Genomic DNA, 144,179 nt, shown 5'->3' on the forward strand with positions numbered 1-144,179 from the left:
GTAGACTACAATTCTGGACCGTGCTTAACCCTCTCATTTCACCTTTTACCATTCTCTTTCTTATTCACTACACTTTAGCTCAAATGGCCTTGTAATTTTTCAAACATTAAAGTTGACACCGAAGTCATTTAGCTCCCTGTTCTCACTGAGTAAAACCCGCCTTCTCATATGTCGGTACAATTGACTTTATTTCAATATTCAGGTCATCTTTCAATATTCAAGGCATCAGGTCATACCTTCCCTATTTACTTTCCTTGTAACACATTTGTCAGTGTCAGAAAGTAGCTTATTTTTTGTCTCCATAACTAGAATAAAGCTGCTACAAGGAAAAGGAATATGCCTGCGATACTTCTCACTGTACTCTAGAACTTGTAAGCGTGACATAGTAGATGCTCATTAAGCATTTGTAAATGACTAAACCTGATGAGGCTTTTTCATACATTTTCTTTTGTGATGCTCAGAACAGCCTTGCAATGCAAGTATTATTGCCAGATGATAAAATGAGGTCTCAGAGAAGTTATATGATTTCTCCACATTTATTGAGCTATAACATGACCTACTTATAATGTTCAGTGTTTTCCTCTTAATCCAGTTTAACATTCATTACCTATCAAAAGCTCTACTAACATTTACAAATATTAGCTCTTTATAAAACCTTTGCATCATAAGTGTTAGTATCAGCATCATTTTATTGGTGAGAAAACTGAAGTACAGAGAGATTAAAGAATTGTACAACGTCTCAAGAATAGCAAGGGGCAGAGCTTGGATTCAAACCTAGATAGTAGAGTTCTGGAGTCCTTTTTTTTTTTTTTTTAAATATAGGCCTTTTAAAAAAATTAATGAATGAATTGGGCTATGCTGCGTGGGGCTTAGCTGCTGGCACATGGGATCTTTAATCCTCTTTGCAATATGTGGGATCTAGTTCCTTGACCAGGAATCAAATCTGGGTCCCCTGCATTTGGAGCATCAAGTCTTGGCCACTGGACCACCAAGGAAGTCTCAGGAGCCCTTGTTCTTAACCAATACATTATGCTGTATTTATAAAAACACAAACAAAAAAGATCTTCACCACCCAGATAGTCATGATGGTGTGATCACTCACCTAGAGCCAGACATCCTGGAATGTGAAGTCAAGGGGATCTTAGGAAGCATCACTAGGAACAAAGCTAGTAGAGGTGATGGAATTCCAGTTGAGCTATTTCAAATCTTGAAAGATGATGCTGTGAAAGTGCTGCACTCAATATACCAGCAAATTTGGAAAACTCAGCAGTGGCCACAGGACTGGAAAAGGTCAGTTTTCATTCCAATCCCAAAGAAAGGCAACGCCAAAAAATGCTCAAACTACTGCACAATTGCACTCATCTCACATGCTAGTAAAGTAATGCTCAAAATTCTCCAAGCCAGGCTTCAGCAATACATGAACTGTGAACTTGCAGATGTTCAAGCTGGTTTTAGAAAAGGCAGAGGAACCAGAGATCAAATTGCCAATATCTGCTGGATCATGGAAAAAGCAAGAGAGTTCCAGAAAAACATCTATTTCTGCTTTCTTGACTATGCCAAAGCCTTTGAGTGTGTGGATCACAACCAACTGTGGAAAATTCTGAAAGAGATGGGAATACCAGACCACCTGACCTGCCTCTTGAGAAACCTATATGCAGGTCAGGAAGCAACAGTTAGAACTGGACATGGAACAACAGACTGGTTCCAAATAGGAAAAGGAGTATGTCAAGGCTGTATATTGTCACCCCGCTTATTTAACTTATATGCAGAGCACATTATGAGAAATGCAGGGATGGAAGAAGCACAAGCTGGAATCAAGATTGCTGGGAGAAATATCAATAACCTCAAATATCCAGATGACACCACCCTTATGGCAGAAAGTGAAGAAGAACTAAAGAGCCTCTTGATGAAAGTGAAAGAGGAGAGTGAAAAGTTGGCTTAAAGCTCAACATTCAGAAAACTAAGATTATGGCATCCAGTCCCATCATTTCATGGCAAACAGATGGGGAAACAGTGAAAACAGTGTCAGATGTTATTTTTTGGGGCTTCAAAATCACTGCAGATGGTGATTGCAGCCATGAAATTAAAAGACGCTTACTCCTTGGAAGGTTATGACCAACCTAGACAGCATATTAAAAAGCAGACACATTACTTTGCCAACAAAGGTCCATCTAAAAAAAAAAAGGTTTTTCCAGTAGTCATGTATGGATGCGAGAGTTGGACTATAAAGAAAGCTGAGAGCCAAAGAATTGATGTTTTTGAACTGTGGTGTTGGAGAACACTCTTGAGAGTCCCTTGGACTGCAAGGAGGTCCAACCAGTCCAGCCTAAAGATCAGTCCTGGGTGTTCACTGGAAGGACTGATATTGAAGCTGAAACTCCAATACTTTGGCCACATGATGTGAAGAGCTGACTCATTTGAAAAGACCCTGATGCTGGGAAAGATTGAGGGCAGGAGGAGAAGGGGACAACAGAGGATGAGAATGTTGGATGCCATCACTGACTCAATGGACATGAGTTTGGGTAAACTCCAGGAGTTGGTGATGGACAGGGAGGCCTGGTGTGCTGTGGTCCATGGGGTTGCAAAGTGTCGGACATGACTGAGTGACTGAACTCAACTGGACTGATACAAATACAGTCTGCCTCCATGATAGGCATAAATGATATACTCATTTCCTATGGTTGAGATAACCGATTATCTCAAATTAGTGACAAAGCCAACTTATTCTCTTACAATTCTGGAGATTATAACTCTTCAGTCAGTCTTATGAGACTACAATCAAGTAGTCAGCAAGGCTAGTCCTTTTTATCTCTTCAGGAGAGAATCGCTTCTTTCATCTTTTCTAGCATCTAGATGCCCAGTGTATTCCTTGGCTTATGGCCATTCCTTCATGTTCAAAACCAGTGGGTAATATCATCTGTTTCTGACTCTGCTTCCCTCTGTTTCCATAATCTTTTTCTGACTCTGACCCTCCTATATCCCCCTTGTAAGGATGCTTGTGGTTATATTTAGGTCCACCTGATAATCAAGGTTAATCTGTTCTTCTCAACATCCTTAATTTAATCAATCTAATTGCATCTGCAGAGTGTCTTGTACCTTATGTAGCTAACATTTGCAGGTTCTAGAGATTATGATGTGGAAATCTTTAGAAGGCTACCACAAATAATATGTAGCCAACTGTTCAATATCAATTATTTTAACCACTTAACCAAGTATAAGTGGAATGAAAGTGAATTAGTCATATTGTTGCTACTCAAATGTCAATCTGACCCCTTGTGGTAAGTTGCCACCCCCATACCCATTGTCTGCATCTTATTTTTAGCCTGCTCTAATTTTTCCCACAGCACTGCCACCATTCACAACTATAAAATTACTCTTCCTTCTATTAGAACATAAACTCTGTGAAGGAAGGAATTTTGATGGATTTGTTCATAGATGTATCCCACCCCCCATGTCTAAGACAATATCTAGCACACAATAGGTACTCAATAATTGTTTAAATAACAAATGCATTAATAAACATCAATGCACAGGTCAGCCTCTGTGAGAATTCCATAAAGCTGATCACAAAGGTTAAGCTTATTTAATTTACTTTTAAATTGACTATTTAAAAATATTTTATACAAATTATTCTGCTACAGTCATATGGCCTTATTATTGAAATTTTATGATGACAAAAGTATGCAATCTATTATTATAATACACCAAAGGAATAGAATAGTGCCTGGCACATGGTAGGCACTCAATAAAATTTGCTGATTCCAGAATGGATCACAGATTTAGGTAAATGAGGAGTCAGCTCCTTTGATAGGCTCATAGCTGAAAATGAATCTTTTAGCATGCAAAAAAAGATTACACTAATTGATTAGAACAGAATTCTAATATATATTCTAATATTATATTTAAATATATACATCTTCCATGGGGCATCCCTGGTGGCTCAGACAGTAAAGAATCTGGCTGCAACACAGGAGATCTGGGTTCAATCCCTGGGTTGGGAAGATCCCCTGGAAGAGGGCATGACAACCCACTCCAGTGTTCTTGCCTGGAGAATCCCATGGACAGAGGAGCCTGAAGGGCTACAGTCCACAGGGTCACAAAGAGTTGGACATGACTAATGCAGGCATGCAAGCATATTGCTATATGCAAATTATCTAAAAGTCTGAAATGAGGCAGATCGTTTTTAGCTGAGGTCATCTTCAGATTTTCTTTTCTATATATTTTATAGTTCCTAATTCTGTCATTTATTTAAATATAAACAGATAGTAGAGTTAATTTTGACCTTTCTCACTGTATCAACTCTTAGGTCCCAAAGAACATACAGATGCACTATCATTTGTGTTTAACTTCACTATATAAAAAAATTCTAGACTGAACAGGGTGAAGTAGTTTGAGAGTTAATTGGTCCATCCTTCTCTACCATAGTTCACTTTTTGCTATTTGTGTGGATATCTGAGTAACTCCCGTGACACACTCCTTGCATTTGGAACTTCTCCTTAGTCCTAACCTAAATCTCTATTCAAATATATCTTACTTTAATTTGTTTTTTAAAATGTTAGCTACTCTGTGGGCAATAGCCCCACTTCTATCTGAATTTATTAGATTGCTTCATAGTTTAAGTGTGGTATATAACTCTTTTGAAATTGTACTTTAAAAAGCAAAGATCCTCCATTACAGGCAGATTCTTTACCACTGAGCTACCAAGGAAGCCTAACTTTCCAGAAAGCCTTTTATGATTAATGTGAAATGGCTATCTGCCGGTATAGGAACCTCAAAAGGCTCCCTGTCAGGTTGCCAAACCATAGTTAGAAGTGCCCTAAATACCCCTGTGAACATAGCTTTGAAATTACCTTGCATTATCGTTGAACTGATGTATCTTAATTTCAAATCAGATAAACTGTCAATTCTATTTAAATAATCCTTATGCTTACAGAGGCTGACACTGTCCTTTACTTCCCCATCCCTCCCTTATGTTTTTTTAAAAATTGAAACCACCACAAAGCTGGAATTGTGAATGTTTTACTTTATTTTATTTTTTTAAGTAAAAGTGGAGTTGGCAGTGATCTTAAAATTTATTGGCCTACTTCAGCGAAAAAACAAAATCTACAGATGGACTTATAATATTTCACTTTTATTCTTATTCTACATAGCTGGACTCCTGCTTAAGTAGGAGGTGTGGAAATTAATTATTTTCCTCCCATGTGTACCATCCTCTTGTGGCTTCTGTCACAATTCAGCACACTGTGGGATTTTATAACCAGAATTCTGCCTCCAAGAATGCCTCATTAAGTGGATAAGATCACCAAATCTAACCTGGTGATTGGCTCAGCATAGTCACATGACTCACTGTCTATTCAGTATTGAGGTAGAGCTAAAACAATCTCTCATTAGCAATGGCAACCCCCTCCAGTACTCTTGCCTGGAAAATCCCATGGGTGGAGGAGCCTGGTGGGCTGCAGTCCATGGGGTCGCAAAGAGTCGGACACAACTGAGCGATTGCACTTTCACTTTTCACTTTCATGCATTGGAGAAGGAAATGGCAACCCACTCCAGTGTTCTTGCCTGGAGAATCCCAGGGAAGGTGGAGCTTGGTGGGCTGCCGTCCATGGGGTTCCACAGAGTCGGACACGACTGAAGCGACTTAGCAGCAGCAGCAGCAGAGCTCAAAACGAGGAAACGGAACAGAAATTTCAAGCCAAAGAGACTTAAAGATTATTTAGTCAACCTCTTCATTTATAATGAAGAAAATTATCCTGGAGAGTTTGAGATTATTTTCTAGATTCCTCCAGGTAGTTCAAAGCAATCCTTCCCTTATTCTGTGCCGTCACTCTCATCATTCAGTAAAATGAAATCCCATAAGGAGCACTGGAGTAGACTCACGACTAAGGGATTTGGGTATGCTTTAGACTTTAATTCAGAAAATTATGTCACTCTGCATCTTAAAATAATTTGATGGCTTCCCATTACCTTTGGTACAAAGTTCAAACCTTGGCATATATGCTTCCTTCATAATCTGCCTTTTGAATTACTAGTTTCCTGTATTAAAATTACCTTAGAGGTCCCATTATTAGCAGTTCACTAAATATGCCATTCTAGCACATATTTTCTTCCTTATAAACTGCTCATTCCCTCTGCCTGGAGTCCTCTTTAATAAGAAGCAACCATCTAATGACACAGTCCTTCTTGAGCAGAGCAAACATTATTTTTTGGGGGAAGCATTTCCTATGTCTCTCCAGGCCATTTAGGGACTTCTTTCTGTGATTTTCCCATAATACCTATATTGCACACTTCTTTTATATCTCTCCTAAACTCTATTATCGGAGAAGGCAATGGCATCCCACTCCAGTATTCTTGCCTGGAAAATCCCATGGACGGAGGAGTGTGGAAGGCTGCAGTCCATGGGGTCGCTGAGGTCGGACACGACTGAGTGACTTCACTTTCACTTTTCACTTTCATGCATTGGAGAAGGAAATGGCAACCCACTCCAGTGTTCTTGCCTGGAGAATCCCAGGGACAGAGGAGCCTGGTGAGCTTCCGTCTACGGGGTCACACAGAGTCAGACACGACTGACGTGACTTAGCAGCTGCAGCAACACTCTATTAGAAGCATAGATTTTTTGGAGTCCTCTATTAATATAAGCACCATGATCATAGAGACTTTAACTTCTTCATTTCTGTATTCCCAGTGCCTAGCATTCACTCTTGTGCCCAGTGCCTGAGTCTGGTAGGCATGCTATATAAATTTGTTGAATGAATGAATGGAAATAGACATGTGTTTAAATTAAATCAAACCTCTCCATTTTATTTTAATTTCAATGTCAATTCCTACAGTCACCACTATTTAGACTTCTACCATCATTTCTCTTTCAGGCAGATGAGCATGCCATTGCTAATAATAAAATAATTCCCAGCAACTCTTTAATTGCTTTCATTTTCAACTATAACTCCCAGGGGCACATAACAAAGGCTAGGACTATGCAACACAAAGTAAAGTGGGGATTTGGCAGTCTGACCATTAATTGGATCAATGTAGATAACCAAATAATTTAATGCCTGCAGGAGAGGAGGTAAGTGACTTTGTCTGGCATTGTGCTTCATATTTATTTTTCTTTACAAAACAAAATATGTGGAAATTTTGTGGCTCTTCAGATTGAGTTCACTGTTTAGCATGTTTACCTAGATCAGCTTACCAAGATACGTGTTGAATTTGCACTTCACTTTTTGTATATGCATTGTCTAAATGGTAAGAGTCTTTTTCCTGAAATACCACCACTTGGAAGAAGATATAAAATATGCCTCACATGAAATTTGTCTTGTAATACTGGGGAAAAAATGAAACAAAGCAAGAACAAGTAACATTTGGATTTAAAACTGACTTCTAGTTCTACCCCAAATTATCATAAGACATGAAAATACAAATAATGTTAAAATATTCTGCTTAGCTAATCAGATGAACTACGATAATATTTATATACATATATGTGTGTGTGTGTGTATATATATATATATATATATATATATATATAGAATGCTTTTAAAAGAGAGTAAAACATTAGGTTTTTTTCTATTAATTTAATCAGAAAACTTTGCTAATGGGAATATAGCAGACCCAAAAAGTGTTCCTCAGATAAATAACTTTAATTGCATTGTTCTTTTACAAATAGTCACATAAAAGTTTAATTTATAATAATAAATTTTGAGATAACTGATTAATGTTGCTAAACTATTCAGATATAGTGCTTTGAAGTTATTCATTCCCATACCCAGAATGACAAAATACTTAAAAAATGAAGTGCAAAGAAAAATAAAAATGTAAACTATTTAAGAAGTAATAGTAGTAAGAATCAGTTGCTCAGTCATGTCCGACTCTTTGTGACTCCATGGACTGTAGCCCACTAGGCTCCTCAGTCCATAGAATTCTCCAGGCAAGAATACTGGAGTGGGTAGCCATTTCCTTCTCCAGGGGATTTTCCCAACCCAGGAATTGAACGTGGGTCTCCTGCATTACAGGCAGATTCTTTATACTGTGAGCCACCAGGGAAGCCCTTATATAAGACCCTTATTTTTTGTGTGAGAAATAACATATCACAGATTGATGAAGAAAACTAAAAATTCCTTTATGCTCAGAAAGAACTAAATAAAAAAAAAAAATACTACTCTAGTAAGAGTAGACACAGGAGTGTGTGTGTTTTGTGTATCTACAGAACCCAAAATAAGCCATAACATTAAGAAAAAGTAAAACAGAAATATTTCATGCAAAGTATGTTTCTGCATTTTCAAGAAATTGATTCTTCAGTGCCTTCTTGGATAGCCATTTCCTTTCTCTTGATACAGTTATGATGCATCTTGCAAAGTGATAAGATGGCAGTTTGAAAACACATCATGGAGATATCCTTTCATGCAGGAGACAAGGAGGCCAACATGCAAAGAGTCTTCTGGGGCCACTAGCCAGTTTTTTCAGGAAATTTCTATTCACCCTGCATTCTTCATGAATTGTTAAGTAGTTCAAGAAGTATTATGGGTGGTTGTCAGGGGGTAGGGGGTTGGAGACGGATGGATTGGGAGTTTGGGCTGAGGAGATGTAAACTGGTATATATAGGATGGATGATCAAGAAAATTCTATTGTAGCCCAGGAAACTCTATTCAATATATTCTGATTAACCGGAATGAAAAAGAATACAAAAAAGAATGATAATAGGGTCAGGGAGGCCTGGCATGCTGCAGTCCATGGGGATGCAAATAGTTGGACACAACTAGACAATTGAACAACAGCAATGTATATCTGAGTCACTCTGCTGTATAGCAGTAATTAAACCACAATGTAAATCAACTGTACTTCAATTAAAAAAAAAAAAGAACATAAAAAACAGGTAGTATGGAAATTCACTGACATTTGGAAGCCATTTGAGCTACACTATTTATAGGCTTCCTAACTATATTTTATCAGATGCCCACAGAAAACCTTTCCTGATTGCTGAATGATGACTTTATTCAGTGAAAGTGTTGGTTTCCTCTATGAAAAGAACAATCCATTACAGCACCATTTACAATAGCCAAGACATGGAAGCCACTAAAGGCCCATCAACAGAGGAATGGATAAAGAAGATGTGGTGCCTATATACAATGGAATATTACTCATCAATTAAAAAAAGAATAAAATAATGCTACTTGCAGCAACATGGATGAACCTAGTGATTATCATACTGAGTGAAGTAAGTCAGGCACAGAAAGACAAATATCATATGATACCACTTATATGTGGGGTCTAGAAAAAGTTGGGGGGATTACAAATGGACTTATTTACAAGACAGAAGTAGAGTCATGGATGTAGAAAAGAAACTTATAGTTACCAGGGGATGAGGAAGGGATGGATAAATTGTGAGGCTGGGATTGATGTATACACACTATTACATATAAAATAGATTATTAATAACCCACTTATAGCACAGGGAACTCTACTCTATATTCTGCAATGGACTACATGGGAGAAGGATATTTAAAAAAAAAAAAAACAAAAAACAAAGAACAGGAGTCACAGGTGTAGAAAACAAACATATGGTCCCTAGGGGATAAGAGGGTGGGGAAGAGGGGTAAATTGGGAGATTGGGATTGACATATAGCCCTAGTATACATAAAATAGACAACTAATAAGAACTTACTCTATATCACAGGGAACCCTCCCCAGTACTCTATAATGGCCTATATGGGAAACCAATCTAAAAAATAGAGGGGATGGTCACCTAATCTATGACAAAGGAGGCAAGAATATGCAGTGGAGGAAAAAAAGCCTCTTCAATAAATGGCACTGTGGAATCTGGGGAGCTATGAGTAAAAGAATGAAATCAGAACTCTCTCTAACACCAAACATAAAAAATAAACTCAAAATGGATTAAAGAACTCTATATAAGACTGGACACTGTAAAACTATTAGAGGAAAACACAGGAAAGACACTCTTTGACATAAATCACAGCAAGATCTTTTTTGACCCAAACGTCCTAGAAAAATAAAAATAAAAACAAAAATAAACAACTGGGACCTAATTAAAGTTAAAAGCTTTTGCACAACAAAGGAAACCATAAATAAGACCAAAAGATAATCCTCAGAATGGGAGAAAATATTTGCAAACAAAGCAACAGACAAAAGATTAATCCCCACAATATGCAAACAGCACATGGAGCCTAATATCCATAAAATAAACAATCCAATCAAAAAATGGGTAGAAGACCTACGTAGACATCTCTTCAAAGAAGACACACAGATGGCCCAGAGGTACATACAAAGATGCTCAATATCACTAATTATTAGAGAAACGTAAATCAAAACTACAATTAAAAAAAAAAAAAAACTACAATGAGGTATCCCTGCACACCAGCCCAAATGGCCATCATCAAAAAAAATCTACAAACAATAAATACTGGAGAGCATGTGGAGAAAAGGGAACCATCTTACACTGTTGGTGGGAGTGTAAATTGGTACAGCCACTGTGGAGAACAGTATGGAGGTTCCTTCAAAAACTAAGCATAGAACTACCACATGACCCAGTAATCCCACTAATGGGCATATACCTTGAGAAAAACCACAAGTCAAAAAGACATATGTACCCCAGTGTTCATTGCAAGCACTATTTACAATAGCCAGGACATGGAAGCAACCTGGATGTCAACCTGGAAGATGAATGGATAAAGAAGTTGTGGTGCATATATACAATGGAATATTACACAGCCAAAGGAAGGAACGAATTTAAGTCTGTTGAACTGAGGTGGATGAACCTAGACCCTGTTATACAGAGTGATGTAAGTCAGAAAGAGAAAAGAATATTGTATATTAACACATATATATGGAATCTAGAAAAACAGTGATGAACCTATTTGCAAGGCAAGAATACAGACACAGATGTAGAAAACAGACCTGTGGACACAGGGTGGGAAGGAAAGAGGAGGACGAATTGAGAGTAGCACTGATGCAACATATATAAACAACCATGTGTAAAATAGCTATGAGGAAACTGCTGGATAGCACAGGGAGCTCAGCTTGGTGCTCTGTGATGATCTAGAGGGCTGAAATGGAGGGTTGGGAGGGAGGCTCATGAGGGAGGGATATATGGCTAGTTCACATAGTTATACAGCAGAAACTAACACAGCATTGTAAAGCAATGGAAGTCCAATAAAAAAGTGGGGGAAAGAGGGGATATATGTATAATTGATTCCTTTTGCTGCACACCTGAAACTAATATATTATAAATCAACAATTCTTCAATAAAATAAAAAAATAAGTATTCACTATTATAACAGGAATTAGAGATGGGTAGAATCACATCTATGACGCACACTAACATTTCAGAAATTTCCAGAAGTTTATTTACTTAATTTTTGGTATGGTCATTGTTATTTCAGGTATCCTCATTTCAAGACACCATACTGTAATGAGCTATGAGGCTTGTCCTGGATAAAATCATTGCTTTATATTCTGATGGATGGAATAGCCTAACTGTTCTCAATTCTGTGCCTGCATTCTTTCAGATGTTAGAGAGGTGTCTTTTTCAGCTGGCAATAGCATAAGGCTTTGCCTCTAGAGTAAACAGTATCATGTCAAAGAGGGAAACAGACTTCGTTGTACCTGTGGCTTGATGTAATGGTTGTTAGGCACGGATCCACAGAGAGAAATTTCACGTAGCTCAGAGATATTCAACATCTGCCATAAGCCTTGACCCTATTTTACAAGAGTATCTATAAGCTATGGGGGAACATGTTATTGAAGGATGTCTGATTCCAAGAACCATCACAGCTGTCACTGGGGTTTAGTCCATCCACTGGCTGATATGCTTATCATAAAACCACAAACCTTATATTGACTCATGTTCAGATCTTGACTGTTCCCATTATACAAGAAAGAGTTAGGAAATAAACACTTGTAGCAGTTTCAGCTTAATGCTTTTTAGAATTGTGTTGGCTAGACAGCAAATCAAATACCCTCCTCCCTTCTTCCCTCCCTTTCTACTTTTCCATTAAAACAAACACACAAAAATCAAATAAAGCATCAGCTCATAGATCTTTGTGGTCACACTGCTAATGCTTGGAACTTGAAAATTAGACCTAAGGAACAGATGTGATACAGCTATTAGAAATATGTAAATCATCACAGGCCCATGGGCTGAGACCTAAAAAATAAATAAATAAAAATAAATCAGGTCAGGTCTAACAGATACCATCCTCTTTTGAATAAGAGTTTATATGCTATATTTAAAGTGGATAACCAGCAAGATCCTACTGTACAGAACTCTGTTCAATGTTATATGGCAACCTGGATGGGAGGGGAGTATGCGGAAAATGGATACATGTTATTTGTATGGTTGAGTCCCTTGCTGTTCACCTGAAACTATTACAACATTGTTAATCAGCTATACTCCAATACAAAATAAAAAGTTTAAAAATAAAATGAGAGTTTAAACAGCACTGTGACTCTGAACATCAATCCTGAACTATTGGTAATTAAGGCTAATAGGTAGTTCATCATAGAGATGCAAGACAAGAAAGCCAAGACAGAGAATAGAAATATTTTTTTCAACTTATCTACTAGGTTGTTTAGCTCATCTGAGAATGTCTTTTGATGAAACAGTTTTCGATAGCTGGTATCCCTATATCTTAATGGTCATTAGCATATTGCAGACAGTCACTGTGATCATTTCACTGCCACAACGGGCTAAGACTGTGATTCTTAGAGACATCACCCTCTCTCTGTTTACTGAGCAGGAGCTAATTCCAGAACCATGCAGTGTTCTTTTTCCATCCTCTTGCAAGTACATTTAAGAGCAATGTTATATAACGGAGTTAAGTGCAGAAAACACCACATCCTGACAGTAAGTTAGGTCAAGGCTCTTCGGCAAGGTGGTCTCTCATCCCACTATATGCACCCCACTCCCAGGAGTTAAGATGTCCTTCACTTCACTCACTGTGTCTACACAGGAGGCAAATGATCTGGCTTTGAGACTTTTCCTGAGACTGACCATCTACAGTTCTCTGATGTTCACAACTTCATGGCACTTCTTTAAGTCATCCTGGGCTCCGTATTCCATCTTTCTCAGGTCTTGAAGCTGTGGTGGCATAGCCTGAGCTGGGCCCCTCTCTTCACTGGATGGATCCTGCACACATAGACTTCACAGAGGGAAAGGTGAACACCTGGATTCCTGCAACCTTTCTCTTCTTTATGCCCACAACTTACCTTCTATTATGGTTTTGTTTTGGTCAAGCAGGGAGTCATTTTCAGCCTCTGAGGAGTCTATTAAAAACTGGACAAATGTTCATTTTTCTGGTGTTAATGTTTCTCAGTGTAAAACTCTAATTACCAGTTACTGCTGAGTTATCAAACTTCCCGGGTGGTGCAGTGGTAAAGAAACTGCCTGCCAATGCAGGAGATGCAAGAGTTATGGGCTGAATCCCTGAGTCAGAAAGATCCCCTGGAATAGAAAATGGCAGCCTGCTCCAGTATTCTTGCCTGGAAAATTCTATGGACGGAGGAGCCTGGCAGGCTACAGTCCACAGGGTTGCAAAGAGTCGGACATGACTGAAGCAACTCAGCATGCATGCATACACATACATTTCTCTTAGCTGTCCTTGGAAGTACTCAGTATTACATCCTTCATGCTTCCACACTGAAGAGTCTCTAAAATATTGTCAGAATCAGGGTTAAATGTCATTTAAAAACATTGGCCAACTCTCCCTCGCCACTGACCAGTTTCTCCTGCCTGTCCTAGTTCTCCTTGACCTCATGACTTCCTTTGTGAGATCTCCCTGTGTCCTGGGCTTACAAGTGACTCCATGACAGAAATACTTGTGATGCTAAAGGCCCCCACATGAAAAGTTTTTTTTTTTTTTTTTTTAATGAATTCTGTAACTGGTCCCTAAAAATAGTGCGCTGTTAAAAACCATTAACAGCAATAGCTTTTCTGCCCATCTCTAATTTACAAAAACACAGACGTAAGTCACTTATGGATCTGGATTTCCCAGGACTTCCCTCCTCAGATTACCATGGATCCACTACTAGCCACGAGTGATCCTACTGCCAGCTGTATACGCTGAAGATCCCTGATTTCTAAGCCTGACCCTGTGACAGGATTATCCAGAGAACAGGTTAAAATGCTAATTCTTACATCCAATTGCATACCTACTGATTTTAGAATCTTCATGGCAGTGGTAAGAGAAAGAGCACTCAAATCAGAAAGTTATTAATGTTTAAAAAAGCTTTTAAACAAATTCCCTTTCTAACCAGTCCAGTCCAAGTCTGATGACTGACATTTGAGAACTATTGTTCAAATTATATTTACTCTGTTTGAAAGAAAAGGGAATTGTACAGAACAAGATGTCAGTCCTTTGGTAAAGTCGTGGTAGCTTATCACTGTACTTCCTATTCATTTTGTAGGACTTCACTTTGTCATGAAAGGAGATTTGATATGTTTGACATGGATATATCAGATGCTATAATAATTACATCCATAAATTCATTTTGTGATGGTTATTTCTTTGGTCACAGAAATCAGCAATCGTCCTGTTTTCTATATATCAGAGAATGTGTTTTTGATTTTAAGTAATTCTTTGCTAGGAGCTCACACTAAACCGGGTTTCCCAGGTGGCACCAGTGGTAAAGAATCTGCCTGCCAGTGCAAGAGACCAGGGTTTGATCCCTGGGTTAGGAAGATCCCCTGGAGAAGGGAAGGGCTACCCACTTCAGTATTCCTGCCTGAAGAATTCCACAGAGAGAGGAGCCTGGCAGGCTACAGTCCATGGGGTCACAAAGAGTTGGACACAACTGAGCGACTAACACTTTTACTTCACATTCAAATAAACAGTGTGGTCCCCTAGAGAATCCTATAGAATTCAAGAGCTCCCTTCAACAGGGAGAGAGACTGGTAATGCCCAAAAGGAGTAAGTCACAGTGACTGAATGGGAAACGACCTCAGGAGAAAAAAAGAAAGTCTACTTATATCCAGAGAGCCTACCTAACAATACTTAGACCGTTGAATAGAACAAACAGTGGTGGCAAGACTCAGGAGAAACTCCTAAACCTCCAAGCAAAATACTGCCTGGTGTCCGTGGATGCGATACAACATATGAGGGAGTAACGCAGTATGGAAGCTCCCCCAGGACCTGGGTAAGAAATGATGTGCTCAGCAAAAATGAACTTGGAGCACAGAATTATTTACCAGAAAGGGAAAATAGCATCCTTAGAGCCAGAGGTCTGCTGGAGAAGATCCCAAGTCAGAAGTCTGGGGCAGTGAACCTCCTGGAATGACAACACCATCTGGGTAGCAAGGGTTATACCGCCTATGCTCGTGGTTTCCAACCTTGCTCAAGTACTTGAAAGCAGATTCATAATAATGTCTGAGAGGACTTTAAAATGTTGTGATTGCTTTTGCTTGTATGATCTTTGTAGCTATCTCTCTATCCCTTTACCACAACTTCAATTTGATAAATTGTTTAAATATGCTTAAAATGTATTAATACAGGTCAGTCTGTTGGGTTGGCTGAAGGAATGCTTGACTAGGCCTGGGCACAGACTGGTACCATTGAAAGATAACCCAGTCCTTAGTCTCCTAAATGGGGATCCTCGTGCCATAACTGAAGACAAATTCTTTTAAGCCATGGACTGTATCAAGTCATTATGAACTGAAAGGATAGTTTTGTTTTTAAAGTAAAGATTTGTATCTTCCAAATGCCTTAATGCAACCAGACTGACTCCACAGAATTAATACCAAAGATGATAATAAAATTGTGACCATAGAGAAATCTTTAGAAATTTTAGAACATACTAATAAAAGAGAAGAAATCAATATTTTGTCATATCTTGACTGAACTCTCTCTATTCCTACCCCATTAATGTCTTATTAAGAAGAGCCAGATTCTAAGAATCTTTCCAGGATGTTGGATGATGTTTTTCTTTTCTTTTATATTTATTTCCATTGCTCTTTTTGGGAGAATTTATCTTCTTATTCTGAAATACTTTAATGACCTCATTCCCTAGAGTTTCTCACATGGCCTCCAAGATTAAAATTAAAACATCACGTGATTGGGCTTTAGATCTTCACTGGCTTCTTCAACGCACTCCATCCTAGACCCCTCACTTGTCCCTGAGCCTGCTCAAATTCTCTCTGCCCAGAGAAATACATCCTTTCTCTCCTTTAAACATTTTCTCTTCTCCTCTAATAGCACTTGATTCAATACTTCTTTTGTGGCAGCAATTTTCTCTTATAGCTTGTTTTTTGGACTCTATGTGTGTGTGGTCAGTTGCTCAGTCATACCCAACTCTTTGTGACCTCTTGGAGGGTCTCTGTCCATGAGATTTCCCAGGCAAGAACACTGGAGTGGGTTGCCATTTCTTTCTCCAGGATCTTCCTGGCCCAGGAATTTAATCCACGTCTCTTGCATCTCCTGCTTTGGCAGGAGGATTCCTTACCACTGCACCACCCGGGAAGCCCTTTGGACTCTACAGTTCTACCCTTGATGACATGCCTGTGTCTGATTCATCTCTAGCTCCTATCAGGTCCCTGGAAGAATGCTGAGCACACGGGAGCATACTGCTTTGCTCAGTGAATATTTTAGGACAAACTAATGAAGAATCTTGGCACCTTAGAAAGAAAATTTCAAAACCTTCAGCCAGTGCAAGCTATTAGGCAATGGTCTTAGAGAAATGTATTTATCAAACACTTGGAATTCTATGATCTTATATCTGAGATTCTGCTGTGCTCCTGAGGTGTAACAAATTATAAATCAAGACATTTGGCACTTGGGATGATGTCCTGGCCAGTAAATCACTGTCTTGGTTTCTTGATCCATGAAACAGGGATAATGACAGCCTAATATGGCTGTTGTCATGGACAGCCGAGACCGTCTATGTGAAAGTGCTATTGAAAGTACCAAGAACTATATAAATATGAGGGTTATTGTCTGATTTTACAAATGCTTGATAACAAACTGATTATTTGCTTGTCTGTTTCTCCTACATTTTTACATGTGTAAATATATGGACAAATAAAAAATGAGGGAAAAGACCACTTAAACAGTACCCAGGCCAAACATTTTTGGTATTCTTTACTATGCTTCTAAATATTTAATAGATTATTAGTAGATGCAAACATAGAAGACACTATTTCACATTTGCATGTTAATGAAAAATCATGAATTATACATTATTTGCTGTGTGGAGTAGTGGAAACAGTATTCATTTTTTATACCCATAAAAACTTAGATTGTCTCCTGAAACACACATCAAATCCCCTTCTGTAACAGCGCCAGAAAGATCTGCAGGCTTTTTAAAACCATCTCCAATGAAATTAGATAGATTTGTTTGTGCTGCTTTGCAACACGCTAGTGTGAAAGTTCATTTTAAACAAAATAGTTTTAATAATGTCATTACTAATGTATATTTGGTCATCACTAAAAAATGGGGTTTTAATATGAATGTTTCATTTTAATAAACGGCAAAGGAAGCAAGTTGCCCTGAGTCAGCAGGAAGTAGTTATACACCAGAGAACAGCCTGATTGTGTTAGATTCATCCAGAACACTGAACAGCCCAGAGACAGTCCAAGAAAAAACAACTGGCTTTATTCAAATGATTAGGCTTACTGCAGCTCAATAGTGAGATTCACACATTCTCCTATTATTTCTTGACCTTGTGCCAAAAACTCCCACTTACAGTAATAATTAGAATTAGCGTTTCCAGTGCATGCCTCCATCTTCCCAACAAACAGTACAAAAAAAAAAAAAAAAAAAGTGGTGCTTACAAACTATGCAGTTAATAAAAATTTTCTTTACTCTGATTAATACAGCTCCATTTTCTTAACTCTTTACCATTATGCCAAGTATAGCTACCTTCTGTTGCAAAATCACTACAAGTGCCATGACTGCCTTTGTTGATCCTACAGTTTTGAAAGGAACTGGTATTTCATTCTTTCTCTAATTAAATTCTAAGAAATTTCTTTTTTCTTTTCCTGGTCAGAGCACAAAAGAAAAGCTGCCTCTGACTACTGTCATTCTGGGCCACATGTATTTTTTTGTCTGGTAATGTGGAAAACTAAATACTTCAAATACTGGAATTAGCATCGGTACAAATTGTTGTGCCTCCTGTTTTAATAAGAGGCAGAGTTTGTGAGAACAGTCTGGAAGGGCCCGTGAAACCTGAGTAGATGTCTGTGATACGGTTTTCTCTACACTACCTAACCGAACTCCTCTCTAGGCTTCTTACTACACTCAGACTGTGCCACCATGAAGGGAATGGCAAGAAGGGAGTCATGTCATATTTATGTGTTTAGTGATTCTTGTAGCACTGTGGTTATTACCAGTCACAGAAGCCTAACACATACATCCAAGGAATTTACCCTTAGTTGGCAGAATCTAATGGGAAATCAAATAGAAATCACAAGGTGTGAAAAACAAACAGGATAAAAATAATCAAAACTTAAAAAAAAAAAAAGCTATATTTAATAGAATAAATCTGATTGCTAAGCCAAGTGAATTTCTTGTGTGAGACAGAGCTCGGGACTAGAATCTGAAAACCTAGACTACACCGCACAGCTCTGTCGCTAAGTGATTTTTACTCTGTCTTGATGAGACGTCTGGCTGGAGGAACTTCAGGCACTCTGAACCTTAGTATTGTCATCTCTAAAATTTAGAGTAAAGTTTCTACTTCAGTCACCTCACTAGTTAGTCGGTGGTGATGAACACATGAACAGGGTTGAGTCTTGTAAATTCAGCACAGCTACCTGTTGATGAAGTTTTGAGTTCTTGGCAAGAGCCTGTGCAGTAAATCCATCACCTTATTCTTCTGCTTCCAGTGGAAACATGGAAGCCTCTCACAGCTTCACATAGCACTGGGTACACAGCCTCCTTGCAAGGCCTCCCTTGCATGGCTCTCTACAGTGGGGGCTCTGCTGCTTCCTCCAGTGGGATCCAATATGGGCCACAGTCACACTAGCCTGGGAATATGCCAAGATCATTTCCGCTTCAAGGTCTTTTGTGTGCAGGACCCTCTGAGCAGATTGCTCTTTTCCCAGAGCTTAATGTAGCTTGGTTCCTCTTTCTTCTAGTCCACTTAAATTTTACCTCTTCAACTGGCCTTTTTTAGCTAAGATAGCCTCTCCCACAGCATTCTTTGCCTAATCTGTTATCTTTTTACAATATGAGATTATCTGTCCCATTTATTTATTTACCTTCTTATTATAGCCCACCCCCCACCAGGAATATAAGCTCCCTAAGAATCAGACCATTGCCTTTGACACCTAGAAAAGTGCCCAGCCCATAGCAGGGACTCATTAATATGTGTTGACTAAATGAATGAATATGGCAGTTGGACATTTACCAGGAGGGAGAACGAGCTGGAAGGACACAGCATGTGTTAAAGGCCCTGACTACTTCCCTTTTTGTAAACTGTCCCCAAACTACTCTCCCCTACCCTCATCCCATGGCTCCTGATCTCTCCCCACTCTAGGAACCCGGTGTCTCTCCTCCACCTTCTCTCCCAAGATTAAAAACAGTAATAGTGGTAATAATGAGTTAGCATAACAGGTAGCTAAGTATTTCACACCTGTGATCACACTTAAATCTTTCCTACCTTTTACTTTAGGGTGAATTGAGAATTAGAGAGATTGGATACGTTGTTGAAGATCTCCTCTCAAGAGGCAGAGCTGATTCTCAAATGCCTGTTGGTCTGACACCCATGCTTCTCTCCCACACCACACTGCTTTCTATACAGCAAAGTCCTTGTAGTCAGTGACTCATACTCCTGCTTCAACACAGCTTGACTCACTTTTTCTCTACCCTGGTATCAGCCTATATCCTGGGTGATGAATTGATTGAATTATCAGAGAAATGGGATCAGGCAGATCATGTTTTCCCATCATGGTATATACCATCAGAAGCTTTCTAAATACAAAATAACTGACACATCAGATGGATGATCAAAATAATAGTTTATGGAGCACACACTGAGTCACTTGAAACTTCATGACAACTCTATGAAGTAGGTGATGCTTTTCTTCTCATTTTTATAAATGAGGAATAATAATAAGTTTTATAAATGCGGAAACTGAGGCAATGAAGTTTAATTACTTGTTCAAGGTCACACAGCTAGCAAGCGGGAGAGCTGGGATTTGTACACACTAGTGTGACAAAAAGGCTGTGTGTTAATCACAGTGTTAAACTGGTGGGTCCATGAGATAGAGGTGAGGGCTAGTCCGCTTGGCCTTTAATGGTGACTCATTTTTCCATGGAGCATCTGGTATAAGATGAGCCCTTAAATCAATCACTTTTCATTTTTGGCAATGTTAGTGCTTTCATCCCATGATTACATTTAATATTAGAATGATAAGAAAGAGCATAGTCTTGGATAAATAAACAATCTATTTTTCATATGATACAGATGAGTCATCAAGCTGACAATATCATTAATCACTTTAATATATCTATCACCATCACTTTCTCTAGAATTGTTTATTTCTCTGTCAAGGCAAAACATATGAAATAAAACAACTGTGTCATAAGAAATCAGGCAAAGAACTCACTGGCATTTTCAGTTTTCATTTAATTTTTTTTGTTGGTGGTGTTAAGATTTCAAATCATACTGATTTTAGTTAGCCGTACAATTTCACTAAGCCACAGTAGTTTAAACGAGGGAAGTTTTTAAAAGGAAGTAAAAGTAGTCACACAAAAACTCCTGAAGAACAGGCAGTTTTAATGAGAGTTATTTCATTAAAAATGAGACATTCTTTTAAGAAAGTCAACCAAAAGGGAGAAAAAAAATATGACAGAGATTTGTGGATCAGGCATTTTAGTAATTAACCACCGAATTTCCAGATGATAAGGCAGAAAGCAAGTTATGTCTTGGAGAAATTGCCCTCTGGAGAGAAAGGAAGAAAAGGATTTTGAGTTTGACAGTGCAATCTTGTACCAGCACTGTTTTCTTCTCCTGCTGGTTCAAGGAGTTCTAAGCACCCTCCCGTAAATCATCATCTCACATCTATTTATTATCTTCCAGCTCAATGCACAATACTATCTGTTACACATGGATACCAGCAATAATACACGGGGGGCTCCAGCATACGAGACAAGCAAGCTCTGTGCTCATCTGCGTGCTGAGTCTCATCCTGCAATGGAATTTCTGCTCACACTGTAGTTCACCATGGTCAGCAATTAAAACAAAGGTGTCATGTTCTAGTATTTAATCCTCTATATGTTACCCATGCAATGTGATGTTAACCATCCAGAGTCATATGAAAAAAGAAAATGCTTGAATGCTTTAGAGGAGCATGAGGTTTTTTTCAGCTGTTAGAGTGGGCGATTCCATTAGACTTTGGTAACTTGTATGATAAGATACTTGTATACAAAGTGGCAGTTTCTATTCAGCAGAGAGCTAAAATGCCTGAATCTCACATTCCTTGCAGAATGCTACCAAAATGTTAGCTATTGTTGCAGAAGAGGGAATCAGACTGAGTGGAACAAAAATTAAGAACTTTAAATGTTAAATATATGATATATTGTGATTCTCAACAGAGGCTGTAAGAATCACCTGGAAAGACAGAAAATACAGACAGTCAGGCTCCATCCATCAGAGATGGTGATTCAGTTAGGCAGGGGCAGGGCCCAAGCACTTGTAATTTTTTTTTTTAATAGCTCCTGAGATAATTTCAATTTGCCGGCAGGGCTGAGAACAACTGGTTTGTGGGCAAGAAACTTCAGAACCCAATTGTCGCTGAAGTCCTAGCACCTTATTAAGTACTTGTGAGACTTTCACTGAAGCCTTCTTCATCTTTTAGTTGCTTTGTGGTTTCATCCATCAAACAGTTGTCATAATGATTAATTAAACCATGTAAGTTTCACTGGTGAGCATAGAATGCTGTAAAAATATAAAATGAAAAAGAAATGAAAAAAATCTCTGAAATCACAGAATCCTGAGTTCTACTGTTGATTCTGACAAGAGTTTTAGACCCAGGATATTTGTCAGATATCAAGGATATCCTTTTATATCTCAACTTTATTTCCTTACCTGTAAAATGAAAATAATGTATTTAACCTGTAGCAAGATAAAGGGGAAGTGAAATATTCCTATTTTATAGAAGCATTAGGATTAAAAAACAGAGTATTTTTAGGGTACAATTTCAATTTTTTGGTTTGTTTGGTTCCCTTTCTTCCAAAGTCTTTGTGAGGATCAAATGAGTTTATTTATGTGAAAGAACATTGTAAGTATAATTTGCTATTGTTATGCTATTATTATTATGCCTAAGTTTTTATTATGCAGCAATTTCCTCAACTGTAAAATGAAGAGTATTGAACTAAATCATTCCTAAAATGTCCTCTAAGCACTAAAAATCTGTGATTCTTAAAAAGCAAGATTAGTACAGCCTTTCTATTTCATTTGATTCTTAAGCGTGTGTGTGTAAGTTTCAGAGAATATTGATGGAAAGAAGCTTCTTGAGTTGTCTTAACCTAGTATTTGTCATACTCAGTGACTGACTTCCTCTGGGAGAATCCACAGACTTCAGAAGAGTTCACAAACAAGAATCCCTCTCAATTCTAGAAGCATAGGTACACCTTGAATTTTGCTGGTTTTTAAGTCACTCAGTTGGGTGCTGAGATCTAACTTCGTTTCAAGCCAGAAGGCTAAAGGAGCAAGCTCTCCGACTACATGCTGCTCTCCAGGACAGCCCACAGGGGCCCAACTCTGTCCTGTCTGACTCACTCAAAGACAGAGCTGCCAGCCTCCTCAAACAGAGGCTGTGGCCAACTTTTCTGATGCTAGATTTGGGGGAGGCAAAACACATTTCTGCGTTTGTGACAGCATACAAGAGAAGTAGCAGAAAAGTGCTGTGTTCTGTTAGTAGATATATGTCTGTGCGGCTTCTGACTATTGTGTGAGTCTTGAAGCTGCCTTCTCTGCGGGCTCATTTCCTTTAGACTATAAGCATGTTCAGGTTTCTCCAATCTTAAGACAAAAACAAAAGGAAAGAGAAATTAGAAATCCTTCCTTCTAGTAGCACTCCCTTCTTATTTTCATAATCAACACCCTTAAAGAGCTGTCTACACCTGCTGCCTGTATTTCATAACTCCTGATTCATTCCTTCCTAAATCCCCAGCAATCTGGCTTTGTCTCCACCTTTCGACAAGGTTGGCAATGAATTCCCAGGTGTTAATTTTAAAATGTCAACTATTCCTTCATTTGGGCCCCCTGATCACCATTGTGCCTCTCATTCCTTGACCACCTCTTTTATTGACTTTCTCTTCCCTTGGGTTTAAAACACTGACTGCTCCTAGTTCTTCCTCTCTGTCCTTCTGGCTTCCTTCAGCCTTCTGTGGTTCATCTGGTTCTTACATGCTGGTTCCGCAGGATCTTATTCCTACCTTTCTGATCGCTCTGTACACACTTTCTGGCTAGACTCACCCAATTACATGAGAGCAGTCATTACCTTCTCAGGCTTCTTAGAAAGCAACCTGAGTGAGACCTATTCTTACCCACCACTACTTCCTTAGGAATTACAGTCTCAGAGTAGCATGAATGAGCAACACGGGAAATGAGTAAGGAGCAAGAACAAATACGAGGGTATAGTTCTCTACAGCTTTCTTTGTGTAAAACACAGCTGATTTCTCTTTCTCACAGTGTGCTTCAAAACAGCATGCGTGAGTGCTCAGTTGCTTCAGGTGTGTCCAACTTTTTGCAATCATATGGACTGTAGCCTGCCAGATTCCTCTGTCCACTGGGATTCTCCAGGCAAGAATAATGGAGTAGGTTGCCATGCCTTCCTCCAGGGGATCTTCCTCACCCAGAGATTGAACCTGTGTCTCCTGCACTGTAGGTGGATTCTTTACTGCCGAGCCCCTGGGGAAGCCCCCAAAAGATCATATAAAATCCTATATGTCAGAAGAAATTCTGAAGAGAAGGAAAGAATTTATCCATTGTCTCCCCTCCTGTGTTGACCAAAATCTACCCTATGGGGCATGGACACCTTCTCACTGACTTGTGCCATCCAGCCCTTCTGGGTGTTGTTAAGTACATTAGTTTTCTATGCTGCCATAAGAAATTATTACAAACAGTGACATAGAAAATCCAAATTTATTTGCACCAACAGTGTAGGAGGGTTCCATTTTCTCCCACTAGGAAGAACAGTATGGAGGTTCCTTAAAATACTTAAAAAAGAGCTAGCATAAGATCCTGCAATCCCACTCCTGGGCATATAACCAGAGGAAAACATAATTTGAAAGGGTACATGCACCCCAGTGTTCATTGCAGCACTGTTTGCAACAATATCCAGGACATGGAAGCAACCTTAATGTCCACTGACAGATGAATGGATAAAGAAGATGTGGTATATTTATACAAAGGAATACTATTCAGCCACAAAAAAGAATGAAATAATACCATTTGCAGTAATATAGATAGATCTAAAGATTATCATTATAAGTAAAGTAAGCCATACAAAGACAAATCTCATATGATATAGCTTATATGTGGAATCTCAAAATATGATACAAATGGAGTTATTTACAAAACAGAAATAGTCCCACAAATACAGAGGAGGGATAAATTAGGAGCTTGGGATTTAAATATACACGCTATTATATACATAATAGATAACCAACAAGAATCTACTGTATAACACAAGGAACTATCTCAAGCTCTGGTGGTTCTAATGGTAAACAATCTGCCTGCAATGCAGGAGATCAGGTTTGATCCCTTGATTGGGAAGATTCCCTGGAGTAGGAAATGGCATCCCACTCTAGTATTCTTGGTGGGAAAATCCCATGGACAGAGGAGCCTGGCAGGCTACAGTCCATGGGGTTGCAGAGTCGGACATGACTGAGAAACTTACATTTCACTACAATGGAAAAGAATCTGAAAAAAGAATATATGTATGCACTGTATATCTTAAACTAACAATATTGTGAATCAACTATAATCTAAAAAATCTAAATTTATTATCTTACAGTTGTGTAAGTTTTAAGTCTAATGCAGCTCTCACCAGTTCAAAATCAATGTGTCATCATGGCTAGGCTCATTTTGGGAGGCTCTTGAGGAGAATCCATTTTCTTGCCTTGTCCATCTTCTAGAAGCTGCCCACATGCCTTCACTCTTGGGGTCCCTTCCTCCATCTTTAAGGCCAGCAACAGTGAACTGAGATGAGTTCTCAGATTCCACCACTCTAACCTCTTGTGCTTCCTTCTCTTACTTTCATAGCTTCTTGTGATTACCATGGTCTCACCCAGAGAAGTCAGGTAATTGGCGACCTTAATTCTCCTTTGCCATGTAAGGTGACATATGCACAGACCCAAAGGACATTTTGGGGGAGAGGACATTATTCTGCTTATCAAACCAGGAAAACCAGATCCCAAGATTCAGTGGCAGCCTCTTCCTTAGGCAGCACAGGGTCGAGGTATGAGCCGGGATACTCTTGCTCTGTTTATTTGAAAACCACAGCTCAGGGGCCAGGGTGGATGAACCTGTGGCTATGCATGGGCCACACCAGTGAAAGAGAATCTTGGTTTTCAGAGGCAATGCAAAAACCCTTAGTAGGAGAGCAGAAACCCACTGCATGAGGTGTGAGGCACCATTGGTCCTGCCTGTAAGTGGCATGAGTGGTAAACAGCATCCATTCTAGAGGACCCAGCTGTTTGATCAGGCAAAATGCTATCACTGCCACGGAGAAGGCAATGGCACCCCACTCCAGTACTCTTGCCTAGAAAATCCCATGGACGGAGGAGCCTGGTGGGCTGCAGTCCGTGGGGTCGCACAGAGTTGGACACGACTGAGCGACTTCACTTTCACTTTTCACTTTCATGCATTGGAGAAGGAAATGGCAACCCACTCCAGTGTTCTTGCCTGGAGAGTCCCAGGGACGGGGGAGCCTGGTGGGCTGCCGTCTATGGGGTTGCACAGAGTCGGACACGACTGAAGCGACTTGGTGGCAGCAGCAGCCACAATGAAACAATCTTCATACCAGTAATGTGGGGTTTGATAATTCCTATGAAGTTGATAGAAATCTCTTCTTGGAGTGGCTAACGCCACATGATTTTCCTGGGAGGGTCATCAAGAGTCCTAAACCACAGCCTCACCAGTCTACAAAAGGTACAGACTGAGACTGACTCTCTCGTAAAATCCTGACAACTCCCAATTTATGCTTCCCATTTGGTTCCTCTCATGGGTTCCAAAGTATCTGGGAGACATTTTAATGCAGATATCCCAGAGCTTCAGAGTATGCTGTATTAAATTCAACATCTTTTCTACCCCTCTAACTGCTAATATCTGCTCCTTCTATAGGATTTCATTTTTTTGTGTGTGCCAGTGGTTCTTTCACTAAGTTAAGAACCGCAAATCAGAAAGTTAATAGTCATCTTTGACTCCCCTCTCTGCCTCACCACCAACCCATTCCTAACATCTTGAGGTCCCCTGACTTCAATTCTCACCATTCCTTCAGCATCAGTCCTTCCAATGAATATTCAGAGTTGATTTCCTTTAGGATTGACTGGTTTGATATCCTTGTAGTCCAAAGGACTCTCAAGAGTCTTCTCCAGCACCACAATTTGGAAGTATTAATTCTTCAGTGCTCAGCCTTCTTTATAGTCCAGTTCTCACATCAGTACATGACTACTAGGAAAACCATAGCTTTGACTATACAGACTTTTGTCAGCAAAGTGACGTCTCTGCTTTTTAATTCTTCCATTCTCACCATTCCTTCCTTCATTTGATTTTATTTTCTCTGAAATCTTCTCCATTCTTCCAATCATCACTCTTTCCAATCAATGCTTCACTCAACGTCAAAATTACCTTTCTTAAATAAGTATCTGATCCAGTTCCTTTTGCATACAAATTAATCCTTCAATGACTTATCAATGCCTTCAGGATAATACTGACAGTTTCTAGCATAACGTTCAAGGCCCTTCATGATCTGGACTTGACTTTCATGATCTTGACTTTCCTTCTCCATTCCTCCTTTTAAACTATGAATCTTAGCCATACTGAACTACCAGTACTTCCCTCCCAAAGTGTTGTGTTATGTTAAACCATTCTCCCTCTGCTCATGCACATTTCACTGTTTGGAATGTTCCCCTGCCCAAATTCTTCTGGTTTATGCCTACTCATGTGATAACACTTGGGTCATCTTTCCCGAGAAATGTAAAACTTCAGCCAGTCCCCTTCCTGCAATATGGACTCAGCACCCTTACTGCCTGCTCTCATTACATCGTATCAGTTTCCACACACTTTATGATGATTATTTTTCCTTTGGGACTTATTTTCCTGCAAGTTTGTGAATAATCATCAGATCAGAGATACCACAGATTAATTATATGTTTTTGATTCTCTGGTATCCAATGCAGAATGGAATGTGGAGTCTTTTGAATGAATGTTTGCTGAATGAACAAATGATTTGGGTGGCAACAATATACATTTCTGCTTCATATAATGCACTTTAGTGTTAGAGAGATCAGGTTACCTAATACATTGTTGTTATTGTTATCATATTAGAAATACAATAGAAATCTAGGAAGGATTCTTTTCAAGGTAGATGATTTTTGACTAGAGGTTTTCTTTCTAGCATTTTCTGCTGCTGTTCCAGGACTTCCTCTGTCCAATAATTAGCATTTACTCTGCTCTTACTATTGAGGCTTCCCTGGTGGCTTAGACAGTAAAGAATTCACCTGCAATGCGGGAAACCTAGGTTCAATCCCTGGGTAGGGAAGATCCCCTGGAGAAGGAAATGGCAACCCATTCCACTTTTCTAACTGGGATGATCCCATGGACAGAGGAGCCTGGAGGGCTATAGGCCATGGGGTTGCAAAGAGTCAGACTCCACTGAGTGACTTCACTTTCACTTTTTACTATTGTTCAGCAAGACACTGAGCTAAACCTATTAGTACTCGTAATACCCATATGATAGAGAAAATAAGTCACTTCACCAGGATAATATATATGAGCCAGATCTGGGATTTCATCACAGACCCCCAGACTTCAGAGCCAGCCTACCACTCAACATACCATTCCTGCAGCCCAATGATTGGTTTAAAGCACAAGGAAATGTAAGCATCAGGAAACCTGGGTTCTATTCCCTGCTTGTTTTATCAAGCTAGAGAACCATGCCTTGGGTCTCTGAGACTCAAGTTTCCCCACCTATAAAGCGGGAGGAGGGTTAATTCTGTTCACTATGGTCCCTTCTGACTCATATTTTGTTAATTAGATCACAAGTGTTGAGCTTAGCTTTTTAAGCCCAGTAGGAAAGGGAATCATTGTATATTTCCAAAAGCCAAAAATTAATTTTTAAAATACCAAAAAAAAAAAAAAAAAAAACAGAGAGCCATACACCAGGGAATTTAAAGGCAGAGCTGCTTGCCAGAGCTGCCCACCACCTAAGAACCCAAATGACTTTCAGATCAATCTATGTTAACTGAATTCACTCACTTTTCATAACAGCTCATTATGGAAACAGTTTATAAAATTGCTATTCATTCTTTGTTTGGTCCTCTTGTTGCCAGTTAGATAAAGTTACTTTCCAGAGCTGCTCAAGCACATCCTTCAGGTGTCTGAACAAGCAGAGGGAAGCCACTTTGTAGCTCATTTCTCTGAAGGTAAGCCCTCCTCCTCACCCCCACCTAAGGAAGATACTAAACACAGTGTCTCAAGGGATGCATTCGGGGAAAAATATGACTCTAAAGAGAAAGCTGCCTTTGTTACACAGTATGTTTCATCCCAATCACCCTAGGTATGAAATCAGGATTATAAATATTACACAAGCAACCCCCAGATATAGGGGTGTGTGTGTGTGTGTGTGTGTCTGTGTGTCTGTGTGTAAGGAAAATTAAGTGTATGCAGAAAATGGTCTTTCTCCAATGGAGATCTCTTCATTTTGCAATTAAGTTGAGGAGCCCTGGTTTTCAAAATCATGACCTTTAGTTCAGGTCTGCTCCTAACCAGCCTACATAGCCTCTTATAAGTTTCGTCTCCCAGAGTCTGTTTCATATCTAGAAAAGTAAGAGTTGGACAAAAACGATTTAAGGTCTTTGTAGTTCTAACATTCTATAATTCTGATTTTTGCTAAGGCTCTGGAATTTAAATTTATTCTTCTCTTCCAGATATTGCCACAAAAGTCTTTTTTGTTAAATCAATTTCACACAGCTCAGAATTTCATGCTCAGTGAAAAAACATTCAGGAGAAAAACCCAACCTTTTATTCCTTTCAATCAAGCTTAAGGATGAGAAACGAGAGTGTAGACAATCCTCTTGGGTAAACGCCGGTGTGCCCACATTGCCCTGGTTTGGAAATGTCTTCTCTTGGGTCATAACCAGACCTGTTTTGAGAGTCAATTGCCTCCCTACATTTCATCTGAGTTTGATTTGAATAAGAAAATTGCAAATAAGACCTAGAAATAATTTTTTTTTGTCAGAAGTCAACAAATTACTATAACTAAAAGGTTTTTTGGTCTCTGAATCAACTTTATTTTTTGTCTTTTTGCTCTTATGAAAATAAAAAGAATCTCATTTTCAGCTCACACAGGAGCATTAGTTCTTATTATTCCGTACATTAGAAGTCAACTGGTAATTCGTACAAATTAAATTAGTGATTTTGCATTTAATTTACTGATGACAAACTATAGGATTCAGCAGTTTTGCTCTGATAACCTTTAAATTTATTAATTTCATGAGTGATTTACATGGGGCTTTCTTTCCCACTGCTACAGCTTCATTCTCCAAAGCAGAAATGCCCCATGGTTTTTCAATTTGTTACCTAATCAGCACAATATATTCCTCCTTTTCTTCCTTTTATATTGTCTCCTAAATTTGAGACTTCAATATGTGAAGAAATTGCACCAAGAAATCTCACATGGTTTTTCTATTTCTGTGAACCTTTAAGGGAATAAACAGAAAAATTACTCCATTGAACTAGGGGCGCTGCTTGCAAGCACAGTGGTCTTAAAATGATTGCATTCAAATGAATTTTTTTTCAAATCATGATACATGGACATTACAAAAATATTTTCACAAATCCACCTAAAGCTCCTAATGTCAATATACCAAAATCGCTAGAACTATACCAATGACAAATACTAGAGTTCTGAAAAGAAATTTCCTAAGGTGATTCTGATGAGGTGTACTGTATGACAAAGCCTGCTCTCGACTCCCTAGATGCCCCCATTCTGGCTTAGGACTGAGCAAGCAAATTCTCTTCAGGCTTCCCCTTCTCTATTGTTATTTCCAGGTCAGAGGACCCCAGAGATAATGGGAGTGATTACAGAATTGAGAAAACTTGAGGTTAGACACAACTCCAGTCTCTTTAAACTATTACAACCATATTCTCCATATCTCATTAAACCTATGGAAAAGACCCTCCTTCAGAATTTAGTATTGTTTGGAAGTGTTCGTTTGGCTAACGGCAGTGATATCAAACTATAAATTCAAAGTGCAAATATGGAATTTCTCCAAACTCAGTTAAACAAAGTGTTTATCTCATGTAAAGGAAGATGGTGAAGAGATCCAAGAACCACCAAAGTACCCACCACACATGCCTGGTGCTCCCTGTCGGCAGTGTGGAACATCTGACATGGGGCACAAGAGTTCGGGGAGAAATGAAAGTGCCCTTGAAGCTATACTGACAAAGTGGAGCAATGTTTGGCCAGCTGAGTAGAGATAGCCATTGTCTAACATGCCTAGCAAGTTCAACAAAAAACCCTGCAGGGGAATTATTTTTGGGGTGCTCTGGGGAAATTTATTTTGATTATAAAATGGAAGGACAAACATGATTCAGCAGTCTACAGGAATTAAACAAAACTCAAGTCCTTCCATTCTAAGTCATTTTATTATTTTGCTTACATGATGTTCATTAGGTGTACCGTTTGCCATGCTTGAGTTCTTACGACATTGAATCTATGAGGTAAAAATATATGATGTACCATACATTTTATTCACAAAAATAAGACATATCATAATATAAACTATAAAACACTATCTCTAAGTTACTACACTTATTTTTCACTTACACGTGTTCCTTATCAAACACAGCTTCTTAGAAAGGTTTACACTTTCTTTGTATACTGTTTGATAAAGAATCTTGTACTTATTCCTTAAAGCTCATTTCATTTTGAAAAAGACTCAGATTTTATTTATTCAAAAATACTGTATGACATTTAAGCCAAATTTGCTTTACTAAACCTTGTTTTTAGTTCATGATTTCTGGATTGGTTGCTCTTCTGAATGGATATTAGAAACCCTGCTTTTTCATTTTTCACTTTCCAAATAAACTCTCTTGATTGATACTCCCCTTTCTCATTTCTTCATTTCATATTTTGCCCTCTCACAATTCCATAATAAGTAAATAGAGGAACAAAGATTATACTTTAGACTTAAGTAGAACTTTACTTCATGAGGACAGTGACCTTATCCCCAGTCCCTCAGTATCCCCACCGCTTTTCCAGTCACTAGGACAGTGTCTGTTAGAGCGTAAGCAGTCAAAAATATTGTTAATTATTAACAGCACTCACTGAATCAATTGACCAGAAATGTTCCCAAGGTGGACTCAGCAATGATGCCAGCCTAGATGGTCTGCACCAGGGTAAACCTGGTGAGATTTTACCCAGCTGAGATGAAAGCAGCCTAATGAATCCTGTCTCAAGGGGGAAGCTAGAGGTCAGGGTCAGCATAAACTATCATTTCCCAAGAGTGTGGATCAAGTGCCACAGCTTAGACTCTTCCTATATGTTCTCTCCTGCTGTAATTAAAAGGGCATGCTCCATTCACTTCTAAGCATGGCAACATAAGAGCTGAATCCTATGATTTCACGGATCATAATGTGGATAAAAGAAAAATCTACACACAAGATCACGTCTTATGTTTGAACCATGCAAGTGACTTTTAAAGTTTTACTAAGAAAGCAAAAATACCAGGGAGGTACAATATTTGTGAAAGGAGTTAGTAGTAAGCCACTAACCCAGGTTACTATTTAATAACCATACAGTAAATTCTTAGCCCAGGTGATCTGGATATTTTATTTCACTGAAAAAAACTATGTATGTATGAACTGAACTTTATAGCATCATTCTTAAAATATATACATATATAAGCTTCATAATAGGTATTCAAAATATTTTAAAGTCACATATTTTAATATCCAATTATGCAATACAAATAAGGCTATATGTCACTCAAGTATGTGTATCTTATTGAAAATCTTTTTTTTATGCAGTGTGTATGTATTTACTCTTCCTAGGTAGCTCAAATATTAAAGAACCTGCCTGCCAGAATCCAGGAGATCTGGGTTCAATCCCTGGTTGGGAAGATCCCCTAGAGAAGGGCATGGCACCCACTCCAATATTCTTGCCTGGAGAATTCCATGGACAGAGGAGCCTGGGGGGCTGCAGTGGGGTGGCAACCACAAACTTCCTTCTCTGGGATGTCTAATTTGGGATATTTTGGATATATCTCTATGAGGCTGCACTATTTTGTTATGGTAATTGAAAGCAAAGTTTAAATTTAGTACATAGTAAAGATATATATGTCTTTATTATGGAGATTCATATTATAGATTCAGATCTGGACTAGTGTTTAAGGAAATCAGTTCACAAATGAGAATCCTATATACTGTTTCAGTCTGCTGCACCTCTGAAGTTTCATGCAGCCTTGGACAACCACCCCTGAAGTTTGTCCCTTATTGTCTACATTTGGAGAATCTTTTTGCTAAATAAATTCCAGAAGTCAGATCAAGAGAGTTCTGTGACATATTTCTGTTTGAAACCAGCACAACTAATTCTTGCCATTACATAAAAGAGTTAAAGATTAAATAAACCCCACCAGCTGTTTCAGCTGTGTCAGATTATTATCAATCTGTTTATGACAGAGAGCAAAGGGAATAAAAGGCCTCCTTCATGGGTGGTTTGCAATACTCAAATCTCTCGAGTCATACTGTTGACTTTTCTGTGATTGTAGTATACAACTCTGAGCCAAATAACGTATGTTGTGGAAAGGCCATACCCAAAAGAACATAAGCCTATTCTGTACCTTATGTTTCAGTGTATTCAAAATAACACAAAATATATTTTAAGAGAGTGAGATAAGCGCTATTGTAAAAAATCATGAAGTTTCACTCAGAGTTACGTCTATAAATCAAGCAAAAACTGTTTCTCTGTGTTAAAAACTCCTACTCATCCTTCAAACCCCATTTACTGCCTTTAGCTTGTTTTCTAAAGCAGAGGTTCTAGAAAGAGATAATCACTTCCTCTTTTGTGATATCCCTATTCTTTGTATTTTTGCTGATTATAGGCATTAATGCAGCTATTTATTTAAAGTCTTTCTCTCCTACCATGGTGCTGTTATTGAGTTTAGGGATTAAGTTATTTATTCCTCTTCATGGTAACATTTTGCTAGCACACAGGAGACACAAGTGAATTTCATTAACTTATTGAATACACTACAACTTCCATTTTATCCCCCAATTTTTTTTTTTCTTTGTATTTGGACTGATGCTATAGTCCAAAGGTCAGAAACTTATTTTTCTATAAAAGGTCAGACAGTAAATATTTTAGCATTTGTCAGCCATGTGTTCTTTGTTGTCAATACACAACTGTGCACTATGGTGTAAAAGCCATCACAGACAATTCCTAAATGAATGAGCTTGCCTGTGTGCCAACAAAACTTTATTTATAGACAGTAGACTGGGTTTGGCCTGCTAGCCACAGTTTGTTGATCTGTGCTCTAGTCTACTCTCTTCAACTTGTTTGTATTCATTTTTCTTTCTCCCTTCAGTGTGTTTCCCTAATGCTACAATGAATTTCTGTCCTCATCCTCCCTTCCTTTTTTATCTGATAAATTCCTTTATAAATATTAAGACTCAGTTTGATCAGAATCTTCTTTATGAAATATGTCTTAATCTCCTTGAGAAGCATTGGTCATTCTGTCCTTTGGGCTCCCACTGTAGCTCCATTACATGATGGATCACACTCAGTGACATTTGTGGAAATGTCTGTCTCTGGTTTTAGACTGAATTCCTGGCGATAGAAATGAATCTTATTCATCTGTGTGTCTCCATTACCTACCATATGCCTGGCACACCACAGATACTCAATAAATGAATTGTCAGAAATTATTGATTATTACCTAGAATCCAGAGCACAGGTTATAGAGCTAGGTTACAAGGCATGAATCTGTCATTCAAATAGATGCTACCTTCTTTCTTTTATATTTGCTCTCTCCCCAAACTCAACAACTCATTCATAATGTAAGCAATTATGTCATGAAGCAGCCAGCATTTTAGTATTTTCCATAGAAACCGCATCCTTTCATTGAAAAAAATATGCAACTGGGATAAAAGTGAATTCCAAGTCTGAGGGATAGAAATTAGCAAAATATTGTCTGGGACACTGCCTGTGTATAATTGGGCTCATGGACTATTGCCTATAACAACTGCAATAATGATACCTAACATTTGCCTTGCTCAAGCTGCTTTGTTCAAAATAATCCATTAGAGCAGGCTCACAGATCCAACAGCAACACACCACACCCCTAAGTCAACTGTGAGTTGTTGCCCGTGCTGAATTTTATTGCTCCTGATGGACTGCACTTTTCAATATCCTGCTTCCCACATCTGTGGCCCTATCGCTAAGAACAGAAAGGATATGCAGGGCTTACTTTCCTGGTCAGAAATGTGATTTTTTTCAGCATAGTCAGTCTTACAAATTTTAGGACCCTGTGTCTGTGAGAAAGTATCTTTTCTATTAGTTTTTTCTTAAGCACTGATGAGAAAAAATGGTGCAATTCTATCTGAGCCTTCATTATGGAAATAAAGTAGGTTTTGGAAAAGCTCTGCTAAGTACTAGAAGCTTAGCACTGTTAGGCAGATCTAGAAGGATTTTTCATGTTTGATTGAAGCCAACACACACCTCTGAACTCCTCAGAAATGGTGTTTGTTTCTAGTTTCTTAACAACTTACTTTTGGATGACACAATCTACGTGTTAAGTCCTAAATACTCTCTGAGCATTAGACCCTAAATTTCAACAATATCATAAAGGAATTAATCTAGAGCTGAGTTAATCTTCTCTTTTCTGAAGTCTGACATCTTTAAGATGTTCCTGGAAAAGAAAGCTGATTTTTCTTCTCAAATTACAAGCTAACTTTATCACTCCCTGGCTACAAAACACCTTCTGTCTATAAGACTCCCCATTTCTGTTAAAAATAAGCCCATCTTCCTTGTAAGAGAAAGTCAGAATGATATTTGTTAAGGGAAGACTCTGAGGCCAGTTGGACTGGGTTAGGGCTGCCAGATAAAACACAGGACACTCAAAAATGTAGTTTAGAGAATCAATAAATAGTTTTCACTGTATGTCTAAAATATGGCATGGGACATACTTATACTAAGAAATTTTTCATTATTTGTATGAAATTCAAATTATACTAGATGTCTTGTATTTTAATTTGCTAAATTTGGCAATCGTAGATTCTGCCACTATCTACCCTTGGAACGTTATTAGCCTTTCTGTTAGGGTTGTTCAAGGACTTAAATTATGTAACATGTTAGACCAGTGCCTGGCATATTGTGTTTCATAAATGTTAGTTACTTTCATTATTCTGTTCATCTATAGCAGGGATCAGCAAATTTTCCTATAAGAGGCAAAAGGGGCAATATAGTAAATCTCTTAGACTTTGCAGGCCATATGGTCTCTGTTGCGACCACGTGATTCTTCCATTGTAGGATGAAAGCAGAAGACCTGGACAATCCCTAAACAAATGGGTGTGGTCATATTTCCATAAAAAAATTTTACAAAAATAAGCAATGGGCAGATTTGACTCATGGACTATATAGTTTGCCCCAACTTAGACTAACCATGTGGTAATCTACTACTCCTACTGCATCATCTCCTTTTATTAAAATACTTATTATTGTACCCTCTTTCATTATAACATTTCCTATTTTAAAGGAACTTTTGATGGATCATGACTGACTACCTACTTAAAAATCCTAATGCTACCTAATATTCATAGAGTATATCTCATTTTTAAAGTGTTTCATATAAATGCATATAGTGATACTTTAATTATATGTATAATTATACATACACACATACATAAATCTTCACAACAGCACCATGAAATAGGTTAATAAAAATTTCTCTTTGATAGTCCTTGGTTCTTTTCTTTAATAGATTCTACTTTGGTCCTGTGCATCATCTTTCACTTTCTCCCATAATTCCCTGCAAGTTTCCTATATTACAATTTACCTGGACAATTTTCTATTCCCTTAATTTTACCCTGATTTTCATCTTTATGGGTTTCTATATCTTCTTCCCTTATTATAATATGCTTTCTATCCCCTTTCCTTGCCAACAGATTATATATTCATAGAATGAGTAAAACTTAGAAAGGTCAAATTGTTTAAAAAAAAAAATACCTAGATGTTGTCTCTGCTTTGCTTATTTTATAATTGTGTGAATGTATGTACATGTGTTTACGTGTGTTTGTGTGTGTTCCAAATAGTTTGTACCTTTATCCACTTTGAAGTTACATCAATTCTTTGTCCGACACTTGAAAAATAAGATACTAATGTTACTAAGACTCAATTTGGTATTGGGTTTCTTGATTCCAATCTGATTGCTGTTGTCAATGAGTGACTTGTTGCTCAGCACACTAATAGCTCTTCAATAAAGCAGGTTGAAAACCAGAGAGAGGTGGGTTCTTTAAAGGAAAAATTTATAACAGTTGAGAAATTAGAAGCCCTCTCTTATTACTGTATTGCTCTCCTTTCATCTTTAGCCTTCTGATGTTTTCCTTTTATTTCTTCCCTGATGCCCTGAATGTATTACCAGGCATTTTAATGAGATGTGGCTAGGTCCAGCCCTGGCCAATAATTAACTCCTTCCGCTCTGTCAGACTGTTAGCATTTTATGGCATTTCTAGCCTCTGGGAGCTTAAGTGTAGGGCCTAAGTAAGAAAGTATCTCTGGCACCGTTTCCAGGATAAGCTGCTTCTAAATCATCAGTGAAGAATTACACTTAAGAAGTCAATTTCATATAGATTCCGGGGATGGGAAAGCAGAAGGAGCAGGAAGACAGAAGCTCAAATACAAAGGCAATTTTTGGCCAGCCTGGAAGAAGTACGATGTGACTTAAATAGAAGATGAGGCTGAAGAGAAAACTGCCACAGCAAGCACCACAAAGAGTGAGAGACATATAGTTCCAGAGTCTCAAGTGTGACAAGGATTGCAAATATTAATCCATAATCCTTCTCATCAGAAAGTAAATTTCACAAAGTGGGCTATGGAGTAAAGTTCAAACTTCCAATATAGAAACCCTATTTTTCTCCAAAAATATAGGTTGAGATTTTGACAAATTTTGCCACATGGGTGCCCATGTTCTGTACCCCACACAATTCGGAAAACATTGAAGACATCACATTTTAAAATGGCTCAATTAGGCAGCTCAAACTGTCTGCAACATAAATTAAACAACAAATACTGCTGAGAGAGTCTCCATTTTGGTTTTAAAGTCTTGCCAGTCATATTCCTTTTTTGTCTTCAAATGGCTATACTTTTGCATGAAAAGCACATTACCGTTTCTCCTAAGCACACCTTAATGAAATCTTTATAGCATTTTGCCAATAACTACAGTTTTAAAAACTAGGGTTTCGGAATATTTCAACTGTAGGGAGCCCAACTGTCTTCATCTGCTCAAGAAAAGGTCTAGTAGAAGAGAAGCCATTGTGCAATCAGTTTCTGCCACCTTATCTACATCCTAAGACCCTTCTCTGTAAGGTGACGGCTAAGGAAGGCTCCACAGAACACACAGACTGCTTGGTGGAAGGGCTCAGAGCAATGGAACAAAAAGCTGAGTAGTTCCTCAAAGTCTCAAATAAAAGGTGTGCCTCCAAGCTACACAGAGGGAGCAACTCACCCCAGCAGCATGAATGGCATCTGAGGAGACGTGGCATCCCTCAGGGTGGTTTGGATCCTAATTCCCTGTTCCTTCTTCCTCCTTGTTGCAGTGTGTTGGTGTAGCACTGATTTTTGGTTTCCTGGCTTTCCTTTCTCCTTCCTATCAGCACTTTCATTTCCTTGCTGGAGAATAATCTCTTTGTACAGATTCCAGTGCAGATGAAATCAGGTGTCCTGTCCAGTCATATCTTAACCTAGAGGTGATCACTTAACCCCAACTGGCTCAATCAAGTGCTTCTGGCTTAGAACATGAAACGTGAGTACCTGACACATGAATAGAAATGATGCTGGAGTCCTTTTATTCCAACATCCCAGCTGCAGGTTTGGTTGTAGTTTTGCTATGAGACCATTTCTAACACAATCTCAGTTTTACAGTCACTGAAAGCATCATGTGTTCATCTACTCCCAAGCTTGGTTTCTAGCCATTCTGTAAATTCCAGAGGCTTCTAGTATTTCTCAAGAATATCCCCTTTTGTGTACTTTAGTGAAAGTCAGTTTCTCCTGCTGCAACTAAAGAAACCAACTGGCAGATTTTAGTTGGTGATTAGAATTTGTCAAGAAGTATCTACCATACTCTCAGGAAAACTGTGTGTGCATATATGTGGGTGGGTGTGTGTGCGTGATGAAGAAAAAAACACTGATACATTCACCTGGCAAGAAACTAGCATATAGAGGTGAAAATTTTTTCATGCTATTCTCCACTTGGGCAGCTGGTTACTTCTCTACATGTCTATGCTTCCCCAGCAAATTATAAGGAAAAAGATCTATGGGAGATGCGCTCTACTATGCAAATATTTCTTCTTCTCTTTTGAAACATCACCAGAGTCTGTTAGCAACATATTCTTGGTTCTTAATAAGGCATAGAGCAGTAATAACTCGGGCAAACTTTGGGAGATGGGGAGGGACAGGTAGGCCTGGTGTGCTGCAGTCCATGGGGTTACAAAGAGTTGGACATGACTGAGTGACCAAAGAAGTAATAACTTGCAATAAAGTATGAGCTTGTTGCTTGCCACTAAGACCAAAAGAAGGTGAAACCTTACTAGTGGTTACTTCTTTGGCCACATTTACCCCCATTTCAATAACTCTTTCCTTATTCCTGCCTTGTAAACATTTCTCTAGTATTGGAGAATTGGGGTTCCACTGGAAGGGATATTTCCTGCAAACCTTCAACTTTTCAAGCCAAACTGAGGCTTCATAAGACTCAGACCAATACACAAAAGAAACTTAAATTCTAAACATAATCATATTCTTCTGATTGTATTCTCCATCTCTTCCTCCCTAATAGTTTGATTAGGGAAAGTTTTCTACTCTAAATGGCATTTTTTATTTCTGGAAAAAGAAATTATTAAAGAAGGAAAATATTTAGAAGTTCTAGATTCCTTTTAACCTTACCACTAATTGCTAAGTGACTCAATACTTCTAAAAAACAGGGAGTGAAAATATTAAAGAGAAATGAAAGTTCCTTAATGGGATATTGACTTGCGATTCAATGAATACTTAGAAAACTCATGCCCATCTTTGATTTAAAGTGAAAAATGGGAAGTGGGGAGGGGCTAACCATGAAGATATTTATGTAAAAAAAAAAATCTTCACTCAGTTAGCATAAAAAACAACTTAGGAAATAACCTTAATATCATTTTTAGAAGTATATAATAAACACATTGTTCTCCAGGGAATTCCCTAGAGGATACTAGCAAAACTGGGCACTGAGCCACATGTCAAAGCTTTCTGCAGTTATTTCAAGAAGAAAGAGCAATAGGCCACTCCTTGCACTTCTAATTCCTAAATGCATCCCTATTTAGAGTTTGACATATAAGTTATTTTAGTCTCACTCTGAATTCTTTAATAGAGAGCATGCAGTTGTATTATGCTTATGAGTGAGTGAGTGAAGTCACTCAGTCGTGTCTGACTCTTTGTGACCCCATAGACTATAGCCTACCAGGCTCCTCCGTCCATGGGATTTTCCAGGCAAGAGTACTGGAGTGGGTTGCCATTTCCTTCTCCAATTATGCTTATAGGTTGAGTATAATAATTCAATAATAATGACCTTAAGTGAACAATAACAAAATTGGTAAATATAAATTATACTTTTTTTAAAAAAGGAATTTTGAGATGTTTCACCCATCATGTTTCCTCCTAATTTTTAAAATAGGTTTGGAGGTGTTCTGAAGACCCAAATTCCAGGTAAGCCCTAACCTTTAACCTCTATGAGTTGTGGTAGAAGCTAAGGAAAGGGGATGCATGGAGGTTACTGAATGTAAAGAGAGGGGTGACCACTGTCTAGATCACCATTCCTCTGACCCCAGCTGGTGGAAGAAAGAAACCACTGTATTAATGGGAAAGTGGCTTCCCTGGTCAGAAAAAAAGCACATGTGCTTATAAGAGCCTCAATTAGCACAATGATTATTGTTTCAAAGGGAAAAGAAGGAAAATTACACAAGCAAAACTTTTTCTAGGATGTTCTGATAAGTACGATCGGGGAATTCATTTGGGACATTTATTACTGTGTTCAGTTCAGTTCAGTTCAGTTCAGTCGCTCAGTCGTGTCTGACTCTTTGCCATCCCATGGACTGCAGCACGCCAGGCCTCCCTGTCCAGCACCAACTCCCAGAATTTACTCAAACTCATGTCTATTGATTCAGTGATGCCATCCAACCATCTCATCCTCTGTCATCTCATTCTCCTGCCTTCAATCTTTCCCAGCATCAGGATCTTTTCAAATGTGTCAGCTCTTCGCATCAGGTGGCCAAAATACTGGAGTTTCAGCTTCAACATCAGTCTTTCCAATGAATATTCAGGACTGATCTCCTTTAGGATGGACTAGTTGGGTCTCCTTGCAGTCCAAGGGACTCTCAAGAGTGTTCTCCAACACCACAGTTCAAAACCATCAATTCTTTGGTGCTCAGCTTTCTTTATAGTCCAACTCTCACATCCATACATGACTACTGGAAAAACCATAGCCTTGACTAGACGGATCTTTGTTGGCAAAGTAATGTCTCTGCTTTTCAATATGCTGTCTAGGTTGGTCATAGCTTTTCTTCCAATGAGTAAGCGTATTTAAATTTCATGGCTGCAGTCACCATCTGCAGTGATTTTGGAGCCCCCCAAAATAAAGTCTCTCATTGTTTCCACTGTTTCCCCATCTATTTGCCATGAAGTGGTGGGACCAGATGCCGTGATATTAGTTTTCTGAATGTTGAGCCTTAAGCCAACTTTTTCACTCTCCTCTTTCACTTTGATCAAGAGGCTATGTAGTTCTTCTTCATTTTCTGCATATCTGAGATTATTGATATTTCTCCCAGAAATCTTGATTCCAGCTTGTGCTTCTTCCAGCCCAGCATTTCTCATGATGTACTCTGCATAGAAGTTAAATAAGCAGGGTGACAACATACAGCCTTGACGTACTCCTTTTCCTATTTGGAACCAGTCTGTTGTTCCATATCCAGTTCTAACTGTTGCTTCCTGACCTGCATACTGGTTTCTCAAGAGGCAGGTCAGGTGGTCTGGTACTCCCATCTCTTTCAGAATTTTCCACAGTTTATTGTGATCCACACACTCAAAGGCTTTGGCCTAGTCAATAAAGCAGAAATAGATGTTTTCCTGGAACTCTCTTGCTCTTTTGATGATCCAGCGGATGTTGGCAATTTGATCTCTGGTTCCTCTGCCTTCTCTAAAACCTGCTAGAACATCTAGAAGTTCATGGTTCACATGTTGCTGAAGCCTGGCTTGGAGAATTTTGAGCATTACTTTACTAGTGTGTGAGATGAGTGCAATTGTGCGGTAGTTTGAGCATTGTTTGGCATTGCCTTTCTTTGAGATTGGAATTAAAACTGACGTTTTCCAGTCCTGTGGCCACTGCTGAGTTTTCCAAATTTGCTGGCATATTGAGTGCAGCACTTTCACAGCATCATCTTTTAGGATTTGAAATAGCTCAATTGGAATTCCATCACCTCCACTAGCTTTGTTCATAGTGATGCTTCCTAAGGCCCACTTGACTTCTCACTCAACCACTTTCATTTGAAAGTTCTTAAAAATGAATCTTGCTCTATGTTTATAGGTGGTGGCAGCAAAACAAAAACAAAAACAAAAACAAAAACAAAACCCACAGCATTTTATTCTTATTTTGGAAATTTTAATTTACACACACACACAGCACATGGGTTCTGAGAAGCAATAAATAATCCTCATCTTCCTCTCCTCATTTTTGCTCCCCCCTTCTTCTATGTTAACAAGTCTTTAGATGAGAACATTCTGCAAATTTAAATTAGCAATGGCTATATAACCCCTCTGCTTCCTCCTCCTCCTTCTACTTCTTTCTCTTACTCTTTGATTCTCCTTCCCTACTTGAACATAGTATAATTAACAAATAAACTTGAAGTTGATGGCATGAATAAAAGGGAGTAAGGTAACTGATACTGAAGAGGAAAAGTTAAAATTTTACATAATCTACTTCTCCTTCTGCCTCTGTAACTCAGCTTGCCCCTTGCAAAGTCTAGGTCATGTAGTCTCAGAAAGTGGGGACTTGCAATACTAGGAGCTGGAGTTTATCTCACTCACCCTTGTCCTGCTCTTTCCAATTACCCAGCCCCTGCAAACTTGCTTAATTATGCCTGTGCAAGCCAGGCATCCCTCTCCCCATCTTGACTGCTGTTCCCACGCGCACATAACCCCTTAGTTTAAACCAGCCTATTAACAGCTAGTGTTGCCCACTACAGTCTGTCTATAAAAACTCTGTAATCCCTTTGTTCAGGGCTCAGAGCTTGGAGTGTTAACTCCTCTGGGCCCGCTGGCATAATAAACCTGAGTTCTCCAACTCTCTGAGTGTGGTGCTTGGTTTCTCGAGCACTGGTTTCTGCAACAATATAAGATAAAATTAGAGTCCTTGGGGAAAAACAGTAGCCTCTTCATTTGAATCTTGTGAGGATCATCGTTTTTACAGTGAGCTCCACATCTTTTATTGTTGCTGTTCAGTCAGTAAGTAGTGTCCAAATCCTTGCAACTCCATGGACTGCAGCACGCCAGGTTTCCCTACCCTTCACTATCTCCTGGACTTTGCCAAAAATATCCATTGAGTTGATGATGCTATCCAACCATCTCACCCTCTATTGCCCCCTTCTCCTCCTGCCCTCAATCTTTGTCAGCATCAGTCTCTTTTCCAATGAGTCGATTCTTCACATGAGGAGGCCAAATTACCTTTTATACACTTTCTAATACACCTTTTATGTGTGTGTATGCTAAGTCACATCAGTCCTGTCAGACTCTCTGTGACCCCATGGACTGTAGCCCGCCATGCTCCTCTGTCCATGGGATTCTCCAGGTAAGAATACTGGAGTGGGTTGCCATGCCCTCCTCCAGGGAATATTCCCAGCACAGGCACTGAACCCATATCTCCTATGTCTCTTGCATTGGCAGGTGGGTTCTTTAGGATGGAGGAGCCTGGAAGGCTGCAGTCCATGGGATCACTGAGGGTCGGACACGACTGAGCGACTTCACTTTCACTTTTCACTTTCATGCATTGGAGAAGGAAATGGCAACCCACTCCAGTGTTCTTGCCTGGAGAATCCCAGGGACGGAGGAGCCTGGTAGGCTGCAGTCCATGGGGTCACACAGAGTCGGACACGACTGAAGTGACTTAGCAGCAGCAGTAGCAGCACCACCTGGGAAACCCACGCTTTTTATACATAGCATAATTTTTAAACTATCTTTTCTGTTAGTCTTGGTTGCCAAGTTAAACTGTAAATTAATTATGCTAGTAAACCACTGCATAGGCATTATCTGTATTTTTTAAAATAGCTATAAAATTGATACTAAAAAGCACATACAGAGCATATACTTAATGATTAACTGATGGTTGATTGGCTTTATCAGTGGACCAGAAGAAAGGCTAATAAATTATGGCATAAAAACAATATATATCATTATAGAAGGTCAGAATTCAGGAATATTGTATTTTAGAACAAGCTTTCGACTCATTCATTCATTTATTCAACAAAGAGCTGTTGAATTTATTGTATTCCATCTGAATTGTATTTATATTGAATTTATTGTATTCCATTTAAAGTATTTGATCAGAGAGTAACATAAAGATGAAGAATAGTTGGGGTATTATCTGTATTGGGGTAAATCCCAGAGACTTACCCTCAGGAGCTGTATTAAATGCGCTTCTAATATAGAAAGTGACTTTTCAGGACACTATGAAGCTATATGAGGACAGCCATTCAAATGAGAAGCAGTGGCCATCTCAAGAGTCACAACTGAGGGGGGAAATATAGCAGCCTCCAGTGAAACCACAAAAGCTTCCATAACAGAAAGAGGTAGTGTAAAACATCCACAAGCTCAGAGGCTCTGAAGTCATCTTAGGATAGCAGCTCTCAAAACTCAAGTATTTTACTGATTGCCACTTTAAAACCAAGTTGGAGGAGAGAGCAGATAGTGAGAAGGGGGGAGCAGAGTGAAAACAAATGAGGAGGCCAACCATATCCTCTTCCCAGAAGGCTTGCAGCCTACCTTAGCCAGTTCCAAGTAGGGGAGAAGGGCTTAGGTTTAAAGTACTGACTAATGTATTGGACTAAACAATTTATAATCGCTGAATTGAGATTATACTTAGATAGTAGTGCCTTTTATTACCCAGACATTATTAATACAAGAAAACTTATGAGATTTCCCAAACTTCTACCTTGTGGAAAGACGAGGACAACTTACACCAAGGACATTTACAGGGCTACTGATAGAGAAGGTTGAAGATGCTTTTCTGATGACTCCCTAAAAATTCTGCTTCATTTTCTTCTTCCCTGATTTATTATTCATATCCTCTCAGTTGCATCCATGCTATAGACACCATAACAGTGTTTTTTGCTACACTAAAAACATCACTCAGTTTCGTAGCTTACAGACTTATCACCGGTGTTAATTATGAAACCACACAAAATTACAATCACAGGTTTACACAGTCCCAGATCTCACAGGACCTGGCTCAAATGCTCAATATTCTATATGATGTATATAAAACTGGCTGGGAAATGTTCCATGAGCAAAAACTTTGGGCAATTTCTGGAAATGTTTTCTAAAAAAGAATTTTGCTTGACCTTCTTCTAAATGCTCCTATTCATCTCCATGAATTAGAATTTTCTTTTTAAAAAAATAGGAAAAAAAGTATCTCTAATTACTCTGCTTTAGTAAGTAATTAAAAAATGAAATATAGTGTATACATCCAGGATTGGCTACAGGTTAGACTGCTCCACTGTGACTAAAATAACTATAATTTAAGCAAACTGAAGGTTTCTTTTTTTCCCTTAGCAGTTTGAGCTTTGAAAGTACAAGTCTGATTGATGGCTCACTGCATGGAACTGGGACCATGTTCCTTTTACCTTGCTTTACCATCCTAAACACAGGGCTTCCCTTTCCTGATCCAAGAGAACTGATCCAACCCAGTCTTCATATTCAGATTTCAGCCAATGGGAAGGGGGAGAAAAGGAGGCAGGGACAGACTCTTTTCAAGTATAGGAACCAACAGTTATAAATATCATTTTTTGGTTACATTCCATTGGATAAAACCTTGTCACATGGCCACTGCCAGTTGAAGAGGAATCTGGGAAATGTGCTCAGCTAACATCTTATTAGCCTAAAGGAAGGGAGAACAGATAATGGGAGAATGCCTGGCAGTCCCTAATTTATATAATGAGGATAAAAAGAATCTATCATAAATTTCATTTCAAATCACATGCCTGTTTTAGAAAAGCTCCTATAGAAAGTAAAGCCTGGACAAGGATTAAAATGCTGATGCTTAGATTGGAAGCTACGGACCAAGGGTGTTGAGTGAAGATAAAAATGGGGAAAGAGGCAAAGAAAACAGCAAAGCAATAAGGTGCTTTGATGCATCATTATGGTTCGACATGCATTGTTTCTTCATCATTTGAGACTTCTCTAAAGAGTTGACCAGGAGAAAGTGCATCTCAGAGCAGTCTACAAACAGGAGAACGGGAAGAAAGGAAAGAAGCACCTGCCTGTTTCCTGACCACTCTTCGCTTTCTAATAGTTAAGATTTAACCCACTGGGAGCGAATTCTCCTGAACTTCTGCATTGTCTCATCTGGCCTCTTGAAGTCTGAGAGTCAAGTTGGTGTAGGTGAAGCCTTAAAAAAGACAGAGAAAAAACAGAGGCAGTTGAGGAACCTTAAGAAGGTGTCTGACTTTTGTATCTAATATAATACATTAAAGGAATATATCTAATACTTAGTCTCCATTCCCAATGTCTCTTTTTACATGGAAGGGTTTCTGTTAGAGTCACAGCATCCACTAGAGTTATTTTCACCTTTCTCCCACCTTTCTCCCTTACTCAGCTCCATGGAAGAAAGTGTGACTTATCTGACAGGTAAATCTGATGTAAGAACTGGGCACACGTAGTTCAGCCACATCCCCATGTGTTTTCTTGTGATTTGCAGTCTAGAGATTGTATGTTCTCTGGCGCACTTAGTGCCATGCTGTTAACTCGGTGGTAGAGACCCTACCCCTGGGGAAGTTGGACAGCTTGCAGTTATCTGATTGGGGATGTCAGCCTCATTCTGAGGTGGAATATTGGGAGGTCTATTATTGCCTTGGATTAAACTGCATTCTCCAATATCTGTTTTATTTATAAAGGTAATAATTTTATTTCCACTTGCCATTCCTTCTGAATTACCTCAGAACCTGTACAATGAAAGGGAGTTGATCTATTAGTTCACTGAAAATTCAACAGAAAGGAAAACAGCAATCATTTTCTCTACACTCTGACTCTTTGCTGCATTTTAAGAGAGGAGGAAATTATATATGGTCTTCTTGTTTTTATATTATTGTAGTTTTAATTTATTGAGATCCTGAGTATTCCAGGCACTGTGTTAAGCACTTTATGAAAAGTGCTTAACACAGTGCCTGGAATACTCAGGATCTCAATAAATTAAAATATGAAGAGTATTTCATTTAATCCTTACAATAGATTGCGGGGTTTGCAGATAGGCAAGCTGAAACTTATTTCTAAAGATTCATTAATTCATTCAATGCATATTTATTGCCTACCTACTATGTGCCAGGACTAAATAAAAATGCAGGCAACAATTACTCTCATGTAATAGAGTTTAATTGAGGGTTTAAAAAATATGTTGTGATGCAGTGATACTTTTTTCAATTATAATTTGGAGAGCAGATCAGAGGAAATCTGAATGGATATTTTTTAATCACTCAGTGAAATTCTGCCAGCATCCAGGTGAGACAAGCTTGTAATTATATGGTACAAAGATGTGTATAAATTTTAAAAATATGTAAGGAAAGAACAGATTATATATGAGGCATGATGGAGAACAAAGTGTCAATGATGGCACTGAGATGTCAAGATAGGGTAACTAACCAAGAGTCAAGAAGCTGGTGCATCTGTTTACAAATCCAAACTCTTTCCATTATAAAAAAATAACCAGAAATATTTCAGCTTCAGAACAGTTTCACTATGAAAATCCAGTAATCTGCTTGACCAGGTTTACAAGGAGAGGTTCTTTCTCTCCTTCTTGTTTGCAATAAATGTCTACCTTTTAAAAGCATATCCAGACCATTTTCTTTTAAGAATTTCCTAAAATATGTGTTACTGAGATAAAAATCAATACAAAATTGCCCTGAGATACAGTCAGACACCTTGTCAAAAATCATATGACTCTGAGTTTCAGATATATCCCTTTCTATGGTAATTAAATAGTTCTATGAAAGCCAGAATATATTTTGTGGACTCAAGAGGACAGAACTATTTAATGTAACTATAGCTTTGAATATTTGGTGGGGTTTTTCATATTGACCAAAGTCCTAGTAGCTTATTAGTGGCTTATTAGTAAAAATTAAGACAGAAAGGAAAGGTGTAGTTAACCAAAGGCTGGTTGTGATTTAATGGATCCTATTTTTGCATCTCCTTTTCTCATACTGCAGATCCTTAGAACAGATATAACTTTACCAAAATACCTATTGTGCTCTGCAGCTGTGTGATGGATGCTTTTCTAGTTATGGATTCACAAATACTATGTCTTAGATTAGCTAACAAGGATTTTTTTTTTCTTAAATGAGGCAGAATAGTTAAGTGAAAGTCCCTTAATTTGAGCATGAGTGCTCCATTCCAATTAAGCTTGAAGAATCAAAGAAAAAAAGACTTGATTTCATTTTTTTTTTTCTGAAGTGAAAAGTAAGCAGCACACTAAAAGATGAAAATGGTACAGTAGCATCTGCAAATCACACATTTTTATTTAGAACTTAGGTCAAATATGAAAAACTTTAAAGGATGCTATGAAAAAATGAAGCTAATATAAAATATAATAAATTAACAAGTAGTTGGGACAGACACTAGCCAATGCAAGTGCTATTTACCTTAAAACAGAAAATGTTCAAACGCCACCAGCAGTGCCATTTTATTATTGGCAATAATGTACTGTTCATGGCAGTGTAATATCAGAAAGTTGTGTACAATTGCATAAGTACTTGTGTGTGTGTTCAGTCATGTCTGATTCTTTGTGACCGCATGGACTGTAGCCCGCCAGGCTCCTCTGTCCATGGCATTCTCCAGGCAAGAATACTAGAGTGGGTTGCCATGACCTCCTATAGGGGATCTTCCCAACCCAGGGGTTGAACCTGCATCTCTTGCATCTCCTGCACTGGCATGTGGATTCCTTACCATTGTGCCACCTGGGAATTCTGTGTATAATTACCATTACTTATATTAATGTTTCTTCTGATTCTGTTAATAAAAAAAGTCAACATTTCTGGAAACAATTTTACTATCTAAGAAATAAAGGACTATAGCCAGTTAATCCATGCTACCTGTATTGCTGGCTTAGTCTTATTGAGTTAATTACCACTGGGCTTTCCTGGTGGCTTAGACAGTAAAGAATCTGCTTGTAATGCAGGAAATTACAGGTTCGATCCATGGGTTGGGAATATTTCCTGGAGAAGGGAATGGGAACCCACTCCAGTATTCTTGCCTGGAAAATCCCAGGGACAGATGATCCTGGCAGGCTGCAGGCCCTGGGGTTGCAAAGAGTTGGACATGACTGAAGCAATTTAGCATGCATGCATGCATTAATCAAGGTAGGCTAGAATATGCTGGGGAAACAGTTTTACTCAGAAATCTTAGCCACTTTACACAAAAGGCATACATTCGTCACTCACACGGTATATGCAGCTCTGGTTGGGAGTGAGTGCACAGTTGAGTTCAGTTGTTCAGTCATGTCCGATTCTTTGCAACCCCATGAACTGTAGCACGCCAGGCCTCCTTGTCCATCACCAACTCCTGGAACTTGCTCAAACTCATGTCCATCGAGTTGTTGATGCCATCCAATCATCTCCTTCTCTGTTGTTTCCTTCTCCTCCTGTCTTCAATCTTTCTCAGCATCAGGATCTTTACCAATCAGTCAGTTCTTCAAAGCAGGTGGCCAAAGTACTGGGTGCACTGGGCCACTAAGGGACTCAAGATGACATGGATGCAGCCTATCTTGTGATGCTGCTACTTCTACAGGTGGATTCTAGTGCCTGCCTCTCAGTTTTCCAGACCTATATCATTTCCACTCTCAGCCAGAGCTCATCATCCAACCTCAACAAGAGATGCCAGTAAAAGCAGGGAGCACATGGATTATTTAGTAAACACTACTGTATTTGTTACACTATATTAGTCAGGCTTGTGCAATATAAGATTGACCAGATGGGAAACTTTGATTGATTTTTTTTAAAAAAAAAGAATTTGAGCATGATTTTACAAGAGGAATGTTATGAAGGTTCAGCGTTAAAAAGAGATTCTGTCTAGGCTGGCAAGGAGCATGCAATGAGCATGGTTACTACAGAAGACTGATGTAAAGTAGTGGAAGAAAATGAAGCAGTTAAGGGAGGAAAGAAAAATTAGCAGTCTAAGATTCCACACTCATGGAAGCAAGCTAAATAAACCTATTAACCAAGATGACCTTGAAAGAATAAGACAAAATGAAAACTAAATGTAACATCGTGAGAGCCTTGGTTTCCTCATGAGAAGTTCTGACTTCCCTTGATGAATCACTGGATTATTTTGAATAAAAGAATGACAGATCTGTAGGGAAACCAAGGCTATTCCAACTATGGATTTTAAACTGAGTAAAATCAAGATTTTATGAAGGAGATGCAATAATCTGGAAATGTGTTAAGGATTTGAAAATAGAAACGAAGGTATGAAAAAGATGAAATATAATTTTGGCAATTTAGTGAATATGTATGCAATTCAAAGAGTAGGAATGAACTGTGATGTCTCTGAGAGCTGTATAATCACAGGCTTGAGGAGTCTGAAAGGAAAAATAAAAGGAGGAAGAGCGCAGAATGTTGAAAATATAGGGAAAGAAGAGTGTGGAGGAAAGAGTCTTCTGCTCCTTGCCTTTTTAGAATCTAAAATTTAAACTTGCATCTAAATATGAATGGTGCAAAATATTTTTCTCTTTTTTACTTTTCAGCACAATAACAGTGAAAATAGCAATAACTTAAATTGGTTGCAAAGCTCTGTAACAAGTGCTTAACATGCATTATAGTTTTATAATCACAGTATATTATGATCCAGTTCATTACAATAAATTATGCCTTACATGTGGCAAGTAACTTATCAAAATCAATCAACTCATAAGCTGGATTTGAGTCCAGGTTTATCTGAAATCAGACTATCAGTGAAAACTTTCTTTTCAACCTCTCTGCTTTTCTATTTTTATTTTTTCCCAATTTTCTTTTTTTCCCAATTTTTTCCATCTGTATATGTCTCATGCCTCACTATATAGTTCCAAAAGCATCCCCCTTCCCCACCAAAAAAAAAAAAAAAAATCAGGATATTTTGTACAAATCAAATTTGAGAGAGATGACTTAATTAACTAGGGAATAAATGTGCAGATCCTAATTTTTCCCATTTTAAAGGTTACTAGGGTTTACTAGGGAAATGAAAGAAAGAATGAATGGAGGACATGAAGGTCTCCATATTTAATTTAGACATCAAACTGTGTCTTCACAATTCCTAAGCAACTAGCTGAGAAACAAAAAGGACAATTATTAACTGAGTTGAAATGGCTGGGGATGTATAATCCTCATACAAGTTATAAATTCTGGGAAATAAAAAAAATAATAGGTGATCTTGGAATTGTAGAGAAATTACATAGTACTTATTCTTTTTTTCTAGTCTTGTCCAGGCTTTCATATTTTCAGACATTTACCTTGTACATTGAGTTTTTATTTCATAAATTAATTAAACTCTATGGACTAAGATTTCATTTCATTTTGTTGCTTATTGTTATAAAATATAATATTACCCAGAGTATTTTAACTGCTTGATCAATGTACACTTGGTGTCTCCTGGATATTACTTTAAAATGGTTAAAAATGACTTAAAAGACAGTTCAAATTCTTTTTCCCACTCCCCAAACCCCAACTTGTGCTTTCACTTCCCTCATGTATTGAACTTCAAAATCTATAATAACCTTCACAAATATTATGGCATAGGCAGTAGACAAAATCTGATGAAGATGGCAGAAACACTGTTGTCAATGCTCTTCACAATACCCAGGTGGTATTACGGTGTTTGGAAACCCAAAGAGGAACAGCGATTTTAAAAGTAGGTTACCATTTTTATTGACCTCTATCCTGAGTCCAATATTTTTGTTCTAAAGAGTGGAACTAGCCCTTATAAAAGAAAATCTCTTCATGTTAGGAATCCCAGCTGCCTTGTTTTCCCCAACTAAGTTATGTGTAAAACATAAAGAGAATTCTTAGATCTGCTGGGAAATAGGGTTGCTAGGGTGACTGTTAAAGAAAGTGAGCCAAAACGATCAGAGATCAATAAGAAAAAGAAGGCACGAGGGCTCAAGATAGGAATATTAAATCTTTGGACAAGACCTTTTTCTCCAAAGCTCAGAGATCTAATTGGTTTTCTTGGTTTTATCTCTCAGCAATGGTTACCTAACACACGGACATCTCTTTTCAAATCATACACATGTTATCTCTCTTCTTTTCTGTGTGTTTCTTCAAGACAGACATGAAATGAGTAAAGATTCATAACTGGGAAAGAGGAGCCACCTTTGGTGGTTGTGTTCCATACCTCCTTTTATCTCATCATTGGTCCTAAAATTTCTCTCCTTTGCTTATTTCTTTTATATCACCCCTTCAAGAAGATCAACGCCCCTAAGCTTCAAACTAAAACCTCTTCATACTACACAAAGCCATCCCCAAATATATAAAAAATAGTACACTGAAATTGGAAAAACCCTAACATTGTTGTAAAAGTGTATTTCTTACTCTCTGCCATGGTCCAATGGAGGAAGGAGGAAACAAGGGAACGGAGTGAGGAGAAGGAATACTGCCTCATAAAATCCCTGACTAGAAATGATACATATAAATTCCATTGATAAGAACTCATCATTTGGCCATACCCAGACCCAGGGAGCTGGGACTTATATCCCTGATTGGGCAGCTGCATTTCATTAATAATATTATAGTATAGATTCTATACCATGAAAAGGAAAACAGATTCTGATGGATAGCTGACTTTCTACAGCATTATATAAATATTAACAACAGTATAAAATAATAAATGTATGATTCTCTGGGCTTCCCTGGTGGCTCAGATGGTAAAGAATCTGCCTGCTATGCGGGAGACCTGAGTTTGATCCCTGGGTCAGAAAGATCCCCTGGAGAAAGGAATGGCAATGCACTCCAGTATTCTTGCCTGGAGAATTCAATGGACAGAGGAGCCTGGCGGGCTACAGTCCGTGGGGTCACGAAGAGTTGAACACTGACAGAAACTAACACTTTCACTTTCGCTTTTCATGATTAAATCAGTGATGTTATACTACAGCTTGACTGATTTCTTTTGCCTGGTTAATAAATGAAAAGTATTTTTATTGTATGCTTATAACGTGAGTAGACATGATTCTAAGTTTTGGAGATACAATAATGAATAAAACAGACAAAAATCACACCCCTCATAAAGTTTATAAACTTAGTGAAGGTATGTCAGAAGCTAGGTAAAATTTATGCTAAATTCTGTAGTTTAATTAAAAGAGATTAAATGCCATGAAGAAAAATAAAATTTGGAGAAAGGGATAGCAGAAGTGGGAAGTGCTTTCAATAGGATGGTCAGGTAAGACTATTGAAAAGAGCTATTTGAAAGTGATTACGGAGAGAGTCACGTGCTATCCAGGCAAGAGTATTTCAGGTGATGGTGTAAGAACAGCTGGTAGGACAAGAAGCAAAGAGGCTAAAGCAGGGTAAATAAGAAGAAGGGTTCTAGGGGATATGCTCACGAATGAAAGGAGGGTAGATCAAAGCCTTATACATATAGAAAGGCTTTGGCTTTAACTCTACAATAAAAAGTTCATTTGAAGGTTCTGAGTGGAAATGTGCCATGTTCTGCCTTGCATTTTAACAGAATCACTCTGATAGCAGAGTTGAAAATATAGTAAAGCAAGACAATCTGGAAGCCTACAGACCAGTGAGGAGGCAATTAAAATAAAGCAGGTAGGCAATATTAGCAGCATACATCAGGTTGCCAGCATAGGTGGTGGTGAGATGTAGCTGGATTCTGGATACATTTTAAAAGTAGAGTCAGAACAATTTGCTGAGAGTTTAGATACGGGAATGAAGGAAACTGAAGAGTGAAAATTACTCAGATTTTTGTCTGAGCAACTAGATTGGTGTTGGCATTGGGACATTGGGGAAACCTATGTTTCAATCAGGTTTGAGGGGTGATATAAAAAGTTCTATCTTGAACATAGTCAGTTGATATGCTTATTAGTCATCAAAGTAGAGAGTACAATAACAAATGGGATATACAAACATGAAGTTCAAGGGAGAACAACTGGAGCTTAAAATTTGGAATCTCCAAGTTATGGAAGGCATTTACACCCATGAGACTGAATGAGACCACCACGTGTGTGAGTGTTCAAGGAGGGGGTCCCAGGTCTCAGCAGTGGAGAGCCCCAGTGTTGATACGTTGGGGCAGATAAGGAGCTATATGTCTTATTGTATTCTGCACATCTGAAAAAGTGAACCTCAAGTCAACTAAGGTTGTCAGCAGCCAATGATAGTCCCAACCCTGAAATGTCAGCAAACCCAGAAGTGCTGGAGTTCACTTCTCCCGGGGTCATTCCAGCCTTGCTCACAGGCAAAAGGCCAGAGACACAGAGACTGCAGCTGTCTGAGAGGGTCAGCAGCCACAGAACTGAGACCTCTGGCCGCACGTCCTCCATGCCTATGTGCTCCAACGCAGGCTTGTGCTCGTGCTCAGTCCATCAGAAGCATCCAACTCTTTGTGACCCCATGGACTGTAGCCCACTAGGCTCCTCTGTCCATGGGGGTTCTCAGGTAAGAATACTGGAATGCATTGCCATTTCCTCCTCCAGGGAACCTTCCCAACCCAGAGATCGAACCCAAGTCCCCTGCATTGGCAAGCAGATCCTTTACCACTGAGCTACATGGGAAGCCCTAAGTGCTAGTGTCATACAATTAATTATAGATACATATTTTCTTGAACTTCATTTCATCTAAGAAATTCAGATTTCTGACAAGTTATGATTTTCAGTGAACTTACTTTTGATTCATTCTTACATAGAATAATAGAGAGCTTCCCAACACTAGTTTCTCATCATAAAAGTGCAAATTTCCACAAGGCAGGAACAATAGTACAGTCATTTTCTATGAAGTCATTATCTGGATCAGAAACAGAATAAAAAGAGAACAGATTTTCCAGGCAGAGACAAGATCACTGTCTGCAAAATTTAGTGGATTCCAGTCTATAAACCTCAAGCTTAAATAATTCAATTAGCTATTCAGCATGTCAGATTCCATCTTCCCTTCCGAAATTTCACATATCTCTTGAGTTTCCTCTCTCTCTCTAATTAATGGAATTTTAAGCCAGTAATGTCCATGTGGAAAACACTGTGGAAATTAAATCACAAACAAGGATACTCATGATGACTAAACAAATTTTTGAAAGGAGACTGGGAAGAGTATATAATGATAATTTATTATAGCCAGTACTTACATGATGTCTCCTATGTGTTAGGCATTTAACTATTGGGAAGGATATTTATTTTTATTATTATTATTGCTAGTACTCACATAATTTTTTTTACATTAGGCCTTTTCATCAATTTAACATAATAGTCATAATAATTGAACAAAGCATGTAAGATTATAATCTACATTCTATAGATGAAGAAACTCAGACACAAAGAGGTTTAGTAACCTGCCTAAGATCACACAGCTAGGAAGAAATCAGGATTTGGACCTAGGCTGTACTGCTCCCAGCTTTTATCCATCATGCTATGTTGCCTCTGAAAGTGAAAAATTTGAGTCACTCAGTCATATCCAACTCTTTGCAACGCCATGGACTATAGCCCGCCACAACCCTCTGTACATGGAATTCTCCTGGTGAGAATATTAGAGTGGGTAGCCATTCCCTTCTTCAGGGAATCTTCCCAATCCAGGAATCAAACCCTGGCCTCCCACATTGCAAGCAGATTCTTGGCTGTCTGAGCCATCAGTCTGACACATCATTATCCTTGGGTTTTTCATTCACTGCCCATTTATCATGTTATTCTTTGACCTACTTCTTTCTACATGTTGAGTAAAGAAAAGATTTCCTTGAAAGAGTTCTAACATTTTTGTCATTCATTGTCACAATAGATGGGTACATTGGCAATGACTCATTAATGGTCATTCATTCACTTTTTCAATTAAAAAAATACTTATCCAGTTTGCGGCAGAAATTAAACTAGGTGCTAGGTTTTGTCCATCAAAAGACTGAAAAGAAGCATTAGACATGTAAACTGGATTAGAGTTTAGTTTGATAAATGACAAAATCTGCACTGGATCCTTTGGGAGCAAAGAGAGGAGGGACAGGAACAAATCATACCAATCCCAGTCCTTGAACAACTATAGGAGTCAGCCAGCTGATGGAGGAGGAAACAGAAAGTACAGGCAGAGGGCATGTAGGAGCAAACACAGGAGGCATAAACAAGTACGGCAAATAGGGAAAATTCCAAGCAGTTCAGCTTTGCTCATATTTCAAAATTATTGAGCACTCACTAGGTACCAGGCACTATGTTAAATCCTGGGGACTCAAAGAAAAAGAAGACACAGTCCCCACGCTGGATGAACCTATTTGCTGGGAAGGAATGGAGACACAGACACAGATAAATGGACTTGTAGACACAGCAAGGGAAGGTAAGGGTAGGATGGACTGAGTAAGTAGCATCCACATATATTCACTATAATGTTTAAAACAGACAGCTAGTGGGAAGTTGCCGTAAAACACAGGGAGCCCAGCCTGGTGCTCTGTGATGACCTAGAGGGGTGGGATGGAGCGGGCAGGAGAGAGGCTGAAGAGCAAGGGAATTTATGTATAATTACGGCTGATTCACCCTGTTGTAAGGCAGAAACCAATACAACATTGTAAAGTAATTATCCTCCAATTAAAAAAAAAGAAAAGAAATTTAAAAGCAAGTCATGGTAACTCTTGGAATAGGCAAGGTGTTTTTTGGCAGATAGTGTTTAAAACAGTTGCCCCTGTTTAATTCTAGCTTCTCATGAACAGCAAAAAATCAGAACACTATAACACTTGGGGATACAGTTCTTGTTTGGAGGATATACCAATTTCCATCTTGTGTTGTCTTCCCATCACAAGCGGAGTCAGGGACTTAACTGGTGGGGCACTGTGACCCTGGCTATGGGGCTTTGATCTCATCCTAATGGCAAGAGGAGGCTTTGAAGGGACTTAAATCTGAAACTGACATGAGATGGAAATATCCCATGCTTTATGTGTTTTAATGTTCTGCTCCTTTAGCTCTAATGTCTCTTTTAAAAAGAGTTTAAAATCTGCAAAATGAATATCAGAATCATAAAATGGTAAACCTCATATAGCAATTTACTATAAAACAGAAGCTTAGATATAAAATGATGAGAGGAAGATAAAACAGATATATAAGTTACCCTTAACATCTGTGCTGAACAAATTTAAAATATCCGAATTTCAGATGCTGAGAATAACATCATGTTTGCTAGTCAGAGTCTGCTTTGGTCCATCTGAGAAAAACATGTCAGTCATTCTTAATGGGCTCTGCAAAACCCTATCCTTGTCTTTGCCAAGACTCTCATAATAGTTACATGATAAGCCCCACTGTGCTTCACAGTAAATCAGAGAGTTCCGCAGCTAAGTTACATGATAGGCCTTGCTATATTGAACAGTAAATCATGGAATTCCTCAATAAAGTTACACACTAAAACTCCCTAGCTTACTTATTTATTTTTCCCTTTATGGTATTATCTCCCAGTGGCGGATAAAGGTCAGCAATATGGCTTCTGCTCACCTCCTTCCCTTTATCCCTTTGTCATTCACATTTCTGGAGACAACTCCAAGCACCTCCTGTCACACCCAGAGAATGGTGACTATTAAACTTGCCAGAAACCCGAAAGACCTCAGAACTGGAATCCTCTTTGATGGAACGGTAAGAGTGGGAAACAAGTATGAAGAAGAGGTAGTGAAGTTAAACCCTTTGTTGTTGTTTAGCGCCTAAGATGTGTCCAACTCTTTATGACCCCATGGACTGCCCACCAGGCTCCTCTGTCCATGAGATTTTCAAGGCAAGAATACTGGAGTGGGTTGCCATTCCCTTCTCCAGGGGATCTTCCCAACCAGAATTAAACATAATTATACATAAGTCCTGCATTGCAGGTGACTTCTTTACCTGCAATTCTTTATGAGCTAAGCCACCGGGGAAGCCCTAAAACCCATTAGAAGGAGTAAAAACTATGAAGCTTTAACCTACCTTTTGTTCATGAGAAATTAATGGAATAAGGTAATAGTAACATCAGTAAGGGATCCCCAGGTGGTGCAATGATAAAAACATCTGCCTGCCAATGCAGGAGACACAAGAGACTCGGGTTCAATCCCTGTGTCAGGAAGATCCCTGGAGGAAGAAATGGCAACCCACTCCAGTATTCTTGCCTGAAAAAATTCCATGGACAGAGGAGCCTGGTGGGCTACAGCCCATGGGGTCTCAAAGAGTCACACATGACTGAGTGACTGAGCATCCACCCAACATCAGTAAACATTCTCTAATGGTAATTTAACGATTATAAACTGTTACATTATCAAGATAAAGTTTCATTTCCCTAATGATATTATGATTTAATGCATACCTACAGATACCGAGTATTTTATCCAAATATGAAAGGGTACTAATGGAGTCTGGGAGAAAGAATAATCATAGTTTGTCTACTCTCCCCTCATCCTCCTCAGGACACCAAGTGATCATAGAAATAATAAACTATGCTACTCAGTAACAGGAAACATAAGCACCAACATGAATCTGTGGACTAGCAAGAACTTTTATCACATGAGTCTACGTCTTGAGATGGATTTCATTTTGTCTAGTTATATATAACTCACATACACAAATAAGGTAGCATAAAATAAACACAGCCTACTGAGATATTAAAAAGGCAAACTAGTGTGCACTCAAACCTTAGTAAGTCTCAAATACAATTATCAGTTTCAAAACATTAGAGGTTACATCTAGCTTCTCAGAAAAGATACGCGAGCAGAGTAATATGCTGCCCGTTCATATTACTAAAACTTCATTACTCTACAAAATAGCTACAGTATATTTGTAAGTATGCTGCTGCTGCTGCTAAGTCACTTCAGTCGTGTCCGACTCTGTGCGACCACATGGACGGCAGCCCACCAGGCTCCCCCGTCCCTGGGATTCTTTCTCCAGGCAAGAACACTGGAGTAGGTTGCCATTTCCTTCTCCAATGCATGAAAGTGAAAAGTGAAAGGGAAGTCGCTCAGTCGTGTCCGACTCTGAAGACCCCATGGACTGCAGCCTACAAGACTCCTCTGTCCATGGGATTTGCCAGGCAAGAGTACTGGAGTGGGGTGCCATATACTATTATCATAAATAATGAAGCCCAAACAAAGCTGGTCAAAATAAATAAGCAAAGTACATTTTGTATTTTAATAATCTTGTTTTGACTGTGGGTTTGGGGGGAATTTTGTTGTTGTTTGTTTTGTTTGATTCTTATTTAGTTAAGGGCCAATTTCCTCAAATTGGTGACCCACACTTTTTTCTCTCAGCTGTCAATTAAATTTAATAAGAACATATTGTGTAGACAAATGATCTTATGTAAAATACTATCAGTGCAGCATTATAAGGAATAAACAATAGGAACTGCAAGCTTGATAAATTCAACATTCAGCGTATTTTACCTGGAATGTATGTATGTATTTTTTTTATTATTTATCAACATATTTAAAAAAGTCAATTTAAGTGAAGGTCCTAAGGCTTACACTTAAGCTTTTAAAAGCATATACTGTATTTTTCTTACAGAAAGAAAAATAATGTGCTTAATTTCAGTGATCCATATATAGGAAGCAGTGATTAGGAAAAATTGCTGCAAGACAAAGATTCAGCATTTATATTTATGCTTCTCCAAGCTTTTGGAGATCCATCCAGTCCATCCTAAAGGAGATCAGTCCTGGGTGTTCATTGGAAGGACTGATGCTGAAGCTGAAACTCCAATACTTTGGCCACCTCAAAGAGTTGACCATGTGAAGAGCTGACTCATTGGAAAAGACTCTGATGCTGGGAGGGATTGGGGGCAGGAGCAGAAGGGGATGACAGAGGATGAGATGGCTGGATGGCATCACCGACTTGATGGACATGAGTTTGGGTGAACTCCGGGAGTTGGTGATGGACAGGGAGGCCTGGCGTGCTGCAATTCATGGGGTTGCAAAGAGTCGGACACGACTGAGTGATTGAACTGAACTGAAGCTTTTGGATGGATGGATGTACAGATAGACAGACAGAAATACAGATACTCACAACTGACAAAAACAAAAAATAATCCACAAAAAATAAATAACTACCATTTGTTAAGCATTTCATGGATCAAGATCTGAGCTATGTGTATTTAATATATATATAATCTTTAATCCTAATAACTACACACTAGGCACATTTTTGTACATGGTCAAACTGAGGTCCGGGGTAATTAAGTAATTTTTCTAATCTTGCACAGCTTCTAAGAATCAGAACCAATAAGCTATAATGTAAAATAATTTTTTAAAAGGATACAGATATATACATATACATCATTTAACAATCAAATTGGCTGTATGCTTGAAACTGACACAATATTCTAAATCAACTATACTTCAATTAAAAAAAAAAAAAAAAGAATTAGAGCCAGGATTTACATTTAGATTTGCCTAGCTATGAAGCCTGTGTCTTATTCCTACAGTATACTTTGCATCCATATGAGATCAAGTGGTCTCATGGTGTCTCTCTGAACAGATCAGATCTCTCAAAGATGAATCAGGATCTTCTATTACTGAAAGTGAAAGAGGAGAATGAAAAAGTTGGCTCAACATTCAGAAAACTAAGATCATGGCATCCAATCCGATCACTTCATGGCAAATAGAGGGGGAAACAATGGCAACAGTGAGAAACTTTATTTTGGGGGGGCTCCAAAATCACTGCAGATGGTGACGGCATCCATGAAATTAAAAGATGCTGGCTCCTTGGAAGAAAAGCTATGACCAACCTAGATAGCATATTAAAAAGCAGAGACATTACTTTGCTGACAAAGGTCCACATAGTCAAAGCTATGGTTTTTCCAGTAGTCATGTAAGGATGTGAGAGTTGGACCATAAAGAAGGCTGAGCACCGAAGAATTGATGCTTTTGAACTGTGATGTTGGAGAAGACTCTTGAGAGTCCCTTGGACTGCAAGGAGATCCAACCAGTCCATCCTAAAGGAAATCAGTCCTGAATATTCATTGGAAGGACTGATGCTGAAGCTGAAACTCCAATACTTTGGCCACGTGATGCTAAGAACTGACTCCTTGGAAAAGACCCTGATGCTGGGAAAGATTGAAGGTGGGAGGAGAAGGGGATGACAGAGGATGAGATGGTTGGATGGCATCACCAACTCAATGGACAGGGGTTTGAGCAAGCTCTGGGAGTTGATGAAGGACAGGGAAGCCTGGTGTGCTGCAGTCCATGCGGTCGCAAAGAGCCAGACACTACAGAGTGACCAAACTGAACTGAACTTACTACTTGCCTTGTCCCAGGCAGAGCAGTGGGAAGACAAAGCTCTCTAGCTTTCCTTTATGTGATGGGCTGCTGCTGCTGCTGCTAAGTCACTTCAGTCGTGTCCGACTCTGTGCGACCCCATAGATGGTCGTTTCAAATTATGTAAAAAAAAAAGAGAGAGAGTAGAATGGTTACTTAATCCTACTACTTAATAGTTTTTCTGCAAACAGGGAGCTTGTGGTGCCTGAGGAAAACAAAATCAAAATAAGCAACAAATCTTATGAAATTTCCTCATTTGGAGAAAGATTTTCTAGTTAAAGTATCATTTAAAAAATCTTTTTTCTTTCTTTTTGGTATGTGTATACAGTATTAGGGCTTCCCTGATGGTTCACATGGTAAAGAATCTGCCTGCAAGGCAGAAGACCCGGGTTTGATCCCTGGGTCTGGAAGATCCCCAGGAGAAGGGAATGGCAATCCACTTCAGTATTCTTGCCTGGAGAATTCCATGGACAGTGGAGCCTGGTGGGCTACAGTCTGTGGGGTGGCAAAGTGTGGGACAGGACTGACTGACTGACTAACATTTTCACTTTCATCCAGTATTTAGATTATCTGTATTCAGATTCAGATTGTTTTCTTAACTATGTGGCTTGGGGTGAGAATGTGGGAGGAAAGGTGAAACATGTAGAAACTGTTTCTTTAGTAATTCAAATTTCTATGTATTGAGTTGTTTACTCATCCACATTCAAAGCAGATTTTTCCTTTTTCATGCACCACTAGTTCAAAAATAGCCATCATCAGGACACTCCTGGGACTAGCTTAGAATACAGTGGGGTGTTTTTCAAGGCTCTTAGCCATCTCTGGAATTTGAAAAGGATGGCTAGTAGATGCCTTTTTTATTTTAAATCTAATCATTTTCCTCATTGCAACCTCATCAGCTTGGAGGAAGTCTCAGCCTCTGATAATGTCTGGGCTGGGGAGTTGTTACACCACTTCCAAATCTTGGCAATGCAATAAGAACCCTTCCACCAGGAGGGGTAACATGAGGGGAAAGGAGGATATGACCCTATCTTCTCCAATTTTAAGAATTATGTCCCAGGAGTAGCATTTGGTGGTCTGTGTTTCAAAATGAGCAGGGTCTCAAAGGATAGATGGTTTCATTACGGAAATAGAAGAATTTTCTCTAACGATGCCAAGTGGTATGTCCCTTTTACTGAAGAAAGGGCAGCTCATGCTATTAGGAGAAGAAAGAGAGGGGTCTGGGGAATGTCAGTGCACTCATGCAAAGACACTGAGCTTTGGTGCAGAAGACAGAAAGGGAAACCAGTGAGTGATCACCCACCTGCCAAGTGAAGGGAGGAATAACTTGGAAAGATATGTGCAGACAATCCCCTTTTGGGCACTTTCTATGGACAATGCTGAATGTCTAAGGATAATCAGATTTTCAGGTAGGTATGCACTCTCCAAAATGTTTTTAGAAGTATATCAGCGGGAAAGTTTTCATTGTTAAAATTTCCCTTTTGACCCTAAGTCCTTGCACACAACTGCCATATTATTTGACTGGAAATATTACTTTGTTATGTCACTTCCCTGCCTTAAAAATCTCTAATGGCTTCTGTTTACTTAATGAGATAAAGTGCACAAGCTTCAGTCTGGCATTCAAAGCATTTCACTCTCAGGTCTCAGTTGACACACCCAGGTTTATAATCTACCTTGCCCACATTTATCCACTATAATTATATTCATCTATTCTCTCTCCCTTGAAAACACCCAACAGTTCTCATCTCCATGAATGTGCTTATGCCATTCCATTCTCCTAATCTGTTCTTCCACCTCTTTGCTCCTTTCAACAATGCAGAGACCCCCTAATGCCTTGTTTGAACTCACCACCACTGCAGTTATTTCTCCCACTCTAAGCTCCTATAGTATTTAATATCTGGGAAATTCATTTTGTCCTGGCTACTTGCTGCATTTTATTATCTTCATGAAAATGGTTATTTTCCTTTCTTAGAATTTTGTAAGCACTTTTCTATTCATTTTTCCTTTTTCTTTCTTTGTTAATTCCCTCACCTCCAGCACCTAGAACAGTGTTTTGAATTCAACAGATGCTCAATAAATGTTCATGATTTGAAAATTCAGGCTGAAAAAAGAAAGAATGCTAAAGAAGGAAGTTAAACATGTTGAATAATGTTTAGTTTTCACAAACATTTTTTCACATAATTTTCAAAGCAACTCTGAGAGGTGGCTAATGTTATCTCAATTTCACATGTGAAGAAAGTGAAGCTCAGAGAAATGAAAAGACACGCTAATGTGTATATAAGCCAAAGGAGGCTATATCTGTCTGTTCACTTCTAGATTCCAAATGCCCAGCACAATCTCTTGCATAGGAATATTTTATGTGCAATAAATTTGCAATAACCAACTTTTTAAAAACTAATAAATTTATTTTGGATTATGTTTTCTTCTAAATCCAAGTTCTGTATTTATGATATGAAAAAGTTTATGGATTTAGTAGATTCAGACATATTTATCAGGCAGAAAAGTAGCTTGATGCTGGTTTTCTCCTCATGAAATTTGAGAAAAGTGTTAACTCTAAACAGCAGGGAAGTACTAGAAAAATTTCCGGTGCCAACAGGGAACATAAGACAAATATATGCAACTTCAATCATGATTTAGGTCATTGTTTTCCAAAATTCAATCCCAGGAACTTTCACAGTATATCATTAGGTGTTCTCTTACTTCCATTCTTTCTTTATTGTGTGTGTTTGTGATGTTCTGCAATCAAATGTGTTTGGGAAATGCTGGTGTAAACAAAGTCTTTTTACTCTGACTTTAAATGTGCTGATACATTATGACTCTCCAGGGAGGGATAGAATAAGGTATATTTCTCCACAGGGTTTAGCCACAGAACTTTTTTCTCACAACAACTCCAAGACTAGAATTTCATAAAACAGGCTTTGAGAAACACTGTTATGAGTATGTATAGTATGAGATATTTCTTATTAGTTTCTAAAAGAAGTAGGGGTCTATTGTGATAAATTCGTAAAACTACGAATGCTGTCAAGGCTTGCATTATCTCCATATGTTCTTTAATGTGTTGGAGGGAACAGGCAGTATGACCATGGGCCTAAGGTGTTTCTACTCTTATTTCTTGGAGCTTAACACTTCGCAGTTTATTATTGTCTTCCATTCATTTGGGAACCTGACTGGGGGTGAGCAGCTCAGCTGTCTGTATACTGTGTGCAGTGAATGTTTACTGTGCTTTTCTGATCATAGTCCTTTCCCTATTCTTTTGGTAATGGCCTCCACTTTCTTTGGGGAGTTGTCTTTCTTCACCCTGTGTGATTCTAGTGGGCTGGCCAAATAACAAGCAAGGGGCTGGACAAGTGACAGTCCACTAGCCATTATTAGTCTAGTAGACAGCATGTAGTCCAAGCCAGGACAATCAGAGTCTTTCCCGAAGCTCTTTTGATTTGAATCTTTCACGCTATGTTCTAAAAGCTGGAAGACTCTGTCTCTGGAGCTTCCAGTGACCACATTCCCTTATATCAATACAATTTTTAAGAAGATAGCTAACCACAGGAAAGACTGAACACATTCAGAGACAAGTAAGGATAAGGGGAAAGAAGAGGAGAATGGAATGAGAGAAAGCAAAAATGAGAGAAAAAGAAAGTGCACAAGAGGGGGCAACAGCTGACTACACTTTGTGAATTCCTGCTTTGGGTCATATCTAAAGCATGTGTCTCTTTGGACTTCCCAGTTACATGAGTCAGTGCATTGTCTTTTTCTGCTTAACAAGTCTAAGTTCTCGTACTACCAACAAAAGCAAAGCTGCTTACTGCAATGTCAAGGTGGTTTCAAATAGTGAGCCAGGGAAATATATATTCTCTTAGCTAATTTGGTAGTTCTCTGGGTGCAAATGACAACACACTGTAGGTTTTCAAATTTATAAAAATAGTACTATTAAGGCAAGACCTTAAGAAAAATATGATCCAACCCCTGACTTTGCAGATTAAAAGATGAGGGATAGAAAACTTAGGGATAAGTGATTATTCTTAAAAATGTAATATCAACTTAAAGAACACAACCAGGACTAAACTCAAGCTCTAAGTTCTTTTCCATTTTAACATATTTTCTAATTTTGTCCTCATTTTATTTTCCATGATGCAAATGAGTAGGAAATGACATTGTATATTAGGAACCAGTTTAAGTTGGTAGAGAGAATATTGGATTTTGAGGAGGAAGTCTGAATTTGAATCCCAGGGCTGTTATCTCTTTAGGCAGGTTACTTAACCTCACTGAACTTGAGTTCTCTTACAGAGAAAATGTGACTAATAATATCACCTTGCATCCATCAAATAATGATTTCTGTAAAAGTACTTTGCAAACACTAAAATATGATTAATAAATACTCTAAAAATTACTCTCTGTCATCCTGAATATGCTTTCTTATTTTGTAGAATGAAGTTTTTACCACTCATTTCAGGGGCAGTTATCCCTTTATCCATATAGGGTAATGACCCTATATTTTGCAGTAACTGTTTGATATTACTCTTATACTGGGAAGTTCAGCCAACCTAATAGCCATAGGGCATGTTTAATTCTACACGTGCATTTCAGGACAGTAATAAAAACACATGCTGCAATTGATAGGATATGCCCAATTTTTTTGATTCATATTCCTTAAGGCAGGGTCAACTGACAGAATTCTGTCTTCTTAGCAGTCTTAACACCTGATGGAGCCTTGATTTTTCTAAATAAAAAGTCAATTTCATTGACTACCTTCCTACTATAAATCAGAATGATAATTCTTTCAAGATTATCAGAGGAGGGATGGGTACAAACTGCCAACCTAAATCTCCTTGAAAAACTTTCATTCCTATTATCTCAAATGATATAATTATAGAAAATAATTGGATATGTGTATGTGGCAAGGAAGTGGTTTTATAATTGTTTCCAAAATCAATTGCCTTTTCTATAGTAGATTATTTTTCTCTATATCAACAACATCAGAACTTTGTGACTTGCTTTGACCGATGATATTTGGGTAGAAGTGACATGGCACTTTTATGCAGAAGCTTTAAGAAGCATTAATTGACTCTGCCTCTACTGTCTTCCATGATACTAACAGTTACCCAGCTTGGGGATGCTCAAGCCTGAGTCCCAGACTGAAGAGCCAAAGCCAGCATTCAGTGAAGATGTAAAATGACTGTGAAAGGCACCTTCATTAATGTGAGCCTCTACATTTTGAGGTCTTTTGTTACAGAAGCCCAACTTGACCTAAGCTCACTGACACAGTGTTGACATGTTAAATATCCTGAGCTTCCATATAGCAGTAATATTTCCTTCTCAGTACAGATGGGCAAACTGAAGTAAAAGAAAGAAAGCCAACCTTGAGGAAAGTAAAGAAATATGTACTGAGGAAAGTAAATGTTTTGTCAGTATTTTACTGCTGGCCCTTTTCATTCTTCAGTTGAATTTTTAAATAGATAAAATTCAGAGATTTTTTTTTATTTTATTTTATTTTTAAACTTTACATAATTGTATTAGTTTTGCCAAATATCAAAATGAATCCATCACAGGTATACATGTGCTCCCCATCCTGAACCCTCCTCCCTCCTCCCTCCCCATACCATTCACCATTGCAATGGAAAGAATAAAATACTTAGGAATATATCTACCTAAAGAAACTAAAGACCTATATATAGAAAACTATAAAACACTGGTGAAAGAAATCAAAGAGGACACTAATAGATGGAGAAATATACAATGTTCATGGATTGGAAGAATCAATATAGTGAAAATGAGTATACTACCCAAAGCAATTTATAGATTCAATGCAATCCCTATCAAGCTACCAACAGTATTCTTCACAGAGCTAGAACAAATAATTTCACAATTTGTATGGAAATACAAAAAACCTCGAATAGCCAAAGCGATCTTGAGAAAGAAGAATGGAACTGGAGGAATCAACCTACCTGACTTCAGGCTCTACTACAAAGCCACAGTAGTGGTACTGGCTCACTTGAGTGGTACATACTCAAGACAGTATGGTACTGGCACAAAGACAGACATATAGATCAATGGAACAAAATAGAAAGCCCAGAGATAAATCCACGCACATATGGACACCTTATCTTTGACAAAGGAGGCAAGAATATACAATGGATTAAAGACAATCTCTTTAACAAGTGGTGCTGGGAAAACTGGTCAACCACTTGTAAAAGAATGAAACTAGAACACTTTCTAACACCAGAGATTTTTAATGATGGTCCTAAATAGATTACAACTTCAGGCATGGAACAAAAGTATTCAAATCATGCTAAACTGAGGACTCTAATATCAATCCATAGACATTTTAATGAAAATAAATCATCACACAGTAGCATTCTTGTTGTATTTGGCCAGAAAGAATAACTGCAAGTGCCCTTTTGAATTCCCCATCATAAATCCCTTCGCTGGGCCACCTTCCCTCTTTCTTTGCGAGCACATCGGTACAATGTCACTTGACCAACAAGAACTTCCTCTAAAAGGTTTGACAAGCCAAACAGCATGTAGAGTCTAACAGACAGTAGATTTACAATCCAATATGAAATAGTGTTCTTGCCTGGAGAACCCCGTGGACGAAGGAGCCTGGTGGGCTGCTATCCAGGGGGTTGCACAGAGTCGGACATGACTGAAGCGACTTAGCATGCATGTATGCATTGGAGAAGGAAATGGCAACCCACTCCAGTGTTCTTGCCTGGGTGGGCTGCTGTCTATGGGTCACACAGAGTCGGACATGACTGAAGCGACTTGGCAGCAGCAGCATGAGATAGTTATCACTTTTACATGGAAACCTAGGCAATGCATATCTGAGCAGATTATTACAGGGTGTTTATCTCTCACTCAAAGGCAAAGGATGAACATGCTTGCCTTTCCCTCAGAAGAAAACTGCTTTAAAACATAAACTGCAAAGTTTGCCTCAAATGCCTTTTAAACTGTGTATCTCCAAGACAATTCTCAAATGAAAACAGTGAAGAATATGTTCAATGATTTCTAGTAAACTTAACTTACTGCTGAATTTTTCTGTCCAGGACCATAATATCAGCTCACCACAAACAATGCCTTGTTTAAGTAACGCACATTCCGTTCTAATTCGTTCATAGATTCTATCAAGAAAAAAACAAAATCATTAAAGATAAAGAAGCACCAATCCTCTAACCTGCTTTGTTGTATTTATATCTTAAGAAATTGTACCTCGAGTCACGAATTAAAAATCAGTTGTCAGCTTCCCTTAATAATTAATGTCAAAACGAACAACTGTTTCAAGTACAACACATTCCATTTAATGTTAAACAGCGTTATATTTACTGTAATTCCACCTTTCATCCTAATGTCAACTTCTAAATCTTTAATGCTTTAATCACACTTCTTTTTCTGATATCCCTTGTGAGTTCCTCAAACCAATGCCCACTCCTTTGTGATAAGGTGGGCATTTTATGCTGCAAGGGTTAGTCAGCAGCAATTGTTAATTATTAAAGAAAACAAAATATAGCTGCTGGAAAATTGTGTTTGTTCCCAGCAGGGCATGTCACCTTTAATCTCTACTGATACTGAGGCGAGTGAAGTCATAAAAGGAAATAATGCATTTCAAGAACATGGCCCCATAGAAAATTAAAGAATTTCCTATAAAATTAATAAGCCTAATTACAGATAATGTCCATATTTTCCTTTCAGTAGGTTATCCGCCTTTCTGATAGAGAGCTGGAAAGAGGGGAAGCACAGGGTGAGTTCCCAAGGAGCTGCTTAGTTGCTGGTTGGGTGGAGCAGGAAAAATGAGAAGAAAGTCAAACTTTGTATCACAGGGCTTTTGTTTTTCCTGGAAACTAATGAGAGCATGAAAGACTAATATGTGTTAAGAATGCTGTCTGCAAGGTAATGTACTTGGTGAGGTATTCTAGTTCTGTCATTGACCATGTTTGGGAGCCTTGGACCATTATTTCACCTGAGACTTCATTTCCTCACTTTTAACATGGATTACTTTGAGAATTAGTTTAAGATATTTTATGCAAAGCTCTTCATGAAATGCTTGGAACCCCAAAACCCTGCACTAAATGAATAGTTGTTGAATTGTCCCTGCAATTCTGAAAATTAGCTACTATTAACCCCACTCTCATTATTTTCCATTGTAAGCAGCTAGTGTCAGAGGACCCAAAATGTTAACTTGGTTCCTTCACACATTCAAAGACTTCAAAGACTGAGCTAAGATTATGCCCTTCATGTAGAAAAAGGACCATTTCCCACCCCCCAAAAGACAGTTGAGTAATAAGTTGATGAAGATTTATTACTCTTCTTCAATAGGTAAGTTTTTTTTTTTTTTTTTTAACTTAGTGTTTACAGAAATTCAAGTGGGAAAGATAGCTATATGGCAATTTCAAGAAGGAAGAGCCTCAGTGAACGAACAGCCCTTCAAAGTATACCAAATGTCCATATTCTTAAATGCCTGCTGTGCACTGCTCAAAACCTGCAACCTCCTTCAGGGGTCAAAAGCCACAATTACCATCCCCAAATGAGTCTGGAGTAGTGAAACTACAATAAAGGCAATTGGACAAAGCCTATTAATGCTTTGACAGTTTTTAGAGTTGACTGAGCTTTGTGGTGCTTCTGAGGAGGAGGTAATCTTATTGGGCCAGACTCTTTAGGACTCAGGAATTGAAACTGAAAAGAATCCTCACAGTAGTCCTAATGTAAAAAAAAAAAAAATTCCTAATCATATTGGTTCATAAACTATTTTGAAAATTTGTGGAATCTTACGAATAAGGAAAAAATGTACATAAGTACTTAGGTATCCTGTATGGATTTTGCTTTTAATCTAGTGACTTTTAAGAGTTTAAAGTCTCAGTTAGGCTTTAAGTCAGAGCAAGTCTTTTTATTCTATCCTCAGCCCATGTGCCTTCCCTGAGGAATGGAGTTGCCCTTGATGTGCTCAGTGGTCCTCAGGTGGCTGCTGATTGACCACTGTGGGGCTGGGTATTCCAAGAGCATAATATCTGCTCAGAATTTGTGAATTTACATCCAATGTTCCAGAATATCTGGCCCAGCCTAATGACAAAGACCCTTCAGAATGGTTACTTTTTCAATTGAACCCTTCACACTTGCTAGTCCAGTGAATAATTTCTAATAATATATCTTATATGAAATATATCTTAATATGAACTTTTGATTCACGTGAGGTTAATATATGAAGGCATTTTTATAAACTATAAGGCATATGCAACCCACAATGAAAACTCCTTGACTTTTCATTTTAAGAAAAAGATAGAAAAATGATAAGGAAATGAATACTTTCCTTTTTTTCCCCATGTTATCCTTATAGCAGCTCTCAATAATAACTCTTTTTTATGCTTAAGAAAATGCACATCATATAAATGTAAAAGTTTCTGTTTAGTATCCTAAAAATGTTTACCATACTTCTCCATGATGCAAAGATTAAATAAATTGCTGAGGTATGAAACTTGGGCAGAATATTCCTTAACGAAGATATTCCTTACTGACTTTAGATTGATGTTGTGCCAATAAGGGAAAAAAACAGCATTCAGCAGCTGCACTTTCTCAGCTGTAGGAGAATATTCCATAATGATCAGAAACTGTGCAACATAACAGGACAAATCTTAGTTGTTAAAATCATGATCTTCAGATTTAGACACACCTGAGCCCGACTTACACCCCTAGCACTTACGAGGTGTGTGACCATGGAAAATTGACTTAATGTCTCAAAGCCCTATTTGCTTCATTAATTAAAAGGAAGCATATTTCTCATGAGGCTGTTGTGTAGATTAAATGAGAGATGCAGGTTAAGTGCTTGGCATAGGTCTGATGCATAGTAAGCCATCTGTGTATGTTATCATTTGTCCTGTCGTTTATCATGTATTTATTACACATGTCCTATGAATCCCTTTAATGGTTCTTGAAAACTGAAATTCCAGGAGAGCTGAAGTAACCTATTACGATAGGCTACTCTGTCTTTTTTGAGTTTTATCTCCTTTTTCTTGAGCTTTAATCTCTTGGCTCTGTTTCTACTAATACTATGCATTTTTCCTCTCATTTCTCCAAACAGAGCAGACTTTCTGCTCAGCATTAAGGGAAACAGAGGTAAATAGGGCACAACGCCTGTTTTGATGACCTTGATATTTAGTGAGGCAGAGCAGAAAATGTCAGTGATTACCTTACACAGGTAGTATTGGAGCCCAGAGAAAGAGCACGGAGGAGATGATTCAATTGCTGGGGTGGGTGAAGAACTACAAGGAATATGACATAAGCAGCAAAGTTATCATGTGCAGAGGTAGACGGGTGAAGCTAGCCAGGCAGCCGTAAGGCCAACCATGAAGGTATAATAAACCTCAAGGATCGGAATGTCACTCTGCAGAAATGAAGAATTAATGATGTGGGGATGACGATGATCTAAGGGAAAGGGGGGAGTGGAAGATGACTTATAAGGGTGAGCCTAGAGTCATAGAGGGCCAGGATGCCAGGTCCTGAACTAGAGATGCAAAAGGAAGAGCAGAATTACAGGAAGAGAATGACTTCTGTTTGGAACACACTGAGCTGGTTTGTAAAGATGTTGAATGTCATCTGCTTCTTTTTTTCCCACCTAGAATGGGAGCTTGAGGTATGGACCCATTATTTTTCTCCCAGGCCTGCCATAGCAAAGGGCAACAAATTGGGTGGCTTAAAATTTTATTCTTTTATGGTTTTTGAGGCTATATGTCTGAAATCAGTGGGGTGACAGGCTATGCTCCCCTCTGAAGGCTCAAGGGGAGAATCCTTCCTTGACTTTTCCTGGCTTCTGGTGGTTACCAGAAATCCTTGGGTTCCTAGGCTTGTAGATGCATCACTCTAACCTCCACCTTCACTTTCACATGACACACTCCTCTCCTATGTCTGTGTCTTCTTCTTTCAAAGCTATCAGTCATTGGATTAGGGCCTACCCTAATTCAGGATGACTTCATCCTAACTTGGTTACACCTGCAAAGACCCTATTTCCAAATAAGGTCATATTCACAGGTTCTGGTGAACATGAATTTTGGAGGAACACAGCAGTACAACTCCTACATCCCATTCATGAGGATGTAATCAGTGGTTGATGGCCTTTGAAAACCCAAGGAAATCATGCACACCACCTGTACAAAACCACCACTTGATAGAGGCCACTGGAAGCACAGAAACCACAATGCATAATAATCTGCCCAGTAATGTAAGAATATCTTAGGTGTCTCTGTCCATCCTCCTGCCCAGATCCAACAGACCTTAGGAAAAGAAATGTTTCAGGGGTCTACATAAACCCTTGGAGTAGTAAAGGAAAAGCAAGAAAGTTCACTAAATCCACACTGCTTATTTAAAAGGTAGAGGAGAGGTGTGAATTAAATATTGGGATTAAGATCATATGTTCAGTTCAGTTCAGTTGCTCAGTCGTGTCCAACTCTTTGTGATCCCATGAATCGCAGCATGCCAGGCCTCCCTGTCCATCACCAACTCCCTGAGTTCACTCAGACTCACGTCCATCGAGTCAGTGATGCCATCCAGCCATCTCATCCTCTGTTGTCCCCTTCTCCTCCTGCCCCCGATCCTTCCCAGCATCAGAGTCTTTTCCAATGAGTCAACTCTTCGCATGAGGTGGCCAAACTACTGGAGTTTCAGCTTCAACATCAGTCCTTCCAAAGAAATCCCAGGGCTGATCTCCTTCAGAATGGACTAGTTGGATCTCCTTGCAGTCAAGGGACTCTCAAGAGTCTTCTCCAACACCACAGTTCAAAAGCATCAATTCTTCGGTGCTCAGCTTTCTTCACAGTCCAACTCTCACATCCATACATGACCACAGGAAAAACCATAGCCTTGACTAGACGAACCTTTGTTGGCAAAGTAATGTCTCTGCTTTTCAATATGCTATCTAGGTTGGTCATAACTTTTCTTTCAAGGAGGAAGCGTCTTTTAATTTCATGGCTGCAGTCACCATCTGCAGTGATTTTGGAGCCCCCCAAAATAAAGTCTGACACTGTTTCCACTATTTCCCCATCTATTTCCCATGAACTGATGGGACCAGATGCCATGATCTTTGTTTTCTGAATGTTGAGTTTTAAGCCAACTTTTTCACTCTTCTCTTTTACTTTCACCAAGAGGCTTTTTAGTTCCTCTTCACCTTCTGCCATAAAGGTGGTGTCATCTGCATATCTGAGTTTATTGATATTTCTCCCGGCAATCTTGATTCCAGCTTGTGCTTCTTCCAGCCCAGTGTTTCTCATGATATACTCTGCATATAAGTTAAATAAGCAGGGTGACAATATACAGCCTTGATGTACTCCTTTTCCTATTTGGAACCACTCTGTTGTTCCATGTCCAGCTCTAACTGTTGCTTCCTAACCTGCATACAAATTTCTCAAGAGGCAGGTCAGGTGGTCTGGTATTCCCATCTCTTTCAGAATTTTCCACAGTTTATTGTGATCCACACAGTCAAAGGCTTTGGCATAGTCAATAAAGCAGAAATAGATGTTTTTCTGGAACTCTCTTGCTTTTTTGATGATCCAGCAGATTCAGACTTAAATTGAAGAAAGTAGGGAAAACCACTAGATCATTCAGGTATAACCTAAATCAAATCCCTTATGATTATACAGTGGAAGTGAGAAATAGATTTAAGGGACTAGATCTGATAGATAGAGTGCCTGATGAACTATGGACTGAGGTTTGTGACATTGTACAGGAGACAGGGATCAAGACCATCCCCATGGAAAAGAAATGCAAAAAAAAAAATCCTATGTTATATTGGACTTCATTTTAATAACTAACAATGGCTTAAAACTTATGGGATCATCCCAGATATCATAAGGAGGCAAAAATTAAGATTTAACATGGTAAAGTGAAAGTCAGTTATTGGAAAATAAAATGCACATCTAAACCCCCAAATATAGACAGAAGGTTCCTCTGATTACAGGCATTAAGAGATGTCTAATTAGGCTGAGATGTCACAATTTAGCCAAGGTCAAAGGCCTTAACAGAGCTCACTGGAACAGAGGAAAAACCTCAAGTTGCTTTACCCTACTACGTCTGTAAGGCAGGACCCAAACATAGCCAAGGAGAGAATTTCACTCAGAATGAAGATAAGAAAAGTTCTTATGTTCATGAAGCCAAAGCAAGCCCCAGAGGACTTGTATTACACTGACCTCCTTCTCTACATCTGTCTTTGCCTTTTTACTGTCTGCAAAGGAATTTAAGTTTTATACAATAATATTCTCTTTTCCTCCACATAGCACTCTCTTTCTTGACTCCAGTCCTGATGGTTTCTGGCAAAGAACATTCATCCTTTTTTAAAATACTCAGTGTCACCTTGCAAATCACTCTCCACCTCCCACTCCTCAGCTGACCCTCCTCCCATCAACCATGATTCCCTAAAGACACCCTTTTCAGGCAGAAGAGGGTACTAAGAGTCAAACAAGAAAACTGAAAAGTGAAAAAGAATATTGGAGTTGATCAAAACGAGGAAACTTTGTTTAGCCATGGTTTCAAATCCCCTCTGGTCATCGGAGTAGGTATTCGAAGCATACTGTTTGAACTGAGGTTCACCATCAGCCACATTTTTAAAAAGTGTACTTTTCTAGTATTACTATGCCAGCTGGAGTTACTTATTTCATTTCAGATCAGTAGGAATCCACAGGCTGCATAAAAATACATTAAGGAATATTTATAAGATGGCAAACAGGACCAAATGTATGGGAAAGAATAATATTGTGCATTGCTCATTACAAACATGATTATTTTGTGTATGTAACGGATGTGTTGTTAAGGCACAGTGGGTTGTTTGAAGTTTACAAGTTTGTTATGGATTGATTTATTCATGAAATGCTTTGTTTCTATGACAACTTTATTGGTTTGCCTGTGGTCTAAATACATATAGGCATGGCAGGAATTCCACGGTACAAAACAAATTACACACTCCCCCCTGAATCAGTTGCTGCCTTTAGGGAGTGTAGCAAAAGGATTTCCAACCAGGGCAGACATCACCATACAGAGGGCCAGCATTAGAGAGCTCACATAACAAAGGGGAAAAAGGCTTTCAAAAAAGAACAACTTAAAAGTCTCCAACGGCCTCCAACTCTGTAATGTAAGGAAAGATGGAAATGAGCAGCAAAATGTCCAACCCAAGATAAGAGAAATACAGTCTACCCACAATGCATGAGGTTTTTATTTAAGAAAAAACACTGATCAAAGACTCATATTTCCTGCTATAAATAATACCCCTTGAAGGATACCATTAATATTCACAACAGTTGGGTAACTACAAAAGACACTGAGAATTGTTGTTTAGAGAAAATAATAATGGGTTTTGGGAAGATAAAAGAGAAAGATGGAAGGGAAAAAAGAGAGAGAGAAAGAAAGATATTTACTGTGGACCAAGGATAATCATGGAGGGTAATGGCTCTGAGTTATCCAGGGAAACTTAAGACAGGGAAATCATGCCTGAGGAGACTTGGACCTTTTGAAAGATGGAAATGAGAGGGCAGCATTGAGATAATTTTCCTCAATTTGCCCCAGAAATGCGTACCCATGAATTTATGGGAGAAAAATTAAAATGAAGATTATTTAGAATAAAATTGTTGCTCTTTATATATCCAAAAAATGCCATGTTACATAGTGGATATAGTCTTATATTCAGTGAGATAAAGTGAATTTAGAGAAAAATACACATGAAGAAAGATGCATTTACCCAAAATCATTATTTTAAATTTTTGTAAAAGCCACTTCAAATTTGTCTGCTCTTATTCTCATTTACACAGACTTTTTTTTGTGTTGGTAAAGGTAGAAGATTTATTTTGAGGTATAGAACTGCCGACACAACCTTCTCTTAGAATCAGTCCCTCTCTCCATTTCCCTGCCAATGGGCTGGATTAGACAAACATATCTCTAACATGTGACTCCACATCACAGCCATCACAGATTAAGTCTGAGTTGAACATCTATCTGATTGAGGGGAACCGATCCACTCAAGTATTATCAACTAATTAGTTACTTTCAATAAATTACATATTCAAAAAATAATGGGGAGGGGGCATCACAAAACGAAAGGTCATGTCAAGTGAGATGTGGCGCAGGCATAATCAGCAATGGTGCACCAATGCCATTCTCCAGAGAGAAGCAGAAACAGTGAAGCAGGTGCACCAGAGGACACAGACATATACAAGCCACTAAAGAGACGAGAGAAATGGAGAGAAGAGATGTCAACCCCAGAGGACTCCAGTTCCCTGTTGGCTGCAACTTATTTCTCTGAAGATACTACGTCTTTTCAGTGAATTGTTTCTTTGTGCTGTTGCGCAGTCGCTCGGTTGTGTCTGACTCTTTGCAACCCCATGAACATCAGCATGCCAGGCTTCCCTGTCCTCCATTATCTCCTGGAGCTTGCTCAAATTCATGTCCATTGAGTCGCTGATGCCATCCAACCATCTCATCCTGTTTCCCCCTTCTCTTCCTGCCTGCAATCTCTCCCAGCATCAGTCTTTTCTAATGAGTTGGCTCTTCACAATAGGTGGCCAAAGTATTGGAGCTTCAGCTTCAACATCAGTCCTTCCAATGAATATTCAGGGTTGATTTCCTTTAGGATCAACTGGTTTGATATTCCTGCTCTTCAAGGGACTCTGAAGAATATTCTCCAGCACCACGATCCCAAAGTATCAATTCTTTGGTGCTCAGCCTTCTTTATGGTCCAACTCTCACATCCGTACATAACTAATGGAAAAACTATAGCTTTGACTAGACAGACCTTTGTCAGCAAAATGATGTCTCTGCTTTTTAATACATTGTCTAGGTTTGTCAGAGCTTTCTCCCAAGGAGCAAGCATCTTTTAATTTCATGGCTGCAGTCACCATCTGCAGTGATTTGGGAGCCCAAGAAAATAAAAGTCTACCACTGTTTCCATTATTTCCCCATCTATTTGCCATGAAGTGATAAGGCCAGATGCCATGATCTTAGTTTTTTGTGCTAACTTGAGGGAATTTTTTTCCCCTTGCAACTAAAGAACTTTGTTTAAACTGTATAATCTTATTACATCCTTCCTAACAATGATTCATTTACCTCTTCCGAGGAAATACATTCCATTCTATAGCAACTATGGACACAACATAATTACAGAGGTCAGGTAACCAACGTGAAAAAAACACTGTAACATGTCCCAGATATTGTCAGTGTATTTGTTGTTGCTGTTTTGAGTTGCTAAGTTGTGTTCAACTCTTTTCCAACCCCATGGATGGTAACCCACCAGGCTCCTTCTGTCCATAGCATTTTCCAGGCAAGAATACTGGAGTGGATTGCCAGTTCCTTCTCCAGGGGATCTTCCTGACCCAGGGATTGAACCTGTGTCTTCTGTGTCGGTAGGCAGATTCTTTACCACTGAGCCACCAGGGAAGCCTGTCAGTGCATTGCCTGGTTGTAACTAGCTGACTACCTGGATGGCCCAGTTGGTCTAAACATTAATCAGTGAGAAAATTTCAAACCAGTATAAGCGTCATTGATCTTAGTGGTGCAAAGCAATGCTGTATACGTTTTATATATTACATAGGTAATATTAGTCTTTATTTTTTGCACTTGATAGAGTCTAGTCGAATGAAACTTGGTGAATGAAACATCCTAGAAATCATCTCTTTCTAAAAAGTTACAACCCAAATACATTTATATTGTAGTTTACACAAATTGTACTTGTGTGATTGAGCCGGGAATGTGTGTATGCATGTGTGCTCATGAGTATTCGACTATTTGAGACCCCACGGACTATAGCCTGCCAGGTTCCTCTGGCCATGAAATTTTCCAAACAAGAATCCTGGAGCGGGTTGGCATTTGAATTGGGAATATGTTCATATATAATAATTGAGCATTCCACATTTGGACTTTAGGCTTTGGGTGTTTGCTGTGACACCACGAAGAGCTTACACATCAGTCTTACGAAGTTACTACTCCCACAAAGTACTAGGAAATCACCACTTACATACCAACATGCTTGTCTTGAATTCAAACCTCTCCCAGATTTGGAAAGAAATCAGTAAACATATTCATGACTGTGTCTCATCAAAATCACTTTCACAATTTGACTCAAAACCACAGAAAAAAATGAGTGACTTCCAGGGGAACTGAATACTGAATTTTTCTCGGGGAAATTAAGTGCTTTTCTCCATCACTGGCTCATTTTTATTTTAACAAAGATTTTTTGAGGCCCTATAATGTGCACACATTTTCCTCACTTTGGAGATCATCCATCATCCAGTGGGCCAGACAATAAATAAGTAAATCAATCAATAAAATCCTGACAAATGATGATAAGTGCTATGTGGGAAACCAATGTGGGGCTGAGACAGGTAAAAATAGTGAAATGGGAGAAAAATTACTGTAGATGAAATAGTTTGACAGTGATTTTTTAAGCTGAGATCTGACTAGTGAGTCTGACACATGAAAAGCTCTTAATATATTATTATTGAGTTATGGGGGTAAGCATGTAAAGATGGGAAGAAATATTCTAAAATACAGGGAAACTAGATTTTAAAAGGATCTTGAGGCAAGAAGGAGTTTTGAATGTCTGAAAAATAAAAGTAGTAGTCACAGCTAACACTGTTCTAAATTCTTTATTTCTATCACATCCTTTGAGAAAAGACCATGAATGTGGCTCATGAAAAGCTCTTACTATATATTTATTGAATAAATGGATTTTTAAAATAACTGACTACATTCTATTGAAGTCTAATTACTTATCTGATGCAAAATATAGGATTATTTTGAAAGGAAAGGGGCCTGGCTTATAAGTACTGTAGAAGGTACTCAAGATGTTAACTAGACTTATTGTGGTAATCATTTTGCAATATATATAAATCAAATCATTACACTGTACAACTCAATCTAACATAATGAAAGTGAACGTGTTAGCTGCTCAGTCATGTCTGACTCTTTGCGATCTCATGGACTGTATAGTCTGACAGGTTCCTCTCCACAGAATTCTCCAGGCAAGCATACTGGAGTGGGTTGCTATTTCCTACTCCAGGGGATCTTCCTGATCCAGGGATCAAACCTGGGTCTCCAACATTGCCACCACACCTGAATCTAATATAATGTTCTATGTCAATTATACTTCAATTAAAAAATAAGAAAGATACCCAATGACACTGGTCTGCACCCCTGCTATTTAAACAAAAATCACTTTTCTAAATAATGAGTCTCTTTTAGGGGTTCAGCTTCTGGAATATATTTTTACTTCATAGTTACAAAGAAATCTGTCCAGATAAAAGCTCTCACAATCGCATTGCACAACTCCAGGGGGCACTATTCACAACCTATTCTTTGTGAATGGTGCTCACTGGAATTTTGTAAGGCAGTGGCCTTGCTGATGAAGCTGTATTTCCACAGAGGTCACTGGGATACAAAGTAGATGTGTCTGGCTTACATAATCACACTTAGCTCTGAAGATAAAAAAGAAAAGAGAAGAAAAGTCAAATCTCCTTAGAAGAGGCTCATAGAGAATCCTTCTGGGGAACACATAGCATATGAACATTTTATCTCAACACTTTAGTGCCAGAACCATTTTGCTAATTTGACATGGGAAGCACTAATAAGATAAAAAGCTCAGGCGTCCTCATCCCATTAGCACTTCCTCTATAGTTTTTCTGACCCATATTCTGACCTGATCTCTCCCATATTCCCCATGGCTTGTATTGTACTGATTAAAACCTTCATCCTTTTGAAAAGATGTTGGGGAATTGACTGGATTTAACTAAAATTTCCAGCTTAAATTACCCTGTGATTTTAAGCTGATCAGAACCCGTTTAACATAGGCACAAGTGGCCAAGGCAGGGGATAGACAACAGAGTAGAGAAAGTACATAAACAGAAGGAGCCAGTTAATAGGCAATTAAAGCTTCATTGCTTTCCCACCACCACAAAGCTCCTTATCTAGACTCACAAATGCAAGGAAGAAAGCCAGCCAGTTGAAATCACTGTTTATTTTGCTTGGCCTTTTCAGAGTTTTCTTTTTATTTTTTTGTTTTCTTAGATTAATCTGCATTCACTCAGAACTCATATCTTTCAGCCCCCTAGCCTCATCTCTGCCTGAACTATTTTAGAATTTCTCTTTATCAGAAATACTTTGATCTCTTCTCATTTCAAACATGCCAGTTTATTTTAAAGAAAAATAATTAAGGACTATGGATTTATTCATCCCTAACACTCTAAGTGAAACATAATCCTTCTTTGCTCTTCTCCTTGCCAGGGTACATAGCCAGGCTTCAGTTATTTCCTGTTTTAATTACCACAACCACCTTCTTCTTGGCCTTTCTTTCCCATATTTTCTCTTTCTTATTCTATTTAGATCATCCTGCCAAGTCAATTTTCCTTGCACGTTAGGGACCATGTTGGTGTTCCCTGGATCTTGACACAAGCTCCTCTGACATTTATGTTCCAACTGCAGACTGTCACGTTCAAGGCTTCTTTCTCCTACTAGTACTTTGTTTTCTGCTTCTGCATTCAACTTAGGCATCAGTTCCTTAGCACGTGGTCTTTTTTTTTTTCTTCCTGTTTCTCAATTGGGTGGTAATTTCTGTAGGTAGGAGGCATGACTACTTTTTTCTACTTGTCAAGTGGAGTACAGTAGTACAGGAAAGGAGATCTAGAAACAGTCCAGCACGAGGATTCATTTCTGAGAGGAGCAAACTAGGACACAAAAGGTGCAGGGAGCTGCTTCCCAGTCATCCTGATGGATGCTGTTGCAGAGGCCAGGGTAGAAGCCTCCCAGTTCTTCCTTAGGGCTCTTCCCTTCCACCAGAGGTTCCTAATGTTTCTAAGCATTAGGACCCCTTCTTGATGTCAACATTTTTTAAGAGACTTCTGGTTGAAAACAGTAGCTTGAAAACATTTATATATTTTTCTTTAAGAAAATCCATCTACAATTATTGTAAAGAATACAAAGATGGGGCTTCCCTGGTGGCTCAAAGGTGAGGCATCCACCTGCCAAGCCAGGAGACATGGATTTGATCCCTGGTGCGGAAAGATCCCACATACCATGAAGCAACTAAGCCTGTGTGCCACAACTACTGAGCCTCTGCTCCAGAGGCCAGGAACTTCAACTACCGAGTCCATGGGTTGCAACTACTGAAGCCTGTGTGTCCTAGAACCCACACTCTGTAACAAGAGAAGCCACCGCAACGAGCAGCCTGAGCACCCCACTCGTAACTGGAAAGTAGCCCCCACTAGTCACAACTAGAGAAAAGTCTGCACAGCAATAAATATCCACCACAGCCAAAAATAAATAATCAAAATTATTTTTTTAAAAGAAAGAATACAAAGGTGTAAATCCATGATATCTCATGGAGAGAAAGAAGGAATCGGCAGATGATAGAATTTCATCATCTGGAAAGTGAAGAGTATTTGAAGGATAATTGCTGATAAATCAGGGAAGGAAAAAATCATAGCCTAGGGTTGGGAATCTCTAAATATTTCTGAATATTTTAAATAAACACATACAGTAGCACACACATTATATATATGTATATTTATGTCTTATTTCATCTGGTCCCATCACTTCATGGGAAATAGATGGGGAAACAGTGGAAACAGTGTCAGACTTTATTTTTTTGGGCTCCAAAATCACTGCAGATGGTGACTGCAGCCATGAAATTAAAAGATGCTTACTCCTTGGAAGAAAAGTTATGACCAACCTAGATAGCATATTGAAAAGCAGAGACATTACTTTGCCAACAAAGGTCCGTATGGTCAAGGCTATGGTTTTTCCAGTTTATGGATGTGAGAGTTGGACTGTGAAGAAAGCTGAGCACCGAAGAATTGATGCTTTTGAACTGTGGTGTTGGAGAAGACTCTTGAGAGTCCCTTGGACTGCAAGGACATCCAACCAGTCCATTCTAAAGGAGATCAGTCCTGGGTGTACTTTGGAAGGAATGATGCTAAAGCTGAAACTCCAGTACTTTGGCCACCTGATGCAAAGAGTTGACTCATCATAAAAGACTCTGACGCTGGGAGGGATTGGGGGCAGGAGGAGAAGGGGACAACAGAGGATGAGATGGCTGGATGGCATCACGGACTCAATGAACATGAATTTGAGTGAACTCCGGGAGTTGGTGATGGACAGGGAGGCCTGGTGTGCTGGAATTCATGGGGTTGCAAAGAGTTGGATACGATTGATAGACTGAACTAAACTGAGTGTCTTATTTATTATTAAACTTTCTAGGCAATTATATAATAGCATGCTTGCGTGCATGCGTAGTCACTGAGTTGTGTCTGACTCTTTTTGACCCCATGGACTGCAGCCTGCCAGGCTTCTCTGTCCATGGGATTCTCCAGGCAAGAATACTGGAGTGGGTTGCCATGCCCTCCTCATATAACAGCATACATTGTTTTTTAATAAAAAATTAAAATTATATTTACAAATGCACTATTTTAAAATTGAGCAAGTCTGTGTTAGTAGAAACCATATTTTTTGAGTGAACAAATGCTCAAAAGGTTAGTTCAAATTCAGGAGTTTATTAAAGTAAATTTCTTATTTATTGATCAAATTATATTTGCATACATGTGAAACACAATATGTATGTATAAAGATCATGTTTTCAGTACACAGATATTGATGTCCACATGGTTGAGAGACTCCTTAAAATAACTTGTTAGTTATTGCACTTTGGGAACCACAACTCCAGACTATTCTGTCAATCTTTTAAGAGATTGAACTGCTTGAATGCAGTTAGGATTAGAAAAACAACAGAAAAGTCTGATGAAACATGATACCTTAGCCAATGCAGGCAATATTTCTTTGTAGGACTGAATGTCAGTAGAAGATTTACTTGGATTAGAGGAGATTTGAGCTTTTGAGAAAGTATGTAGAAGCCAAGGAGCCAGTGAGCAGAGAGGTTATTTACCTATGGAAAGAGAAGTAGACTTCATTCAATGACAAAACAATGTATTTGAACAATGCAGAAAGCTCATCAAAGTCATATTTATGGGAGTGAGCTTAATAGATGTTAAGTCAGGATCTATTTGCTTTTGAAAAGTAATATAAAGAATTCAAGTTTGACCTTTATTTACATATTTTAATAAAGCTTTAGTTATTTAGGATAATTTCAGGTTAATTCTCCCGAATAAATTAGATAATTGTCTTCATTCTCAGATTGGTAATGAGAGCTAGTGTCAGACCTGTTACAAAAATGAATAACACTGTAGGCAGCATACCTGTTTTCTCCTATGCTTTCAGTCAGACCCAGCCTTTTTCTATTTCCAAATAAAAGGGACATTCATTCCGGTCAACTAGCTCCAGTTCCGGCTTTCAGATTCATGCTCTTGTAATCCTTGTGTTCTCACCATCTTTGTAATGGTACTAAGTCTATCTTAATAGCTTCCAGATCCTCAAAGTCAATCTGTTAAAAAATGTTGACTAAAATGGCTCAATTCTGTATTCAAGACAAAACATTTTTCAAAAGAAGAAAATCTCCCTAATATGAAAAATCTTTACAGACCTTCTTTCTGATGCAACTCTGAGTTGCTCTGAGTTACTACTGAGTTACTGATGCAACTCTGAGTAACTCTGAGCTACTATCACTCTCAACCTCTTTAAAAGCACACTCCTGCCTCCCCTCTCTCTCTCCCTCTCATCTCTCTTTCTCACTGCCTAAATTTTTTTGGCCCTCGAATTTCACCATGAGGTATGTGGGCTATGATCATGTAAGAATTATGAAAAAAATTTTCACAGTGCTGACTGTCTATCTCCATCAGAGAGATGAAGCAGATACATTTCTATATAAGTGTAAGTAACAAATAAGAAAATAAGTACACCAGAACTCTATTCATTAGATTTAAGAAATAGATTCTTTACAATAGATAAAAGGACACCAGCTGAAGGAGCAACCCAGTGACCCAAACTTTAAGCAACATGAAATTTTTAGAAATAGTCATTATTTTCTCTTTGTACCTGACAGTTGTCAGCAAAAATGAAGATCAGTACTATGGCACCCAAGCACTCTATAGTGTAACTGTTACAGGGTTATAATGGTACCACTTTTCTGCAAAATTTTGGAAATACTTTACTATTGTTTTTATCAGTCAAAATAGGTTATGGTAACAAAAAAGAAAAAAGCAAGGAAATTATTTCTATTTCATGCCACAAGTCCATGGGATTTGGAATTTGGGATTGGAGGGTACAGACTCTACTCATCATAGTGACTCAGAGATCCAAACTGATGGGTGCTCTATCTCAACACACATGTCTGTGCTCACCTCAGTAAGGAGAAAAAAGCACACTGTATGGGAAGGTCCTACCTGGAAATGCCACATAATACTCCTACTCAGGAGTATTCTAAAAAAAAAAAGTTCATCAGCCAGAACTTGAAGGGAAAAAAATCCACTGATTTGCAGTGTTTGCAAATATGAGTGTAAATTCATATTTACACTCAAATATGAGTATAAATACTCCCACTGTGACTGATTTTAAGTTGAATGTGGATTTAGAAAGAAATGCAAACCATCATATAGCATTTTTATAGTATAACGACAATAGACAGGAATACCCTCAAGAAATCCATGCCAAGAAAATATAGTGAACTAATTAGGAAGTGATGCTTTTTGAGTATTTATTACCTTACATGTTTAAACTGAATTTCTTAATTTATATCATTTAGTTGTTAATAACGGCTATTTTCAACTATTAGCTCCCCAAATTTGTGCCTTGTAAGAGTCAGTACAAGCTAGCTTCAGGGCACCACTGTGACCAGTTTATTAGGGAAAGCAAATATGACCGTTCCTGTCTTTAAAGGTAGGAGGGAATACAGTCCTGCTCTACATTTAGAATGACTACTTTAGTTTCCATGCTAGTTTTGACTATCCATTTAAAATCATATATATTTTCAAAATTCTAGTGAGATATTGAAGACGGGGCTAATTAATTGAAGTTAATTAGACTTAAGCAGAAGAGTAGATGATCCAGGATTACTCACTGAATGGCTCAGTTAGCTGACACTATCAACTACTAGAGGAACAGGAACAAATTTATTCATCTTTGAACTCAGTTTCTAGTGGAGTACCTGAATAGGTTCTTAATAAATGTTTGTATGAATAAACTAAAGCTAGTAGTATATACTATTTTCTGATTCATGTTTAGACAGAGGAGCCTGGTTTGGTACAGTCCATGAGGTGGTGAGAGTTGACACAACTTAGAGATTGAACAACAATAACAATTTGCAACAAAATGCTAAAGAATCAGGATATCAATGCACTGTTAAGATGCTAGAATATTAGATGCAACTACTTTAGAATGGAAGAGCAATTTCTTTTTTTTAATTTATTTTAATTGGAGGCTAATTACTTTACAATATTGTAGAGGTTTTGGCCATACATTGACATGAATCAGCCATGGGTGTACATGTGTCCCCCATCCTAAACTCCCCTCCCACCTCCCTCCCCATCTCATCCCTCAGGGTCATCCCAGTGTGCCAGCCCTGAGCACCCTGTCTCATGCATCAAACCTTGACTGGTGATCTGTTTCACATATGATAATATACATGTTTCAATGCTATTCTCTCAAATTATCTCACCCTCACCCTCTCCCACAGAGTCTGAAAGACTGTTCTTTACATCCGTGTCTCTTTTGCTGTCTCGCATATAGGGTCATTGTTACCATCTTTCTAAATTCCATATATATGCGTTAGTATACTGTATTGATGTTTTTCTTTCTGACTTACTTAACTCTGTATAAGAGGCTCCAATTTCACCCACCTCATTAGAACTGATTCAAATGCATTCTTTTTGATGACTGAGTAAGATTCCATTGTGTATGTGTACCACAGCTTTCTTATCCATTCGTCTGCTGATGCACATCTAGGTTGCATCCATGTCCTGGCTATTGTAAACAGTGCTGTGATGAACATTGGGGTACACATGTCTCTTTCAATTCTGGTTTACTCAGTGTGTATGCCCAGCAGTGTGATTGCTGGGTCATATGGCAGTTCTATTTCCAGTTTTTTAAGGAATCTCCACACTGTTCTCCATAGTGGCTGTACTAGTTTGCATTCCCACCAACAGTGTAAGAGGGTTACCTTTTCTCCACACCCTCTCCAACATTTATTGTTTGTAGACTTTTGGATAGCAGCCATTCTGACCGGCATGAGATGGTACCTCATCGTGGTTTTGATTTGCATTTCTCTGATAATGAGTGATGTTGAGCATCTTTTCATGTGTTTGTTACCCATCTATATGTCTTCTTTGGAGAAATGTCTGTTTAGTTCTTTTGTCTGTTTTTTGATTGGGTCATTTATTTTTCTGGAATTGAGCTGCAGGAGCTGCTTGTATATTTTTGAGATTAATTCTTTGTCAGTTGCTTCATTTGCTATTATTTTCTCCCATTCTGAAAGCTGTCTTTTCGCCTTGCTTATAGTTTCCTTTGTTGTGCAAAAGCTTTTACGTTTAATTAGGTCTCATTTATTTATTTTTGGTTTTATTTCCATTACTCTGGGAGTTGGGTCATAGAAGATCCTACTGTTTCATTCTTTTACAAGTGGTTGACCAATTTTCCCAGCATCACTTGTTGAAGAGATTGTCTTTCCTCCATTGTATATTCTTGGCTCCTTTGTCAAAGATAAGGTGTCCATAGGTGCATGGATTTATCTCTGGGCTTTCTACTTTGTTCCATTGATCTATATTTCTGTCTTTGTGAAAGTATCATACTGCCTTGATGACTATAGCTTTGTAGTATAGTCTGAAGTGAGGCAGGTTGATTCCTCCAGTTGCATTCTTTATCAAGAATGCTTTGGCTATTCGAGGGTTTTTGTATTTTCATACAAATTGTGAAATTATTTTTTCTAGTTTTCTGAAAAATACCATTGGTAGCTTAATAGGGATTGCATTGAATCTATAGATTGCTTTGGGTAGTATACTCATTTTAACTATATTGATTCTTCTGATGCATGAACATGGTATATTTCTCCATCTATTTGTTTCTTTGGTCCTTTTGACTATGAAAAAACTTTTCTTGTAATGAATCTCTAATAGTGCAATTCATATATTTAGGCATGTTTTCTGTCCTCTTAGATTGTAAAATATGACTGTTTTACCATCTGATCTAAGCATAAACATGTATTTTCATGCATGTATTTGCTAAAGTAACAATGGACTTGAGTGTAATTTTGGTCTGCTTCTAATCTATGCTGGTATTCATTTTCTCAACACACTGTCTACAGTTGTCATAGTTGGTGACAGAAAGGTAGGTCATTTAATGAAAATCTTTGTTTTTCATCAGCGTTGTCTTGTAAAAGGTTTTAAAATGTGAAACATTCACTGAAATAATATTTTAGGGAAACTGGATATTTTTCTTTAATCATTTGTTTCTCTTCTGAGCATAACAATTTCTGCCTATGGAGTCAACTGGACTCAAACTGTAGTAGTCAGTTAACTGTATTTTCTCTTTGGAATCACTAACATATCACCTTCCTTTAAAAACAACCACCCTTACCCCAAAACTCCCTTTGGTATATTTTCAAATTATTTATTTATTAAATATGATTCTCTACTTCAAAACAATTTATTCCTTCCTCTCCCCACTCCCACCTTCCCTTGCTCTTTCATTCTTTCCTTTACTCTCCTTCCCTTCCTTCTCTCCTTCCTTTTTTCTATACCTTTCTTCTTTTCTTTTACTTTTATTCCCACCACTTTGGACACATTTTGCTAGCACATCAGTATTTTAAAGTTTTCTGAACTTTATAACAACAAGCTCATGAACTTGACCTTATTCTTCCTGCACCTCTAGTGAGAGTCCACTTTCCTCTTAAAATCTTTCCAGCATTATTATCGTAGGGTAATTTTTTTCTGCAAGTAAGGTACGTCTGTTCTTTTCAACACACATTAATTTATCAGACGCAAAGCAATGTTTTCAAGGATCCTGTTACATGTATCAATCAGGGTTCAATAAGAGAAGCAGAACCATTAGGAGACACACACACTCACACACACACACATCACATGTTTACATACAAAGGGATTTGTAATAGGGATTTAGTCTTATATATAGCTAGTTATGCACCCTCTATAAGGCTGTTATCTTTGTGTCTGATGTTGTCTTGAAGTCCACCGGCAGGCAGTCAAAAAGGGAAGATGAATGTACTGTGCGGTATCAAGCATAATCTAGAATCCATAGGCATAGGCTGCAAATTCTCAAAAAGAGAGTGAAGCCCATAGTATTACATTGGCCAAAAAGTTCTTTTGGGTTTCCCATAACATCTTATGGAAAATCCAAAAGAACTTTTTAGCTACCCCAATATTCATTACCTTTGTCTTTGGTGTATGAGTGACTTTCAAAAACCAAGGCCCTTCATCATATTCCCAGCAGTTGAAGAAGCTGGAGGAGCTAGAGGAAAGTTGGTCAGTTTCACACCCAGTACTGCCATATGTCAAGGAGGTATGTCAGTGGATTAATGATAATGTATGTGAGCTACAAAAATGGCAGCTCCTTCCTTTCTCCCTTCCAAATTTCATAAGAATCTCCCTGTGGCCCACACTAACCAGAAACATACACAAAAGAGAATGTTGGGCACTGAATCAGTCCTAGCTGAACTGACACATGACAAAGCCACAAAAGTTTGTAGAGATGTCATTTTCGTAAGTGCCCTTTCCTCTACACCTGCATCCAGTCTATCACATGTTCTATCAATCCTACCTCCAAAGCATATTCTAAATTCATCTCTTCCTTTCCACCTCTATTTCTACTAATTAGAACAAGTCATCTTCTCTCACGTGCAGTACTGCAGTCGGTTCAATTGTTCTCTCTTCATTTTTACATGTCTCCAACCTTTCTCTAAAAAGCAGCTGAAAGAAGTCTGGCATGCCTCTGCCCTCTTTAAAACATATCAAATAACTTTTCACCCATACAATAAAATCCACATTCTATGACAACACAATGCCCAATATGATACAGGATCTCACCCCAGTTTCATCTCAGGTCACTCTCCTCTTCATTCACTAAGTTCCAGTCACAACGATTTCCTCTTGATTCATTCATTAAACCCTCTGAGAATGTTCCCACTTGAGGCATTGGCACATACAATTTTCTTTGCCAGGAACTGTATTCTCTCAGTTTTTCATCATACTGTCGTTTTATCCTTCAGAAATATCACATTCTCAGTAAAGCCTTGCTTGAACACACAATTCAGAATAGGCATCCCCCTTCAATTCTCCAAATGTTTTGACACTCATCACATTATTATAATTTATAATTATATAGTTATCTATATCTATTTTTAAAATATATTCCTGTCTTCCCTCATAAGACTATACATTTTTTAAAGGACAGAAGTCATACCTTTTCTGACCATTATCGTATACCTAGAATCTAACTCAGGATCTGGCAGTAAATATGTGAAACTCATGAATGGATGTGTCATTCCTGGACTGAATGAATTTATACCAAATTACCCGCTTAATTTCATAAGCAAGAAAAAATAGAGAAGAGACATATTTACAACTGTACTAGAAACAGCAGGGACTATTTCAGAGATTTACAGCATATCCACTAAATGATTATGTTGTACAATCATTAAACTGATTTTTATTTAAAAAATCATGTGAAATAGAGAAACTACTTATGATACAATGTTAAATTAAAAACCAAGGTAAGACACATTGAATATGATTAAAACCAGGTTGTAAAAAGATATATGGGAAAGCAAGAGAAGGGAAATGTACCAGTATGTTAGTGTTGCTTTATTGGGATCATAAGATATTGATGTTTTCCCTTGGGCTTTTTTTAATATAACAATAAAAGACAAAATAGAGAGTCTAACATTTTTATGTCATTAGTTTACAGAGCAGTTTCACAAATATTATTTTAAATGATATTCAGTAATCCTACAGGATGTTTAGAAATGTACATGAAATCTCCATTGTATAATCAGGAAACTAAAGGTCACATAGATGTTAGTTGCCAAAGTCATGCCATGGCAGTGGTAGAGCCAACATTCTAACCAAGGTAGACTCTGAGATTGCAATTTCAAAGCCCTCTCTAATTTAGCTCACTGTGTGTGTGCATGCTGAGTTGCTTCAGTCCTGTCTGACTCTTTGCAACCTATGGACTATAGCCCTCCAGACTCCTCTGTCCATGGGATTCTCCAGGTGAGAATACTATAGTGGGTTGTCCTCCAGGGGACCTTCCCGACTCAGGGATTGAACCTGCATCTCTTATGTCTCTCCTGCATTGACAGGCAGGTTCTTTACTGCTACCTTAGCTCACTGCCTTCTAGATAATATATAAGGGCAGTAGAACACTGAAGACCATTGTCTAGTATGGGGATGGTGACTATGATGCCACCTCCCGCCTCCATACCACAGGAGAAACTGCTGAACCACTGTGCCATTCTTTCCTGCTCAGCCCAGACGTAACTGCAAAATCTTAACTTCTTAACACAAAACTCCACCAATCACCAGTAAAATGATACATGTTGACTATTGAGAATCCAAGTCATCTAAAAAAATAAGAGAATAAAAGCAGGACAACTGCACAAAAGAGAATGAGGCCAAAAAATACATCAAATTCATTGGACATGAAAACAAGTAAACTCAGTGACTGAGTGTTTTTATGAAATCATCATTTGGGCTCAACACAGCTAATGGGAATAATAATCAAACTTTACTGAAATTCTGAAATGTAATGGTCAAGGTGGACAAGATATTAGCAATAAATTACAGTGGAGAACATGTTATATATTATTTGTCATATATGTTAAAGTTGTAACAGGGATTAAAAATCAATGATAAGAAAAATAAGTGCTGCAGAGTATGGTAAAGTTTAGGAAATTGAAACTTCACTGTGCTATCTGAAAACTTTCATATGCGTGTAGGGGAACTAGAGACAGACTCTCTGGTGGCTCAGATGGTAAAGAACATGCCTGCAATGCAGAAGAGCTGGGTTCAATCCTTAGGTCAGGAAAATCCTTTGGAGAAGGGAATAGCAACCCACTCTAGTATTCTTGCCTGGAGAATTCTATGGACAGAGGAACCTGGCAGGCTACAGTCCATGGGGTCACAATGAGTCAAACATGACTGAGCGACAAACACTTGCATTTTCTAAAAGAGGAGCATTATCCAAATAAACAAAAAGAAAGATATTCCAGGTGAAGACATTGGCCTATATTTTGTGTAGAGTGCAAATTCTACACTGTAAAAGTAGAATAGACAAGATATCGATATAAAAATGAGTAGAATTGTAGCCGTACAATCACAGAATTTAGGACTGAAGAGGAATTCCATGTACTACAATCATTATTCTTGGTTCCATTTCCTCACTACGAGTGAGTCTAAAGGTCAGAGAGAAGATATTCTTTGACAGTGCTTATATGTCAGTTAGAATAAATAATATAATCCAATTCTCTCAACTCCCACTCTAAAGCTTCATTCACTTCCTGATAGGACTTTTAGTTAATTTGGACATGAAAAATGGTAGGAGAGGTAGCAATGCTCAGACAGATAAAGCTTGAATTTTTTTTTTTTTTTTTTTTAAGTAATGGAGAACCACAGAATATTTTAGAGCACCACGGTGATACGATGAAAATGTTATGTTATAAAAATTATTCTGAAAGTGGTATTCAGGGCATGTAAGGATGACAGAGGGTACATTGGAGAATTTGCAACTGTCCATATCTGAAACAGTAAGGGCTTTACTAGGGTGGTAGTTGCAAACATAGGGAAAAGGCCAAATGAAATACAAGAAATACATCTACAAGATATATTAATCAGTGAAAATAAGAGGGAATTCAAATTCAAGTGTTTATTTATGTATTAGTATATATAATTACATCTATATATTAGAATTGCTTGCAAGCTAAGTTGCTTCAGTCACGTCTGACTCTTTGCGACCCCATGGACCTTAACCCAAGAGGCTCTTCTGTCCATGGGATTCTCTAGGCAAGAATACTGGAATGGGTTGCCGTGCCCTCCTCCAGAGGATCTTCCCAACCCAGGGATTGAACCCGAGTCTCTCAGGTCTCCTGCATTGGCAGGGAAGTTCTTTACTGCTAGAACCACTTGGGAAGCACATATATTAGAATTGTAAGGGATCAAAAGTAGCCAGGATCTGTTTGATAATGAATAGTCAGAAAGGTGATGAATTTGGTTTTGACATTTTGTATTTTGGTAAATCCACAACCTCTGGAGAAGGAAATGGCAACCTATTTCAGTATTCTTGCCTGGAGAATCCCCGTGAACAGAGGAGCCTGGTGGGCTACATTCCATAGGGTTGCAAAAGAGTTGGACATGACTGAAGCGATTTAGCACACAAATTCACAACACTAAATGAAAACATCCTCAACAGTAAGAAATTTTAAAAATTCCTTTTAAAAGAATAAAAAAGTTGAAGAAACATTTGAGATGAAACGAGATCTTAGCTAAAGCAGAATCTAGAAAGCTATTATCAATAGACTACTGAAAGTACCTAGGACAAAGTATATTGAAAGAGCATGGGGGCTTCTAAGTGAAAAAAAGGACAAGTGCTTTAAGCGTTTGGGAGCTCAATAAAAATTGATTTATTTTTTAGCACCTCACTGGGGTAGAGAAAACTATATTATTTTGAGGTAAAATGACAACATTAGAAGGCTCTGCTCTTCATACAGACATTTTACAACTCCAAATGTCTCTTCCATCTGTCACAAAAGTGGGTGGAACATACTGTACCATCTTAGAAATTTGAGGGCATTTATATAAAAAGTACTTGGGCAAATGGCAGTTTCTATCACAGTAGAAACATATGTAAAATTGTATAGTATTCTGGGAGAATTTTCCTTAGAATAAATTTGCTAGAGCAGTAGTCACAATCTGAAAGAGGCAAAGGAATTTCTGAGTCACATTTATGTTAAAGGATATAAACCCATTTCTGCATTTTGATCCAGAGGAATGGGTAAGGAGAAGGGGGAAAGACTGGACAAAAGAGTTTCCTGGGTGAAAGTTTTGGAACTGTGGTGAAAAAATTAGTGAACTCTCCTAGGGAGTGCTGTAAGCTAGAGAGAAAGCTATAATTTTAGTACATTGGCTCAGGGCAGATGGCAACTTTATACTGGGAGACCAGTCCAGTCTCTCTGCTTTCCCAAATGATGGAGTAGTTGATAGACTTCTGTTTCTTACCTTAAATCTAGAGTTTCTAATTCAAGTCTTTCACCAGCATTGAATTTACCTTAAAATTTCAGTGTAATGAAAATCAATATATATGAGGCAAAGATAGGAAAAAAAGGAAATATCTTATTTCTAGCATATATATTTTTTTTGATTGGTATTTAGTAATTGATAGTTTTAGCTATCGGAGAAGGCAATGGCACCCCACTCCAGTATTCTTGCCTGGAAAATCCCATGGACGGAGGAACCTGGTAGGCTGCAGTCCATAGGGTTGATAAGAGTCGGACACAACTGAGCGACTTCACTTTCACTTTCATGCATTGGAGAAGGAAATGGCAACCCACTCCAGTGTTCTTGCCTGGAGAATCCCAGGGACGGGGGAGCCTGGTGGGCTGCCGTCTATGGGGTCACACAGAGTCAGACGCGACTGAAGTGACTTAGCAGCAGCAGCAGCAGTTTTAGCTATAATTTCTGCCTCTTTTGTTTTAATTACACCTGAGTTTTCAAAGCATTTCTTATGGAGTATTTTTTTTATTAAATTAATTTAGGGACTTCCCTGGTAGTCTAGTGGTTAATACTTCACCTTCCAATCCTGGGGGTGCGGGTTCAGTCCCTGGTCAGGAGCTAAAATCCCACAGGCCTCATGGTTAAAAACCCAAAACATAAAACAGAAGCAATAGACTGACAAATTCGATAAACACTTTACAAATGGTCCACATCAAAAAAAACTTTTACAAAATTAACTTAGAAAGTTTGACCTACTTTTAAGTTCTCCTTTTATTTTTCTCTGGAAATTAAAATTAGATGTTTGGATCTCTGTTTAATAAACACAAACATTCAGGAGTGTGGTTTGTACATGAGCAACAACTTCTGTTTGGTAATTGGCATTTATCCTCTTTCTGGTGAATCACATTTGTACAGCTCAATTTAGAAACACTTCACTAGAAACACTGCCAATCCTAATATTATAATTTTAATATTTTTAAAAGCCACTGATTTTAAATAGCAGAAAGAAAAAAGTCATGACAGCTAAAAATGACATGGAGGTGAAATAGCTAGAATACCTCACCTTTCTCTTAAAAAGATAGTAAAACGACAGTGGGATCAGAGACGTTTCTTCATTCACATTTGATAAGCTCTAGACCTTACAGGATGTTCCAAATGCATTGCCATTTATTTCTGATAGAATGACTATAAAGTAGAAGTTCAATAAATATTTTTAGAATAAAAGAAGGGGAGAAGAGAGTCTCTCTATATATATACATAATATTTTTACAGTGGAAGTGTACAGATTGAGTTTTCCTTTTAAAGACATGAAATTCAGAAAACTAAAATGAAAGCTTTGTCAGGTGTAAACTTTATAATGAAATATTTAGCTTGATGCCAAGTCCAATGGGCTGCCAATTCACATATCTATGTTAGCAACCCTAATATTTTTTTTTAAAGAAAACATCTTTTAAAATGTTTTCATTTATTCATCCACTTGTCCCCAAAATGAGACCCAAGGGATTGATGAGTGACCAATATCTGGTAGCTCTGGGGTAAACCAGATGACTGAGACTTCCACTCATGTCCTAGCATGTAACCAAAGCACTACCACCCATCACGTAACCACAGGGCCACAACCGGCCACAGAACAGGCTCACCACTCAGCTCTGAAATGGTAGCAAGTCGCTGTTAGCTGAAACCAATAGCTGAAATTATCTTTAAATTTGTTACTTGGCTCTGTGCATACAAATAGAGGGAGAGATTGTGTACATGGATTGTGGAAAGGCGTTTTGGGTGCTTAAACTCATATTTGCAATGCACTTAGTATATGTATTTATAAGCATGAAGTATATGCAAGCTTTGTTTTATATATATATACATATATATACACACACACATGTATGTATGTATATATATGTGTGTGTATGTATGTACTTTGTTTTGTTTTTGTTGTTAAATAAGAAGAGGGTTTAACATTTTTTTTCTCTTTAGGTTACAACTGTCAATTTGGTTTCTAAAGCCAGGTTGGTGTCTATGTCTGGTGTTTTGCCAGTTTATGGCAAGAGCAATAAAACGGGCTTTCAGTTTCTCACATTGGGAGGGCCTCACATCTCCTGGGATGTTAAGTCCAGGAACCTTTTGTGCTGTCTATAAAATACAGACCTAGTAAGTCAGCAACTGTGGAGCTGTCATCAGCAAGAGAGGGAGACCTAGAAGGAAAGGGCATGAATATTCATATAACAAATGCTGCCTAGAGAAACTGGGAAAATAAATGATAAACCAACATATTTGGCTGAGGTGTTACACATGATTGAAAGCAAAGACATTAAAATATGGATGGGTGGAAGGCATTTCAGGAGGAACTAGTCACCAGATGGTAAGTAATTCTAAAGCTCTTGTTCTTTGTATCTCTGACTTGGAAAAACGGTCATAGCGAAATGACCTCTGAAAAGGATACTTTTCTGAAGGATCCTCAAATACAGAGTAAGTCCATGTTGATGCCAAACAAAAGGTTAAGCAGCACATTTGATTCCTTTTTATCCAAGGTATGAAATTCTTTGAAAACCAGGACTAGAAAGAGCTATTTCTATGAAAAAGTCATCCACATTTATTGTTTATGGAGTGAAACAGCACAATACAAAACAGACGTAAACCAAGACTTTACCTGGTGATTCCAGAAGCTTGTTTCCCACAGAGAGTTTTGGCCCAAGGCATTTTAAAATTAACTGACTGGGTCAAGGGAAAGGTACCTTTATAGCCTGAACTGGCTAAAACTGATCATAAACATGTCTGTGATGGCATAATAAACTTTTCACTCAAAGCCACTAGGCCAAGTAACTAGATTGTGACAGTTACATTACACTTGAGTCCAGACTTCACAAGCAAATGACACACTGTAGGCTTCGTTCCTCAGAGAGAGTCCCTATTAATTCGAAGGGGGTATTCATTATAGGATTCAAGGTTCATATTATGCAAATTTAGGGGAAGTCAAGTCATAGTCAAAGATGACGATTTATATTAGTCTGGGTTTTTGGCTTTCTGGCTTTCTCTCTCCCTCTCTTTCTTTCTGTTTGGACCATTGAACATCTTCTTTTAGGCTGTAGCTTCTGGAAATCAAACCAATACATATTAGAATAGGAGCCTAGCCTCTTCTCGATTTGGTACTTGCCTTTTGTGTTCTTTAAACTATTAACACACAAACGTGAAGCTGTAATCTGCCATCCACTACACCAGAAGCCCAAATTTTGTGTTGCTCTCCTCTTCAGATTGGTCTCCATTGAAGATTTTAAGTTCCTACTGAGATAGTATCAACTTTTTCCATCCACTTAGTTGGAACTTCTAAAGCCTTTTGGAGTCAGAGTCCACTCAGCTAGATTAAACGGAAGTGATCCTGACTCTGTTACCGACTAGGCAAACTAAGTCAAGTCCCATAAAATTCTTGGGCTTCACTTTCTTCATCTATATAAGTACTAAATTCCCACTGAGGTTCTTTCCCACTTCCAAAGTTCTTTGATTTTGTGATGATATTCCAAAGGTTAAGATCAGTCTCAAGAACTGTACTGTTAGAAAAGGATTTAAGTAGATGTTCTTTAGAGGTGAACAGAAACATCAAAGGAGGTTTCCTTTGAGTGTGTGGGGTCATACAATCCAAGCATCACCTGAAATATTTGGAAACATGATTACAGATATCACTGTCCTTACTAACTGTGACTGCTATGTCTCTGGATGGGAAACTAGAATCATCTAATTGTACTGTGAAGTCACTCAATCATGCCCAATTCTTTGCAACCCACGGACTGCAGCCTACCAGGTTCCTCTGTCCATGGGATTTTCCAGGCAAGGATACTGGAATGAGTTGCCATTTCCTTCTCCAGGAGATCTTCCTGACCCAGGGATCGAATATGGGTCTCCTGAACTGCAGATTCTTTACTGACTGGGCTACCAGGGAAGCTCTTAATTGTACCCTTTTCTAATACACAGAAAGGATGGCCAAATTGGTACAGCTTACAACTAAAGATACCTTTTGCTATTATGTGGAACCACCTTTTCCTTTTATTACTGACCACTAATTAAATCTGTCTAAAACTATTATTTGCAGTTTCCTAAAGATACTACATAACTGGAAATAGTTTTTCAAGTAATTTTAGAATATTTTTGTTGTAGATATTACGTTAATATTGGTATTAATGGCATTATCACTATTAGTATTCAGCTGTCTTGGTTTTTGTCATTGATAACTTGAAGCCTAGATAAACTTAAAGCTTAAGCCTAAATAAGTAAGAGAACTGTTTGAAATATATCAGTTTCAAAGATATCAATCTCCATACAGTTTTCAGAGTAATTTAGAAAATTACCAAAATTGAGATGCTGAGTTCTCAGTTCTTGTATAATTAGTAACAATTCTTTCATTTTCATAGACCCAAAAGCATTGAAATACTTTTAATTTTACATGTCTTTTACTTATATCAGTGGAGAGGCATATCCATCACTTAAGCCTTATGCTAACTCTCTTAACCTTCATATCAACTGTTTTTAGCAATACAGAAACTGACTCTGATAGGTTAAGGAATTTGTGAAATGCTAGTTTTTATTCTAACAGAAGTTTACCTGATTCAGGGCTAGAGCACTGGGACGACCTAGAGGGATGGTATGGGGAGGGAGGAAGGAGGAGGGTTCAGGATGGGGAACACATGTATACCTGTGGCGGATTCATTTTGATATTTGGCAAAACTAATACAATTATGTAAAGTTTAAAAATAAAATAAAATTAAAAAAAAAATAAAAGACTATAATTTTGTCATTTATTCCTTCCCTGGTAGCTCAGCTGGTGAAGAATCTGCCAGCAATGCAGGAGACCCTGGTTAGATTTCTGGGTCTGGAAGATCCCCTGGAGAGGATAGGCTACACATTCCAGTATTCTTGGGCTTCCCTGGTGGCTCAGATGGTAAAGAAACTGCCTGCAATGTGGGAGACCTGGGTTTGATCCCTGGGTTGGCAAGATTCCCTGGAGGAGGGCATAGCAGCTCACCCCATTATTCTTTCCTGAAGAATCCCCATGGGAAGAGGAGCTTGGCAGACTACAGTCCATGGGGTCACAAAGAGTCAGATATGACTGAGTGACTAAGCACACACATATATTATTATACGAACTGATGGCTCAGTGGTAAAGAATCCACCTGCCAATGCAAGAGATGTGTGTTTGATGCTTGGGTTGTGAAGATCCCCTGGAGAAGGCAATGGCAACCCACTCCAGTATTCTTGCCTGGGAAATCCCATGGGCAGAGGAGCATGGTGGGCTACAGTCCATGGGGTCGCAAAGAGTCAGACACAACTTAGTGACTAAACAACAACCTACTAGGTTATGAGAATTTGAAGTCAACAGAACAGAATCCCTGTCCTTTAGGACATAACAGCCTAGAGGGGGAGACATTCAGTAAAACAATTTTTATCATAGTGTGGGGAGGGTTATAAACCAGAGTAACATCATGAAAGAGAACCTAACTCAGGAGGGATTAGGGATGTACCAGCAGTCTTAGAGGTTGAGAAGGAGTTGGGGGAAAAAAGAGCATAGATCATAATGCTGAAAAAGAGCTCTGTTAAAAGCTAAAAGAGTTCTGCATATGATAAGTAAAAGATACAAGGTTAGTGTTGGAAAAATGACCAGAAAGCCAGGTTAGGCTCAATCTCAAAGAGTATTTTATACAATAGTGATAAGTTTGAATGTTATTTGGAAGCCAACAATGAGATATTGATGGATTTTAATCAGTCACAACAGTATGGAGAATACTTTCAAAGGAAAGAACTGAACTTAATATCAGCTATGAGTCTACAGAAGTCAGTCGATTAAATGATTAGATCTTGAACTCAGAAAGTTGCAGTGAAGATAGAAAGTCATGAGGTTAGGAGAGTGGACACATTTGATAAATATTAAAAGACCACAGGGACTTCTCTGGTGGTCCAGGGTGGTCCACTTTCAATGCAGAGGGCCATAATTTGATGACTGGGGAACTAGGATCGCATGTTCCACATAGCACAGCCTAAAAATAAAAACAATAACAATAATAAAATAATTTTTTATAAAAGAAATTTATTTTTAAAAAGTTACAATACATAGGATCTGGATATTGAGTGGACGTTTATAGAAACAAAGGGGGATATGGAGGGACATTTATGAACATTTTAGGTCTCTAGTTAGCCAAGGTAGAAAACAGGGAGAAAAAAACAATTTGAAAGTAGTAGTAACTCTGCCCACGTCCAAGGAGCAGTGGCTGCGCGGGCGCAGGAGGGCCTAGAGGAGCTACTCCACGTTCAAGGTCAGGAGGGGCGGCGGTGAGGAGATACCCACCATACAAGGTAAGGAGCAGGGGCTGCGCTTTGATGAGGCAGCCGTGAATAGATACCCCACGTACAAGGTAAGAGAAACCCAAGTAAGACGGTAAGTGTTGTGAGAGGGCATCAGAGGGAAGACACAGTGAAACCATAATCACAGAAAACTAGTCAGTCTAATCACATGGACCACAGCCTTGTCTAACTCAATGAAACTAAGCCATGCCCATGGGGCCACCCAAGATGGGTGGGTCATAGTGGAGAGATCTGACAGAATGTGGTCCACTGGAGAAGGGAATGGCAAACCACTTCAGTATTCTTGCCTTGAGAACCCCATCAGCAGTATGAAAAGGCAAAATGACAGGATACTGAAAGAGGAATTCCCCAGGTCAGTAGGTGCCCAATATACTAATGGAGATCAGTGGAGAAATAACTCCAGAAAGAATGAAGGGATGGAGCCAAAGCAAAAACAATACCCAGTTGTGGATGTGACTGGTGATAGAAGCAAAGTCCGATGCTGTAAAGAGCAATATTGCATAGGAACCTGGAATGTTAGGTCCATGAATCAAGGCAAATTGAAAGTGGTCAAACAGGAGATGGCAAGAGTGAACATCGACATTCTAGGAATCAGCAAACTAAAATGGACTGGAATGGGTGAATCTAACTCAGATGACCATTATATCAACTACTGTGGGCAGGAATCCCTTAGAAAAATGGAGTAGCCATCATGGTCAACAAAAAAGTCTGAAATGCAGGACTTGGATGCAATCTCAAAAACAACAGAATGATCTCTGTTCGTTTCCAAGACAAACCATTAGATATCACTGTAAGCCAAGTCTATGCCCCAACCAGTAATGCTGAAGAAGCTGAAGTTGAACGGTTCTATGAAGACTTACAAGACCTTTTAGAACTAACACCCAAAAGAGATGTCCTTTTCATTATAGGGGACTAGAATGCAAAAGTAGGAAGTCAAGAAATACCTGGAGTAACAGGCAAATTTGGCCTTGGAGTACGGAATGAGCAGGGCAAAGGCTAATAGAGTTTTGCCAAGAGAACGTACTGGTCATAGCAAACACCCTCTTCCAACAACACAAGAAAAGACTCTACACATGGACATCACTAGATGGTCAACACCAAAATCAGATTGATTATATTCTTTGCAGCCAAAGATGGAGAAGCTCTATACAGTCAGCAAAAGCAAGACCAGGAGCTGACTGTGGCTCAGATCATGAACTCCTTATTGCTAAATTCAGACTTAAATTGAAGAAAGTAGGGGAAACCACTAGACCATTCAGGTATGACCTAAATCAAATCCCTTATAATTATACAGTGGAAGTGAGAAATAGATTTAAGGGACTAGATCTGATAGACAGAGTGCCTGATGAACTATGGAATGAGGTTCGTGACATTGTACAGGAGACAGGGATCAAGACATCCCCATGGAAAAGAAATGCAAAAAAGCAAAATGGCTGTCTGGGGAGGCCTTACAAATAGCTGTGAAAAGAAGAGAAGCGAAAAGCAAAGGAGAAAAGGAAAGATATAAGCATCTGAATGCAGAGTTCCAAAGAATAGCAAGGAGAGATAAGAAAGCCTTCCTCAGTGATCAATGTAAAGAAATAGAGGAAAACAACAGAATGGGAAACACTAGAGATCTCTTCAAGAAAATTAGAGATACCAAAGGAACGTTTCATGCAAAGATGGGCTCGATAAAGGTCAGAAATGGTATGGGCCTAACAGAACCAAAAGATATTAAGAAGAGGTGGCAAGAATACACAGAAGAACTGTACAAAAATGATCTTCATGACCAAGATAATCACGATGGTGTGATCACGCACCTAAATCCAGACATCCTGGAATGTGAAGTCAAGTGGGCCTTAGAAAGCATCACTACGAACAAAGCTAGTGGAGGTGATGGAATTCCAGTTGAGCTATTTCAAATCCTGAAAGATGATGCTGTGAGAGCATTGCACTCAATAATCTAGCAAATTTGGAAAACTCAGCAGTTTTTTTTTTTTTTACTCAGGACTGGTAAAGGTCAGTTTTCATTCCAATCCCTAAGAAAGGCAATGCCAAAGAATGCTCAAACTACTACACAATTGCACTCATCTCACACTCTAGTAAAGTAATGCTCAAAATTCTCCAAGCCAGGCTTCAGCAATATGTGAACCATGAACTTCCAGATGTTCAAGCTGGTTTTAGAAAAGGCAGAGGAACCAAAGATCAAATTGCCAACATCCCCTGGATCATGGAAAAAGCAAGAGAGTTCCAGGAAAACATCATTTCTGCTTTATTGACTATGCCAAAGCCTTTGACTGCGTGAATCACAATAAACTGTGGAAAATTCTGAAAGAGATGGGTATACCAGAACACCTGATCTGCCTCTTGAGAAACCTAGATGCAGGTCAGGAAGCACCAGTTAAAACTGGACATGGAACAACAGACTGGTTCCACATTGGAAAAGGAGTACATCAAGGCTGTATATTGTCACCCTGCTTATTTAACGTCTATGCAGAGTACATCATGAGAAATGCTGGGCTGGATGAAGCACAAGCTGGAATCAAGATTGCCAGGAGAAATATCAATAACCTCAGATATGCAGATGACACCACCCTTATGGCAGAAAGTGAAGAGGAACTAAAAAGCCTCTTGATGAAAGTGAAAGAGGAGAGTGAAAAAGTTGGCTTAATGCTCAACATTCAGAAAATGAAGATCATGGTATCTGGTCCCATCACTTCAAGGGAAATAGATGGGGAAACAGTGGAAACACTGTCAGACTTTATTTTTGGGGGTTCAAAAATCACTTCAGATGATGATTGCAGACATGCAATTAAAAGACACTTACTCCTTAGAAGGAAAGTTATGACCAACCCAGACAGCATATTCAAAAGCAGAGACATTACTTTGCCAACAAAGGTCCATCTAGTCAAGGCTATGTTTTTTCCAGTGGTCATGTATGGATGTGAGAGTTGGACTGTGAAGAAAGCTGAGCGCTGAAGAATTGATGCTTTTGAACTGTGGTGTTGGAGAAGACTTTTGAGAGTCCCTTGGACTGCAGGGAGATCCAACCAGTCCATTCTAAAGGAGATCAGTCCCAGGTATTCTTTGGAAGCAATGATGCTAAAGCTGAAACCCAGTACTTTGGCCACCTCATGCGAAGAGTTGACTCACTGGAAAAGACTCTGATGCTGGGAGGGATTGGGGGCAGGAGGAGAAAGGACGACAGAGGATGAGATGGCTGGATGGCATCACCGACTCGATGGATGTGAGTTTGAATGAACTCTAGGAGTTGGTGATGGACAGGGAGGCCTGGCCTCCTGCAGTTCATGGGTTTACAAAGAGCTGGACATGACTGAATGACTGAACTGAACTGAACTGAGTCTTGAGGTGCTCATGGGACCCCAAAGAGATCTACTCAAGCGCTTGAAACAAGTCTACTGAAAGCACTTGAATATTACAGTCTGGGGCAAATGTATCTGGGAATCATTCATATATAAGAATAGAGGTGTAGATTAAAAATAATCCAGAGGTAATGCACTAGTGGGAAAAGAGTTACATACCCTGTCCTGAGAAACAGGAAAATAGTCTTTGTTTGAGAAAAGGGAGCTGCTAATGGCATGTAATGGTAAGAACATACCTGCCTCTTAGGATAAGAAGACAAAATGAGTGTACAAAACCCTACCTCTTTCTCTTCCATTCCTTAGTTCCACCTGCCATTGATGCATGTATGTGGATAGCAGACACTTCAGTTTGAACATCCAAGTTCCATCAACACCTGCTCCCCTACAAATGCCACCCGTTGCCACTGTTTGGACCCAGGGGACATGCACACTGGCAGCAAAGTCTCAGGTGAAGACCGTCATAGGGCAGAGGCTCAGTTTGGTCCCAGAATTAGAATTAGAGTGACTGAGCAAAGAAATACATTGGCCAAGTACCCAGAGAATGGTGAGTGCATGTGGAAGTGTGGAAGAAGCTCCTAGGGCATGTCTCTTTTGTCCTGAGACTCCTCAGCCTTTTGAAAGGGTCATATCAAAACAGAGACACAAAGAACAACCTCTAATGCACAAAAGCAAGGGCAAGACGTCCCACATAGCCTGCTTTAGGGATAGTACTGGACACAACAAACAGGATGTAAAACAGAGATATTTTTACAGAGCAATAGAAAAGGGTTTCAAGATTATAATATAAACTGCTATAGAGATGTCAAGTGAAAGATATAGGTTAAAAGCTAAAAATGTCAAAAGAAAGAGGTATTCCTCAACTGAATGGATATTTCATAATATTATTGTTGTTCAGTCGCTAAGTCATGTTCAACTCTTTGGGACCCCATGAACTGCAACACGCCAGGCTCCTTTGTCCTCCACTATCTCCCTCAGTTTGCTTAAATTCATGTCCATTGGGTTGGTGATGCTATCTAACCATCACATCCTCTGCTGCTCTCTTCTCCATTTGCCTTCAATCATTCCAGCATCAGAGCATTTTCCAATAAGTCAGCCTTTCACATCAGATGGTCAAAGTACTGGAGCTTCAGCTTTGCCATCAGTCCTTCCAGTGAATATTGAGGATTGATTTCCTTTAGGATTGACTGGTTTGATCTCCTGTGTCCAAGGGACTCTCAAGAGTCTTCTCTAGCATGATAGTTCGAAAGTATCAGTTCTTCAGAGCTCAACCCTCTTTATGGTCCAGCTCTCACATCCATACATAACTACTGGAAATACCAAAAGTCTATGGTTTTTTAAATCTTGGTCAGCAAAGTGATGTCTCTGCCTTCTAATATGCTATCCTGGTTTGTCATAGCTTTCCTTCCAAGGAGCAAGATTGTTTTAATTTCATGGTTGCAGTCACCATCCTCAGTGATTTTGGAGCCCAAGAGGAAAAAAAAAAAATCTGTCACAGCTTCCACTTTTTCTCCTTCTGTTTCCAATGAAGTGCTGGGACCGGATGCCTTCATTTCAGTTTTCTGAATGTTGAGTTTCAAGCCAGCTTTTTCCTCTCCTTTTTAACCCTCATCAAGAGGTTCTTTAGTTCCTCACTGTCTGCCGTTAGAGTGGTGTCACGTGCATATCTGAGATTGTAGATATTTCTCCCAGCAAAATTGATTCCAGCTTGTAATTCATTCAGACTGGCATTTCACATGATGTACTCTGCATATAAGTTATATAAACAGGGTGACAGTATACAGCCTTGTTGTATTCCTTTCTCAGTTTTGAATTTTGATTTTTTCCTGGGCTAGCAATACATGGCAGATATTCTGTCTTGGCAGTGGCAGTGGCAGCCAGCCAGCGACAGGTCCCAATCAGTCACACTATCACGAGGGGAACAGTCATACAGTTGCCACCATTCTATATCCACATGACCATTTTGTTTCTCACTTTCAGTATAGCAATCAATAAATTATATGAGATATTCAACACTTTATTATAAAATAAGCTTTGCCCACCTGCAGGTTAATCTAAATGTTCTGAGCACCCTTAAGTTCAGTTCAGTTCAGTCCAGTCGCTCAGTCGTGTCCGACTCTTTGCGACCCCATGAATCACAGCACGCCAGGCCTCCCTGTCCATCACCAACTCCCGGAGTTCACTCAGACTCACGTGCAAGTCGGTGATGCCATCCAGCCATCTCATCCTCTGTCGTCCCCTTCTCCTCCTGCCCCCAATCCCTCCCAGCATCAGAGTCTTTGATGATTGGTAAGTTAGATGTACTACATGGATTTTCAACTTACAGTATTTTGTGTTTATGATGACATTTATGGTGGGACATAACTCCACCATAAACTGAGGGAGAGCTGTGCATAGAAAGCACTAAAACAATACTTAGAACCTTAAGTAATATGTAAGTATTACTTAAGTATTACATATTTATTAATACGTAAGCACTTACATTTATTATTGACCACACTGCACAAGACAGTCAATATTGTAACATTTTCTCTCCACTAGGATCATAATTTTGAAAATTAACCAAGCTCCAGTAATCCTGGGGTCCTGTGAGCCCTCTACACCCAACTGTTCAGTAAAGCATGGTCTTTCTATGGCCATGATCTTGATACACTCTCACCTCCAGTTTGGCTCAGATGATATAGCTGATTTTCTGCCATTTATCTATTTATACTCTTTTTCTCTAGAATAACAGGAGTTTATTTTGTATCCTTATCCCTTTTATGAGGCCCTGACAAGCTCTTTAACTCTAGAGATTTCAATCCTGCTTCTTACACCTAGAGTACCTGGCTTTTTTCCATGTAGAATATACATCCAGCACTATGATGTTGAAAATCTGCCTGATTTATACAATGTCTGCTGGTTGCATTTTAATGTCTTATCGTCTCATGATGTGACAACAAAACCCAGAATCTGTGATGATCTAAAGTAAGGACTAGTAGGGTTTAATTTAAAAAAGAGAAATGGGCGAATTTAGGATCCATATCTATATCTATAGACAGGGAGAGAATAAAACTTTCAGGGAAAATACTCTGCCGTTGGGGAACAGATGGAGAGATTCTTTTTCTAGAATGTGTCTTTACTTACCTGATACTTAAAAAAAAAAAGGCCGAAAAGTTCATAGGGCTAAATATCTGATATGTTTATTTTGAGGTGCCTCATGTAGCCCATTATGCAATTAAGTGTCCAATAAATATTTGTGGGTGATATGTGAACCCATGGGGAAATACTTTTAATAACAGAAGTGTTTTCCATCTACAAGGATGGAGTATTTCTATGAGTGTCATAATAGAAAGCTATTTCTGGAGTGACCAATAGTTTAAGTTTACCTCAGACTTTGCCAGTTTTAGCCCTGAGTCCTTCATCCCCAGAATCCTGAGTCAAGCCAGGATAACTGGTGACCCTGCAGTGGATCTATATGCTAGGTACATATCTCCAAAATAATTTTTTTCAGGATCAAGAAGTTTTTAGAAAAGATGTCAGATTAGCCAGATGAATTTATCTTTTCTCTCTCCCAGGACCCAAAATGATAGGAAGAAATTTAAAAAAAATGTTTAGACAAGCATCATCTCACAGGGATAAAGCAAATCACCAAAGGCAGGAAAAAATATTTCAGAAAAGTTTTAGAAGATAGAAAGTAGACAAAGGAATAGTTAACAGATCTGAGGAAGTTATAAGATAGTGCCAACAGAGAAATACACCAAGGAGACTTGAGCTATGAACTCTGAAAATGTCGGGACTCTGAGGCACCAGGACAAGCAAGGCGGGATTGGGGTGCAGGGCTAAGGATGGGAGAAGTACCAAAAGTTTATATACTGACAGGTAGCAAGATGCCTTCCCCACCCCATGTAGCTAAATGATGAGCATCCTTCCCCAGCCAGCAACACAACCCCAGAAAGCAGAAGATATATTCTCAACATAGACTTAGGAACATTAGGGGTGGTGGACATAGGCATGAAATTTCAAGCTGACAAAAGTATCAAATGACAGTCTGCATGGCAACAGGAGACATCCTTACCATCTTCTCTCCACTACTTCCAGAAAAACAATTATCTATCCATCAAGGATCAGGCTAAAATAATTTCTAACATGCAAGAACTCAGGATATTAACCCCTCATATACCCAACCAGAGTATATGCCCCAATAAAATTTCTCTTTCACCAAGAAAATAGAAAATATGGGATCCAGGAGGTGATAATTAAACATAGGATAAAAGAATTAACAAAAGGAAAGCCAGAATAGCAGCCATGTAGCCTAAAAATTAGTCAGTATGAATTTGAGTAAAAATAATTTTTTAACAAAGGGAGAAAATAGGACTGATAAATTTTTGACATGTTTTGATGTTTGAAAAAAATAACCTAGTGATAAGTGTATGATAGATCTGACAAAGAAATTTAAGATGTTCAAATATATATTTATAGTATAGTACACATGTGAAAAAATGAGGCTTACTCGGTAAGAGAAATGAAACATATTCTTAATACATTACTTTTCTCTGCAGTGAACAATATTTGCATAATCAAAGTAATGTAAACATTATAGTTTTAACTAAAAATTGTTACGAGTGCAAACTCTAAAGGACAACTGAATGAAGTTGGAGTGTGTAGGAGAGAAAAGTCAACCATGACAAAGCACAAATGGTATCTGAATAATAATAAATAATAAATTAGGTATAATTATGGGCATAATAATTTGGACCTTATAGTTATGAATCAAAAAAAGCCTGAATAGCTGAGGAAGCTAAGCCTTCAACCATTAGTATATAGGTTGGGGCAAAATGGGCACTCCAAGAGTAAGGAAGGCAGAAGAGGTAAGTCCCCGGGGTCAGAGAGAATTTGATGGGGTAGCCCGATTAGAGGTGAGGGTAGACTTGTACAGAAAAGGGAAGCCTTAGAGTGTTTTTTCAAGCATGTGAAAGTTTTTTATTTTAATCCTAGGAGTGTTCAGTTAACATTCATTATATCAGTAATAGACAAAATATGCTCTGAGGAACCCCTGAAGGTCTTTGAGTCTCTTTCAGGAGATCCCAGGGTCAAAACCATTTTTCATAATAATACTAAAAAGTATTATGTGCAAAAAGCCTGTTACACATCCTTTCTTGCACTGTGTATGGTGGAGATTTTCAGACTCTGCATAGACTGTGATGTCATTTCTCTGATGGCTATGTGCATTTTTTGTGTTTTCTTAAGGTATAAATATATGCATTTTCAGAGTTTAACGGTTTGATATCAGCATTTCTACTGTGCTATTACTAGTTATTTCTGAGTATACTTGCTATAATTTTTTAAGTTCATTATCTTTCCACAAATTACTAGCTTGAAATCCTGAAGTTTTCTTTGTAACTGTGCAGAAACACATACAGAACTAAAAATACTTTCACCTTAATAGTACATTTTTAATTTTGAAACTGTTTCTAAATTGTTGATCTTTTCCAAAAATTTTATTTTTTTAGTTAAGTAGCATTTTACTCTAAAATAAATCAAGCATATTTATAACATATTTTTATTATATTTAGGATGGATCATTGACCTTTAAAGAGAGATTAGAGGACCTGCTTTCTTAACCTGCAATTGCACCATCTACATCTAAAGACACTATAAAAGATGAAGCAGACATATCAGAATTCTCTGACTCGTGAAAGAGAAGAATATACTCCAGAGGAAATAAAAAATCTGTAAATAAGAATTTGAAAATATGATAAAAGCTACCTTTCTCTCAACTTCAGAGATATTAAACATTTACCTTATCATGTCTTGCACAACAGAACTTTTAGAATAGTATTATGGTGGCATCATTTTGAGACCATCATTCAGAATGTAAAGGAAAAGGAACTGAATATTTTATACATAGGATAAATGAACTTTGAAAGGTAAAAATGGTTCACCACGTTGAAGACCAGAAATGAATAACACACTAAAGCACTTTACAGGTTACATTGTATTTTGTATTGGATGGAGACATTCAAACAACAACTGAAAGGCTAACAAAGCCTTGCAGAGTTGACAAGAAATTTCTGAATACTTGTTGGAGGAAACGGCAGTAGAAGGAAACATGGCACCATTAGTTTCCAACAATACAGTCCTTTGTTAAAATAATGACTTAATTGAAAATGTGAAGGCCAAGTTTACATCTCCTCTGAGGAATTGTTATTTTTGAAGTTTAACTGGATCAATGCACATACAGGTTGGGACTGTTTGTTGTTTTGTTTGTGTGTGTCTGGTAACAGCACCAGCTACTCATTGAAAAAAATTTATTTTATGTTGACCACAAACACAATGGTACTGATATACTTGTGTGTGTGTGATATATGTATATATATATATATATATATATATATATATATATATAGTGGTACTGACATATAGTGGTTCTGATATATTCAAAGAGTTTAATTTTTTAATATTATGCTTTATTCTGGAATAAGTCATATTGTAAAAGAATGTTGTGCAGAAGAATTTTGGGGAAAATGTACATGGATTGTGCAAAAGAATGCTGGGCAAAACTGCTAGTACCTTCTAGCATGAACCAAGACTGTGGCACCAAACTGTACTGACAGTATTCGCCCATGTACTCCTGGGAGGAGGGAAGCAAAGCCAAGTTCACTTAAGAATATCTTGGTGCAGTAATAAAAACCACCATTTCTATAAATATCAACATTTGAGTACAAATGTTTAAAATGTTCTGTGCATGAACTGAGAAGTAAAACTCTTCTGGTGCATATCCAAGTAGGATAGTTGTCTCAAAGAAAAGCATTTGTGCAATTATTTAAGTAGTGAGCTAAACAGCTGATATTTTCACCAAACACCATTTTTACTCTAAAGAAAGACTTACAGACAGACTATGGTTATTCATACTTGGTACATGGCAGTCACTTTATCAAAAATGAACTAAGTGCACCTGTCACTTCAAAAAACATACCAATTGTTAAAAATGATAAAGTTAGAGGTTTCAAGTGAATTTTGGAAAATGTATATCCACTACCATGATGAGCCTGGCAGTTTCCAAATACCTAAAGACTTCTGATACATGTAGTAGTGACAGTAACAAATGTGATATTTTGATATTGAATAAAAGAAATATGTCAACATTTGAAGATCTATATAACTCACTGAAGTAATATTTTCCAAATGAGTGCATGATGTTTAAAATCACTCATGGGTAAAAGATCCATTTACAATGCTGGAAAGACCAATGAATTTTAATGTAACAGAGTATAAAAAGTTCAGTGATATGTTTTCAGATTCCACAACCCAACTAATCTTTCAGGAATATCCTGATGTAGTCAAGTAAAAAAAAAAGCATTTTCTTCCCCTTAAAAAATGTAAAACCCCCTTGCTGTGCAAAAGCTTTTAAATTTACTTAGGTCCCATTTGTTAATTTTTGTTTTCATTTTCATTATTCTAGGAGGATCAAAAAAGATCCTGCTGCAATTTACAACAAAGAGTGGTCTGCCTATGTATTCCTCTATGGCTTTTATACTGTCTGGCCTTATAGTCAGTCTTTAATCCATTTTGAGTGTATTTTTGTATATTGTATTATGGAGTATTATAATTTCATTCTTTTACATGTAGCTGTCCAATTTTCCCAGCAAAGAAAACCATTAACAAGACAGAAAGAAAACCTTCAGAATGGGGGAAAAGTTTGCAAATGAAGTAACTGAAAAAGAATTAATCTCCAAAATTTACAAACAGCTCAGGTAGCTTAATATCAAAAAAATAAACAATCCAATCAAAAAATGGGCAGAAGACCTAAACAGACATTTCTCCAAAGAAAACATACACGTGGCCAACAAATACACACACACACACAAATGCTCAACATCACTAATTATTAGCAAAATGCGAATTAAAACCAGGAGGTATGACCTCACACTTATCAGAATGGCCATCATTTAAAAATCCACAAACAACAGGGCTTCCTGGGTGGCACAGTGGTAAAGAATCCTCCTGTCAACACAGGAGATGTAGAAGATCCCCTGGAGAAGGAAATGTCAACCCACTGCAGTATTCTTGCCTAAGAAATCCCATGGACAGAGGAGCCTGGTGGGCTACAGCCCAAGGGGTTACAAAGAGTCGGACATAACTGAGTGACTAAGCATGCATCCATGAAAGAGTTTAAAAATCTACAAACAATAAATGCTGAAAAGGGTAGGAAGAAAAGGCAACCCTTCTTGCACTGTTGGTGGGAATGTAAATTGATACAACCACTCTGGAGAACAGTATGAAGGTTCCTTTAAAACTAAAAATAGGACAACCATATGACCCAGGAATCCCAATCCTGGGCATAAACCCAAAGAAAATTGTAAGTCAAAAAAGACACTTGCACCCCAATGTTCAGTTGAAGCACTTATTTACAATAGCTGGGAATGGAAGCAACCACGGCCATCAACAGAAGAAATGGGTAAAGAAGATGTGGTACATGGAATATTACTCAGCCATAAAAAGGAAGGAAATTGGGTCATCTGTAGAGATGTGGATGGACCTAGAGACTGCCAAATAGAGTGAAATTAAGTCAGAGAGAGAAAACAAATACCATATATTAAAACATATATGTGGAATCTAGAAAAATGGTATAGATGATCTTATTTGCAATACAGAAATAGACTCAGACATAGAGAACAAATGTATGGACACCAAGGAGGTGGAAGAGGGGATGGGATGAACTGGGAGACTGAGAATGACACATAGACACTACTGTGTATAATATAGAAAACTAATGAGAACCAGATATGTAGTTCAGGTAACTCTACTCAATGCTTTGTGGAAATTCAAGAGAGGGTATATATATATATATATATATATATATATATATACATGTATAGCTGATTCACTTTGCTGTACAGTAGAAAAAACACAACATTGTGAAGCAAATATATTCTAATAAAAATTATTTTTAAAAAATGTAAAATTCCTTAAAGAAAAATTTTAGTGTTAATTTCAAAAAAGCCTAGCTGAAAAGACTACCAAGATCTACCTCAAGCTACTTATGTCTCAGAAGCTGAAGTTTTTTCATACGCTTCAACTAAACAACATATTGCAACAGATTGAATACAGAAGCAGAAATAAGAACTCAGCTATCTTCTACTAATCTAGAGCTTAAAGAGATTCGCAAAAATGTAAAACGATGCTGTTCTTGTCATTGCCTGTTGTGGAAAACACAATGATTTTTCACACAAAAAAATATTGCAATGTTATTTTATTTTTCAGTGAATTAATATGTAAATAACTTTTAATCTCTCAGTTTTAATTTCTAATATGATAAATATCAGTCTTCCACAGTGACTAGGATGGTAAAGAATATACCTGTAATGCAGGAAACCTGGGTTTGATCCCTGGTTCAGGAAGATCCCTGGAGAAGGGAATGGCTATGTACTCTGGCATTCTTGCCTGGAGGATTCCATGGACAGAGGAGCCTGGTGGGCTACAGTTCATGGGGTTGCAAGAGGTGGGCACAACTGAACTGCTAACGCTTTCACTTCACTTTCACGATAAACATAAATGGATATACCCACAAGAACAAAAGGTTTTAGGGACTCTAAATAAATTTGAGAATATGAAGGAAGACTTCTGAGCCACAGTGGTTTAAAAACCACTGCATCAAACCTTTTATGCAAGAGTATCATAACTGGTTTATTCCTTAAGAATACGTTTGTGGGAGTAGAGTAGATTAAGTGACACTCATTAAGAGGTTCTTGCAGCATCAGTTTACAGAAGATGGTAAATTAAGCTGGTGTCAATGGAGAATAGTAGATATATTTGAGAATTATTAACCGATAAATCTAAGACTTGGAGAAGGATTGGTTATGACTTGATAAGAAGAATATAGGTGAGGAAAATACAAGCCAAAGAATGCTCCCAGGTTTTGTAAGAGGATGGCTGTTGTTCAACTGCTAAGTCATATCCAACTCTTTGCCACCCCATAGGCTATAGCTTGTCTTCCCTGTCTTTTACCATCTCCTGGAGTTTGTTCAAACTCATGGCCATTGACTTGATGATGCCATCCAACCATCTCATCCTCTATCACCCCCTTCTCCTCCTGTTCTCAATCTTTCCCAGAATCAGGGTCTTTTCCAATGAGTTGGCTCTTCACATCAGGTGGCCAAAGTACTGGAGCTTCAGTCTCAGCATCAGTCCTTCTAATGAACATTCAGGGTTGATTTCCTTTAGGATTGACTGGTTCACTTAAGACTGGTTTGATCTCCTTGCAATCCAAGTGACTCTCAAGAGTCTTCTGCAGCACCACAATTCAAAAGCATCAATTCTTCAATGCTCAGACTTCTTTATGTTCCAGCTCTCACATGTATCTGTACAAGACTACTGGAAAAACCATAGTTCTGACTATACAGACCTTTGTCAGTAAAGTGGTGTGTCTGGTTTTTAATACACTGGCTAGGATGGACCCTCTCCCAACCTATGAAACATAGGAAGATAATAAAAATGGGGAATAGAAGAGAGATTATTTTTGTCATGTTGATTTGAATCTCGGCAGTTATAGTTAGCTAAATTGTACATCGTCTCCCCCCATAATTTATCTCAAACTACAATTCACTTGGAAATGATTGGGAGTTAACAGAGAAAAGCAACTTGTAATTCTCAGAAAATGCTTATAAGAAATAAACCTTGAGCATCAAGGTTAGTAAGTAGCAAAATTTGGTGGCTGAACTTGCTAAACACAACACATTCCCTCCCTAAAGATGAGGTGATTGCATTTTTCAATGAACTGGTCCCTATTAATGCAGACAGGGTGCCCTTTTCAAGTTACTTAATGATTTCCCTGGTGTAGTGCCCAGGACTCTGATGCTAAGATGTGATGTGGGTGGGAGAATCATGTTATCTTTAGTAATACATTCTGTTAACCTGACAAATTAAAAAGTAGCCGACAAATGAATACTGAGTAACTTTCTTGGATATTTTTCCTATTACATAAGCCATTCTAAAATACAAATATATCATTGATATTCTATTATGGGAACATCATCCCTTAGCATCAGAAAGACAGCAGTGGGGTCGCCACAAAACACAGATGAGATTTTAATTTGTAGTATATATGTTCTTATAAATTCAAAATTTATATCAAACAACCCTTTGTTTATGCTTAGAACAACACCACAATTTGGTATTTATCTTCTGTGCCTGCATTAGCTCACCAACTCTCTAAAAATTATAAGCTAATCATTAAAACATTTCACCTTAGAGAGCCACAAAAAAGAAACTAAGGAGGAACTAATGAACAGCCTGCTTAGTGCATTCTAGACATTCATGATGGGCAACTGTATGTGAGAAGAATGAAAAAATAAATAGCAAATGCATTCCCCTTAATTTCCAGGACTGCCATTCTCACTGAAACCCCCTGTGTGGATGTGTTTGTACACACACATGAGTTATAAGCAGGAACCTTTTTCATTAAGGGTGCGGTGTTTTTCATGCCAGTGCAGCACCTATCTATCTTCTTTCTGGCAGGGCTGTCTGCTTTTCGGTCAGCATCTGACTAAAGATCAATGAGAGAAAGCTTTTTGAAGGTGCTTTCAGGTCCTGCGGCAAGGGAGATGATCAGAAAGCTGCCATAAGCTTCAGACCCACTTGACAAATTAGGAACTATTTTGGTGCTCTATAAACTGCTGTCACATCAGTTACAAACACTAATTAGAGATACAATACTTTGTGAAAGTGTCCAGTGCATTAAATACCACTTTTGCTTTCTGCAATTAGCTTACACATTGACTTACACTTTGTAGTGTAAGACAGTCAGAGATTAAAAAGCATCAGCTATTATTAAAAAATTTATAAGGTAAATATGAGCTAACTGTCAAATAGCTTTTTTCCCATTGCCCTTTGACCCTTCACGTTCTTGTTTTTCAATGCTTTTGAACACAGTTTTTTTTTCAACCAGTTTTCATCTGTCTGGACTAAATGTCATGCCTTATGATAGCCAACCATCCAGCATCAATTAATCAAATTCTGCATCCTGAAAATATGGTGGGTAAGGAATACTGTCTCTGGGTTTTACAGAGCAATTAGCAACTGGGCCATTACAGCATCCGGCAGTCCCAACAAATAGAATTTTATGCTTTTTCAGTGTAGTCCCAGTGATGGGATATTATTGATGAACAAACATTTAAAAATCCATCATGCTGATTTTTGAAAAACTACTTTAAAGTTTTTTTTAATGGCATTTCTACTTTGGTAGGAGGATAAGTCTGCATTTGAGAAAATATCTAGCAATAACTGACAGAAGTGGTATGTTTTTAACACAAGAAAAAAGTGGGAAAAATGTCAGGATTTTGGTGCTGATTATCTCTATAGAGTTCCAAGAATGCTTTTTTCCCGTGTGTCTGTGTGTGTGTGTATGTGTGTGTTTATGTTGGGAAGCTATATTTGAAACTTTTTCAAAGATTAAAAATGCATGTGAAATAGAAACCTCAACTTATTTATAATCCACTTTGTGAGATGGCATATAAAGCATTGGTTTACAGGATACTTTGGCTTCCAAAATACACAAATGAATCATTTTGGCCTCCCCTTAATTCCCCAGTGCAGCCCCTAAAACAGTATACTGCATGCTGTTGTTTCAACAATGCTTCTTGAAGAATATGGCTATGAAATAATAATTTAATATTGATCTGAGTATAAAGTAGAGGTAAGATATACAAATTTGCTCAAAAGTGAAAAAAGTAAGAGTCAAAATGAATTATATATATATAATATATATTATATATATATATATATATATACACTCATATATAGCAACCCATCAGTAATAGGTTAAATGGATAGAGTTCAAATTATTTTCAAACTATTTTGTGTGGTACCTTATATTTTACAAAGAAGAAACTAAGTCATCCATTTTAAATGCGTGAAAATCAAATGTTACTTAATTTTATAGAAACAAGCTCTGGGATCCAAATCTCTCTGTTCTCTTCCCACTTTAATTTATATCAGGGAGGCAGCATATGGTGGAGGACAGCCGAAGGCCTGTAAGTCACCTCTGCAGAGATGGTTTCAATGGCAACACACTGAAATCCAGTCTAGAAAATGGATGCAATAATTGTCATCACTTCTTTACTTCAAAGAGAGCTGAAAGGATTAAAGAGCTAGTGCTCCAAATTCAAATTCACATTTTCCTCCAAACCTCAGCAGAATTCTTTGTCATCCCAACAGAGATGATTTGAGTGAGAAGTGCCATTAAGGAAATAGTAGCACACGCAGAAGAGCTCCAGAGGGACTCAGAAGAGCACTGGCAGAAGTTCCGGGCTAGATGTAAACTCAGCCCAAAGCTCATAAAGCACGTTGAAATTCTCAAGTGATAGGCACTACATGGGAACAAATCATTCTTAATTTAAGAGATAAACATGCCATATCCAGAACTAATAATGAAGGGGCTGGAATAAATACGACTATAATGATTATGATCATTTATTCCTAAATCTTGCTTAGTCTCTCAGTGACAGCTGGAAATATTATGACAATTGTCTGTCCTGTGCTATATAATGCTGGCAATATTCAAGGTCTCTGGTCTTGCTCTGATTGTCACTAAGTAGCAGATTGAGCAAGATTGATCAGTCTGCAATGGTCCAAGCCTCTTTCAGCACCTACAGAAACAAGCTATCCACCAGCTTTAGCAATTAGGAAAAGCTCATGTGATTTCCAACCTGTGCACCTGTTTCCTTAAACCTTCAAGAGGCAAATTGTACTCACAGTATCAAGTCACCCGTGCTCAAGGTCAAAGATAACACTATCTGTACCTTTGAAAAGAATGACATGGACAAGGAGGAAAGAATTTCAGAGTTCTTTTTGACAATTTTACCATCAAATAACTTTTAACAAAATGTTACTTCCTCTTAATGCAAGTTGTGTTTCACAAGACACTTGCTATAAAAGGTTTTTTATTCACCACATTAAGGTTAAAAATACACAATTACTTAGATGGCAAAATCACCTCTATCTATGGCTTGAACTCACATTATGAAGATTGTAACATAATTTGTCTAAGGTAATTTATTTTCTCTACTAACTGGAACAATGTGGACGTGCACACAGGAGGTGACTACAAGGCAATGGTATTGGTTCTGAGCTGCATCAACCTGTTAGTCAATTGTTTAGGTATAGTCCACTTACTATACTTATATAAACCCCATTCATTTTACACTATTATTCCATTGTTATCATTCACTCTTTTCCACAAACTTGACCAGGTGACTTATTGAAATCCAGATACTACATACATACAAAATTCTTCTATATACAAATTTAGTCACTGTAGTCAATAGAAATTTGTTGAGTCTAACATAAATTGTTTTCACTTCTTTAGTTAATCCATGCTGATTCTCAGTGAACTACTCGCTGGAAAGTTATTCATTCATTCATATACTCATTCTGGAATCTGACAGCCATTGATAAAACGAGTTTAGGCCTGATAATGTGAATGGTTTTCATCTTATATGAACTGCTTCACCATTAAAATTATAATGCCCTTATGTTATCAATGAAATATATTGGAATTATACAATTATACATCTTGGATAGAGTAGATATTTTCCCTTCACCAGTTATCACAAAATCATAGCAGGAATGAAAAGAACACAGCTCTGGAGTCATAGGTTAAGATTTGAATTTGCCTCTTACCACCTGAATGACTTTAAGGTTGTTACTTAAATATTATGAGTACCCCTTACTAAATTTTTTGCAAATAGAGTTACAATATGTAGCTGAAAGTAAAAGTGAAAGTTGCTCAGTCGTGGCCAACTCTTTGTGACCCTAGGGGCTATACAGTCCACGGAATTCTCCAGGCCAGAATACTGGAGTGGGTAGCCTTTCCCTTCTCTAGGGAATCTTCCCAACCCAGGGATTGAACCCAGGTCTCCCACATTGCAGGAGGATTCTTTATCAGCTGAGCCACAAGGGAAGCCCACAATATGTAGTTATTTGACTACAAATATATAATACATAAAATAAAAATATAATTTATTCTATTCGAATATGGAGAATCATTTTAGGTTTACACAACTAAAATGTACACAAACACACAGCTGCTGCTGCTGCTAAGTTGCTTCAATCATGTCCAATTCTTTGTGATCCTATAGGCCACAGACTGTGAGGCTCCTCTGTCCATGGGATTCTCCAGGCAAGAATACTGGAGTGAGCTGCCCTGCCCTCCTCCAGGGGATCTTCCCAACCCAGGGACTGAGCCCACATCTCTATGTCTCCAGCATTGGCAGGCGGGTTCTTTACCACCAGTGCCATCTGGGAAGCTGCCCGCCCCCATCACACACACACACACTATTTAAACATCAAAATACAGTGCTTAACATGACATACTAACTTATTTCTATGTTATTCTTCCTAAAGTTTCTTCTACTTCAGTTTCAATAAACAGTTCCTCATTATAGATAAAAGATTATGTCCTGATTAGGGCTTCCATCCATTAACTATAATTTTGAAAATATAAAACTGACAAGGTTTATTAAGTGTTTATCAAACTTATTTCTGACCAAAAAAAAGAAATAAACTCTTTACCTCAGGTTCACAGGAATTTTCCACCAAATTTTGTTGATTACTTTCCACTGTTTTTTAAAAAGTAAAGTTTTATTGATATGTACAAGGTTCACCTATAACAGAAATTTCCAAGTAACAATGACCTTAATCTCTTGAGAAGAGAAAACTTTATTTCTCTCTCCTCTAAAATTGGAAGGAGGCCATGCAGAGCCATTCTGTAGCTCTAAGATCCATTCCTCTTTCATGTTTCCATCCTGTCATCAAGTATCCGTGGCTCAGGATGGGCTTTAGCATCACACTCATGTTCCATGCATGAGGATAACAAAAGGAAGCAAGAAGGGGCAAATATTCATGCACGTGTTCCCTTTCATTATTTCATCAAACAATTTCTTAAGCATCCAGTATATGTGGGGCTTTCCAGGTGGCACTAGTGGTAAAGAATCTGCCTGCCAATACAGGAGACATAAGAGACTCAGGTTCGATTCCTGAGTTGTAAAGATCCCCCGGAGGAGGAAATGGCAGCCCACACCAGTATTCTTGCCTAGAGAATCCCATGGGCAGAGGAGCCTTGCAGGCTACAGTCCACGGGGTCACAAAGAGTCAGACATGACTGAAGTGACTTAGCATGCACTCATGCATGTGTTAGAATTTATTCCAGGTTCTGATCATACAACAGTAAAAAAAACAGATAAAAATATCTGCCCTCATGAAGCTCCCTTTTCAGATTTACTCGACATAAGGGAAATCCCAGAAGCTTCCAGATGATACTTCTCCAGTTAAGATTCTATAGAAAATAAAAGAAAGGAATTTATAGAAGGAAATCTAGCAATGTCTGTTACAAAATTCATCATAAAAATAGGAAGGAATGTTTTTGCCTTTGAAGCTATTACAAAAATCTGTGCATGAGCAAAGAATATAACTAGAATTTATAATGGACCACTCACCCAAAATGAACACTCAAGATTCATTTACATAAATAAATGCTGGTAGGTTTCTTTTAAAATCCCTAATATTTTAACAATTCATTAATACTTTTGAAATAAGTGGCCAAGATCAGGACAAATAAAATATATACAAAATTTTAAAATTATCAACTGGAAAATAATTTACCCAAACAATAGGAAATTGAGAGTGAGAAAATACTTAGATGAGTATTAGGAGAATGAAGATATTTTATAAATTGGTGGCCCCTAATAAAAGAGAACACAATAAAAAAACACCAGTAAAAATAAAAAAAACAATTCAAAATTATTTAAATATGGATTTTAAGGTAAACATAGTCTGATATAGTCCCCCTTACAGTAGGTAAATTTCTCATAATTTCTAGATGTGAAGTACTATATCTAATATCATTTCCTGATTATGCCTCCAATGCTACATTTTTCTCTTCTTTCTACCTTCCCTCCCTTCCTTCCCTCTCTCCTTTTTAATCACTCTCTATCTTTCTAAACTTTTCATATAAATTTGAAGCATCTGTAAAATAGGGAGCTTTCAGCAGATTCAGGTCTGAGATGAATTCTCACTTTACAAAGTGAGACGTTCTTTGGTAACTTACCTAACCTTCCTTTATGTAGCTTTCACCAAAATGGAATATGTTAGATAAGGGGACTTAGAAAACTAAAACAATAAAGAAATTTATTTTCCTCTTTTCCAAGTCATAATTTAAATTCTAAAATCTGACAACCTGCCTCCACAGGCCTGCAGTGTGGTATGGTGGAAGCAGTTCTGGACAGGCGCTCAGGGGATATTTTGGTTCTGGGGAAGCTTCTATGTATCTGTATCACCCCAGGGATATTACTTAACCTCTTTGAACCTCAGTTTCCACATCTTCAAAATGAAGGAGTTGGATATGATGACCATTATTATGGCTTATAATTCTACAATTCTATTATTCTAATTCAATATCTTACTTGGAAATGTATACTTTAATAAGGAGCTATTTGTACATGTCTGTGAGAGAGGAGATATCCTGATCATGCTACTAAATACTGTCTATCACAGTTCCCAGTCCTCTTGGAATATAAGTGAATCAACCAAAGTCAGGCATGCATTATTATACAGAAAAGCAGCAATGACACATTTATAAATGAGAAGACTGACTTGATAGTAGGATACATGTAATTCACTACATAAAATTTTCATGTACTATTCTTTTGGTCCTAGAAAATAGTAAACATTGAATGCCATATTTGGAACAATTATCAACAATGTTTTTCTGTGTATAAAGAATAAGACCTTTATAATCAAAGCGTAATACACAAAGGAAACATATTTTTTTGGAAAGCTAAGTATATTTTCAGTCCAATTCAGCACAAATGATCTGTTGTATTTTTTCATCCTATTTTTTTTATTATAATGCCGAAGTAAGCCTGAAAATTTTCATTACTGTTTCACAATTTAATGTTTTATGAGTGGGCTCTTCATAGTTCCTGTGTGGTAGGTGTGTGCCAGGTCGCTTCAGTCCTGTCTTACTCCTTGCGACTCTGTGGACTATAGCCAGGCAGGCTTCTTTGTCTATGGGATTTGCCAACCAAGAATACTGGAATCAGGTGCCATGCCCTCCTCCAGGGAATCTTCCCAACTCAGGGATCGAACCCATGTCTCTTACCTCTTCTGCAAAGGCAGGCGGATTCTTTACCACTAGCACCACCTGGGAAGCAGTATAGTATATAACATATAATAAATATTAACAAAAAGTTGCTAAAATAGTGATTTATCTAAAGCATTAATTTTTAAAATTTAAATACAAGACATTATTTTTTTGTACCTGATAGTCAAAGGAGTTAATAAGAATGTTCATCAAAAACAATATATATTTCTCAAACTGATGAACAGTTTGAGCATTGAGAAGGCACACCCATTTATAACATCTGATTTGTTAAAGAACAGAGAAAATAAAGCATTTCAAGTTTAAGCAGAGATTTTGGAGAGTAAAGCAGAGTTGATTGATTGGACATATTTTAAAAATCAAAATCAGAAAATGCAAGTGACAAACAGAAACTTTAGTTTATTTATTCCTGTCTGATCAAAAGCATCTCCATAAACTGGGAATTGAATATTAATTTCTCATTATAGTAATATATATATTTAAGATCAAATGTAGACATCAATGTAAAAAGAAGCTAGTAATTTAACAGGATGTCCACTCCCTTTACAAATACTTATATATTTACTTATATTTCTCTTTATTAATGTGGTATTGAGAAAGTTTAGTTTGAGTTTATTCTTAAAGGATAGATTATTTAATTCTGTGCTTCTATGTTGACAGTTTATTTTATTTTTTACACTTTAACACTTCAAAACTGTAACACCATTATTTTCCATCTTCTGTGGTTGAGGTTGAAGTTCTATATTTAGTCTAATAATTGGGCCTTTATAATTAATTTACATTTTTTTGAATGTTATAAAAATGTTTCTTTGATATTATTCACTCTTATGATATCTGGGTATGACTTACTACTTTATTATTATTATTGTTACTCCTGTAAACTGTGCATGTTAGGCCTAGAGATATTGATTTTGTCAATTCTGGAAAATTCTGAGCCATTCTTTTCACTTCCTCTGGAAACTTATTAACACACATTGAAAGTACTCTTTCATATACCCTGTTTTTCTATATTTTCCCTTGTTGCTGAAGCAGAAGCTCCAATATTTTGGTCACCTCACAAGAACAGTCAGTTAACTCATTGGAAAAGACCCTGATGCCATAAAGACTGAAGGCAAAAGGAGAAGGGCCGGCAGAGGATGAGATGGTTAGATAGCATCACTGACTCAATAAACATGAATATGAGCAAAATCCAGGACATAGCGGAGGACAGAGGAGCCTGGTGTGTTACAGTCCATGGGGTTGCAAAGAGTCTGAAATGACTGAACAACGACAGTGCTATATCATGTTCTTCCCCCCAAATTTCCCTTCTAATGCACTTATTTTCTCATACTTTGGGGATGTCTAATTTGCATCTTAAATCATTAAGTTTTAAATTTCAATGACTATGTATTCCTATTTTTAAAATTTGTATTTGGTACCTTTCAAGACTGCATTTGTTTTAAATCAGTCTTCTGTTCTTTTGTTTTCTATAACATTTTTTACATTATTAATTTTAAATATACCTATTCATTCTGACTCATTGGAAAAGACTCTGATGCTAGGAGGGATTGGGGGCAGGAGGAGAAAGGGACGACAGAGGATAAGATGGCTGGATGGCATCACTGACTCGATGGACGTGAGTCTCAGTGAACTCCAGGAGTTGGTGACGGACAGGGAGGCCTGGCGTGCTGCGATTCATGGGGTCGCAAAGAGTTGGACATGACTGAGCGACTGATCTGATCTGATTCATTCTATATAGTCTCCTTAATAGCATTAATCTCTTTTCTCAAGTTTTGCAGGTTAATTCTCTTGTTTGACTAAATCTTATTCATCATGAATATTTTTCATCTCATGTTTTGTAATTTTTTTTATTTTAGCTTATTTCCTACAAAGCATGATGTTATTATGGGAAATCCAAGCATTTTGGTTTTTGAAGTATCTCTCCAGAGAGATTTACATTTGTTTCCAACACATAGCAGAGATGTGTCAATGACCAGAGACCAATTTCCATGTTTATTTCTCAGTATGGTGTTTCTTGGAATACATGAACAGTGTAAACTTGGACTCCAATTAATCAGAGACACACACCTTGGATGTTGAGTTCTCACTGAAGAGGGTTTGTGCCACCCAGAGTCAAAGAGTGGCTAGTTCAATTATAATTATTTACAGCCAGCCTTTCCATGGGAGTTGAAAGTCAACTTGAGCAGCAATACAGTATTCTTACACCATTTCCAGGCTTTCCAGGTGATTCAGTGGGTAAAGAGTCTACCTGCAATGCAGGAGTTGCTAGAAATGTGGGTTTAATCCCTGGATCAGGAACACACCCTGGAGGTTGCATGGAAACCCACTTCAGTATTCTTGCCTGGAGAATACCTTGGACAGAGGAGCCTGGCAGACCAGTCCATGGGGTTGCAAAGAGCTGGACACAAATGAAGTGACTGAGTATGCACACCATCTCCATCACGTGTGTCCTACACAATCATCAGCTGGCATGACCTTTGCTCTGCCTCTCACCTACCTCTAGGCTTCTGGTGTGTGGGATTTCCATATCTTGCATGCTTCATAGATATAGCATTTCATTTATTTACTTATTTAATCCTGAATATAATGGTAGAAACTTCACAAAAGTATAATAGTCAGTCATTTCATCAAATAGAAGTCTGAGATCTTACAAATTAAACAAGGACATATGTAAATAGAACTATTGATAACTCACTAATGAACAGTACAAATTATTAATAAAAATGGAAAACTAGATTTCATTATTAACCAAGTAAAGACAAAATAAAATGCTATTTGTTTATTCAGCAAAAATAAAAAAGACTAAGAAGAATGGTAAAGTGTAATAAATCTGGGCATCCTTATATACTGCACAATTTCTGAAGAACATATGACTATATATATAGAATACATGAAGTATGAACATACCTATAACCAACTCTTTAAGTATTCCCAATATTCTATTCTTAAGGAAGTAATCAGTTAATCTATAAAATTTTCACTGGAATATTATTTATGATAGTATTAAAAAATCTTTAAAGAAAACATTGTAAAGAACTGGCCAAATAAATTATGGAGGATTCTAAGTAATTTTTATATCTGAATAACAGAGGGATGGGTGGTTATTAAAAATGAAATTATAGCAAAAGAAATACAGACATGGGAAAATATGGTAGAGCAGTTAAGTTAAAAAAAAAAAAAAAACAACACTAAGCTGTATAGACCCAAATATGTAAAACATTTATAGATATAATTTTATGTGAAAAATATGGGTTCTACACAAAATAGAAGACCTTTTAGAACTAACACCCAAAATAGATGTCCTTTTCATTACAAGGGACTGGAATGCAAAAGGAGGAAGTCAAGAAATACCTGGAGTAACAGGCAAATTTGGCCTTGGAGTACAGAATGAAGCAGGGCAAAGGCTAATAGAGTTTTGCCAAGAGAATCACTGGTCATAGCGAACACCCTCCTCCAACAACACGAGAAGACTCTACACATGGACCTCACCAGATGGCCAACACTGAAATCAGACTGATTATAGTCTTTGAAGCCAAAGATGGAAAAGCTCTATACAATCAGCAAAAACAAGACCAGGAGCTGACTGTGGCTCAGACCATGCACTCCTTATTGCCAAATTCAGACTTAAATTGAAGAAAGTGGGGAAAATGACTAGACCATTTAGGTATGACCTAAATTAAATCCCTTATGATTATACAGTGGAAGGGAGAAATAGATTTAAGAGACTAGATCTGATAGACAGAGTGCCTGATGAACTATGGACAGAGATTTGTGACAGGGATCAAGACCATCCCCCCAAAAAAAGAAATGCAAAAAAGCAAAATGTCTGTTTGAGGAAGCCTTACAAATAGCTGTGAAAAGAAGAGAAGCAAAAAGCAAAGGAGCAAAGGAACAATATTCCCATTTGAATGCAGAGTTCCAAAGAATAGCAGTGAGAGATAAGAAAGCCTTCCTCAGCGATCAATGCAAGGAAATAGAGGAAAACAATAGAATGGGAAAGACTAGAGATCTCTTCAAGAAAATTAGAGATACCAAGGGAACATTTCATGCAAAGATAAAATGGGCACAATAAAGGACAGGAATGGTATGAACCTAACAGAAGATATTAAGAAGAGGTGGCAAGAATACACAGAAGAACTGTACAAAAAAGATCTTCACAACCCAGATAATCACGATGGTGTGATCACTCACCTACAGCCAGACATCCTGGAATGTGAAGTCAAGTGGGCCTTAGAAAGCATCACTATGAACAAAGCTAGTAGAAGTGATGGAATTCCAGTTGAGCTATTTTAAATCTTAAAAGATGATGCTGTGAAAGTACTGCACTCAAGATGTCAGCAAACTTGGAAAACTCAGCAGTGACCACAGGATTGGAAAAGGTCAGTTTTCATTCCAATCCCAAAGAAAGGCAATGCCAAAGAATGCTCAAACTACTGCACAACTGTACTCATCTCACACGCTAGTAACATAAGGCTCAAAATTCTCCAAGCCAGGCTTCAGCAATACATGAACCATGAAATTCCAGATGTTCAAGCTGGTTTTAGAAAAGGCAGAGGAACCAGAGATCAAATTGCCAACATCTGCTGGATCACCAAAAAAAACAAGAGAGTTCCAGAAAAACATCTATTTCTGCTTTATTGACTATGCCAAAGCCTTTGACTGTGTGGATAACAATAAACTGTGGAAAATTCTGAAAGAGATGGGAAGAGCAGACCACCTGACCTGCCTCTTAAGAAACCTATAGGCAGGTCAGGAATCAACAGTTAGAACTGGACATGGAACAACATACTGGTTTCAAATAGAAAAAGGAGTACGTCAAGGCTGTATATTGTCACCCTGCTTATTTAACTTCTATGCAGAGTACATCATAGAAATGCTGGGCTGGAAGAAGTACAAGCTGGAATCAAGATTGCCAGGAGAAATATCAGTAACCTCAGATATGCAGATGACACCAGCCTTATGGCAGAAAGTGAAGAAGAACTAAAGAGCCTCTTGATGAAAGTGAAAGAGGAGAGTGAAAAAGCTGGCTTAAAGCTCAACATTCAGAAAACTAAGATCATGGCATCTGGCTCCATCACTTCATGGCAAATAGATGGGGAAACAGTGGAAACAGTGGCTGACTATTTTGGGGGGGCTCCAATACCACTGCAGATGGTAACTGCAGCCATGAAATTAAAAGATTCTTACTCCTTGGAAGGAAAGTTTTGACCAACTTAGCATATTCAAAAGCAGAGACATTACTTTGTCAACAAAGGTTCATCCAGTCAAGGCTATGGTTTTTTCCAGTAGTCATGTATGGATGTGAGAGTTGGACTATAAAGAAAGCTGAGCACCAAAGAACTGATGCTTTTGAACTGCGGTGTTGAAGAAGACTCTTGAGAGTCCCTTAAACTGCAAGGAGATCCAACCAGTCCATCGTAAAGGAGATCTGTCCTGGGTGTTCATTGGAAGGACTGATGTTGAAGCTGAAACTCCAATACTTTGGCCACCTGATGCGAAGAGCTGACTCATTTGAAAAGACTCTGATGCTGGGAAAGACCGCGGGTAGGAGGAAATGGGGATGGCAGAGGAAGAGATGGTTGGATGGCATCACCAACTCAATGGACATGAGTTTGGGTGAACTCTGGGAGTTGGTGATGGACAGTGAGGTCTGGCGTGCTGTGGTTCATGGGGTTGCAATGAGTTGGACACGACTGAGCAACTGAACTGAACACAAATTTCCTTAAATGAACATATGAACTTATAACCAGAAGATAGAAATGAAAAATGACATTTTTTAAAGCATATATCCAGTCTGTCCAGTAAACTATTTTGAAGTTTTACAAACTTATCAGTCTCTGAAAATATTCTCTTTATTTCAATGACCTTTCACTCACCACACATACTGTGAGTTATCAAAAGCAGGCAATGCTTACTCATTTTTATGGTTTTAATAAGAGTTCATAGTAAGTTTTCAATAAAGTATATACAATTTAATCAAATAAATTAAAGAGTAAATAAAAAGTTTAATGATGTTGTAATCAACTTTGTATAGGATAGTGATAATTTAAAAAATTAAATGAAATTAATCACTGTATTAAAATGCATGACTATAGTAACATTCTAAAAAATGGATCAAATATTTTTGAAATTGATAAATAAATAATGTTTTGAACTTCAATAATTAACCACACGCAAAAGGTTTACATTTGTATAGGTGATTAATAAGACCAAATAGAAATAAAATATTTGAATGAATTTAAGTAGAATCTCCATGTATCAGTAATATCTTCTTAAACTATCCCCTGATAATCAATTTCAACCAAAGAATGTAGCTTCAATTTTTCTGCTAATGGCTCTTCAGTTTATGCTTTTTGAGACAACTCATAAGAGAGGAAAGAATGGGAATATTTTCAATGCATTCAATACCATAGTTCCTTTCCTAGCCTTTCTAAGCTCCATGGTAAGTGGGTATCAAAAGGGGAGTCTAAACTATCTCTGCTAAAGTGCTGGCTCCATATATAAATAGTCATAAAAGCCACCTAGAAAAATATATCTAAAACAAGACAGAAAAATCCTTACGAAACAAACTACGTACTGTGTGTGTGACAGGAGAGGGTTTAGATACATATGAAAGAATTGTCCTCTGCTCTGCTACTTTAGAATAACACCCCACTCTGAAAGGTAGGCAAGTTACATTCACATATGCTTGGTACAATACTGTCCTCATATTTTAAAAAATCAAATCAATATTCCACAATATTACACTTGGATAATTGTAAAGGGTAAGCTTTGGGATTTAAAAGGTATGAGTGACTTTGAAGAAAACACAGAACTTTACTAGGATTTTATGTTGTTATCCCGAAGTTGTTTTTAGTATCCTAGAGAACAAATCCATACTTCAGACTAAAATGTTACATTAATATAAAGATAATTATACTATCAGAAATCTGGTATGAGATTCTGTCGTCTGAATGGTGTATATTTTTAATCAATCCAAAATCTCTGATTGGGGGATTTAATACCAGAGATTGCTGTTGATTTCTTCAGATTTGTACTCATCATAAGAATCCCATTTCCCTATGAGTTCTTCCCTTCATAAAATCTTATCCCAAGACAGCTAACATCCTTCCGAGAGCACAAACAGTCAAACCTGGGCTCATAACGCAGAGATAAAACACTCTTTATAGCAGCATTCATTAAGGTACTAGACAGAGTACAAAAAGCAGCAACGGGGAGCTTTCCCCTAAAAGCTTTTAATACAGCTCTTTCCAAGACCCATTAAATCAGTCCAGCACTAAAGCCTCCAGCCACCCCCATCTATTGATCCCCATCGCTACAGAGCCCCCTACTCTGTCTGACTAAGGTCTGAGGTAATTTATGTCTGATGAATAGTCCACTGAAGAGTCACTAGTATAAAAGGAACAAGTCAGAATCCAAACTCTAAGTCAAATGTCTGTTCCTGAAAAGTCCCTGCTAATATAAATACTTTGTAATCCTCCTTCCCTTCCTTTCCATTTGACTTATCCAAACAGATCCTACAAATAGCAAGCATTTGTTGAACACATACTATGTGGCTGCACTAGGACATGTGTTCTATACATTATTTTTATTTAATCCTTACAACAACAGGCTAGTTCGTATGTCCCCATTTTACCGATGAGAGACATGAAGCTCAGAAAGTTTAAGTAACTTTCCAGAATCTCGAAGCCAATAGGTGACACAATCACTGTTTGAAAAAGCTTTGTACTGAATCTGTCTACTCACTTACCTTGTATTTTTATTTTGGGATGTGTTACTATGTACTCAGACCTGTAGTGGACATAGTTTTGCAGGGGTGAACGACATGGACATAATTCCTGTGTTCACGGTGCTTACAGTTTCATGAAAGCAAAAGCTGTACATGAGTAAACTCAAAATCAATTGAAAAGGATAATAATTACTATGAGGAACAAAGTAAGTTAATATTTTTCATTTTGCAGAATTAATAACTCTGAAAGTTTCTTTCCCATTTATTTGGCACATTTAGTTATAATTTCAATAAGGTACAACCATAAAAAGATGTTTATAATTTTCTTTCTAATCAAAAGGATTTCTCATTCTTAATTCAGACAAGCAGAAGTACTCTGAAATTGATTATCCTTTATCCCACTGGGGCTTTCCTGGTGGCTCAGATGGGAAAGACTCTGCCTGCAATATGGGAGACCCAGGTTCAATCCCTGGGTCAGGATGATCCCCCGGAGAAAGGAAAGGCAACCCACTCCAATGGAGAACTGGACAATTCTCTTGCCTGGAGAATCCCATGGACAGAGGAGTCAGGCAGGCTACAGTCCATGGGGTCGCAAAGAGTCAGACACGACTAAGTAACTAACACTTTCACTTTATCCCATAGGATAAACCACATATTCTGAACATAGAATCCCATGGATGCTTCTGGTCTCAGTGCCCTTTCTAGTTTAGCAATCTGTATTTTCCAAAATATCATAGTTTGGACAATAAACATGTATGATGACTTTATTATACAATATTTAGTCATTCTGAATGTGTTTAGAGAGAATAGTGGTGAGCCTAAACTACTGATTATGTCCTACAGTCTGCTAGAATCATTACATATGTAATTTCATTTAGTCTTCAGAACACCTCACTCAGGTGGTGATTGCTGTACACACTGTACTGGTGAGGAAGTGTAGAGGACAAGAAACATGCTCAAGGTCACAAAATTCATCCAAGCCCCTGTGCTTCAAAGTCTTTGATCATCAGACACACACACACACACACACACACACACACTACAAATTTACATGGAAATAATCAAGTGATGTTTCTTCCTTCTCAAACAGGATACAGAAATAGAAAATGGCCTGTTCTTCACCTTATGACTGATGGCCTTGACTGGAACAATAAAAACAGAAATGTCTTGAAGACATCATTTACAATCTACCAATTTGGACTTCTTAAGCGTCTCTCAAACACTCCAATTCTTCACCTCACCATTCATTCTCTAAATATTGATTGAGCCCATTGTTCCAGACATGGTGATAGGTACCAAGGATACAACTAAAGACAAGATGAATGTAGTTTGTCTCTGCTTACCTGGAGTTTGCAGTCTAGAGGAGAAAGCAAGCCATAACAAATAAAGAAAAACAAAATAACTATAAATTGCTCTAAATATTCTAAAAGCTAAGAAAAACAAAGTCTAGTAGCTTCCTCATGGGTTATTTTATTCCAGTATGCTAATACAACACCCCCCATGCCATCACTGAAATTTCTGAAATATTTAAATTTCTTTGAAAGCTCTTTAAAATCATCAGCATAAGTCTATATATGCAAGTCACTATGGTATCTTCTCTGCCTACAACTTTTGTTTATATTTGACATTATGGGCCTACGACCTACAATATTTTCTCACAACTGAAAAACCGTTATATGAAAAATAGACTTAGAAATAAGGTAATGGCACCCCACTCCAGTACTCTTGCCTGGAAAATCCCATGGATGGAGGAGACTGATAGGCTATGGTCCATGGGGTCACAAAGAGTCGGACACGACTGAGCGACTTCACTTTCACTTTTCACTTTCATGAATTGGAGAAGGAAATGGCAACCCACTCGAGTGTTCTTGCCTGGAGAATCCCAGGGACGGGGGAGCATGGTGGGCTGCCGTCTATGGTGTCGCACAGAGTCGGACACGACTGAAGCGACTTAGCAGCAGAAAATAAATATGCATATGTGATTAGTTATATGTCTAAAGAAGGTACCATTATATCAATCATGTTATATGTTATAATACATACTTTATATTATATATAGTATATTACTTTTAGAAATGCATATTATACTGAAAGTGAAAGTGAAGTTGCTTAGTTGTGTCTGACTCTTTGCAACCCCACGGACTGTAGCCTACCAGGCTTCTCTGTCCATGGGATTTTCCAGGCAAAAATACTGGAGTGGGTTGCTGTTTCCTTCTCCAGGGGATCTTCCTGACCCAGGGATTGAACCCAGATCTCCCGTCAACTGGCCCACTACTTGGTTCTCATTAAGTCTTGTTTCTATTTCTCGTCTACTGTGACACTTATATAGTTCTGAATATTGACACCTGCCTTTTACAAAGTTTTTTGATCATATATTTGTATCAGTAAAAAAAAGTTACATGCATATTAAGTATATGTCTTTTGTATAATTATAAATGACATGCATTTACTACTCTTCTAATATTTATTCACATTGCATACAGACACAAAATAATAGAAACTAAAACCAAAAGGATGAAAGAAAAATAAAAGAATATTATAAAATGTTTTACTCTATATTATTCATAATATTACAAAAACCTTATTTCAATTTCACCAAATGTCATTAGAATTTAGCAATATCTTTATTAATATTCTAGTATGATAAATATCCTGGAGAAGGGAATGACAATCCACTCCAATATTGTTGCCTTGAAAATCCCATGGACAGAAGAGCCTGGAGGGCTATAGTCCGGGGGTCACAAAGAGTCAGACACGACTGAAAAACTGAGCGCATACACACACACACACACACACACACACATGATAAATACGTTATTTTAAAAATCATGTTTTGAATCCTTGTATCACAAGGATACTTTCTGAATTCATTTATTCAGAAACTAGGTTTTAATGGTTGTCATAACTGGAATGGATAGTATTTTTATTAACCAAATTAAAAAGTCCCAAAACTCATTGTATTTTTGTATGTTTGTCCCTTTTTTGTTTTTAAGGGGGTGTATGTAGACATAGGATCCCATGTATATAAGCTAATAATGCTTTAAGCTAATAATGCTTTTCCATTCATAACATGCTGTCCATTTCAATCCTTTCAAAGGCTCTCTCTTATTTTATTTATCTATTCTGTTTTATCACCAAACCCTCATCTCATTCTCCTACCAATCCTCCCAAAGTAATATGTCATTATTTATCACTTGGTATACTTATACTCTTACAGACATGAGGGATTGCTTTCGGTGCATGTATTTTTAATTTATATGAATATTTCTGGTTTATATACCTCATTCTGTTTCTCACACTTCCCATCAAGAATTATATTTTGAAAGATAAATTCATGTTGCCATATGTACATTTAATTCTTTTCTTTTAATTTCTGCATATATTCATACACATTTGTATCTACCCACTCTCTCAGTGATGGACATCATTTTGTCTTTAACTCTCCATCACCACAAATAAGAGTGCAGTAAACACTGTAAAGTATATCTCTTCAAAAGTCTATTGGAGGAATTCAGGGGGATAAACCAGAAGTGAAATTGCCACAACTATAGCTGAACATCATAATCTTGTTTTCCAGTCATGAAAGTATATAATTCACCAAGGATTTTTCTTTCATCTTTGATGTGAATCAATTTTTCTTGTAAACCAATAGGAATGCATTATATTTTAATGAGCTTAAAATTTTAAATAATTTTTATGGACTCAAAACTCTCAGAAAGTCTTCATTTGGAAGACTGGAATAAATAAAATGTTCATAAACAAATGAGAATGCAATTCTCAACTCTTCCATATTGTAGAGGTCCTGTTCTTTCTTAACAGAAAGCTTGTACCTTAGTGACATAGGGCCATCTCACCAAATAAACAAGTTATGGCGCCAGTGATAATCCCTATTTGACTATCAGTAAATTAATACATGGATTATCATTGGTGGAGTGGGGAAGGGAGTGGGCATCCAAGATACACACAGTGAGCTGTTGATTATTCATATTGACCATGTGAGTCATGTCACAGATTTATTCAAAAGATGAATGTAGATTTAACCAATTAGCTTTGTACATAAATTTAAATATACGGCCTTGACTGGGGTTATGAACTTTCCACAAACTTAAAACAACAATAATAAAACTGTATCAGTGCATTGATTTTTTAAACGATTTTTTTTAATGTGGACCATTTTTAAGTCTTTATTGAATTTGTTACAATATTGTTTCTGTTTTATACTTTGAGTTTTTGGCTGCAAGGTATGTGGGATCTTAGCTTCCCAACCAGGGATCAAACCCACATCCCCTGCATTGGAAAGCAAAGTCTTAATCACCAGACCACCAAGGAAGTTCTTAGATCAATGTTTCTTAACAGGGAAAGCTGAAATATTATTATGCTTTCCCTGCTCAGAACTCTTCCTCCTCCACGCTAATAAGAAAGTATCTTCTGGACCTATGAAAATATATGGATTACATATTTCCTGAATGCGGGCCAGGTAAGTAAACTTGCAGGTAGTCAGAGTAAACTAAAAAGAGTCAATGTCATAGAATCAGAAAGATACTTATTTTTTTTTCACTCTGAAAAAAAAAATGTAGATGCTTTATGTCCTTCTTTGATAATTCCCATGATTCACCTACCAGAAAACAGATGGGAAAAGAGATCTAAGTCTTTGTCTTAGTTTGATAAATTAATTTAAAAATTTCCTTTGGGTAATACTACAGCATTTTAAGTTAAGTTGTCCAGTCTTCTAGTTTTCCAGTGCCCTACTCTGCTCGTCTGGGAAACAGGCAAGATACACAGCACTTAGTGGTGGCAAAAGAAGTGATCTAGAGCTCAGCGCCTCACTATATGCTTTGTTATCTCACTCATCTCAGCCTGAGACAAGCTAGTTGGGTTTCCCCATGAACCAGATGCCTGCTGAGGTAAGCTAATACCATCCTGGGATTTGACTGACTTCTGATGCTATAGTGAGCTAAGGTTATATCTGCGGCTTTTTTCTTTTTCTTTCAGCTGGCCAGGAATCAGTTGTACATATGGTCCCCAGCTTATTATTCCACTTAACGATTTTTTGACTTTACAGTGGTGGGAAAGTGATTCACATTCAGTAGAAACTGTACTTCAAATTTTGAGTTGATATTTTTCAGGGCTAGTGATATGCAGCAGGACGCTCTCTCGTGATGCCAGGCAAGGGCAGGTAGCTGCGGTTCCCAGTTCACCATGGATCATGAGGGGAAGCCATCGATGCACTTACCACCATTCTGTACCCATACAGCCATTCTGTTTTTCACCTTCAATACAGTATTCATAAGTTATATAAGATATTCAACACTTTATTCTAAAATGGGCTTTGTGTTAAGATATATGATTTTGCTCAACTATAGGCTCGTGTAAGTGTTCTGAGCACATTTGATAGGTTAGGCTAAGCTATGATGTTTGAGAGGTTAGGTGTATTAAATACATTTTCAAATTACAGCATTTTCCATTTATGATGGGCTTATTGGGACACAAATCCATCATAAGTCAAGGGAGATCTGTACTCCCTCTTGATATGGCACCTTCGTTCTTGAAGTTTCTGCATACCACTTCTGTAGATCTTCATCCATCCCCTGACCGAAAACTTCTCACCTCAGATCCTTGTATCTGAATTATGTGCCACATACCTCAGCACAACACAATGAAAAGATCACAGGCCCTTGATTATACCTACATTTTCCTACAGAAATATCTGAGTTTTGTTCATTGCATGAAAGAGCTGAGGACTAACTCTGTCTATCCTTCTGCTAAATCATGCTGCCTGCAAAATTTACTTTGATTACCTGGAGAATTCCAGGGACAAAGAAGCCAGTGGGCTATAGTCCATGGGGTCACAAAGAGTCCAACATGACTGAGTGACTAACTTTCACTTTTACTTTCAACCAGTCATCAAATTGGTCCCAAGAAACCTGTGAGGCCATCTCTTCCCAGAGCAAAAGCCCAGAACAGGCAGTAGGCACCCATGTGTCTCAGCTGGCTTGTCTGGTACACATGGTCATACCAGCCAACAGAAACTGCTAAGAGGCTTGAAGCGCTCCCTTGCCTTACTTCCACATTCTCAATAGCAAGTGAGTGCATCTAATTGGCAGAATCTAATTCACATCCAGAACTTCAGTCATAATGAAATCTGGAAATGATATATTTTAAATTTCTAGCTTCTACAATACAGGAAGACAAACTAGGAGGAGAGTAAAACCACCATATCCATTTCAAGCAAGCCCATAATTATTCTCGCACGTATAATTTCACATAGATTTATGCCTTGCTAAGAAATCTGCTTACTCTGGGGAATTTTCTGGACATCCTAATGGGAACTTAAGTCTCATATCATTCATACCTCCATAAGGAAACGTTCATTTTACAGGAATAAAAGATATTAACAATTATTATTACTTCCTTAGGGGAATATGCTAAAATACCAAGTCTTCTCTATTAAGGTATCGTTAAGTTTCACACACAGGAAGAACGACTAGCCCAGGCAAATTCCAGGCCTTCTTATTTGGGTTCCCTCTAAAGCTTCCTTTGGAGAAGGCAATGGCACCCCGCTCCAGTACTCTTGCCTGGAAAATCCCATAGATGGAGGAGCCTGGTGAGCTGCAGTCCATGGGGTCGCTAAGAGTCGAACACAACTGAGCGACTTCACTTTCACTTTTCACTTTCATGCATTGGAGAAGGAAATGGCAACCCACTCCAGTGTTCTTGCCTGGAGAATCCCAGGGACGGGGGAGCCTGGTGGGCTGCTGTCTATGGGGTCGCACAGTCAGACATGACTGAAGCGACTTAGCAGCAGCAGCAGCAGCAGCAAAGCTTCCTTATCTGTTTGGGGAATGGTTTATGCTTTTATTTAAAAGCTTAGTAAGAAAGCTTGAGAGTCGAAATTGAAAAAGCAAGAGTTCCAGAAAAACATCTATTTCTGCTTTATTGACTATGCCAAAGCCTTTGACTGTGTGAATCACAATACACTGTGGAAAATTCTTAAAGATAAGGGAATACCAGACCACCTGACCTGCCTCCTGAGAAAACTATATGCAGGTCAAGAAGCAACAGTTAGAACTGGACATGGAACAACAGTTGGTTCCAAATTGGGGAAGGAGTATGTCAAGGCTGTATATTGTCATCCTGCTTATTTAACTTCTATGCAGAGTACATCATGCGAAATGCCAGGCTGGATTAAGCACAAACTGGAATCAAGATAGCTGGGAGAAATATCAGTAACCTCAGATATGCAGATGACACCAGCCATATATGGCAGAAAGTGAAGAAGAACTAAAGAGCCTCTTGATGAAAGTGAAAGAGGAGAGTGAAAAAGTTGGCTTAAAGCTCAACATTCAGAAAACGAAGATCATGGCATCCGGTCCCATCACTTCATTTGGGCAAATAGATGGGGAAACAATGGAAACAGTGACAGCCTTTATTTTTGGGGGCTCTGAAATCACTGCAGATGGTGACTGCAGCCATGAAATTAAAAGACGCTGGGCTCTTGGAAGAAAATGACCAACCTAGACAGCATAGTAAGAAGCAGAGACATTACTTTGCCAACAAAGGTCTGTCTAGTCAAAGTTATGGTTTTTCCAGGAGTCATGTATGAGAGTTGGACTATAAAGAAAACTGAGCACCAAAGAATTGATGCTTTTGAACTATGGTGTTGGAGAAGACTTTTGAGAGTCCCTTGGATAGCAAGGGGATCCAACCAGTCCATCTTAAAGGACATCAGTCTTGAATATTCATTGAAGGATTGATGCTGAGGCTGAGGCTCCAATACTTTGGCCATCTGGTAAGAACTGACTCCTTGGAAAAGACCCTGATGCTGGGAAAGATTGAAGGCGGGAGGAGAAGGGATGACAGGATGAGATGGTTGGATGGCATCACTGACTTGATGGACATGAGTTTGAGTAAGCTCCAGGAGCTGGTGATGGACAGGGACGCCTGGCGTACTGTAGTCCATGGGGTCGCAAAGAGTCAGACATGACTGAGCCACTGAACTGAACTGAAGAAAGCTTGGGCTTGGACTTTTGCCCAGAAAGGCCTAATGTGAAGGAAGCCCCAGAGAGATTTTAGGTTTTCTGCTACTTAGTTCCCTGAAGACTGAAACACCCCTCTATTTCCTGAATGGAATGGCCTCCAATTTCTTTATTCAAACTCTCAACAATACTTTCTCTTATTTTTCTGTACAGTCCTGGCCTACAAGTAAAGATTGCTTAGATTAAAATATTTCCATGTTCTCATAGAAGGCTCAGTGTAATATATTTAATAATTTTTTCCCTTTGACTTAACATAACAGACATTAAGGACATAGGTTCTGTAGCCAGATTGCCTGAGTTCAACGACCACTCCATGTTCAGGTGTGTAATCTGGGGTGACTTTCTTAACCCCTTTCTTCTGTATTTTCCTCATTTGTATAATGAAGTGAAAGAACACATAGGACTTCTGTGATGATTAGTCAATATATGTGAAGATCTTTGGAGAAGACAATGGCACCTCACTCCAGTACTCTTGCCTGGAAAATCCCATGGACGGAGGAGCCTGGTAGGCTGCAGTCCATGGGGTCGCTAAGGGTTGGACCTGACTGAGCGACTTCACTTTCAGTTTTCACTTTCATGCATTGGAGAAGGAAATGGCAACCCACTCCAGTGTTCTTGCCTGGAGAATCCCAGGGACGGGGGAGCCTGGTGGGCTGCTGTCTATGGGGTCGCACAGAGTCGGACATGACTGAAGCGACTTAGCAGCAGCAGCAGCAGCAGCAGTGAAGATCTTGGAACAGTGCCTGGAATGCTGGTGGCTAAGATGGTAAAAAATCAGCCTGCAATGCAAGAGACCTGGGTTCGATCCCTGGGTTGGGACGATTCCCCTGGAGGAGGGCATGGAAGCCCACTTTAATATTCTTGCCTGGAGAATCTCCATAGACTATAATAGTTAGTAAGCTAATAAAATTCTTACTGCTACTTTTATTAATAGTGCATCCTGAGGTATCTTTCAGTGTCCTAGACTTTTCATAGTGATGTAAATGTTCAAGGGGCAATGTGATCTTGAAACCAAGCAGGACCCTATGGGGCTCCTGAGCACTAAAGCCTTTCTGTGTTCCCCATTTCTTGACCTTCCCTGAGTTCCAAAGGGCAGATTCAAACAGTTGCTAGTCAGGAAAGGGAGAAGATGTGGAGACAAGGGAGGAGGAGTCAAGAAACAATAGTGCAGCCTGGGGACAGAATTCTAGTTCAAAGTAAACACGTAACAGGATCTTTGGGTTCTTCTGCAGAACTAAAACTCCCAACAAATGGAAGATGTTCCAGAGAAAAGGTCACAGTTTGATAACCTCAAGAAGCTCATCAAGACCACCTGAGGCCTGATTAAAAGAGTGCAAGCCCTGTACATACTCTCATCCTTGTTAGCAACTCCACCCTCGAACCACTGCTATAAAACTCCTCACCAAATCCCCCCAGGTTGAGACACACAGTCTTGAGGGGCATAAGCCCGTTGTGTCCCCTTTTGCCTAGCAAAGCAATAAAATCACTTTTTTCAACTTTACCCAAAACTCTGTCTCCAAGATTCAGTTGGACACCAGTGCACAGAGTTGAGATTTTGGCATCAGTCTGACTTAGAAAGTCTTTTCAGCTAAGGCAGACCACACATCACTGTTACTTGTTAATTTTTCTTTCCAAAAAAAAAAAAAAATGTATTGAACAAGATGTATCAATTTCTGTATCTTATGTCCTTTAACCTTCACAAAAACCTTCTCAGATATTCATTATCTCCATTTTACAGATGATACAATAAAGGCAAAGAGAGATTAGCTTTTTTTTTTTTATGAGTAAGGTCTAATAAGGTGACTGGCTACAATGCAAGCCTATATCTCTGAGTCCAAGTCCAAAGCCTTTTCTATTGCTCTATACCACCTCTCTAAATAATAACAAATCTCCGGAGTTATCTGCAGCTTACAAAGCAATTGCACATATATTATTTCATTTAATTTAATTCCCACAACAACTGCATACTATTGACCATCAGGGTCATTTAGCTGCAGGTAACAGAGAGCCTGGATGGCAGTTGTTTAATTAAACAGAGGCTTATTGTTTGCACCCAGGAGTAAGCCCAGACTTAGCTGGTTGCTGGCATTGGCTCAGTGGCTCGGTGACACCGTCAAGAACCCAGGATCCTTCTGTCTTTTCCCTCCACCATTCTAGACATGTTGACTTTTCAATCTTAAGCTTGTCATCCTGTGTTTGCAAAATGTTTCTCATAGCTCCAGGCAAAACAAGGCAGGAGCAGGTACTGGAGCAGATAGTTGGAGCAGATGCTGGCAAGGGAAAGAAGCAAACAGAATCTACTTCTTTTATAAAAGAGAAAAAAAAAAAATCTTCCCTAGAGACATATCAGTCACGTGGTCATAACCAGCCACAAAGGAGACTCTGAAGATAAACAGTTAACTTTTCACAGACTCTGTAGTGGGAGGCAGGAGAAGGTGAAGGAGGTTAGGAATAGCTCTTAGGAGTGAGACAACAGTAGTTTCCACTCTTGTTTTATTACAGAAATTTCTCAGATGGGGTCACAGATGCAGAGACATCGTGACTTGTCCAATGTCCTAGAGATAGCATTCAGTGTCCTAGTGGTTTTAAAGTTTTTTGTCCCTATTCTCTCAAATTTCTTTTCTATCACAAAAGCATAAGTAGGCATTGTTTCTCAGTTTTCCAGATGAACAGTAAGAAGAATGATCTGTAAATTCACTGGAGGGGATACTAATTATATCATAATTTATACTACTTTTTTTTCAAAAGCAATGAGAAGAACTATAATAAAAGATACATACCTAATAATGTGCACAAATTGAAATTTAAGGAAAAACAAAAAAGATATGATCAAGAAGAGAAATAAAAAGCTAACCAAAGGGTTATAAATTACTGAGATTAATTTTTAAATATTGTATATATCTTGGCACCTGAAGGGAAGAAAGAACCAAAACCAAATGGGTTTATATAACTTCACTTATATTCTGAAACTTAGAAGAAATATTCAAAATTTACAAGACAAACTCTTTTCCATAATTAAATTTTTAAAGATTAAAAAATAATTTATGTGCTATAATGTAACATGAGGTTAGAACCTGGAATAACTAAAGAAATGCAGTATGTTTCTTATATCATCTTCTGTGGGCATCACTTCTCTCATCCAGGTTTTGTCTCGTCCAGACATTTGAGCTTTAATAACAGAAGTAATACATGCCCAGTGGGAACACACACATGCATACACACACGCAGAAGCAGATGAAATGAAAAGAGAAATAAACCACCTCTAATCCTACCACCCACAGATAACTGTTTACACATTTTTGCAGGAACCTAGCCTTAGTTTTTCATGCATAAAATGAGTACTTTTTTCTTTCTAAAAATGCTACTGTACTGTATATGCTGTCTTTGTGTCTGATTTTTCTTTTATTAATGCACTAGAAACATTATTCCTAATCAATTAATAGCACCACACAACATGATTTTTAATTTCACTTTCATATTCCATTATATGGATATATATCATTGTTTTACCCAGTTTCTTAATTTTAAACTCCTTGTTTAGATTTTCCCCCTATTATAAGTAGTAAAGGTGAACATATACCTTTGCATGAATTTATGATAAATTACTAGAAGTGGAATTGCTATGTCAAAGTGTTGAAGCGTTTTTAAACCTTTTGTCACATACTGTAAAATTGATCTCTAGAAATTTGTTCTGCCACCATCTCAGCCAGGCTTTGACAAGAGCTGGATAGCAAACAATCTGAATTATACTCTCTGATGAGTCCTACCATGATGCACTACCCTGACATTAGAAACAACCTTTCCCATTTCTCTGACATGAAGTTTGGAGGTGAGACAGGAAGTCCTGTCCTCAGAATCAGAACATAGAGGGTTTGACTGGAGTATTATTATCTGCTCAATCTATCTAATTAGGTGTTATGAAGATCAAGTGAGATAACATATATTAACATTCTTTATAAATATCATAGAACTTTGCAATCACAAGGAATTGCTAGTTCAACAAGGGCATTCTTCTAGGGATATCCCAGAAGAAGACATTATCTTAACCATAAATAAGAGAGAACTAAAAGAATCTACCTGGGGAATGCTCTTAGGGATGGAATTGCATGTTCTCAGGACCTTTCTTTTTGCTTTATCTTTAGGAAGTATTTAAATAAATGTGAACAAAGGCTCAACTGCACAGGGTTTTTGCTGGGTGTTGCCGTGTTAGTGATTTTCTCATAGAGCCTAAGGGCAACCAGACATTAAAAGAAAATACAAGACAGAAAAGGGGTAACTCTTTACCCTTTTCTAACATATAGGAGGAAATTGAGCCTAGTGTTTAAGAAATATTTCAAGATTCCTGGCAATAAATACTGTGTTCTTATTCTTTTAAAATTATATATTAAGTACATTAAAAAGTCACTGAATCTCTTTAAACAAGATTATTATTCTCATTGATTTCACATCCATTTTTAAGTGAAATTACCATTATCATCATCTTCTCTGAAAGTTTAGCCTCTTTTTTCCATTTATGATACCAAATAGGATAGTATGTTAGAATGATTTGTCCAATATAAATGATAGTGAATAGTCAAATAGCAAAAGTATGTGACTGTGGTGATAGAGATGGCTGAACTTTAAACAGGAAAGTCCCATGCCAACAATAATTCTGAATAGCCTTGTTTAGTAAGTTGGTCGGAACATGAGTATCATTTAATGTCATTTTTTTCGTGTCTATTGATTTGGCAGAGAGTGTCAGAGCAGATTCCATTTCTGACAAAATTTGACTCTTGGCATCAAAGAATTAATAGCACTGAGTTCAGGGCAGGAGCAATTTATGCACTGATGCTTTTCCATGGAGTTTTCTCTTCCTGTTAAATCAGCGGTTCTCCCCCCACCCCCAAAAAAGTATTGCCTGCACTTGTCACATCACATAATTCTATGCTCAGACAACCTCTGAAATTCATAGCATTTTCCCAGTGTCATATACTGCATGTCACACCAGCTGCAACTTCGGTACTTTTTTACTTTTTTCCTCCAATATTTTAATGGGCAAACTTGAGTAATATATTTCCCAATTTCAAACCCTTCAACACTGACAGTCCAAAACTCCTGAGGATATGAACTAATGCAAAAGGTTCCGGCAGTGCTGAGCATCTTCAACTCTGGTCTATCAGTGTCAAGTCCTCAAGCTCTTGAGAAATAATTTTACTTATTAAAACACATTTTCCCACAAAAATACTGTAGAAAAGACAAAGCTCTCAGTGACCTCTTAGAAAATTGTTGAGTTAAGGAGAGAAGTCTATGTAACTCCTTCATTTTAAAGTCCTATGAAAGTATAATTAATGTACCAAGAAAACGCTCTGCTTTTTGTTCATAGATTTGAATTATTGAACTGAATCAGTACCTTGGGACTACGTTACAAACACATTGCTTCCTAGCATCTCCTTTCTCTCAAAAATAAGACAGACAACGCCAACAAGTTGCATTGAAGAATGCAACATATATGTGCAGGTTTTTAGCCAATGTCTTAAAACCTCAAAGGTTCCCAGTTCCCTGAGGAATTTCATAGCCCTTAAATTGAGAATGACTATCAGGCTACTTGCGACAAACTCTTTAACAGTGTTTAAAAATCCACTGTGTTCAGAGCAGTTTACTTTGATTTCAAAGAATGGGTCAGCACGATGGTTAGAGATTTCTATTGTGTTATTGTTAATATATAAGAAAGAGCTACTTGCAGATTCACTCATTTTCATCCCTTGCTAATTTTATATTATTATTGTAAAATATATGTCTTAATGCAAATCTTCATGAAAATATTTATTGAAGCAAAAGTCCTTTTACAAATGCAAATTCATATTACTTGTTTCTACATGTGTTTTTCCATCACAGTACATTGGCCTTCCTTTTAAGACAGAAATGATTATTAAAAGTTAGTACTGGGCCAAGTGTAGGGTCAACAGCAGACAAAAATCATTCAGTTTCTTGAAATGAAGCCACTTCAGTTTAAAGAAAATCTGATTAAGAATATTAGTAAGATTAACATCCTGACTTAAAGATTTGATGTCATTTCCTTTTTGAAAACATTGTCTTTATTTAGTAATAGCCCTTGGCCACCAAGTTGCTTACAGTCCAATGGGAGAGAGTAGGCAAATGATTATGGAGTAGTCAAAAGAAGATGAAAAAGTAAAGTCTAGCAGAACAAGCAAATTCCAACTCTATACACCACTTTATAAATGATACAGAATTTTTGATAAAACTGCCAATGAGATAGTTTATCATTCACATCATTTCATATATCCTATCAATCATCCCCTCCTCTTTTTAATCTGAAGTCCCACCCAGGTATGCCACTCTTCAAAAATTAAGGTACCTACAAACTTTAAGTTGCACAATAAATGCATCATGGGTATGAAATGTACAGTGTGAGGAATATAGGACAAAACTATGTAATATCTTTGTACGGCAACATATCGTAACTAGATTTATCATGGTGATCAGTTTGAAATGTTCAAAAAAAATCATATGTTGTATAACAGGAACTAACATAGTGTTGTAGGTCAATTATACTTCAAAAACAAACATACATACAAACAAACCACAGAAAAAGAGATCAGATTTGTGGTTATTAGAGGCAAGGGGCAGGGGAGAGATAATTGGATGAAGGCAGTCAAAAGGTATAAACCTACAGTTACAAGATATGTAAGTATTAAGGATGTAATGTACGACATGCCAAATATAATTAACCCTGCTGTATGTTATATAATAGAGTAAATTCTAACAATTCTCATCACATGTACACAAAAAAATTTTTTTTTATTTCTCTAAACAGAATTTTTTTTTTCTCTTTATCTAATTTTGTATCTATATGAGATGGTAGATGTTCACTAAACTTAGGACAATCATTTTAACATGTATCAATATGTAAGTCAAATCATCACTATGCTGTATGCCTCAAACTAGTACAGTGCTGTATGTCAATTATATCTCAATAAAACCAGAAGAAAAAAATTAACCAGCACCTCTTAGCTTTGGGGGCTAATGATGAGGTAGAAATTACTAGGCAGTCAGTGTAGAACTCTGAGACTTCAGTCTTGTTTTCAGTAAACCCCCTACTCAATTGTCCTGAATGCTTGTCTTTAGTCTGATAAATTATCAGCACTCAGATTCAGGGAAGGGCAGAAATTAACTTCTGTTCCATATGCCTGAGGGAAAAACAACTGGTGATCACTAATCTTAAGCTCATACATCTGGTCCAGGTAAAATGCCATGAAAAATGACTTAATCCAAGGAACAAGAGAAGCCATAAATAAGTTAAGTACCTTGACCTTTAAATTGATTGGTTAGAAATAACCGGCTTTAAGGAAGGATATAAAAACTGCTTACAGCAGTCCTACCCTGCCCTGGGGGGGGGGACTCT

General features: G+C 38.1%; 1 long non-coding RNA gene across 1 annotated transcript; it reads right to left on the reverse strand.

Moving 5' to 3' along the window:
* Positions 1–43,870: 43,870 nt before the first annotated feature.
* On the reverse strand, positions 43,871–97,207 carry LOC132344871 (uncharacterized). The gene is made up of 4 exons (XR_009493909.1): positions 95,817–97,207; positions 95,315–95,361; positions 68,082–68,176; positions 43,871–46,068 (listed from the first exon to the last, which is right to left on the reverse strand). It is a non-coding gene; the product is annotated as an uncharacterized lncRNA (long non-coding RNA).
* Between the last annotated feature and the right edge of the window lie 46,972 nt (positions 97,208–144,179).

This window comes from Bos taurus, chromosome 3, assembly GCF_002263795.3.
Source record: "Bos taurus isolate L1 Dominette 01449 registration number 42190680 breed Hereford chromosome 3, ARS-UCD2.0, whole genome shotgun sequence".
Classification (NCBI taxonomy): domain Eukaryota; kingdom Metazoa; phylum Chordata; class Mammalia; order Artiodactyla; family Bovidae; genus Bos; species Bos taurus.